General features: G+C 31.1%; 8 protein-coding genes across 10 annotated transcripts; 3 read left to right on the top strand and 5 right to left on the bottom strand.

Annotated features, from left to right (window-relative positions):
• Positions 1-5,091: 5,091 nt before the first annotated feature.
• Positions 5,092-16,685, bottom strand: SDG4 (SET domain group 4). Of its 2 annotated transcripts, XM_011019778.1 has the most exons (11): positions 16,149-16,684; positions 14,429-14,575; positions 13,960-14,124; positions 12,496-12,522; positions 11,052-11,169; positions 10,738-10,831; positions 9,750-9,843; positions 9,490-9,568; positions 8,151-8,322; positions 6,249-6,329; positions 5,092-5,611 (listed from the first exon to the last, which is right to left on the bottom strand). In XM_011019778.1, exons 1-11 carry the CDS (start codon positions 16,575-16,577, stop codon positions 5,455-5,457), a joined length of 1,563 nt encoding a protein of 520 aa, XP_011018080.1. In that variant the 5' UTR covers positions 16,578-16,684; the 3' UTR covers positions 5,092-5,454. The 2 variants fall into 2 exon arrangements, with proteins under 2 accessions (XP_011018080.1, XP_011018083.1); XM_011019781.1 differs by lacking the exons at positions 5,092-5,611; positions 6,249-6,329 and adding an exon at positions 6,410-6,431 and having other exon boundaries at positions 16,149-16,685.
• Positions 16,686-21,760: 5,075 nt separating this feature from the next.
• LOC105121328 (AP2-like ethylene-responsive transcription factor At1g16060) lies at positions 21,761-24,079 on the bottom strand. The gene is made up of 7 exons (XM_011019916.1): positions 23,865-24,079; positions 23,652-23,734; positions 23,287-23,375; positions 23,115-23,188; positions 22,951-23,001; positions 22,680-22,756; positions 21,761-22,296 (listed from the first exon to the last, which is right to left on the bottom strand). The coding sequence occupies exons 1-7, from the start codon at positions 24,011-24,013 to the stop codon at positions 21,761-21,763; spliced, it is 1,059 nt and encodes a 352-aa protein (XP_011018218.1). The 5' UTR covers positions 24,014-24,079.
• An 8,984-nt stretch (positions 24,080-33,063) lies between these two features.
• On the top strand, positions 33,064-35,391 carry HHP2 (heptahelical transmembrane protein2). Its single transcript, XM_011019777.1, has 4 exons — positions 33,064-33,443; positions 33,548-33,646; positions 33,741-33,825; positions 34,581-35,391. Exons 1-4 carry the CDS (start codon positions 33,196-33,198, stop codon positions 35,256-35,258), a joined length of 1,110 nt encoding a protein of 369 aa, XP_011018079.1. The 5' UTR covers positions 33,064-33,195; the 3' UTR covers positions 35,259-35,391.
• A 2,257-nt stretch (positions 35,392-37,648) lies between these two features.
• LOC105121216 (clustered mitochondria protein homolog) lies at positions 37,649-54,210 on the bottom strand. The gene is made up of 23 exons (XM_011019773.1): positions 53,575-54,210; positions 52,990-53,051; positions 52,443-52,535; positions 47,803-47,875; positions 47,345-47,665; positions 47,179-47,243; positions 46,956-47,087; positions 46,817-46,858; positions 46,201-46,725; positions 45,958-46,115; positions 45,155-45,677; positions 44,891-44,953; positions 44,703-44,804; positions 44,238-44,558; positions 44,054-44,146; positions 43,878-43,979; positions 43,683-43,787; positions 42,363-42,496; positions 41,553-41,736; positions 40,755-40,886; positions 40,554-40,666; positions 40,334-40,412; positions 37,649-40,232 (listed from the first exon to the last, which is right to left on the bottom strand). The coding sequence occupies exons 1-23, from the start codon at positions 53,642-53,644 to the stop codon at positions 38,097-38,099; spliced, it is 5,628 nt and encodes a 1,875-aa protein (XP_011018075.1). The 5' UTR covers positions 53,645-54,210; the 3' UTR covers positions 37,649-38,096.
• Positions 54,211-54,241: 31 nt separating this feature from the next.
• LOC105121219 (uncharacterized) lies at positions 54,242-79,970 on the top strand. Its single transcript, XM_011019776.1, has 7 exons — positions 54,242-54,254; positions 76,573-76,793; positions 77,020-77,304; positions 77,403-77,576; positions 77,677-77,783; positions 78,172-78,506; positions 79,045-79,970. Exons 2-7 carry the CDS (start codon positions 76,626-76,628, stop codon positions 79,659-79,661), a joined length of 1,686 nt encoding a protein of 561 aa, XP_011018078.1. The 5' UTR covers positions 54,242-54,254; positions 76,573-76,625; the 3' UTR covers positions 79,662-79,970.
• Positions 65,338-70,169, top strand: PRPL35 (Ribosomal protein L35). Of its 2 annotated transcripts, none has more exons than XM_011019775.1 (3): positions 65,338-65,705; positions 65,908-66,024; positions 69,967-70,169. In XM_011019775.1, the coding sequence occupies exons 1-3, from the start codon at positions 65,448-65,450 to the stop codon at positions 70,042-70,044; spliced, it is 453 nt and encodes a 150-aa protein (XP_011018077.1). In that variant the 5' UTR covers positions 65,338-65,447; the 3' UTR covers positions 70,045-70,169. The 2 variants fall into 2 exon arrangements, with proteins under 2 accessions (XP_011018077.1, XP_011018076.1); XM_011019774.1 differs by lacking the exons at positions 65,338-65,705; positions 65,908-66,024 and adding exons at positions 66,802-67,164; positions 67,367-67,483.
• Positions 79,971-82,334: 2,364 nt separating the features above from the next.
• LOC105121326 (uncharacterized) lies at positions 82,335-83,081 on the bottom strand. The gene is made up of 2 exons (XM_011019915.1): positions 83,055-83,081; positions 82,335-82,865 (listed from the first exon to the last, which is right to left on the bottom strand). Exons 1-2 carry the CDS (start codon positions 83,079-83,081, stop codon positions 82,335-82,337), a joined length of 558 nt encoding a protein of 185 aa, XP_011018217.1.
• Positions 83,082-92,972: 9,891 nt separating this feature from the next.
• On the bottom strand, positions 92,973-100,134 carry LOC105121215 (autophagy-like protein). The gene is made up of 5 exons (XM_011019772.1): positions 98,182-100,134; positions 95,371-97,048; positions 94,743-94,966; positions 94,070-94,271; positions 92,973-93,641 (listed from the first exon to the last, which is right to left on the bottom strand). Exons 1-5 carry the CDS (start codon positions 99,123-99,125, stop codon positions 93,225-93,227), a joined length of 3,465 nt encoding a protein of 1,154 aa, XP_011018074.1. The 5' UTR covers positions 99,126-100,134; the 3' UTR covers positions 92,973-93,224.
• Between the last annotated feature and the right edge of the window lie 7,051 nt (positions 100,135-107,185).

The raw sequence follows: 107,185 nt of genomic DNA, 5'->3' as shown, positions 1-107,185 counted from the left end.
AATATTTTTTATTTTTATAAAAATTATTTTTAATATTAACAAATTAAAATATCTGAAAACACTAAAAAAAATATTAAATTAAATTAAAAAAAAATTTGAACAGAAAAATAAATAGAGGCATAAAAATTAAAAAAAAAAAAAGGATTTGACTAGCCTGGATTAGGCTAAGAAGAAATCGCAGACTCGTTAGTTTTATAAATTAGAAAATTAAAAGAAAAAATTACAATTTCAGTTAGTCAAACGATCTGAATTTCTGTCAATATTACCTAAATCTATCGAAAGATTTTGAATAATACTTGGATTATCTATTATCTTAGTTTGGTCAACTAATTAGTTCAAACTCGTGCTTTCAATAGAACTTTATTAATGTCAAGATTGATGCAAATTGCGAAGATAATATACGAACCAGGTTCTCGAGGAACTAAGATGAACAACTTATATTCCAGAGGAACCTTGGAATATTTCGAAAGTAGAATGTATGGTTACTCCTGCTTTTCATATATATATATATATATATATTCTTCTCTCTCAGCTTGCAATGTTAAATGCTTCCCAAGTAGCAATACATTTAAAAATTCTGTTCATTATAATAACAAAAAAGTCATATTGCTCTTTCATCTAAAAATTTTAATTTTAGTATCGAGAGGCTTTGAAGTATTTTTATAGAGCATGTTAGTCGTTATTAAATTAATTAGGGATAAATAAGTGATTTTTATCTTATTTGCACAGTAAAAAAACTCATATAACATTGAAAGGAATAAAAAAAAGACCTTAAATTAGTATCAAGAGGTATTTTTGTACTTACAAAATATTTTTTTTTTCTTATTATAATGTTAGATGCCAAACAATTTGGTATTTGATCAAATATTAAAAATTAAAAAATATAGAAAAGTAATCAAAATATCTTTTTAAAAAATTAAAATTAGAGTCAATTGGCTTTTTTATTTTTTCACAATAGTTTTTTTTATTATTATAGGTCAACTTAGAGGTAAATTTATATTTGATTAAATAAAAAAATAAAAAAAAAGATAAATACACGCATGACACTCCCAGTGCGTGGGAGGCATCTATGCCCTCCGTATGGTACGTGCGAGATGTCTATATCATTTAGATGACACATGTTGCATCTCATGAAGGTTAAAAATATATTCTCACCATGTTATTGGAAACACCAGTACCAAAATGGCTTGGGTTGAATAATATATTAATCCATATTGATTATTTTTTATTAAATAAAAAAATATATGCATGTACAACACTCTTAGGACGTGGAAAGTGTTCATGCTACCTGTATATGATATGTTATTTATGTTATTTAGATAATGCATGTAGTATCTCTCAAAGATTAAAAATACAATCTCGTCATGTTGTTGAAAGCACCACCTAAATAGCATGGATTGAACAAATTAATCTAAGGCTACGATACTTGATAAGACAGAATATGTTTATAAATTTTTCTACAAGGATTTGATCTAAAACTTAAAAAGCTGTCTCTTTCTAATAGGATAGGATTAAATAGTTTTTTATTACATAATTGATCAGTCATGTATTCTCTCTCGATAGCACAAGAGTTCATCCATGGTTGGTGGATGACAATCAACAATTATAAACTAAAAGATTAATGAAAAAAAAAATTATATATAGGATAAGATAAAATAGTCAATAGTTCATGGAACATAACAAATCAAGAAAAAAAACAAATGAGAAGATTTCTTTTCTTTTTCTTCTTCTTCTTTTTAGTAGATTTAGCAACAATTGATTTTTTTTTTTTTTACATACCACTCCCATCTAAAGTGAAGTGATGGCACGTCTAGTAAATCTCATGCCAATTAAAATCATATTATTTAGTACTACCAATAATAATATCTAAGATTAATTAAAAAATAGAAGATTTTTGATATATAATCACATGTATATTATCAGGAGATTTAAGACATGATTTCTCTCCCTTCTTCTTTTCTCCATCATCCACGCTAACCTTAATTAATCGATCGATCAGTATTCACCACCCTAAATAAAGTACAACTGAGCCAATCAAACACCTCTATATAATAACTTTATCCCTTACTCTTCTAGGAAAAAATAACACCATCCCTTCTCATAACCAAACACCTCTATATAATAACTTTATACCTTACTCTTCTAGGAAAAAATAACACCATCCCTTCCCATAACCAGTTGACATGCATATCAACCATCAAAATCTAGATAACATTAGCTGCTGACTTTATCAAACATCTTTAGCCATAATGATAAAAGTTAGACCTTTGTTTTTTATATAACCTGAAGCAATAATCTTATTGAGAGAAAATTGAATAAACATAAAATTTAATTATCAAACAATTCAATATTAAAGAGTGAAAATAAAAATAAAAATTCACTTAACTTGGGTTAACTCATTGACCTCAATATCATGAGCATATGATTGAAATAACCCCGTATAAAGAAAAAAAACATAAAAATTAATTCCAAAAAAATCAATCGTTGAAAGATAAGATGGGGAAAAAAATACTAAATAACCTAAAAAGGATTGAAGTCAACTTGTGTTAATGTTCAAGACCCGTGACCCTAATCATAAGCCCAGGACTAACCCCATGAAACTTACACTCTAAAAAATAACTAATTAAAATTGTCAATCATCAAATAACAAGGGATGACATTGGAAATTTTTTTATTAAAAACAAAACAGGTAGCAATAAAAAAAAAGGAACTGAATTTAACATAAAAAAACAAAATCAAAATTTGAGGAAAGAAATCAAAAACAAAATTCAATTAGAAAAATGATAAAAAAAAATAAATAACAACTAAAATAATTATGATCAAATTTGATATAAAAACTAAATAAATAACAACTAAAATAATAATGATCAAATTTGATATAAAAACTAAATAAAATCAAATGATAAAGGATGAAATTGAAGATGAAAATTAATATACAAAAGATAAAACAAAACAATATAAGTAGCAATCAAAAGAATGAGAACTAAATTGTATAAAAAAATAAACAAAATGTAACTTGTGTAATTTACCAAGGAGACGAGAGAGAGAAAAAACAAGAGAAGAAAACAGTTTATTGAAGCCACACTACTAGTCCATCATCGACATGCGACGCACCTCCAATAAGATCTTAGTGTACCGCTTATAATGTTGTTGTGGAAGGTAGTATTTGACCACTAAAGAAGCCTGCATGAGCCGCCTAAAAGACATCAACTCCTTTTATTCGTTGGCATGTGTGTTGTATGCAAGATTAATTTTTTTCTTTTAAAATATATCTTATATATATTAAAATACTCAAATACTCTTAAGTCTATTTAATAATTACAAAAGATATAATAAAATGATTAAAACACTCTAATCCAAGTTCAAAAAAATAAAATTTCAAGGGTAGCTAAGTAAGTATACTACTTAAAAAAAACAAAAATTATCTTTGCCTTCTAGTTATTTTTTTATTTTAAAGGTTAAAGATATAAAATATAGATTTATTTCCGTTTAATTTGGTAATTTAATTAAATTTCCTGAAAAACTATTTTATTCTAATTTATACATCTTTGAATTGTAGTGTAAAAAATAAAAACATCATTATATTATAATAATTCACAATGAGTGCTGTCATGTAATGTTTTAATAACGTGTGTGTATATATATATATATATTCTAGCCGTTTGTACTCTAATGGTACAAACATTAATATTGAATGATTTCCATCTACTAGGGAGTTGATCAAATGATGATGTTCTTAAGGAAAATACAGTACATGGCAGAAAAGAAAATTGAATTCTGGTCACCTTCATTAAAAAAATAAAAAAAATAATAATAAAATAAAACGTTTGGATTAAATAAGGCCATAAAAGCCTATATAGTGTGATAAGATATGAATTGTATGATTCAAAATCATTTTTATAAAGATACTCCAACATATTTATCACAAACCATGGAAAGATAGCACGACAGTGCAAAGTTACAATTTTGAGTTTTGACAGTACATTTGTCGCTAGTAAAACCCAACTTACGCACGTGTTAGAAACTTGCTATAAAAACTTGCTCTGAAGGAAAATATCATGGAACTTATTCTTTTATTTTCTAGTCTTCTTGTTTTTTTTTTAATATTGCATAAGAACACAATATCAAACTAAATAAGAAATTATTTGGCTCCAAAAACATCATATCAAGTATGATACTCTATAAACATGAATAAAGCAAACTCAATCTTGAATCAAATTGACTGAGTTAAGCACTAGATTATCTTCAAACTAATTGATTCCTTGGATCTTTAAATCTAAGAACGATTTAGGACCATCATTGGGGAAATCGTCTATTTATGACAAATTTAATGTTCGTCGACTCTCACTTTGCTTCCAACACCAAGTTTTGTTACATTCAATGCTAGCTCCTTGTCCTTCGAAATCAAATCTCTACCTTATCTAAAACTAGATGTCCCTTGCTAGCTCACTTTCCTTCTTTCTCTGTATCTCTGATTTCTCTTTCTTAGTATCCTCATGGTGTATCTCCTTGTCCTTCGAAATCAAATCTGGGTTCTTCTCTTTAGTTTTAGAAAGCAAGGGACATCTAGTTTTGGAAAGAAGGGAAAATAGAGAGGGGAAAAAAGTGAAGCAAGAACAAAACGATGGACGGGGAGAGCAGAGGATATTCAAGGATGTCATCGATCAAGTTTGTTGGTTGATGATGGGCATAAAGAAGGGCATTGGGAACGTTGATTTTAAACACAACTCAATATAATTTTATTTTGTTTCTTTGGATCTTTTGCAATTGAGGGTTTCTTTTTTAAAACTAAAAATAATGGGCAGTCATTAGTTATAGAATAAAGAAGCTTTGAAAAAGAAAGGGAAAGGGAGAAATGAAATTTAATAGCAGGGGAAACAGATATGAGAAAATAAATAGGATAATGATAAAAGAGTGGTCATTAACAATGGAGTCGATTTGCATTTGATATTTAAACACTTCCGAATGCTCCAATGGCATGTAATTTTACAGGATGAATCAACGAGGGATTGCAGCTACAAGCAGGCTGTGGAACGATCTTTAAGATCTATGGACTTGCATTGCTTGAAATACCATATAAATGAAAAGCTGTGAAGTTAGAAGGATTAAGAAGCAAGAAGAAAATATTGTGAGCAGAAACCTGGATGAGCATCAGCATCTCAGATGAATCTGTTTATCCTCCAAATCGTATATTTGTGGTTAAAAGTTGAAATCTTTCTAGAATTACAACACGTAATCCCAATAGGGGAAATAAATTTACAAGCTTTCTTGCAGTCCTGCAGGGTGTGTCGAAAGGGGATGCTCCGAAAAAGTTGAAGAGGAAAAAATCATGCCAAAGATTGAATGGTACAGCAGCAAGGATAAAGAGAGTAGTTTTACTTTAAGTTTCCATTCATCGAGGAGAAATGTATAAGAATCCTCCAGCTGGAATGGGATGCTGGTGTAAGAAGTGAATCACATGGTTATAATGGCTACACACGCAGTTGATGTTCTCTTTCGTTTTGCACCCCACCCAATGTTCAACTTAGCTATCTTTCTTTTGGTTCCAAGATATCCCTGACAATTTGGAGCCCCACAATAGCACTTCACCTCAGGTCCAAATCGAACAAACCTGCAAAGGTCAAAATATAATTTCAATTCACATGCTACTCTTGCTCCCAATGGGAGGCATTAATGCTACAGGTGGCAGGAAATGAGAATAAAATGTAGAAACAGGCCATGTGAATGTCTGAGACATTTCAGCCACTTTAAGTTATAGTTAAACATTTTAACATTACATTTTTCATCAACTTAAGTAGTCCAGTAAGCCGTCCGCTAATTGCACCTGCATGCTATAAGGCTACCAATCTAGATAGTAACAAAGTGAACCTTGATTTCACTAGATTGCTCCCATGTAAAAGATGACTCGCTATAAGTTGATTACAAATGTTGAATTATTGTTTTTGTGACAGGCAAACAGCAGCTAATGAGGCGAAAAGTAAAAGGACAGATACCAAGTTTGTTATTATACTAGAGTTTCACAACAGATAAGATAATTATCACAAGAAACCTAGCACCTTTAAAATGCCAGGCAAGATTAGCTTAAATTAATTTAAGAATGACAGTTTAAACCACCAGAACAAAAAAGAAAAATTATCATTTATAAAATAAATCTTATAACATCACAGGTTCAACACTGACTATTGCAAAAAGTTCTTTAGTTAATAAAACTAGGAAGGCAAGAATGAAAATGCAATTTCGATATGTACCTGTAGTCATATGTTAATGGTTCTCCAACTCTTATTGAACCGGCAGCAAACACTCCCACCCGAGTCTCCCCCTCGACATCCCTGAATAAACCCATATACAAAGGTTAAAATTTAAGACCATGTCCCAACTGAAAAATCCCCACCTTCTTCAACAGAAACACGTTCAAATTTATTGTTCAATAACTGCATTAGATAGAGCTATTATTAATAAATAGTAACAAATCAATGCCTTCAAAAACTCTTTCCTAGAAAACACCAGTGAATTATAACATTTGCATCTCAAGTCATATTTACCACATGTACCATAGTTTAGACAGACCATCACTGACGGGCATTCCTTTATTAAACTAGCAATTGCAAGAAATGTTTTCTTCCAACCATAATACAGAATAGAAAATACACATCCAAGATTGGAACTGACTTCAACTAAAAAGAAAATAAGGATAGCTGAAGCCAGCAGCCAGTAGGCCATCCTTGTTAAGGTTTCAAAGCAACCTGCAATTTTTTGGAGAATGCTATTTAATTCATATTAGTTGAAATAACAGTTACATTTCCCAAACTTCATTGAGACAGAAAAAACGAGATATAGAGCAAGTATTGCACATGTGTCAAGCATATATATATAAGAGAGAGAAGTTGCCAGGATCATAACAGAAAAGCAGCATATCAATAGTACTAACCACTTTTCTAGGATACAGTTGGGTTTGCAACTATGATTTAAAAAACGAGATGAATTTCCCTTAAAAGTTGCATCAATTGTGAAGTCCTTTCGAATTTCGCACATGTAGAAGTTCTGCACACCTTTGTATTTCATGTCCCAGAGCCTTTGTTCACATAATTTATCGTCAATGACTGAAACAGAAGGATTAATAATTTAGCTCATTCTATTTCTTGTTAAATACATGCACACAACTTAATACAATATAGACTGAGGAAAGGGGAAATAATTAAACCAAAACACAATCTTTAACGAGGCACAATACACTGCAGTTTTAAAAAGGTAAACTATTAAGTTTTGAAAATGAATTACATGCTTCAATGAATGGTAAAGATACCATATTTGCAGTTTGCATCATAGAATGGTAAAGAGACTCGTTCTCAGATTCAGAATACCATGACTTTATGACCATAATTTAGACAAGTACAAGGCAAAATATTGATCACCAGTGATGGCATTTTGTGACAGCAAAACAGGACGAAGAAAAATACTTAGCATGGAAGAGCTTTTATTTCTTTCCGTTTGTCTTCTTATTTTTTCTATGTTTTGTTTTCAGTAGAAACCTGGGCCAAAGGCCCAGCAAACAGCCAAAAACTAAGCTACACAACTGTGCGGCAGATTGCCAGTAACTGGATCAAAAAATACAAAAGCATCCACTTAGCAATACTGCAATGCAGAGCTCTCAAGACTGCAACTAGTTTTTAAAACCTTTAAGATAGCAATTTGCACACAGAAGAGACTGTACTATTTGACATTAATCAAACTTTGCATGCAGAAATAATTTTTAAACTATAACTACTATGTAATTACACAAGCAATCCTCAAGTTTCATAAATTGAAACTAGTTGTGATACATTTAATCTTTAAATGTTCTCAAAACCTACACCAAAATGTCAAGAAAACAAAGAAAATGATACTGTATTTCAAAATGTATTTATTTCAATTCAAGACCTGCTGCCCGCAGCCAGTAGGCCATCCTTGTTAAGGTTTCAAAGCAACCTGCAATTTTTTGGAGAATGCTATTTAATTCATATTAGTTGAAATAACAGTTACATTTCCCAAACTTCATTGAGACAGAAAAAACGAGATATAGAGCAAGTATTGCACATGTGTCAAGCATATATATATAAGAGAGAGAAGTTGCCAGGATCATAACAGAAAAGCAGCATATCAATAGTACTAACCACTTTTCTAGGATACAGTTGGGTTTGCAACTATGATTTAAAAAACGAGATGAATTTCCCTTAAAAGTTGCATCAATTGTGAAGTCCTTTCGAATTTCGCACATGTAGAAGTTCTGCACACCTTTGTATTTCATGTCCCAGAGCCTTTGTTCACATAATTTATCGTCAATGACTGAAACAGAAGGATTAATAATTTAGCTCATTCTATTTCTTGTTAAATACATGCACACAACTTAATACAATATAGACTGAGGAAAGGGGAAATAATTAAACCAAAACACAATCTTTAACGAGGCACAATACACTGCAGTTTTAAAAAGGTAAACTATTAAGTTTTGAAAATGAATTACATGCTTCAATGAATGGTGAAGATACCATATTTGCAGTTTGCATCATAGAATGGTAAAGAGACTCGTTCTCAGATTCAGAATACCATGACTTTATGACCATAATTTAGACAAGTACAAGGCAAAATATTGATCACCAGTGATGGCATTTTGTGACAGCAAAACAGGACGAAGAAAAATACTTAGCATGGAAGAGCTTTTATTTCTTTCCGTTTGTCTTCTTATTTTTTCTATGTTTTGTTTTCAGTAGAAACCTGGGCCAAAGGCCCAGCAAACAGCCAAAAACTAAGCTACACAACTGTGCGGCAGATTGCCAGTAACTGGATCAAAAAATACAAAAGCATCCACTTAGCAATACTGCAATGCAGAGCTCTCAAGACTGCAACTAGTTTTTAAAACCTTTAAGATAGCAATTTGCACACAGAAGAGACTGTACTATTTGACATTAATCAAACTTTGCATGCAGAAATAATTTTTAAACTATAACTACTATGTAATTACACAAGCAATCCTCAAGTTTCATAAATTGAAACTAGTTGTGATACATTTAATCTTTAAATGTTCTCAAAACCTACACCAAAATGTCAAGAAAACAAAGAAAATGATACTGTATTTCAAAATGTATTTATTTCAATTCAAGACCTGCTGCCCTAACCATCATGCCTCATAACACCAGGGAAAGGAATACAACTACAGCACAGCAGCAAGCGGTTAGGAATACAACTACAGCACAGCAGCAAGCTGCAATCCTGTTCGTTTGCAGGTGTCCTAAATATAAGTAGGCAATAAACAAATTGCAGACTAACCAACTAATCATAGATAACGCAGAAAGTCAAAAGCACAGTGGTTCAAATGTCAAAACAGCAAAAGGACCAGGGCTTAAGAATGTGAGCCATATGATAACAGCCAACTTGAAAATAAAAAGAAAAGTAAGAATTAATGTATGCTTGAATATATTTGTATATAAAAAAGGTGCAGATATTAAAAACTACCTTCTCCAATATACTCAATTATAAAATCGCCTTTATTTAGTGGTTCAGCTGCCTCCACTCCCCAACCACAAAATTCAGTCTAAGAAGAAAAATTAACCACAAAAACCACGTGAATAATTATGAAAATCAAGATCCCTCTATTAATTTTCATGGAACTACATTAAACTAATAAATGTAACAAAGCAAAACCGAGTAATTTCTATACAGAATAATAAAATCAGGTGAAAGTATTCAATGGCTCCATGAGTTAAAGTTCACACCTTGACAATTTTTATCTTTTTCTCCTTGCGAAATGGCCTATTGGTGCAAGTTTCAGGGCAGCGGCATGCCTTGGAGCAGCTTATACATTGAACCCTAGTAGACAATACATTCAGGTTATGATCCAACTACATATATGTTTAAACATGATATAAAATCAACAAAAGTTTGGGCAGTAAGCCAACCTTCAAGCTATGAATAAAAGAAATCAATATTGAGATAATAAAGTGCAACTCGTTTAAAATCAGCAAAGAAACTTCTTTATATGTTAAAGAAACACCTTTAAAAGCACCTGAAGTGACACACACTATTACATGCCACAACAATCCTAATATATAAACAACCAAAGCTGCAAAGTTGAAATAATCAAACTCAGTAATGTATGGTATAGTCAGCTGATACAAAATATGTTTCAACCGTATAATGCAGATAAAATATGAAGTTCTGTTTATTGGACAATTTTGCAAAGAAGCTGTACGAACATGACAAATTCAAAAAAGAGAGAGAAATTCGTCATAGAGGATATGGTATAAAAACATTATTCAAAGAATGCTATACATGATGCTAAGAAGACAATAAATAAACAGCAGAACCTGCAACTTTAATTTAGAGTGCCACAAGCAACCAGAGCTGGATTTATTTACAGGAAGCTCGATGATATATGAAGAGAAGCATCTTTATTACAGAAAAACGAATCACTACATGTTTATTGTTGAAATACAAATTCTGTTTCTATAGCTTGCGTTTACAAATAAAAATAGAGCCAAAAGTTCAACAAAATATCTTTTAACAGATTTTCATACCAGAAGAAAAAATCGTTTTAAGAACACCAGTGCATGGGCTTTATCAATATGACTTGTATATGCATCCATTTCTTGACCCAATTAGCACTCATGGAAGAAAATGAGAATAAGATCTGATACGTATAGATGATCAAAGAACTGATTATTGTTTGTACACAGAAGAAAAAATGGAATAATAAAAGCATACCTGCACACACAATTCTCACAGCATGTAGAGCTGCAATTTGTGCATCCAACATCACCATCAGAATCATCACGCTTCTTCTTGACCAGGTAAACATCTAATGTCAATTAAGGTCATTCCCATGCTAAATCAAATACACAACTATAATGACCAACCGCACCTGTGTGTGCGTGTGCCTGAGTACATACAAAATGGAAAAAGATCATTGATTTTATAGCACATACTGGCATTGTCAACATATCCATAAGCATGTGATTTGATTACTAAATTACTCAAAATATGATATTAGTCTAATGTAACTGTATAATATAGGATACTGCGCCTGATGTGCACATATGGAGGTGGTTCTAGTTTATTCTCTGTCAGGTCTTTCCACGTCAGATCAATCTTGAACTCCTCATCAATGTAAGGTAGAGGCAAACGACAAAATATTTCCTAAAATACAAAATGGAACAAAATTAGTGAACTTACAAAAAAAATCCATATGATAAACCCACACGTGAATTCTTGGTAGTTTAATTCAAGAAATTGAATTGATGCTTTTGGGGTTAACTAAAAAATACCCCTTTCCCATAAGATTGCTATCAATATTGCCCTTCACCAATCGCTTCCATCAATCTCATCCTTACCGTTACCAAAGGTTTTCAGTGCTACCCTTTCAATTCTGTTCCATAAACATATATCCTTAAAATCCATGTGAGAACTCCAGAATTTAAAGATTAATCAACTTTAATGTTATAAATAATAAAAAAATTGATGATGAAAAAGAAGAGTTCAATTTTAAAAATTTTGAAAAAATTGGATTTCATGTAGACTCAGAATTACAAAAAATAAAGCAATTTAAAGTTAAAAGTTAATAAAATTTGAATCCCATTTAAAATAAAAAATAAGAAAGAAAAATACAATTATTCAGGTTTCAATTCATTGTATTCCAATTTTTTACTATCAATTTTGTTTGTTTCATTCTAAATTTAACAAGTCTTTAAATTCTGGAGTTGCTCCATGGATATTTACAAGAATGTGTCACCAGATTTGGATGGAATAGGTAGGGGTACAATTGAGAACATTTAGTAGCATTAAGGGTGAAATTGAGGGAACTAATTGGTGAAGGGAAATATTGATAATGATCCTACAGGTGAAGGGTATTTTTGTAGTTAACCCTACTCTTTTTTGCATGTGCTAACTTTCTCATTCAATCTTGTATAGCTTCACATCCAACTCTATGCTGATCTCGGATTATTAAGAAAAGAAAAAAAACACTGCAAGTACAAACACTAATGAAATAAGAACCTAGTGACTGCCTCTCCATTTCAGATGCCAGGGTGAAAAGAAAAGGTATTCATTACTTGTGATTACACTAAATAACTTGATGTAGACTATACGACTGACTTGGCCTTGCATATTTGGACAAGTTCAATTAAGCTGCCCATGGATCAAGCTAAAAGTCAGTTTCAGTTATGTCTAAATACTGGTCCTTTGAGTCTCAGTTATGTCTAAATACTTGTCCTTTGTGTCTTTGACCTAACATTGAAATGAAGGGCGTATTTTGTGAACTGCAGGATGTATCCGTAAGGGAAAGAAATTAGTAGTTGTAGGTTATCCTGGTATGAGCAATATTGACTGTTTCTTTCATCAGGGTCAATGCTAAACAAGCTGGGCATGCTTATCCCTACAACGCCTCTTCTCATTGTCTTTACTGTTTTTTTTTCCCTGTTGAGACATGTCGACTATCAAGGTAAAATATACTGCAAAAAATCTGACCTCGATATCAGTTGCAGGAACCACATGCTGCTCATTCAACAAATATCAGACCTGTCAGCCAGCCTAATCAATAAAAAAAGGAATGAAGAAATAAAATCTCAACAAAAGAAAAGTGTTCAATAAGATGAAAGTAACTGGTTATGTTATTCTCAAGTCATTTTGTTCTAACTGCCAGACCACAAAAGTAATCAGTTTATCACAGGGGTTACCATCGATCAGTGTTGCATTATTACCATTTCAAGTTAAACGAGTGTTTTGCAGATCAAAAAAAGGACTGCTGACAGTAAAACAAAATGACTATAGTACTGTGTGCCATCACATATTGGATAAGAACTCAAAATGAATGAATTTACCAAACAAGCAACATAGCTGAATTACAGAGATTCACAAGCTCAATTTTTTGTGGAAAACACTATATGTAATGTCATAATTGATCATGACAAGGACCTGAAGATTGTAAAATGGAGGAAAGTGAATGTATTTGCATCAAAATAGCATAAATCTGACAAAAATACAAATTGCATCCAAATGAATATAGGGGAGGATGCAGGTTTAGGTAGTAATTAATGCTCATTGGACAAATCAGCATCAAGCTGAACCATTACAAAAGTGTTGAAAAAAATAATCAGCATATTGCCTGTAGTTAGCAATTACCACTTCCCATTTTAACAAGTCAAAGTCAAGAAATTAGATAAAAAGTTAGCCACGGAAATATGAGCATGAAATTGCTGGAAAAGTGATGCCAAGAACAGCCAGGTTCAGAACTTCAACAAGGAGAGAGAATCACTTAAACCAAATTGATTTGTAAAAGGTTTTTGGGATGGGAATCCGACATTCCTTTACAAAACAAACTTTGGGATCCTCAAAATCTCATTAGACAAACCCAAGGTATTTTGCAGTCTCATAAACCAAATGCTAGAAATATGAGTGGAATTAACATGTTCAAGCAACTTAAATGAAATATAAACGAACTATCTACATGGCTGGAATAATTCCTGGTCCTATTATCATGAAGTTCTTCAAATCTTTAAACTACTTAACTTTAGCCACTTCTTGCTAGAATTGGACTCCAGAACTCCATATTTTACATTTTATAGCTGGGTTTAAAATCTTGAGTCAAACAACAAACATCATGGAGCATGATAAAGAATAACATATTTTTGAATTGCCAACCCAGTAGAAAGATCCTAAGCAAAAGTTGCACATCACATATAGTCAATTACCAAAAATTTTGTTTGATCTGTAGAATTTGGCAGTGGAACCATATGATATCCCACAATACTGATTAGACATGTGAGACAATAAACACAGTTGCATTAAGCTATCATACTGAGAATACATTATAACTTTGTCAACCCTTTCACTAATTTTTTGACAAAGCAATAACTGTATTAGAAAACTTTATGCACCAAAATTCCAAAAAGGATAATAATGAGCTGCTAGTGAAGGAAAGAAGAGATTGACCTTCTTATCTAGCCGCCAATTAGTTGGATGCCGCCAACAAACTGCTCGTCCTGGTTGGTTTTCCAGATAAACTACTTCATCAGACCATGGTGCACACTGATTATGTGATGCTACTGTGCATCGAACACACCGCCAATGAAATTTCCCTTTGCAAGTGAAACATTCCTGTTTGTAGTGACATGTCACATATGTGCAAGAGAACCACGAATGCTTACTGCTAATAGTCAGCAATATTTGTGACAAGAATCATGATATATATATATATATAAACAATTGTAGAGCACAGCTGACAGGACATCAGTCACGATTGACCTTTCATCCTGGGAACTCCTATTCATCTATTTCACCTTGTTTTCCTCCTTTTAGTAAAAAAGGTACAACATTGTTACATGGACAGAAAATAGCATAGAATATAAATGTGAAAAATATTATGTATCAAAGAATGATATCATGATTAACTAGATCTTACATGCTGAGGGCACTTGAATTTTCTCAGATTTGAGACTCCAAGCCCTTCCACAACACATGTCAGGTGATAAACTCCCTGACAGTTACGAACAGAGCATTGCATTCCCTCCCCGGGGTAGATAGATCTACAGCAAAAGAGACATTCCACCTGGAATGGGTACAAGAAGGCTTTGATGTCAGTTGCAGGAAACCATAATTGCACACAATGTGCTTCACAATTACAAATCTGCAAAAAAGGGGTGGAACAAGCATGCTCTAATTTCTCAATTCAAAAACTGGAACCCATATTCATAGTACAATCAGTATAGTATTTCAAATTTCAAACTTTTTTGCATGACCAATGTTTACACTCCATTCCTTGGTAATAAGCAAAATCTGAAAATCTTCAAAGTCAGCCATGAATCAAACAAGAAACTGTTAGCTCCACACATGCATACACTGATTTCTAAATTCAAAAACTGGAATGCTTATGCATGCCACATTCCCTATAATATTCAAAATTTCAAATTCTTTGCATGGATAACTTTTACACTCTATTCCTAGGTAAAAAGGTAAGCGAAATCTGGAAATCTTCAGTCAGTCATGCATCAAACAAGAAACTGTACTGGACATGAACTTCTTCCGTAGGCTTCCGAGTTCTGGTTCTTATTGAGTATATGAAAAGAATAAAAATTTCTACTGCCAAAGCTCTACATAGATGCCCACAAACCTCAACAATTAGTAAAAGGAAATATATAGCTTTAAAGAGAAAATGCACCAAGCTCCCTCACATCCCTATTGACCTTATTTCCATCCTTCATACCAAAACCAAAAACACAATACGCAGACTTGGCACTACAGAAATCATTTCGTACAAGGAAAACACAGGAGTTGAAAGTCTATGACCTGCTAAAAGATGGAGCTCAAGATGATTGAACAACCCAGAATACATTTAGCATTTAATAAATTGATTAGCCGTTATCCACTTAGTATTTATCCATAATGTGCTTTGAATTATATAATCTCTACAACTGTCCCCTGGAATGAAAGCAAGCTATAATTCGCCCAACAAGCACCAGACAATGTTCGCCATAAGGACCCATTCCAGAACTTTAACCAAGATTCCATCTATAATCAATTCATAATTTTCTTTCTTGCAATTTAAATTAAAAACCTTTAATTCTGTCGATCTCCTAATAGATCAGTTTGTAAATCCTATCTTTAGAAGCAATTAAAAGGGGGGAAATCATCAGATCCTACACAAATAGCTTTCCAAAGATCACCCAAAATTTATACTAGAGCCAACATATAAATAATATCACAACACTTACATCCCAAATCATTGAGTGGCACAGATATACAAGAAATCACAATCTCCCTCGGCAAACTTATTAACTAACACAAAAGCAGAATACAGTCCAATAAGATTCTAAAAAGTAAGTAAGAAAGGCAGCAAATTCTGTCTTGATATTACCATAAAAAAGGAAGATAAAATTGAAACACTAGAGCAGCCTCCAATATTCACGCAAACCATCGATTTACTACCCCAAGTAACCAAAACTGAAAATCCTAGCACCAAAGTTTTGCTTTTAAGAAGCCCAAAAAAAAAATTAGAAGCTAAGAAGCAGAAATTTCATATTAAAAAAAATTGCCTCAATTAATTACACCATTTAACCAAAAATTCAAAATTTCCACCCCAAATTCTAACTTCAAAGAAAAAAAAAAGTTTCAAAAAAATCTACCATTTTCTTTGCACCAACAAGAAAAGGAAGAAGGCAGCGAGACTGTGAGACACCCGCATCCATCTTCTTCTGAACCCAAACCCTAACGTAATCATCCAAGCATTTACCATTATTACTACTAATATTATTATTAAACCCCTTCTTGAAACCCAATCGGCCACCACTGGTCCGCTTCAAAGCCCTAATTGAACTCCCATTGCACAAATCTGCCGCTCCTTCTGGAACACTTTGGTTCCATTTAACTAGGGTTTTGACTGAAACAGATGTTATTGTCGCTGTCGTTGAGGTAATTGAATCTGACTGATCAATGGCGTCAGGAGGAGGAGGAGGAGGAGGAGGGAGAGGAGAGTTGGGTTTGAGAGCAGGGCAGCGCGTGAGTGTAAGAGAAGAGGAGAGAGAGAGGTTACCTCCTAGTCCTAGATCTGGCATTTTAATTCTCTCTCTAGCAACTCCACTGTCGGAGAGAATTTTTTTGTATAAATCCTTCCTAGCAGTAACTTGAGTTTTTTTTTTCGTTTTTGATATGAGTATTTTGGGCGGGAAAAGGTGACGCTTGTAGTTTTGAGGTTGTGGCGCTGGGAGCTGTGAAATGGCTCTACGGTGGTTGATGTTGTCGGGATTTTACGGGATTGCCCAAGTGAAATGACAGTGTGCATTCGTGCTCATGTGCCCCGTGACTGAGGGGGTCAATTTCGGTAAGTGCGTGTTTTTTATTCCGTGATTTTTAAAAGTACATTTTATTTAAAATATTAAAATACTTTTTAAAAAATATTTTATTTTAATAGATTAAATTACAAAAAAATTAAAATAATTTTAATTTTACTTTTTTTTTCAAGTTGAATATAATTTTAAAACACACATAAACATTTAAAATGTTTAAAATTTTAATAAATAATACTTTTAAAAATATTTTTCATTTTAAAATATTTTAAAATAATATTTTTTATATTTAAAATTAATATATTAAAACAAATATTTTTAAATAAACAACTTGTTGGACTGCCGAACTCCCGTGGAACACAAGAACAAGCAGCAAAGGTGGAGGAGCGTGTCTGTGAGAATATTAAAAACTACGGTGACTTGTCTTCCTTATTAGTTACTGTGGCATTTGACGTTGTTGAATTTTGCCATTCGGATTTCCAATTGGTTAAAAAATTAACTTCCGGCCAACTATAAACTAGTCCTTGATCTATTTTTACTCTGATTCGAGTCCTTAACTCTTTTTTTTTTTTTAATAATATCCTCTTTTCATCTACATTTTCATTTATGAGGTAAGTTTGACCGTTTCTAAAGTCACGTGAGCTAGAAGAGATACTTAAGCACGTGAGTTTTTAGGGGGGGAGAGAGAGAGAGAGTTATATGATTATGTCACCAAATAATTTGAGCTTATTATGAAAATATAATGGTTATGTCACCACGAGAGAGAAGCAATGTAGTAGACTCGTAGTGGTGTTCGATCTAGGAGGTGTTTGCTTTTTTTATTTCTTTTTTTTTAAATTTTTTTTTATGTTATATAATTCTCTATGATAAAAAATATTAGAGCAGAAATAATATATTTTTATTTTTATTTTTATTGTTGTGTTTATTGCTTTTAACCATGATTCTCACCATTAAAAACAAACACAGCAGCAAAAATAAATATACACCTCCCTCGTGATGGTTTAATAATAATTAAGATTGTTTTCTTTTAATTAGTTTTATGATAAATAAATTTGTGGGGAGGGTATATAGACATCGAGGTTAATTTTGATGGCGGTGGCATTAATTTGATCATGTGATGGAAGAAGATTCTTTTTATTTTTTCCCTAGAGGAAGATGATTTTCCTTTTCGAGGCTAATTAGAGTTTTTTTAAAATCAATTTAATTTATAAAAGAACTTAATTATCAAGCTATTTTAGGTTATAGTAAAGACCTCATCTCTTGATAGGCCATGTAATCACATATGCCGTCGAAGTGGACAAAAACCTTAAGAGAATAATAACATTACTAACCAAAAAACATGCTAATTAATGGTCCAAACTATAACACAAATAGTTTAGGGACTAATTATTTACTGACTCGAAGTTCAGAATAGGCTTTTTAAACCAATCACAACTATTATTTTTATTTTTCTGTCATAAACCTTGTTTTTATTTCTATCTTTTCCATGATATGTTACAATTTTGGTACCAAAATAATGGTTCGGACTAATATGAAAAGTGGTGAAAAATAATCAAATGTTAGTCATTGAGAAACAATTGAAATACATAAGGTTAGAGTTTCGAGAAATTGATGAGTAAATAAAGCTTCTCAAGCAGAATTTAGATAAATAATTTCTAAATTAAATCTAATTGCGAAATTTATTAAAATTAGATCATGATGGTCTTGCAACCTTCGAGTCACGAGAATTGAAGAGTAAAGTAGGTGAGCACTTACAATTTAATACTATCTTTCAAATTGCATGGCATGAACTTAATTGTCCTTCTTTGAAGAAAAAAGATGAGGGGTTGGATAGGATCATATTTCAAGATGGTCATATAACTTGAACATGTTACTGTGTCTTCTGAATGGTAAGGTGAGGGTGTGATTCTAGGATTTGTTGGCTTACCGGGATGATCTAACTCGGGATAGGTTTGTTAAGGCTTTGTGTTCACGAATTGGGAATAGAAAACTCATTGATGCAATGAAAGAATTTGAGAAGTTGCATGAGAGGACAATGTGGAGGAGTGTTATTAGTAGTTTGAATGAGGGATTGATAGCTGTGGTATTAGAATATATTTGTTTTTGTGCCATGAAAGAATGTTTAAGTTGTGCAAGTGACGCTGGTGTTAAATTAGATTGAATCAAATAAGTTAGTTTTTATTTTAATTTGATAATAAAAAAATAAACAATTACAACAAATAGATTAAATTTAAAAACAACAAAAGTGATACCAATAAACTAAGTAAAAATATTTTTGTAAAATGAGACAAATAATATAACTTAATTTTAAACTTATTAAACACAAAATGATGAAAATTGAGAGTTAGAATGACAAATTTGTAACTCAGGAAGCAAAAAACAAGTCAACTCAAGTTATCTCGCTAAACCCACAATCCATGTCATAAGATGGGGATAGCCTAGTAAAAAAGAAAACATAAAGAACCACAGAGCCAAAAAAAATTAAGTAAAATATATAATGTCAACATGTGTTAATTTTTCAAATTCGTGACCTTAGATATTGGATTGAAAGTACTATGAAAAAATCATAAATCTCAATTCTCAACTAATTAAATATTAAAAAATTAATTTGAAAAAATAATACTAATTATATAAAAAAATCTAAAAAATTAAAATTAAAATAATGAAGATCAAAATTAAAATAAAAAATAAGTTTTATTTTTTATTAAAGGGTACTAAAATGAAAAAGAAAAAATAATTGTACAAAAAAAACAAAAAAAATAAAAATTGAAATAAAAAATTAAAACAATTTTTTTACTAAAAGATAAAATTGAAAAACTAATCAATTTAACAAAAGGCCCAAAAAAATAATCAAAATAATAAGGATTAAATTAAAAATAATAATATTTAGTAAATAAAGATTGAAATATAAAATTGAAAACAAATATAAACTTAAAAAAAAAAAAATACAAGTTAAAATATCAACAACAACGAGTTACCTCTCTAAACCCACAATCCATGTCATCAGATGGGGGTAGCCTAGCAAAAAAGAAAACATAAAGAACCACAAAGCCGAAAAAAATTAAGTAAAATATACAATGTCAACACGTGTTAATTTTTCAAATTCATGACCTTAGATATTGGATTGAAAGTACTATGAAAAAATCATAAATCTCAATTCTCAACTAATTAAATATTAAAAAATTAATTTGAAAAAATAATACTAATTATATAAAAAAATCTAAAAAATTAAAATTAAAATAATGAAGATCAAAATTAAAATAAAAAATAAGTTTTATTTTTTATTAAAGGGTACTAAAATGAAAAGGAAAAAATAATTGTACAAAAAAAACAAAAAAAATAAAAATTGAAATAAAAAATTAAAACAATTTTTTTACTAAAAGATAAAATTGAAAAACTAATCAATTTAACAAAAGGCCCAAAAAAATAATCAAAATAATAAGGATTAAATTAAAAATAATAATATTTAGTAAATAAAGATTGAAATATAAAATTAAAAACAAATATAAAGTTAAAAAAAAAACAAATAAAAATAAAAAATAAAAATACAAGTTAAAATATCAACAACAAAAAATTATTAAAATATAATCTTCAAAAAACAAGAGAAAAAAAAAAGAAAAATTCACCAATAACAAATCAAATCACTGTCACTTACAAGCACAGCAACTTCAAGAAAAAGACATAAAATGGTGCGCTACACACACTCCTAGTATTTTTTTTTTATATAATTAAAAAAATATCAAACTACATCTAAAATGATTTAATAATAACCAAAGAAACCATTGCAAAAAGGATGAAAATGCCCCAAGACAATAGTTTTATTTTTTAAAGGTATTTTAACCGTTTCATTTTACTTTTTATTTTATATATTTAATTAAATACCTTCCGAGTGAAATTGATAATGATAATAAAAATAATTGTAAAAATACTAAATTTTTTCTTATACATATTTAAATTTTTTTATTTCTAAAAGTAATTTAGTTATTTCATTATCCATTTAAAATAAAAAAGAAAACACCAGAATATATTATGAAAATTCACGGTGATATATTTCTATATTTGAAAATATAAATCTCAACATCCCAAGTTTAGTTGGTCAATACAAAAGGAAACTTTTGTTGTTAACTAGAGAAGAATATTGAAGTGGGTGGTAGCGGCCTGGTGTCCAAAGGTCCAATCTGAGCGCGAAAGAGGTTGCTTGGAAAGTCTCACATCCTTAGAGTCCTTATTTCTTGTTTTCCATTATTGAGCATCCTTGAGGACAAGGATGATTTCAATGAGAGGGATATTTTTGTAGAAATGATAAAAAAAAAAATTATAAAATAACCAGAAATTTACCTAATCACGTAGGAAACCATATTCATTTTTAGAACTTTGGCGTTTTTTTTTTTGCATTTTTTTATTATTTGTTGAAAAAAGGGTAAAAAATTAGAGACGGCAATGTTTATATTCTGTAAAAAAAAAAAATCAAATTAGTAATTTTTTATATGCTTAATTATAACTTTTTTGATGCGTTATTTTTTGAAGAATAATTTGTGCAGATGAAGAGATAATATATCGATTTAGTCCATCTTAGAGAATCTTTCTTTTTATGCACACATGTAGACATTTTATTAATGAAAAATGAAAATTACATCAATTTCATAGACATTTTATTGATAGAAAAAATTATACATCTTATTCGTACAAAATAATGATGATAAAATACCACTGTTTATTTGCCCTTGTCGCTCTACAAACAAATGAACCGAATAATAAATCTCTTCTCCGCCTCGTTTCTCCATTTCTTCTCCAAATAAAGCGCATGCAGCCCTACAGAACTACTTTAACCCTTCACCAATTGATGAGGGAAAGCCATAGACCATATTGCAGGTCTCATATTCACAAAGAACCTTCAAACTAATTTAATTATATAAATTAATGTGTAGTGACAAGATCACCTTAATTAATCTTTATGTCTCGAAATCGCACTGGAACATGGGTGGCACAAACGAGCGGAGGTCGCCAAAAATCATGTCGTCACCTTGATCTCCGTAGTTACGTGAATCGTGACAGTCAAAATATGTCTGTACGTCTTCAAGGAAGCTACATGGTGTCAGGTCTAAGCCCGACGGTGGGGTTGGTGGGCCATCTGTCACTGCTGTCATTTCCATCATCTCCTTGAACTTCGATGATTGAAGTAAGAGCCCTAGGGCAGATGAAGGATTCGTTGCTGGCCGTGGTTGAGTTAATGTAGTTTCACTCGGTTGGTAGGTTTGCTGGTTTTGAAGGAAGGTTGTTCCAAGCTCTTGTTTAGGGTTAGGATGAGTTGAACTATCAGTGCCTAGGATAGGGTTAGGGAGATTTAGATCGTTATTGCTATCACTGTTATTTTGATTGGGTTTTAGCCATTTGATGTAACGGCTAAGATCGAAGTTGGTAACAGCATTCAGGCCACGGTACTCTATAGCCGCCATATCGTAAGCGGTGGCAGCTTCTTCTTGAGTAGCTGCAAAAATCAACGAGACATAATCAGTGCTGGTTTTTCTTCCATTAAATTAAAGATAAACTGAGTGAAGTTAGGATCAATCCGTTTGCGTGCAGAATCGGCAGTTTGAAAACTTTTCTTCGTGCAGACTACTAATATATAAGGGTTACTTAGTGTAAGGCTTTGCAAGAAAAAAATCGGTTGATCAATGTTAGGATTCATTTTGCATGTAAAAGGATGGTGGGAGCTTGAGAATTTCTGTGCATGTGATGTAATGTCATTAAGGAACGCGTGCATTTCTCTGGGATGTGCATAATAGCATTAATTCGAGAGGTATTTGTCCCAAGATCAGAAAGAGAACCCCAAGGTACAGGTCAAAAGTGAAACATCGAGGAGGAATTTACCATATGTCCCGAGATATAGGTATTTGTTGCCAAATACTCTACCAATCCGAGCTTCCCACCTCCCATTGTGATGATGCCTGAACATTAAAATTAATTTCAATAACATTAATTAAAGTCTCAAGTTATGGGATATGTTGAGCGAGATCCTGCTAATTATGAGAATTGGCTGGATTCTTCTTCTTCTTTTTATTGGCTTTTATAATTGAAAATCTTGAGGCTTCAGAATTGTATACACTATCTGTAATTACAGAGCAAGGCTAGCGTAAAGTACCTAGCAACTCCTCGATATTTTGAAACTCCACGAGAAAAGCCACTGCTTTTCCTACAGATTTGAACACAAATAAGAATCATTTTGCTGTATAAATTAGTTCATCAATTTAGCAATTCCGTATGCAAAGATTCATTTCCACAGCCATAGATGCAAGAAGCTTATACCTTCTCAATGATCCGATACACTCTTCTCTTGACTGACCCTCCATTTCTTTCAGTTCATTTTGGTATGTCGACAACTATAACCAATAATACAGCAGATTCCTGCGTTAATCATCTGAATATATCTTAACTTTTTTATTTCTTTTTTTCATATGTATTTTGGACATAAGATTACCGGAAAATTAAGAATTGTCTCAGGACCCCAGTACTTCAGTGCAGCTAAGTCATAAGCATGCGCTGCCGCTTCTTCATCATCATAGGCACCTGAAAAGTAGTCATCACATATGCCATAAGAACTACAGCTCAATCTCAAACTTTATTTTCCAATTTTTTTTCATTGGCTTTACTAAGAAATTAAAAGCATGCAATTAATTATGATACGTACCAAGGTAAACTGCATTATCCAAGTATCGCAGCAAATTAAGAACCATCGGCCATTGCCACAGAAAGAAAAAAAAATGCACATTAATTAATACATTGCTCCATGATAATCTCTACAGCTTAAAAAATATGTTAATGTAGGTGGTGAAAATGAATAACCTTGTCGTCCTTTCTTGCTCTGTGATTCATTCCAGCAATTCTTATCCCACAAATGAGCTTCATATCGGCCGGTCCACCGGTGCCTGAAACAATAATTAATACAATGGTATCATTCTTAGGAAAGGAAAGAGAAAAAAAAATTAAGAATAAAAGTAATAAATTTGATCAAGCAGAAGAACTTATAACAATGAAGCCATGCAAATGATTTATAACCTAGTAACGCCACGATAAATGGAGCTGCGTTGAGGAGGAGAGTCTCTTGGAACACTTCTCCTTGTTCGTTTCACCTTGGTCACGCCATTAGTCGTGTTCTTATTGTTACTTGCTGTGTTTTTTGTGTTCTGCTGTGATAATTTCGCCATGAAAACTTAGCCGCACGCGTCCAGTAGCTAGATTAAAATGGGATAAAATTTGAGAGATATGACTGAGCTCTCCAATGAGGAGGCTTTTAAAGGAATGACAGGGAAGAATAGGGTTAGAAAAGCGTGTGCTGTCAAATAAGAAGAAACGGCCGGCTAGTGAGCGAACTGTTTTGGAGGCCGTCTAACCGGCCCTTGTGGTTTCTTCTCTCTTGTCTTTACCTATATATTTTTATGTGCTGTTTCAATGAAACAGATAATGATATCGAACCTCAGTTAGCTTCACTTTTCGGGAATTGAAAAATAAAAAATAATGATAAATTAAAAAAATTAAATAATTTTAAATAATTTTATGAAAAATAAATAAAAAATTACAAAACTCAATCTCTAATTAAATAAATAATGAGTAATAAAACTAAAAAATTATAAACTTAAAAAAAAATTACAAATCCCAATCTTGATGAAATAAATAATGAGGAATAAAACTAAAAAATTATAAACTTAAAAAAAAACAAATTTAAATAAATTTCTGATTAAATAATTATAAAATTAATAAATAATTTTATAAAAACAAATAAAAAATTACAAAATTTAATCTTTGATTAAATAAATAATAAGAAATAAAACTAAAAAAATATAAACTTAAAAAAAAAAGTTAAATAAATATTTTAAATTTATAACCCGTAAAATTGGACACAATTAAGAAACTTATTTTATAATTAATTTAATGTGAAAATATAAAATTAAAAGAAAACATCAATATAAAAAAAAATTCATAATGAATAAGATAGCAAATAAAATAAAAAGGATTAAATTTAACGATAAAAATATATATAAAAAATAAAATTATAAAAAAATCATTTTTAAAAATCATTTTAAATAAAATAAATATTAATAAAAAAAAATAGAATTGAATCTCACATGTCAAAAAAATTCCAGATGAAATGAAAAAAAAACTAATTTAATAACTCATTCTAAATAAAATAAATAATAATTAAAAAATAAAATTAAATAAAAAATAAAAATAAATTGAAGTGCTACTTCAAAAACTTCGAATAAAAAACGTGAAAATCAATATAAAAAAAAAGAAAATGAAAGAAAAAATATGTCATCAACATCAAATTAAAGGTTAATTGGTCATGCACGCCGCGTCGTAATAGAAGAACACCACCTTAGAAGCACTATTTAGCTATTAGATATTGACTCACGCACCTCTTGAAAGTAGTGGAGACAACTCACACGGTTGACGCGTGCCAACTAGCTTTCAGTTTTTAATAATAATATATATTTATTAAAATATTATATTACCTCTCAATCACCCAAATTATAATAAATAAATAAAACTATGATAAAAGTACAAAAATGAAAGCCAACTTAATAAATTTTGATTCTAAAGACACTTATGTCATTTTGCTTTGTGAAGAAGGAGAAATGATGAAATAGCCTCCTGAAGCCAATTGAATATTTTTTTGCTTTCCTTGATAATTAAATCTATGAAAAATATAGAAAAATCGTATAAAAACTATTCACAATCCAGGGTTTAAATACCAAGCAGTTTTAGCTTTTTGTTAATTAATATTTATTTTTTTATTAAATTCTTTTAAATGTATCAGATTAACATGGAGGGTGCATTCTAAAATAGATCGAATAGAGGAATTAACCTTAGTTTACTTAGAAGTCATGGTAACCAATCAATTTTTTTATATTAAAAAATGCAACAAATCAATTCCACGCGCGGAGATGTTGACACATATGGACTTATTAGAGTAGCTAGAGTGTTGAAGACGAAAATTTCAATGTACCATCATCCTTCATGCGTGGGAATAATTTGCCAATGCTTTTTATTTATTTGCTTATCGAAAATGGATTACTTTATATAATGCCTGTTTTAAAATATTTTTATGTTAAAATAATATTTTTATTATTATTTAAAATTTATTTTTTGAGATTAATGTATTAAAATAATTTAAAATACAAACAAATTAATCTTTAACAAAAAATAAATTTTTATAAAATATGATTTATACCGTTTTTCTAAGCTATATCTAATCAAAACCACAGTTTTTTTTTATAATTTTTTATAAAATATAATTTGTATCGTTTTTTCAAACTATGTCTAATCAAAACCACTATTCTCTTTCTAATTTTACCTCCTTGTTATAAAAAGACAAAAATATATATTCTTGTTATAGTGTGATAAGAAATTGAAAGTCAATTCAGTATCCGATATGCTTTCTCAGGAAAAAAAATGAAATAAAAACATATTTACATTTTAATTGAAATTAGATATGTTTATGGTAATGCATTATTATATCCAGTAATTAAATACAAATAAAAGTGATTCGTCTCAATTAATGGCGTGTGTATGCATATAGAATCTCCGAAAAGGAACGCTCATCTTCAATGTCGTTGGATGGAATTAAAAGAGACAAACTCCACGTAACTTTCAGAAGGAAATACGGGGCTGTCATAATTCAAGCAGACTTTTTTCCAGCGTATTGAATTGACGTTTACAGTTGGTAAAGCCAGCTCTTCATTCTTTGCTGGACTGCCGCTGGCTGGCTAATAGCGTTTTTGTATTAATCTATTAAAATCATATTTTTATTTTTAAAATTAAATTAATTTAAAAAGACTAAAAATATTAATTTTAAAATAAAAAACTTTAAATTTTTTAAAAACTATTTTTAAAATGCATAAATAAACAGTACCTTACTCTAACTAATCTCACTCTCTCTCACACACATATATATTAGAATAGTAGTTATTTTTTATTTTAAAATTATTAAAATAATATTTTTTATATATTAAAAAATATTTTTGATATTAACACATCAAAATAATATAAAAAAATTAATATTTTTAAAAAACACTTTTTTTTTTAAACATAAAAATATATCTATCTTCATGCACAGCTCTGTGCTGAGAAGCCAAATGAAGCCGAACCAAAACCCAAATCAAGCCAGCCGAGCAACATCTTCTATGATGAGCAAACGAATCCCAAGGATGCAACAGCCGTCGCAGGTGGGCGAAGCCGGAGACACCCTGCGCCGAGAAGCCAGAACGTTTGAGGGACTCTGTTACAATCCACGATCAACAGACATGTTTTTGCTCTCCTTTTAATTTCATTTTAATATTGATTCAATTTAACTTTTTTTTCCAATTTTCATACAATAATATCCATATTGATTCAATTTGTTCACATACAAGAACGAAAGAAAAAATATCACCATCTTCCTTTGAGTTCAAGCCTGACATCATAACATGACAAGCAAAATCACATCCTACTCTCTGAATTTTGAATATGCTTTCCGGCTGCTGTCAAGCCAGACTCTAAAAAACAACTCGCAAATTTGTGCCATTGTAGCAAGTAAAAGTAATAATAAAAATAAAAATTATATTATATTATTTAATAATAATAATAATAATTCATTCAATATTAAATCAATTAAAAAGTGAGTTTTATTTTTTTATTTTTACCTTATTATTGTTTTTTTATTGTTCAATATCGGTTTTTTAAAATAAAAAACAATTATTTAGATTTTTTTAACTTATTAAATAAACCAATTTACATAGAGTTAGCTCTTATATAATTTAACAGATAAAAATCCAAGTTAAGGTACATAAGAATTTATCATTTGTCACGGATTTATAACTATAATTAATGTAAGATTTAACTAAATTGATCCTTAATTAATCCTTGAATATTGTTGAAAACTTTGTATACACAATATAATGCAAAATAAAATAAATGTAAATAAAAAAACAACGCCAATTTAACATGGAAGGATAAGATTGTAAAGATAAAAAGTTTGACGACTGAAATATATTAAGAAACATTGTATTATAAAAAGAGTTAAAATGGAGAGGGTGTAGCTGTAGTGAAATGCCCATCTCTTATTCAAAACTTTTCAACATAAAAAATAGTTTTTAATAATTTTTTCAACAAAAATTAAGATTTAAATTCACGAGCACATTCATGTAATATTATATAGCACACAGAAAAACCTTCACACTGTCCTTTAATCACACGAAAAAAACAAGTGAAAACTGCATAAATAAGAGAGTTGTAAGAACTTACTCATGCGTGGAGCTATGACTTTCAACATCCAAACCACAGGTAGTTAGGGATGCCAGGTTTCAATTAAGGGACAGCGCGTTTGGGCTGCCATCGCATTTCAATTAAGGGAACTGCTGCAGCCCAAACGGACGGCACGCCACACTTTTTCTTCCTTTTCTTTTAACGAGTCTTGGTGTGTTGTTTTCAAGTTAAGTGAAGTTAGAATGAGACGCCACGTGCGTGTGTGCGTGTGTGTGTTCTCCACGAGCCCATCTGCTCTACCAACTGTTCAAAGTATTTGCCCGTAAATATCGGTTATTTGACTTTCTGTTGTAGTGGCTCTGGGATGATCTGGCCCGAGCCTTGAGCATGACACGCTGAAGTTTCGTCTCAAGCTGTGTATATATATATATATATATCCTAGGAAAACTGAAAAAAATTGTTAATACTAATTAAATATTAAAATAAGAAACTAATCTTCATAATAAAAAATAAAAATAGATATATATATATATATATGCAAATATTTTATACTAATTTTCCTTTTATTTTATTTTATACAACAAATCAAACTAATATTTTTGAACTATCATGCAACTGAAACAAATATAAAAAAACCTCCGTTAGGTTAAATAAATTTTTAAAATTTTTTGAATCAAGATTAAAATTAAAAAGAATTAAGAAGACTACTGAATAGAAAATAGAAAGTAAGTGGAACATATAGAAAGTTTTCTAATGAATTTGAGATTCTCCATTAGATTTCTTGTTTTACATTTTAGTCCTTTATTGTTAAATTTATAAATACCTCGAATTGTTTTATAAACGAAACATTTTATATTTTTTTATTACACTCTTATTTTTATATTTTTTATAATATCTTTCATACTTTTACTTATTTATTTTCAAGTATAATCAAAGCCCAAGCATTTGATATATATGTTCTCAACGAGCCCATCTGCCATAGCAAGTGTTCATTTGCCCATAAATAGAAATGTCAGCATTCCTCAGCCGCTCGACCCATACCTTTATGATAAATACGTAAGAATAAATTCCATTCTTCAGCCACTCGACCCATACCTTGATGATAAATACGTAAGAATAAGTTCCACGAATTTCTATTTACGGGCAGATGGGCCCGTTGAGAACATGAGAACACACACACACACACACACACACACACATATATATATATTTGAGGCAAACTTCAAAAAAAAATGTTAATACTAATTAAATATTAAAATAAGAAACTAATTAATATTTATAGTAAAAATTAAAAATAGATGTATATGCGAATATTTTATACTCATTGTCCTTTTATTTTATTTTATACAGCAAATCAAACTAGTATTTTTGAATTATCATGCAAATAAAAAAATGTAAAAAAACCTCCATTAGATTAAATAAATTTTTAAAAAATTTTGAATCAAGATTAAAATTAAAAAAAATTAAGAAGACTACTGAATAGAAAATAGAAAGTAAGTGGAACATATAGAAAGTTTTCTAATGAATTTGAGATTCTCCATTATATTTCTTGTTTTACATTTTAGTCCTCTATTGTTAAATTTTTTGTTTTCTTATTTTTTTTTATTAAATTGGTCATTATTTTGGGAGTAAAAACTACAGTTGAAAAACAAACTAAGATGAAAATTAAAAAAACCTTTGACTATTATGAATTGCTGAGGTGTTTATTTAAACATGTTAGTATGTGTTGAAGTAAATACAAGGTTCATTTTGGCATGGAGTGTCAACTTGGATATATATATATGTTCTCAACGAGCCCATCTGCCATAGCAAGTGTTCAAAGCATTTGCCCATAAATAGAAATGTCAGCATTCCTCAGCCGCTCGACCCATACCTTTATGATAAATACGTAAGAATAAATTCCATTCTTCAGCCACTCGACCCATACCTTGATGATAAATACGTAAGAATAAGTTCCACGAATTTCTATTTACGGGCAGATGGGCCCGTTGAGAACATATATATATTTGAGGCAAACTTCAAAAAAAAATGTTAATACTAATTAAATATTAAAATAAGAAACTAATTAATATTTATAGTAAAAATTAAAAATAGATGTATATGCGAATATTTTATACTCATTGTCCTTTTATTTTATTTTATACAGCAAATCAAACTAGTATTTTTGAATTATCATGCAAATAAAAAAATGTAAAAAAACCTCCATTAGATTAAATAAATTTTTAAAAAATTTTGAATCAAAATTAAAATTAAAAAGACAGCAGAGTAATAAAATAGAAAGTAAGTGGACCATATAGAAAGTTTTCTAGTGAAATTGAGATTCTCCATTAGATTTCTTGTTTTACATTTTAGTCCTTTATTATAAAAAATTTTGTTTTCTTAATTTTTTTATTGAATTGGTCATTGTTTGGGCGTAAAAACTACAGTTGAAAAACAAATTAAGATGAAAATTAAGAAAACCTTTTACTATAATGAATTGCTAAGGTGTTTTATTTAAACATGTTAGTACGTGTTGGAGTAAATATAAGGTTCATTTTGGCATGGAGTGTCAACTTTAGTGCTGTGTGCATAAAATAATAAAAAGAGAAACTTTACCTTTTGCTGTTTAATTAACAAAAATATAAAGGGGAGGGGGTTTTATTGTAATAGATGTAGATACAAATTACTATTATTTATAAAAATACAATGATAATATTATTCTTTAACTATAAAATCTTTGAATTAAGTATTGGGAGCAAAGTGATCTTTATACCATGACATAGTTATTTTTTATAAATTGTATGAGGTTAGATTAGTTATTTTGTTTTTTAACTCAGGAAAATTACTAATTTAGTTCTAAAAAAATAGATTATCTTTCAATCATGAATGTTTTGAACTTTTTTATTTTTTCATAGTAATGTAAATAATTCAGTGCTCTTTAAGACATACAAACTCTCTTGCAAGAGCTTTTTAATCTTTTTACCATTGTTTTTCATAATATCAAGTTAGTGTTAATTAAGGGGTATATTTATATTTTAATTATTAAAAAAACTTGATAGTATATGTGTGGCATATGCCTACAAATAAACGATTTTAATGTCTTTCAAATGATGCGTAGGGAGTTATCATTTTACTGACATGATTAATAATTTACACAAAGGCAAATGTCAAAGCAATTTAGTATATCATTTTAATTTTTAATCTGAACTGAAGGTTGATTAAGACATAGCCAATGACAGAATTGTTTAGGACACTGGATTAAGGAAATCTTAGCAATCACGCTCATCGTAGATTAATAATTTAGTATATCATTTTAATTCTTAATCTCTCATGAAAAAAATGTTTTCATCCGTAACACTTTTTCCATTTTAAGTCTGTTTTACTCACAAAAACTAGATTTCAGCCATGCACAATGAAGCTGTCAAAGCAAAACTTGCCTATACACACATTTATGCAACTGAAAAGGGGGAAAATATAATTTATTTATTCATAATTCCATTTAAAAACAAGTTTATTCAAATTAACAATGAATTAAATCCATGTTATTATTGGGTTAACTTAAATTAATCAAAACAATATTATTTTATTTTTTATATAAAATATTAAAGCAATATATCATTTAAAAAAACTGAATTATAATATTGACCGCGTATATTAATTTATTTAGGTCAACTTCCACTAAATATTTTTTTAAAAACCCAGCTCAGAATAGACAGAGCAGCTAGTAATTCATTCTTCGATTCCCGTATAAATCAAGTTGGCTGCCTAAAGCAGACATAGAAGCTAGCCCTCCCTTGGAGCTTTCTCAAAGCTTGATTGAGTGAAATACACACAGACATTATGATAAAATAATCTTTTGTGCTATGCTATAAATCAATCAAGTTTTTATTGGACATAAAAAATAAAATATTTATATGTTATTAACATGCATATAAAAATTAATCTGACATGATTTAATTGATTATATATGTATATGTATATATTCTTAAAAATACATACTTTACTGGAATACCAAACACGTCATTACACATCACAAATATAAAGCACCAAAGATTGAGAGCATAGAAAGCCTAATTCCAACCTAACTTAGGGAGGCGCCACAGCAAATTGATGAATTCCTGGTTCAGCTCACCTAAATTACGTTTCTCACCTTCCTCCCATTTGATTTTTCACACACTTCAAACGTTAAGCAAGAGATAACAACATTTTACCCTCGCACGTGGCAGTGTACCGTAAAAGCAACAATCCCCCGCACTCAACTCCATTCTTATGTCATGCACTTGTTTGTGTCCATGATTTCCTGGCAAGGAAAATAATTTATGTTGTGCACTTGTTTGTGTTCGGATATATATACTTTGCAAACTTTTTATTTTTTAAAAACAAGGAACTTCCATATGAGCACCTGCATAATTGTTAGCAAGTTAATTTAGAGGCTATTTAAAATGGTGTTTGGGTGTGTTTATCGTGAAAATACATTATATATATTTTTTAATGTTTTTTAATAATTTTACTATATTGATCTTAAAATAAAAAAATTAATATTTTTATATATTTTCAAGTAAAAAATACTATTAAAAAACATAATATAGTAAATTTTTAGTTAAAATAAACAAGAAATTAACCTAATAAAATCTAATTAACTCGATCAAATGTTAAATAATATAATTAATTTTATCAATACAATTTTAATACTAAACAATTAAAATATTATAATTTTAATAAAATAAAAGTACTCACTATTAATCTAACAACCCAATAATCCAATCATTTTTTGAACAGGTACCGGATGAAGTATCATAGATATACTTTTAGATTAGTTCACTAAAGTTTATACTATGATATCTTAAATTTCAAGATTCAAAAGATAAGATGTCAATCAGAATGCGAAAACAGAAAATCCAACCAATAACATAGCGAAACGTGTAAAACCTAAGCTAAGATCATTACAGCTAATTATTTCCTTTCCAGAACAGCTCACGCGCTTCTAATCAGTACAGCTAATTAGTCATGTCTATAAATATGACACCATCAAAGCGTGGTGAATTCTAACTCCCGAGAGAGCTGTCCTGTCATAAAATTATCGCCGCCTGAAACGAACCCAAAATATATCCGGGAGTCCCTCGCCGGAGAAGGTATTTTCCGGCGAGATTTCGTGGTTTGAGATAGAATGAGGAAAAACGCGAAGAAGGTGAACCAGCAAGTGAAGATGGATCACTCAATGGATGAGAAAACAGAGAAAGTGAAAAATTCAAAGCAGAGAATGAAGAAGAGGTCGAGATTATTGACATACAAAGAGTTGCCAGATTATTTGCAAGATAATGAGTATATATTGGATTACTATCGATGTGAATGGCCTTTAAAAGATGCATTTTTTAGCGTATTTTCTTGGCACAACGAAACTCTCAATGTCTGGACGTAAGTATTTAATTATTAATTTACAGATCAAATAACATGAATACTTGCGTTTTTTTACATAAATTACTGTGAAATGAAACTTGAAAATTTACTTGTGCCTGCAGCCATTTAGGGGGTTTCTTAATATTTCTGGGATTGCTGGTTTTGAGTTTCATGGAGGAGAGCACGGAGAATATTGAAGGTTTAATCACCAGTTTCTCCAGGTTTCTTCTACTTTGGAATTTTTTTTTTTCAATTTTGGTTCGATGGGGGATGCTTTTTTGAGTTGATTGTTTTGCTTTGGTGCGGGACTCACAGAGCAAAAGTTTCTGGACCTCTGATGACACTGATGATGATGAAGAAGAATCAAGACTTGAACGTCTCTGATAATCATATGTTTCCTGTAAGTTTTTTATTTTCTCTTAGGGTCTTTTGAGCTCTCTAGTGTTCTTGAAGATGATGATTATAAGGAATGGCTGTGATAGGTAGGGACAGCATCTTGTGATTTTTTTTTATTCGATTAACAACTCTTGGCCACACCATGTGATGCACTGATGGGGTAATTTAAATTTCTCTCCTTTTCTTTTTAAGAAAAAGAAACCCTTTTGGATTGTTATCCTCTTTGAACTGTTCTAAAATATATGGAATCGAAGCCTAATTTTTCTTTTTTTAGTACAACTACCTTTTTGAATTGTTCTGAAAGGTGAGTAACTGAAGATTTCAATCTTCATAGTAAATGGTTTATGGCAATTTTTTTAGTTTTAAATTATTTTTTTATGATTTATTTATATTAAAAATCAAAATTTAAAAATAAAAAAATATTATTTTTTTTTATATTAAAAATCAAATTTAAAAAATAAAAAAATGTCTTAGAGAGGGATTGCTTTGTTTTATGTTATTACACTGATCAAGAATAATCAACGAAAACTGACAAAAATCTCAATCCCACGTCTTGAGTTGTTCTAAAGTTCAGATGATATATTTGTTAAGTTGGTGAAGCACATCGAAATTTTTATCTGTAAAAATTATGAAGGATATGGATTATAGATGCAAGGGGGATGAAAAATCTTTGCACTAGTAACATAAATCTTGTGTAGGTATACATTATCAGGAGATTTTATACTTGAAAATAAAATAAAATCATTTGCTTCTGCGCAGGATTCGGTCTTAATGAGGCACATTTCACAGCAATCAGTCGTCAATAAGCAGGATGGTTCTGATAAGGTTATTCCTAGATGGCCATGGTTTGTTTTCCTATCTGGGGCGATGATGTGCTTGGTCTGCAGCTCCCTCTCCCACCTCCTTGCTTGCCATTCCAAACGCTTCAATTTGTTCTTCTGGCGCCTAGATTATGCTGGCATCTCCCTTATGATAGTTTGTTCATTCTTTGCTCCCATCTATTATGCCTTCTATTGCAATCCCTATCCACGGTTCTTTTATCTAACCTCCATAACTGTGCTTGGTGTACTTGCAATCATCACCCTCCTTGCGCCTGTTTTTTCCACTCCTCATTTCAGACCTTTCAGGGCCACCCTCTTCCTCATCATGGGTTTTTCAGGGGTGATTCCTGCAGCTCACGCAGTTGTCCTCCACTGGGGGCATCCACATATATTTGTATCCCTCGGATATGAGCTTGTTATGGCAATTTTCTACACTGCAGGAGTTGGTTTTTATATCACTAGAATACCAGAACGTTTGAAGCCTGGTGCATTTGACATTGCTGGGCACAGCCACCAGATTTTTCACGTGTTTGTTGTTCTAGCAGCACTTTCTCACTGTGCTGCCACACTAGTTATGATGGATTTTCGCCGGAGATCTCCAGCGTGTGCGTGTTAATTAGGCATTTTGCACTTAGCTCACTACTTATTGACAGCGGTGAAAGCATGTTTTCATGAATTCTCTCTCGTGCTGTAAGACGGACGTTCAATGTATAATTATTATGAAGAAGTCTCTCTACTTCTACTCAAAATAGAGAATAGCATATTCTTCGCAACATGATGGATTTTAGCACGTAAATAGCTACGTGGCTTGTGCTTCGCAGCTGCAGATTTTTCTTTCATTGAAAAAAAAAAAAGAGAAAAAATATGCAATTATTTACAACATAATTTTTTGGAATCTAAAAAAAAATTATAATCATAAACCAAAAACTTTATATATGTATTTAATTATATAAATCAAGAATTATATATGATAATAAATAAAAAAAAAATCATTGACAATAATTAAAAATTAAGTTGAAATATTAAGAGATAAATATGTTTTAAGATATATGATCTTGTATTATGAATAATACATAAATTCAACTATGTTAAATAATTTTATTTATTGAAATTATTTTTTTTAGTTGAATGATAATAAAAAAAAAATATACAAACAAAGTGGGTGAGATTAATTTTTATTTTGAACACAAAAAAATGGGTGAGAGTAATTTTTATTTTGAACACAAAAAAATCCATGCTATGACGTTTTGTAATAGAAAATAATAATAATAATAATAATGAATTCAATATCTCACGGTATAGTATCACATTCTTTTTCTAATAAAAAATCTCACGTGTATAGTATCACATTCTTTTTCTAATAAATATATAAAAATAATAATATATTATATCGATTTAAGTAAACCTGGATTATGAAACCGTAATAACTTTATAAAAAATGAATTAAAATAAATTATAATGTCTAATTTCTAATTAACTCAATGTTAAATAATAAAAATGGATTGAAATAAATTACAATGTCTAATTTCTAATTAACTTAATGTTAAATAATAAAAATAAAATAAAAATATTTAATTCAAAAAATAAAAAAAAAATCAAGTTAACTAGGATTAACTTGTCAAATCTAGAATTCATGTTAAACCTAATTTTATTAAAGTTTGATAGCAAGAAGAGTTTTTTTTAAGTCAAGTGAAAAAACCTTTAAAAAACAAACAAATGGTATTTTTTATATTAATTTTAAAAGGTTAAAAATATAATAAATTAAAAAAAAAAAACAAATCAACCACTTAGGCCTGCCCACATGTTTGGCCTATAAAAAGCCTAGTTCTAGCCCATGAAAAAGGTTTGGCCTTCAAGTCAAGTCTTTTTTCTGAGAATTCATTTTTCTTTTATAAAATAAATTTTAAAGGGTGAATGATCCTTTAATTTTTTTATATAAAATAATATCGATGATGCATTGTCAAAAAATTATATTTTATGTTTTTTTGTTAAAATTTTCAATTTTAAATCTATTTTTGATCTAAAATACCTAAAAACTCATATGGAACATATTGAAAAACTCATATATAATATAAACTTTAAACATATTGAAAAACTCATATATAATATAAAAAATCTAAAAATCCATTGAAAAACTCAAATTAACCAAGACCTAAAAAACTTCTCTAGTTTAGATTTACTATCTCAAGTAAGAGGAAGGAAAAAATAACACTTAAAATATTTTTTTTTATCGAATAAAACTATTTGATATTAAAATTAATTTTTTTCATGGCTCAAATCAATATCAACTAAAAGTTTCTGTTTCTGCCACTAAAATCCAATCATTCCCTCTTATTTCTCAAACCAAGAACTGAAAATAAATAAAAATGGTCTTAAATCAAAATTTAAAATTTACGATATTGGGGAACCAAAAGTTTATAATTTGTGAACTAAGGGACCAAATTGAAAATTTTGATCCAATTTTGAAACATCTCTCTCTCTCTCTACTTTCCATTGTTTCCTCTTTCTTTCCATCTTGCACTTCATCAAAAATTAATTGGCCTTTTTTCAGGCTCAAAAATATAAAATTGTCTAAAAAATTTGATGATAAAAAAAAAAATATTCTCACAATGAGTACACATGGAATTGTTTCTTGATCCACTGTTGAAAAATCTACAGTGTTATGACATACATTTTAGAGTTTTTTATAATTATAGTAATTATAAGGGGACTGTTTCTTTAGGTTTAATCTGCCCTGTTCACTTACCAATGATGGTGATTCCATGCAACTTCGTGAATACGTAACTACACTTTTAAGCTTCACATGTTTGGCAAATGATTCAGTATCTTATTCATAAACTAACTTGGTGTTTATGTTGCCTAGATTTGCAAGATTGCAGGCATCCATCGCATTATATAAGAATAATTCATAACCAGGCAGGGTAGGAACATTACACAGTACAAATGCAAGGTAACAATTACATTTGATTCAAGTTGTAGCCATAACAAACCGTAAGATCAATCATAAGATAGTGTAATGCATGCAAGTTACTTTTGACTTTAGTTCTGCCTACCTATGATAGTGTATCATCCCTAAGATACAACTTGGAAAGTATCAATCCTCCAAGGTTGGTGTTTGAATTTCACAACAACAAAAAGTTATAACGGGGAAATTAGCCAAAAAAATAAAATAAATGACACGTGCTCGCCTCTAAATAACTGGGTTCCTTCAATGATCATCGATCGCATGTCTTTTGCGTGCTGGTTCACCGATTCTCCTCCATCGTTGCAATAAAACCAAACGGTATCAGAAAATATACACATTCCCGAGATAGATGACTATGTCAGACTCAGCAACAATGCTCTTTCCCACTCAATACAGGGGCATTCAGTTGTTGCTTCTCTTCTCTCTTTCATTGGTACAGCCTCTTCGCAAGCAGATCACTTTCCAACTCTGAAAAGTTCACAACTTTTTTCAACTTGCAACCTCAACGATCTCGGCTTCGTTGTCGCTGTAATCTGCCCAACACTTGCTTGGTTTCTCCTCAGTTGGCAAGCTATCACAAGTTTCTTTTGCTACAACAGTATCACTAGTCACCGCGACCTCTGCAGGCTTCTCTCCTATTTCAGGATTTACGTTTTCTTCTTGATCTTTTTGATGTTCATAATCACTTGAATGGTTTTCAACTCCTACTTCAATCTCAGAATTTTCAGTACCATTTTCTGCTGCAGCCTCAATCTTGTTTTCACCACCAACATCAACAGAAACTGACGTGGGTGTTTCTTCTGAACCGACTAGAGAGGCTGGAAACCCATTTTGAGTCGCTTCAATACCATTCAACGATGCTGGATATCCATTTGGTGACACCGGAATGCTGGTTGGGGAAATGGGATAGCCATTTGGAGATACTGGCATACCATTTGTGGAAGCCATATAGCCATTGTGTTGCAATGGATAGCCATTGGGAACCCAAGGTTGGCAAGGCACAAATTCAGCTGCATGTGGGTTCATGATTCTAGGAGGGCTGAAATGATTCCCATCCCCTGTATGCTCACCGTTGTGGAAGCTCGGCTTGTTACGTGGAACCCGATTTCCAGATTTGTTATAGCCACCAGACAACCTTGGACCATATGGAACCCGAGCTGTAGCTGACTGATGAGGTGATCTACGAACAGGATTGACAGTAAGCATTGGAGGAATATTCACAGGTGGAGGAAGAAGTCCTCCGTGATCTTTGAATCCTGGGACAGTAACTGAGCTGAAAACTGGAATTGTGGATGGATTAAATGGTGGTGCAGCTGCAGAAAGTTTCTTGGTCGCCTCCTTACCAGTTTCCGCATCATCTTGCTTTCCTCCTCCAGTTGACAATAGCTTAGCATTTGTATTGTCATTAGAAAGATCTGGAGTATTCTCATCCCCTACATTTTCATTTGTGCTGGAAGCATCCTTTTCCAACAAACCAGCCTTTTCAATTGAAGTAGATTGAGGTTTCAGATCAGGGCAAGCTGCAGGGAAACCATCTGATGCTCTTGTATCAGGCACTTCAGTTGGGGAAGACATGGTATTTGAATCCTTGGAAGTATCCAAATTCTCATGACCCAAGTCTGAAATATTTTCAGCTTCAGAGGTAGTATCTTTAACAGCAACTGCTTTAATTTCAGCACCTCCATCTTCTGTATCTATCCTATCCTCATCAGCAGAATTTATTTCTTCAAGTTGCTCTGTCGCCGCCAAAACCCCTCCTCTTCCTCTCTCTTGATCGACAGGACTTTTCATTCCCTCTGAAGCTGGAAGCTGTCGCTCTCCTTCAGGTTTCTGAAGTTTTCCTACCTCTACAGCTTTTAATGTTGTCACCCCTTCTGATTTGACATCAGTTGCAGCTGTCTCATGGCTTCCCTGAGGACTTGGTTCCTTTGTAGGATTTCCTTTTGGCAACTGTTCTGCTACTGCCTTCACAATTGTCCCAGGAGGAGCCAAAGCAACTTCTTTATAGGAAAACATTTTTCCAGCTGCCTGAACACTGATTGGACCTGCCATTGGAGCTGCTTTGGCAGCTTGCTCAGTTGATGCAGGGGTAGCTGGGGCTGATTTAGCATTACTTGATTTCTCTGCTCCGCCAGTTGAGGCGCCCGAGTTATTTACTTTTGGACCGAAGCTGGCACTCTTAACAAACGTTTTAGGAACTGGAACTGTCATTGCAGTGGAAGCAGCAGGATCATTTGGCGATGTTTTAGGGGATGTAAAATTGCTAGATTTTCCTCGGAATCTTGATGACTGAGGTGCATTCATAAAGCTAGTATTTAATTTTGCAAGGCTTGGCCTCCTTGAACTAGAAGATTTGCGACTTGTAGGTGAACGGCCTTTAGGAACAGCTTCTTGCCATCCCTCATCTGAGGTGTCCTCTAGTGTCATATCATCACTCCTCTTCAATAATGATTCATCTGGAAGACCTAAATCAGATTTATCATTCCTAGGCTCTACGAATTGTGTTTCAGATTTGTGTTCTTTATCACTTGAGTTCTCTGCAACAGGATAAATGGGTGACAAAATTTCATCCCTTTGGTATTCATCTGAGACTGTATCCTCAGCCTGGCCCGGTTTGCCTTTAGCCTGCGTGATGAAAAGAAAAATTTAGCCATTATTTCAACAAAGAGAAAAAAAATTAATACCAGAAGCATAAGTGAAAACGTTCAAGCACAAGAGTTTATGACCTTTGCACGAGCTTTCTTTTGAGCTTCTCTTGCTTTCATATCTGCATCCGGTGTTATATAATCCAAAAGGTCTGATACGCTGATCCAATAGAAGAAAATATTTCATTTAGTTGTTGTTAACTCATGATATCAATGAATTCAAGGTACAAAGTCAAGGTAAAGAAAAACTTGCTAACATGGATCAATGTAAACCACATAATGCCTGCCTGCTGAATGTTACCTTAAATGACCTTTACTGGAAATTGAGGCATCTGGCTTTGGAGAACCGTTGCGTGCAGCTTCTTGCTGTTCCAGAGCCTTTGACTCAAAATATTCAAGCCACGCAGCTGCATCCTGTAAAAGCCAAAGTTTACAGATCTAAGGAACAAAAATCACTGGAATATATGAGATTTCACTGTTGAAATATTAAACTTCATGGTACCTGTGTCCGTAGATCCTCAGATCCAAGTTTGGCCTGCAGTATTTGCAGTGTGGTCTGCTCATGCTGAACACTTAAGGAGTAAGCTTCCATCAATGATAGAGCAATTGCTATGGCATGGTAGCTGGCAGCAGTCTGAAGAAGCCAGAAATGTGTTAGGACATGACGATAAAAGCTATTGCCTTCAATAAAAAGTGCGCATGTGCATACATGCAGACACACATAGGTCGAGTGGTTAGCTTCAAGAAGCAGGATTTCTGTATTATCTTAATTTGTACATTCAATGCCTAAATTAATCCAACCTATTGAAATTTATTGGTTTTTCAAACAAGTACACCAGTTATGGTCATAGATCCACTACTGCCTCTCCAATACTCAGCTCTTCGTAGTCCCACCTTATCATTTTTTATTGTTTAGTTTGGTTGCTTCTAAAGCTATATCTAAATCAACCAAGAAGATCAAAGCTGAGAGAATAATGAATTCAATTATGGTAATAACTTTTATTGGAATTGTTAACTCTAATAAGGCCTTAAAACATTTTTAGCACAACTACCGAATCACTTTAACATTGTCCCATTCTCTAGCTTTTAATTATTTCAAATTGCGAAGGCTGTCTCTGAATCTGCGAAGAAAGAGCAAAGTAACTTGTGCATCTACGGATGTATAAAGAAAACATATATTTTCTTGACCAAACCATGAAATTCAGATTCAGCCAAATATTAGGAAGTAACTAATATAAACACTAGCTGACTTGCCTGTGAAAGTTATTTTATAGAGAGAAGAGGGAAGGAAATAACTTACCTGTATATGATCCGCTCCAAGGAGTCTCTGGTTACACTTGAGAGCCTCATGAAGATATCTAAGAGCAACATGCACGTTCCCTAATCCTTCTTCCATCATTGCAACATTGATATATGTGGCAGCAGTATTTGGATGAGATGGCCCGCATGTTAGATGCAAAAGATACAGCGCACGATTGACATACCTAGAACAGTAAAATGGAGGTCCATTAGGGCATTTCCCATGACGCTGGTTATGACTCCTGAAAGAATGAGCTGTATTTGATTCTTATAGACTAACTGCCTGCCCCACTCCAGCACCGTAATTTTCTTATCATAAGGGTGGCTTCAGATTCTTTGTTTTCCACATCAGTTTGTGAAAATTTCCTAAAATTCCCTTCTAAGACGCCCTTTGGGACAGGAGAATCTAAGCTTCTTGTCTCAACTCTCAATGTTGGTGTTTTAGTTTTTCATGAGAGCATTTCAGAAACCTCCAATCAGAAGGTTAATTTCAACTAGTCTGGAACTATGGAAGCGCCAAATAACAAAATCGAGGAATTGACGAAAATTATTTCATTCCATGATTTAAATAGATAAAAGTTTCTCTTGCCTTTTAAATTGTATTTTATCTATTGCCCTCTAAGCGAATAAAGTGAGAAACACCTGAATTAGTCAAGCTAAAAACCTCATTAAAAGTTCATACTCATCGCATAACACTATCTAGTTAGTAGCCCATAGCACCATATAAAGCTATGAAAAGACTAGAGGAAGCCACTGTGGGGTCGGAATGATGTAGAAAAATCATTTTAGTTATGAAAATATGAAAACGTACTTCAAGGCTAATTCTGTATGTTGAAGACGGTAGTAAAAGACAGCTAGATCCCCATAACTTTTCATTGTATCAGGATGATCAAGTCCGAGCTCCCTCTCATTAATATCCAACGCTTTTTGTTGATAAATGGTTGCCTAAATAAAGTAGAGGAGGTCAGTACTGAAAATCACAATAGAAATTAGATCAAGCGGAAACACATGAATACATATATAACGGTAAGTCTCAAAGTTGAAGGTAAGCCTTCAAAATAAGTAGAGCATGCTATATTTGGTATGGAACTACTCCCTTTACAACTTTTACCTCACATGTGAAACTGCTGATCTGATTCAGATTGCACTTAAGATACAAAAAAATTTCGAACAAGAATTGTTTTCTCCTTTTGGATATTATTCAGGTGAGGCAAATTGTCTGCTTTATTTATATTACTGTTTCGAAATTCACCCCACAGAAGCTGGGATCAATGCAAAGAGGAAAGGGAATAAAATCTTCCTTAATCTAATTGCGATTCTCACAGAAAACACATAATACCTGATAAAAAACATGGCAAACCACACCAGTATATAACTATAGATAGAAAATTACAAACCAAAAGAGAGAGAGACAAAACTCAGAGGTTCTTGGTTTTTGGTAATTGCACAATGAAATAAACCAACCTCATGATAACAAAAAGGAAACTCATCAACCCCAAAAAAGCATAAATTATTCTAACAAATCTTCAGGAATGGAACGGTAGTCTAGTTCTTTTACGTACTTTAAACACTCCAAACTGTTTTATATCTAATCTCGTTAGGACTCAGCAACTCTCAGATCATTTTCTTAATCTGAACTCAGAATACTGTGTCAAGATAGGCATCACGAAGTGACACATCTATGATAACTAAACATGTATTTAGTTTCTTGACAAACTTAACTGTCAACAAATTCTTCTTTTTCAGAGTTCATTGGTATCCTCCTATTATTATAATTAATATTATTTTTATCATCTTAATCCATTTGTTTATGAAAATAAAATAAAATATCCTTGCTACCTGTAGGAAAGCTGACTGACAAGATAATCATCTTCAACATAGAACAAATTTGAGCAAAATAGTGCTCATTCTTAAACATGCAATATCAACGACAACAAACAAGGAACACAAACAGATTCAGAAAGGAGAAAATTGCTGTTCGAATCATTTCAAAATAGACACAAAAACGAAATTAAATATAAATTCCACTAGCTTGAGTTTCTCCGAAGTCCAGACAACTAGATACATGCTATACTTATTGCACTACATTCAGCAGATGTATAGAAATGCTAGATCATATTAAACCACATACCTGATTAAAATCCCCAGTATGGTAGAGCACTACAGCCAAAAGACTATATGCTCCTGCAGTCATTCGATGGTAAGGACCACAGACTGACACAAGTTTTGACAGCGCCTTCAAAATTCAATATGACATGTGTTAACATTACTGGTTTTATAAATTGACAAGTAAGAAGTCATCTCTGCAAGAAAAGTAAAATTTTACCTTAGTTCCATAGTTAACAGCATCCTCCAATTTACCTTTATCTAAGGAAGTTTTGGATGATTCTAGCAGGGTACGTCCATCCGCAGATGAACATGCAACATGCTGTAGGAGAAGTATATGGTCAGCTACCACAAAAAAAATTGGGAATTTCTAAACTGAATAACTAGTATCTTTACCTTGTATACAGGGACCATGCTTATAATATCAGACTTCTTGAAAGGAGATGCATTGTCCATATCATAGTCCCTAGGAAGAAGCTCAAGGCCAACCTGACAAAAGATGACTTGACTTGTAAACTTAGATGGATTATACACATGGTGACGCTTCGCAAGCAGTAGCAGAAGGGTCAGATTTGCAGACCTTGTGGGACAGCCCACGAAGAATGGCAAACTTTCTTAGATCCTGGCAGTTCTCATGCTTCCACCACCACCCAAACCTCTTCGCAAGGAAGGTTTCCACCCACTTCCACTTTAGTTTCTCATCATTTATAATATCCGAGTCTTCATTTTCAGTTGAAGGCGTTCCTAACAATATATTTAAACATGATGCAATGCAAGCAGCCAAGTCAGTAACATTGTTAACTGATGCAACAACAGCTTGTAATATGTGTTTGAAGGCTCGGACAATCATTTCATGTATACAGAGTGATTGGACATGAGGAAGCTTGTCTGCAAGTTCAACCTACAATGATAGAAGGAAAGGAAAAATAAATAAATCTTCCAAATCCAGCTATATATCCAAGTTAACTCTGATAGCATTAACAAAACATTTTCTTTTTTGATTGGAAAATAACAAGAAAGACAACTTTCACAGCAGAGAAATTACCACACGCCCCAAAGAGCACATCTGCAAACCCCGAGTATGCATAAAATCTGTCAATGTTCTTCCATCAACTGGTGAAAGTTCTAGGGAGCCAAAATCTGCCACCTAAAGAATTGAAGTCACAAACCATATGTATTAACACCAAAACGTCTTAGGGTTAAAAAACAAATGTCGATTATCAAAAAACTAACCAGTTTTGGAAGAGCAATGTCAGCATAGTATTTATGTGCCATTTCAATCAACTCATCAGGTGTCTGCAAAATAACATAACCACAGCAAATATGAATCTGAAGATGACAGATAATAAATTCAGAATACTGGGGTTCCTTCTCTACAATATAGAATAAACAATTATCACCGGAATTAATTATAGATAATGAATGTGAAATCTTTAGCATCAAGTATGAGCAAGAAAATGTGGAGAGGTGAAGACTCTTTGAAAGTAACAAACAAACCTTCAGATGAAGACCGGTTTCTGATTCTTTAAGTCGCAGATATGCTGCTTCGGGAAGCAGCTTTTTCCACATGACTTCCATTTTCTCATCCATTTTCTCCGATTCTTTCTGACTAGTGCTATCAGATTTCTTGCTCGTGTCAAGGTTGGTACCAGAAGAAACATCTTTTCCCTCTTCAGTTTTGCTGGTTCTGACATCTGTTTTCTTCTTTATCTCCCGTAGTAATGCACCTTGCTTTCCAAGCCCCTTGACAGCAGGATCAGGCTTAGTTTCTTCAGTTTTCTTAGCCTCAGCTTTCCCTGAAGCCTGATTTTGCAAGTGTTGCATCCAACATGCTCCTAGCTCCCATCTGATAGACTTCGTGCATTTACTGGATTCTTCCTGCAGCTTCAACAAACTATCCTCTAGTATTTTCCGCACCAAAGACCTGGCAGTGCGTAAACTTTCATGATCTCCACCCTGTAGTCGTTGGGGGGTACTAGATGATTGAGGCGTAGATGAATTATGCAATAGCATTCTCAAGCTGCAAAGTAATTTAAAGAAAATGACAATCAACATCTGAGGATGTCCATATGAAGCAACGTATTACATTATAAGCCACCAATGCGATAATTTCTCTAAATAGTGTGTCTGTTTGAGCATATTGCATGCTGAAATGCGAGTGTTATTAAGAACCGGAGAATAGTTAAGAGAATATGTGATCTGATATAAGAGGATTTCAACAAATAAGCAGTTCACTAGTGCTATTTCATGGATAACTACATATTCACTCATAAGCTAAAAAGCATTTAAAATGAACTTACCTATTAACATTTAAAGCATTGGCGCCTCCTTCAGGCTGATCCTCTATGCAAATGTCCTGGGGAATACGATTCCCCTCCCAGTTCACATCAGAAGAAACTTTAACAACAGCTGTGAAGCCACAATGTTGAACAACCACAACACCTAAAGTGGGAGTATCCTACAAGATCAAAAGTCCACTTCAGCAACTCACACACCTGCTTCAATCAAATATTATGAGCAAATGCAGAAATTAGTTCACTCACATGAACAGTTGCACTTTCATCGGCAGTTATGCCCTTAAGTAAATTTCTCTGAGCAAGCTCTTCCTGTGACACTCCAAGAACCAGACACCCATCATTTTTACAATCCAACTTGGTGCTAGCATCAGACGCATCTCTCATAACGATAATAATTAAATCTCCAACTCTTTCCTCGTGCAAAACCGACTTCCCAAGATCACTTAAAAAGCAATGATTACTTTCAACTATATGCTTGATTGCTGCAACAGCTTTGAAAACAGAAATGTCGACAAATAAACTATGAAGTAGAAAGGCTTTCCTGTCTCGGATTTGCCTCTCTTCTGATGTTTTACAAGGCATTGCTGCCAGAATCGCAAACTGCTTCGCCCATGGCCTGTAATCATGTTTCCCATCTCTTCCTTGTCCTCCTCCATTACCTCCCCAATTCTCATCCTCCACAGGAAGTGGTGGAAAACCAAACGGATTATCAGCAACAACCGGTGGAACAACCCACGTGTTCGCTCGAAATCCATAAGGAAGATTTCCAAACTGAAAGAGTAACGAACACAAAATATACAATTAACAATCAAGCTACTCTTGTAGACTAATAGCCAAGGGCTAGAGAGAAGCTACGGCTTACTTTATTATGCTCAGTGAAAGCTTTCATAAGAGCTTTGTATGCCTACAACAAAAAATTATAGCTTTACAAACATCACTAGAGACTGACTTTTATAGTTAAAAAAAAAAACCCGACATGTCAATTTAGATTCAAAACTTACAGCATCAAAAACTCTGCTAATCTGCTGCAACAAACTACCCAAAGAGTGGCAAAGAAGAAGGCGCTTTCCAGCTGGATAAAACCCTTTTCGCGAAGCCACAATTGTCATTGGCTTCCCACTGCAAACCCTAACCTGCAATTTTTCCAATTCCAAATATATTCCTCGATTAAGAAACCAAAACCACTAAAAATAAAATTATTCATGAAAAAAAAAAAACTCTCACGTCTATCTGGAAGTAGTCCTCTTCCGTTTTATCTTCAACGAAAGACCGATTTGATCTCCTGATATCTGAAAGCAAACAGTTTTTTTTTAAAATGATATTAAAAACTCGGAATTTTTCAGAATAATTATAGTTAGTTATTTTGATTATAATGAAAATGAAAGCTGACATTGAACCGGCGGCGTGAGGTGCGAGAAAGAAAAGAAGTCATAAAACTGGCCAAGCCGCGGTGGCGGACACATGGAAACCGCCGCATCGGCTTTCTCCATCGCCTCCGTACAATCATCATTCCCGCTCTTGATCACGCTTTTCTTGTTATCTCCTCTTGTCTCGGTCGAAGAGGTCTCTTTTGAACCGGACTCCTTTGAATTTCCGATTCGACCCGCTGGTTTGGTTGGAGAAGTGGAGGAGGCCCCAAATGAGGTGGTGCAGGCGACGATGTCGAGGAGACGGCGAATGTGAGCTATGGATAGATCTTCTGTGTAGTCCTCTGCAACAGAAATTTGAATTCTCGTTAAGCAAAACAAAATAACAAATTGGGGGGTTTTTGGGTAGAGATTCTCTGTTGGTGGTGTATAGTGAGATAGAGTGAATGCTGAATTTCTGACCGTTAATTTGAGGGTTTACCTTCGATAATGGTGAGGTGGCAGGGTTTGAGAGAGATGATGTCCACCGAATCTTTGAGTCTGGGTCCGCGTACCTGCGAGCAGGAGTCGATAAGTTTACGAAAACTGCTGTTGGCACTCCAATTATTTCTTATGACACTATTATCTACTGTTTCGAAAAGTGGCAGTAGTATTTTATAACTGATCGAAAGATAAATGCTATCGCTGCATGTAGGTGATGAACCTCATGAAGGCTGAAGCTAATACATGAAAAGTGTCTTTGCTATTTAGGTAAAGAATTTTTTATATGAAAATATATGAAAATAATTATTTGTTATATTTTTAGTATTAATACATTAAAATTATTAAAAAATTATTTAGGTAAAGAATTTTTTATATGAAAATATATGAAAATAATTATTTTTTATATTTTTAATATTAATATATTAAAATTATTAAAAAAATATTTATTTGACATTTATTTTAAAGAGAAAAACACTTTTAAAAATTATCTTAAAAAAAAAAAGCAATTTCATTATCTAACACATAATAGAATTTATAACAGGTTGAATGAAAAATGTTTTCTAGTTTTAGAAACTAGATAAAGCCTTGCGCTATGCTAGCAGTCCAAACTAATTTTATTTTAAAATGTTTAAACACTGCAAGTGTGTTATAATTTTTTTTTAATAACTCGAGTTATAGTCTTAACAAACTAATTAGCTATGAGAAAATCTAGCCAAAAGTAGTAGATTTTTTTTTCCATTTTTTATTAAAAAAATGTTATTATTAAATTTTATAAAATTAAAAAAAAAATTGATCTAGGTTAATCCAAATCAACCAACCTAACTTGTGACCTAGGACTTGCTATGAATTAATCCTTGGGTTTAGCTTGAAAAGTTTCTGATAGATTACTTTTAAGACTCATGATCTGATTCATTACAATAGAAGTATCATACATGATAAAACAAAAAAGTTTATTTTTCAATAAATCAAATATTAAATAATAAAATTGAAAAAAATCAATAACATGAAAGTTTTTTAAAAAACAATTAAAAATATGAGAATGAAAATGAAAATAAAACTAAATAAATTAAAGGTTGGAAACAATTCTTTAATAGGAGGGTAACTTGAAAATAAAAAAGAATAAAAAATAAAAAAATAAAAATAATAAGCGCCAAACTATAGCTTTGAACGAGTTAAATAAATTGGTTTTATTTGAATGAGTGATAAAAAATTGACAATGATGGTAAATGAGTTTTTTATATAAAAAATAACAAGAATAATCTCAAAAAAAAATCTTCAAAAAACATGTAATTGAATAAAAAAGATAAAAAAAACCTGACTCGAGCAATCTTGAAACTGCATGATAAGTATGTAAGTTAGGTAATAAGAGATGAGCAAACTGAAGTTAACTTTTAAAACTTTTGGTCTTGGTAATGAGATTGAAATAACCTAATAAATGACCTATTTAAAACCCAACTTGACTCAACTCAACAATTTGACCTATAATTAAAGTGATTCGAGGCCTAAACCAGGCTAGTTTCAACAAAATAAAGGAGGATGGACTTGGTCTAATCTAGCTAAAAAATAGGACCGACTTGCAACCTAATTAGCTTTGAATAAACCTATTAAATTTTTTTTGATATTTTTTTTAAATGATGTCATTTTTATATGCTTATAAGAAAGGGTTAACCTGAGTCAAATAACCTGACATGGATCAACTCACTTAACATATGACATGTATTTTGCTCTAGAATGACCCTTTAGGTGAGTTTGAAAGCTATGCTATAGATAACTTTAAAATTCATGACACAAGTTATTATACTAAAAAAATTACACATCAAAAAATTGAGATATCATACCCTTATCAAATTAAATGTCAAATAATAAAATTAGAAGAAAAAACTAATTAAATAAAAGGATTTAAAATAAAATATAGCAGTTAAAACAAAAAAAGTAAGAATAAAAAATAAATTAAATTAGAAGTTATAAAAAATTCCTTGATCAAAGGGTTAAATTAAAAATTAAAAAATTTAACAATTTTATTAAATAAAAAAATATTTCAAGAGGAAAAAAAAATTACCACCTGCATCTAAGATTCACCATAAAATCTATTTGAAAAGCTGAAGTACCCTTTGGTCACTTGTTCATCTCTCCTTTTCCTTGAGTGGAATTATTTTTTATTGTACAAAGAAAAAAAATATAAAAATATCTTTAGCCAACCATTTTATTTTAAAAAAATTAAAGATAATCAAGTAATTTAACTGTTTAAAAATTATAAAGAATAAATAAATACCTCTATTAAATTATCAAATGATCAATAAACTATATCAAAATATCCTTAAATAAAAATAAAAGCTAGTGATTTTTTTGATGAAATGTAAAAGTATAATTTAACTGCAGTAGTAAATAAAAAAACATGTGTATGGCTATGATGAATTTACTTTTCATTTTAGTTATTTTTTTATATGTAGGTGGTTGTACTTGAATATATATTAAGTTAAAGTAATGACTTAGAATATTTAGGAATGTTTCCTTTAAATACCTCGTTAATACTTATGACGTGAACATTTAACAGATTTAATTATAAATTAATTAATTGAATATGTACGTACAAATAATTTTTTTTAAAATTAATTATGTATAAATTTGATCATTAATCATAATCGATCATATAACCATTGGATTAGAATTGACCATAATAAGTAGAAGCTATCTGAATTTTATTTTTTTTCCTCGTTAGAATTTTCTGGTTAAATTATAAAATTTTAATTTTTTCAGGAATCAAATTTTTTCTGTTTAGATTTTTTCTATTTAAATTTGTTGATTAGAAAGAGTTAGTTTAAGTTTTTATATAATTATTATTTTATGAGTAGAAAGATTAAGAACAATAATATTAATTGGTTTCACAAGTTTTTTTCAGGAATAAGAACTCAGATTTTTTTCGTAGTTTCAGACTGTAATTTAAACTTCAAAATCATATATTTTTCTTTTAATTTAAAGATGTAAAATTTTTAAAATATAAGAATTCTACCATTGTACGTTGTGTCAACTTATTTAGTTACTAGTTAGTAAAAGGAAGTCTAGATCAGTGTGCATCGAGCTAGCAGCCTATATATATATATGCGGGGGTGCAGCCTTCGTTGTGAAGGCGTGCATGAGAAAAATAAAGCACTAGTGAGTAGTGACCATATATTTAGAAATAACTAAGATTTAGTTGTCATGCAACTGTTCTAATTAACTATATCGTTTATCTCTAAAACAATATATAATTCTAATTCTAAGTATAGATGAGTGAATTTGTGGTGGTGTGATATTAATAGAAACAACAACAATTAATTAATTGTATAATTCATAAGCAAAACAAAAGGCTAATTATGACTTTCCCATTCTTTCTCACGGAAAGTATCCTCGCAAAATTCATAAAGAAAGAAATGAATGATACCCTATCAAAAACAAAAAACAAAAAGGAAAGGAAGAGTTGCCATCCTATCAGATTGAGAAAGGAAAAATGGGACAGTTCGAAGTACTTTGTTCATTGTTCTTTGCCCTCTTTGTTTCTAACTATGATAAGCTGCAAGTTGGCTGGGCGTTAAGTTAAACAGTTCAGGTAGGCAGTGGCTATACCAATCTGGTGATATCTTATGATGAAACTAGCACACTGTATAAATGATGACTGAAGTTCTTATGTGGCTGCTTATCCTCAAATATTCGGCCGTTTGAGTTAAGTTCGTATGGGGTTAAAATATTTTTTATTTAAAAATATTTATTTGAAATATTTTTAAAATATAAAAACAAATGAATTTGATGGCAAGGTCATTTGTGTTCTTGGCAAAGCAACAGAGAAGACGATAAGTGATTTTTTCTTGTCCAGAAAATGCACAATAAAATTGGATTCACGAAACGAAACTATTTCTAAATGAATGCAAACGTTAAATTTTGAATATGTAATTAAATAGCAATTACATGACCACCTCACTCAAAAATACCAAGGTGGGGGCTTTAATTTCTTTTACATTTTCTTCTCTTTTTCTGTGTTTTTCTCAAGATTTTTTTTTTCAAAACTATAAAAACAAAGCCAGTAAAATGTTATAAAGTCACGCTAACCCCGATATTCAAGCTTACTAATAGTGTATGTTTTTATTTTGTGTTTAAAAAATAATTTTTATTTTTTTATTTTTATATTAATAAGTTTTTAATATTTTCAAATTATTTTGATGTATAAGTTTTAAATATTTTCAAATTATTTTGATGTGATAATTTTAAAATTAATTATTAAAAAATAAAAAATCATTAATATATTTTTTTAAATAAAAATTATTACTAATTATTAAAAAATAAAAATTATTAATATATTTTTAAAAATAAAAATTATTTAAAAAAAAACTATAACTACATTCCCAAAAAACACCTGTCTCCTACTTTGAAAGTGATTTCTTAAAGGAAAAACGATTATTGTTTTTGTAATTCCGAAAATAAAAAATCAAACCGGTCCCATACCCCCAAGCTATCAACCCCACCTCCCATGCGTTAGGCTCTTGAATGAACTGGAAACCGAGTACAATGGACCACGCCCAGAACACACACCGTGTTGCTCCCAGTGCGGAAAAGAGACCCATTGATAGTTCCTAAAACTAGTTCAAAAAGGACCAGTTAAGTTACCTCGTGAGATAATGAGAAATTGGTCAAATGGCACGTCTCGACATGCACCCCCAGAAGCTTTCTTACATCTAAGATCCTGTCCGTAGAGATGCCCTACAAATACATGCAACAAAAAAAAAAAAAATTCAAGCACACCACACATAAGCCATTAAAAATGCAGCTCATATCTGACAGTAGAGTTTCCTTGCCCGAAGAAAAAACTAAAAGAGAACATAATGCAGGAGTAAAGGTTAAAAATTGATTTTTAAAAAATAAAAAAAATTATTAACATATAATTTAACATTAAAAATTAACTCCAACCACATTATTAAACAAACTTTTAATTTATATCTATGTTAATAATGATTAATGACACGGAAGGACTACTAATACTATTTAGAAAAATTAGATTCTGTTTGTCTCCGTGATTATATTAAAAAAAAAATAATTTTTTTTTTGTTTGAAATACAATAATATAAAAAAAAAATTTAAAATATTATTTTTATAAATTTTCAAATACAAACAACATATATTACCACAAATGTTAAACACTAACTTATTACATTACCTTGAGAGTCACTTGAGAGTCGTCTGGCGTTTCAACGGTGGCTTCAATGACTGTAGGCAAAACTATACATTTCATACAAAATCAACAAGACCCATATTCAGCATTCTTGCAAAACTTTTTAAAAAAATTACACCAATTCACTACTTGCTTTCATATATATCATATGAACACACACACGCACAGAGGCCCTTATTATATCTGTATGTATAGTTTTTTCCCCCAGAAAACACACACACACAGAGGCCCTTATTATAGCTGTATGTATAGTTTTTTCCCCCAGAAAAGTATGTGTACGTACTTTTTATCTAAACAAACTGAAGGGTCCAATTGGGTGCAGGGATGGTGAGAAAATTAATGGAAGAGAAAATTTTTGAACCGTACATTTCGATCTTCTGTATGGTCTAATAATGCAATGAATAAACTCAATCAGATAAAGACAACCAAACAATAGTTGTGTTTTAACTTTTAAGAATAAAAACAACAAGAATATGTAATATTATATATATATAAAGGAAACTATAGAAAAGGAGAAGAAATTAAATAATATAATGATGGATGCAATGAATATGAGAGAAATTAAATGACCTTTTTCTTCCTTCTTCTTCTTCTCTCCTTTAGCTTTATGTGGCTTGGCCTTTCCAGTTCTGGGAGCCATTGTTGTGAGTAGATAAAAGATAAGAACTCTGTTGCGAATATTGGTTTACAAGAACTAGTCCTTCAATTGACGATAAAAACTATATCCCAAATTGAATTTATCGACTAATTTTCTCTGCATGTAGAATAAGCTAACAGAATCTTTCGTGGGATTGCTATAAACAAAACCAAGCAAGAAACAAATATGTATATGCGGAACAAAGACACAGGAAGCACCAAGAAAACAAAATAATAATGCAACAGTGCAAGAATCTTTGATATCAAAATGAAAATATTTTTAGGTCATTTGAAGTGTTTTTTTTTTTTTCGAATTAATTAATAGAGGGATAAAGAGAGAAAAGACTCGTATAACGAGTAGTATGCGTAACCAATTAACTGTACAAGGAAGAAACAGCCTTTACATGGCGAGGAAAAGGGCGAGGACAGAGTGGATAAAAGGGAGGGAGTTCGTGAATTGAAGTTTGTGTAGTGATATTGTTGTTGAGCATAATAATATATAGTGGTAAGTGAAAGAAAACTTGGAGACAAGAGTTAAGGAGAATATGAGGGAAAGAGAGAAAGAGAGAGAGACTGCTTTTGGAAGAGGATATTGAAAGAGAGAGAGAGAGAGAGAGAGACGGCGAAGTGTGTTTGAGAGGCGGATAGGATAAGGTAAGCCAAGCTCTTTCTTGTACACAAGCACATAAGAACACAAGGCAAATAATTTGAGGCCTCTCATTTTTCTCTTTCCCTGTTACTCCCCTCATCGCTTCCCTTTCCCTCTATCCCTTACTCCCTGTCATCACTGCCCTTCTTACATCTTTCTAGATGTGCATGTTTGTCACTGTAAAGTTTGAAACAAAATACCAATTTGTAGGGTTATCGTCATATTCTAAGCACTAGATTTCACATGCTGGCACGATGGTTTGCATTTCATATGTATAAGAACCATTTGTATGCTACATGTTGAAGCTATCTACGACCAAGCAGGAGATAAGGTGAAAAGGGACGTATCTATTCTAGCTAGTGAAAGGCATTAGATGTTTTAACATGTTTTTTTTTTTTTTTTTTTTGCGTTGCGTTGGTCATATGACTGTATTGTCACATACAGCTGGAAATGATAAGTCATAGTTATTTGTATAAGATGTTAAAACAGAAAAAAAAAAATTATTTATGATGACAGATCTCTAATTTAGTAACTAAATGGGTTTCTTGGGTTTGAATTAATATCAATTAATACGTTTATAAATCCTTACATGGAGAAACTTAACAAGACTTTCCAGTGTAAATCTCACTAATAAGTTGGTGGTTCTTTTATATATATATATAAAAAATTATGGTCATTTCGGTTTTTGAACGAACGATAACACAGCTTTTGCTTTGTTGTTGTATGGGTCATGGTACAAACAACAACATTCTTACCATTGTAGTGGGCTATCGAACTCATACAGGTCACACCTAGTTATGTTTTTGAGTTCTAAGAAGTTGATGTGCACCGCCCTTACTCAAAAAAATTTAAATGTTTTATTGACAGATTCTCAGCAATCACATACTTACATACAGGGTTGGCACCCATTCATAGCCAATAATTGCAGAGCATAGAGTTCTATTCAAATCAAGAGTCTCCTTTCTCTACTATTAATTATTTTTAATTAATATTTTATTAATATTCACCAACCATTTCATTAATAATAATATTAAACACTACAATAAATGGGAGACACCAACCATTTTTACCAATCAATTTTCATACAACTTTATAAGATAAATTGATATAAACAAAGTCTATAAATACTTAGAGTTATTAAATAAATGAAAGGTTTATAAGTTTTTAGATCCAAAATTTATTCTTATATTTTTCTTATTTTCTCTTATATATTTATTGATTTAAGTATCAAAAAATTCCTCATTCTACGAAAGATTTATTTTTCAGGAATAATCAAGCTCAAAAATAAAAGTTCAATTCAAGCCTACACATCCTGGTCCATGATCACAACCTTTGAAAAATTTAATTTTTATATGAAATTTGTTCATGACATCATCATAAATGATGGCCAAATTTAGTGGTTTGGTTGATTTTCTATGTTATAATCTTGTAACTAATCTATTAATTACACATGATATGGACTTTATTTATGTAAATATATTTAATTTTAATAAAGACTTCATTTATCTTATTATCTTTAATATTCATTAAATATTTGATTAGTGAATCTAGAGTAAATATAAAGTCCTTAAGATAAAAATATTTTGTAAGAGAAATTATAAAATTATTATAATTATGAGATTTCTATTGCATCAAAATATTATTTCTAAATATTCCTAGTCAATACTCTATTAAGATTGATTATTAATGAAAGTTGTTGAGATTACATTATGAAAAAAAAAAAGCAATTGTTCTTTTCTTTTTTGATTGTCACTGTATGTTCTTGTAAATCGATCACTTTTATAGAAAGAATAGAAATGATTTCTTTATAGGTAGAGTTAAAAAAAAAACGTTGCATCGTTAGTGTGTTGGGTGAAGACTTGTATGGTGTGGTCTCACAATATGAGGGCATTTTGTTTGGTTTTTATTCCAATAAAAAAAAGTCCTTTGGTTTTAGTGTGATTCAAAATTGGGTAAAACAAAGTATTTTTTTAAGAGATTCTTTATTAAAAGACTAATTTTCTCCACTATAATCTAAATTTTATGCACATTAAAAAAAAATGTTTGAAATTTTTTTTTAGAAACATGAAGGGGAAGACAAATGATAATATAAAAGCTAGAATGGATGTACCTTTGTTTTATCATAGTAAGAATATAAAGTTGATTTATGATGGGATATGGGTCACAAAGCCCAAAATCAACTTTGTCTTATACAAGAATGCACAATTACTAGTATACAAATGATTTAAAAATTTATATTTTCCTGATGGATATGCTTTAAACATATCTAGAATGATGAATTTAAAGGATGACAGGTTGTCTGAAATGAAGAGTCATGACTACCACATGTTTATGAAAATACTCATTCCATTTGCTTACTAGGATTTATTATCAAAAAGGATATGAGATGCACTCACGGAGATCAATCACTTTTTTAGATATATATGCTATAACAAGTTACATACTTAACATATAGAGAAGCTTAGAATGAATATCATACATACAATCTGCAAACTTAAGATGATATTCTCTCTATTCTTCTTCAACTCAATAAAGTATCTATCCATATATTTATCGTTTAAGGAAACTTTTGGAGGCCTTATCCAATATAGATAGATGTATCCATCTGAGAGGTTAGGGATTACACATGCATCCTAATTAATTTTTTGTTTTTTTATTTAATTTAAAATATTTATTTAATTCCAGACAAATACTTGTTTAACCTTAAGAAAAAATTTAAAAACTAGGTACATTTTGAGACTTTGATATGCGAGGCTTATATTGTTGAAGAAATCTTAATATTTATCTAATAGCATTTTAGGCCTCATTTGAGAACAAGAATCAACTATGTTTCAAGATATAATAATGTTAGAAAAGTGTCTATGAGTGAGAATTTGTCAATATTTTTCCATCCTGGATGACCTATATCAAAAATTGCAATAATAAGAAGACACTCGACAAAAATCAAATTCAGACATGCTTATAATTATATGTTATTTAACTGCGATGAATTGAGACTTTTTATTTAATTAGTACAATATTAACATGTTGTTATTTTTAAATAACTTCTCTTAAATGTTGATAAACTAATAGATTGAATAATTCATCGAGGCAATATTGTTAATTTTTACTTTCTCAAAGTTCATATTTGACTGAATCTCAAATTTTTCAATTACAAGATGAATAATTTACCATGTGGTTCAAAACACATGTAGACAGTATTTAATAATTCTTAACTCTTATAATACTTAATTTTATTACACATTTCTCTTTAACTGTTAATAGTTGTAATCTTGTAACAAGTTTATTAAATAGAAAGGAATGTCAGTGATAGTTTGAATTTACCATTTTTGGGTCTGCTATAACATGTATTTCATTAATGAATATGTCTTTTATACTAAAGAGTGTGATTAGGGTAAAAAAACCTATAATAATAAATTTCATGTTAAAAGATCAATTTTTATTGAGTTTGAAGTTGTTTATTATGAAAAGTTAGAAGAGATGATTGAATCACAATATCATAGTAAGCATAATAAAGTCTTTTTATTCAAATGATATTGATATGATACCATTAATAGAAGAATTAGAGTAAATCTCCATCATAGTTTGGTAGAAATTAATACAAAGGTTAGACTTCTTAATGCAATGATGTCTTTATTTTAATCAAGCAATGCCAAAAAATTTATTACATATACACTCCTTCCTTTTGAAAGGATTGTTCTAAGGTTGATTGGTTATTCGTTGCGAAAAACGAACTTAAAGTTGTATACAAGTTGTTCGAGATGGTAACGATAAAGTAACCGTGAGAGATTATGTCTTTCAACTTGATGAGTTAGTTGATCCATATTAAATTGTTTTGTCTACCGATTTAGAAGAAAATCTAATTTTCATGTAGCTGATGATATTTCTATTAATGTTGATGCTAAGGAGTTAAATGATATATTAAGAACCAATGGAATATAAAAGTCAATGAAGATGATAAGATCAACGAGCTTTAATTCATTGAAGAAGATTATGATAGACATGATGAAGATGATGAAATTAAAAAAAAAGAAGATAATTTGGGTTAAAAGTATTTCAAACTAATTTTATTTGTAAAATATTAATGTGTAATGAAATTAACTTTAGTGTAATTTTTACATATGTTGTTGCTTTACAATAAACTATTATTAACACATTTGGAATGTTTATTGTTGTGATTTTCTTATTATGTTATTGAACATAATTGGTTTTACCGTGTTGTGATTTTATTGTATTCACAAGTTTTATAGATATGGAATACAAAAACATTAAGAAAAAAGTTATTGTTTTATACTAATGAAAATACATATAGAATATAAAATACCTACAGAATTACCAATAGTTTAAGTCCCTAAATTTTTTTTAAAGAGTTGAAAAAGAATTATAGGACTTTTCCATTGAAAATTAAAAATAGGATTATTGACAAACTAAATCCCTTAAAAAGTTGAAAAAATATTATAAGACTTTGCTAAGAATTACAAATTAAATTATTGATAAGCTAAGTCCCTTAAAGTATTCTAGAGAATTGGAAAAAAGTTATAACTACTTGCCACTGATAATTACAAATAGAATTACTAACAAAATGAAATTTTGTTAGAAAGATTTAGTGGAGTTCTAGAAAATTTTAGGGGTTCTAAAAAAATTTCAGTTTTAATTATTGATAAAATTACAAACAGTCTTTAAAAACTAATAAATATTTACCTATACATTGGTAATTTTATTGGTAAAAAACACATTAATAGAATAACAAAATCCCTAATTCCTAAAAGTTTCTTGTCTTCCTCTTTTCCACCTCCTAATCCATCATCCTCTTTCCTTATCTTCAGACTAATCTCCTCATTTTCTTGTCTCCCTCTCTTCACTTTTTTTTTTCCAGTGTCTTCACTCTTTCTCTTTCCTTTTCCATCCAAAATTGTAATTTTTTTTTCCAAGCATGTATATTGTTTCATTCTATTAGTTTTTCCTTGAGATTGGGTATGATATGAATTATATTAAGGTATTTAAGTAATTAAGAGATGATTGATCACTTTAAGTGAATTAGAAAAAATACTCTATATATTTTTAAATAATTTTGATTATAAATCCTTATGTACGATGGAATGAAATTTGAAAAGAGTTTGAAATCTTATTCAAAGAATTAATGACTATGGTGTTAAAATAAACATGATTTGGCATAGCAGATGCATTTCATGGTATAATATCTAAATCAAAACATTGTTGATGAAAAGATAATAATTACAATGAGAAATTAATCACTGAAAAGTTAAGTCCAACCATTTTTGAGTTACTGAATATTTAAGGGATCGTGACAGGTTGCTAGACATTATACTTGATCTTTAAATATAAATCAATCAGTTGTTAAATTAATAATAAATTAATTTTTAAAATTTTTTAATTATATTTTATTTAGAATTATGATTTATATTTGAACCATCTTAATGGGTTACACATTAATTTTTTAAAACTTAATGGGTTACACATATAAGAACCGTTTGTTAGAAATTAAAATGAGATAACTAATCAAGTGTGACTTGATTGTAAAGAAGTTTTAAAAATTAAAAAAAATAATATAACTTATACAGAGAATTACAATTTTATATATATAAAAGAAATCAAGTAGAGACTTGATCGAATAAATTTTTAAAATTATCTTGAAATAATATATATAATATTATTTATGGAGCAAAGTAATATTTTATTATTTATTGGGTTTTCAAGTTTACCTAAATGAAATGTTATACCTTTTATTTTTGGTTTAGTATGTAGGATATTGCAGAAGACTTAGAAACACAAAAAAAAAGAGCTAACACTTAAAACATAATAACATATATTTCCTTAAAGTGTTATAAAATTTTTTATTTGTGGTTTATATGGATTAATGTTAAAAAGCTACACTTAAACAACTTGTAATTTATAATAATCTAATTTTAAAATAATTATTCAAAACCAAAATAAATATAATTTTTAGATAATTTTTATATAAACTTTAAATAATTTTATATCAGATTTTAAAATTCTAAAAAAAATAATTTATTATTTTCATAACTCATATAAAGTTATTATCATTAGGTTGAATTTTTCAGTTCTAGTCAGGACCCACCTTTGAAATAAAAAGAAAATAAAATCTATTTAGTGGTTGCAACTCAATAAGCGACGTCACCAGCACTGCTAGTATTCCTGGTTGTGGTCAGCTCAGCTTTGGCAAGCAGTAACAACTTAACATGGCCGCGACAACAGCCATGGCGCTATGGGTAGTGTTATGCAGCGGCTGCCTCGTACTGCAGATGCATCAGCGTTGTAAGTGGTGTAGCGACAACATTGGTGTTGCAGTTGAAGGCTGCCATTGGCGTGGGAAGCCCATGCCGGCAATAATAGTAACAATTGCTAGCCCACTGCTGGCAGCATGGAGAAGAAAGAAGAGGAGAGGCAGAATTACGATTATGTCCCTAATCTAATTTTTGGGTTTCTGGGGTTTAAATTACAAATTTACCTAGTAATTTATACCTTATTACAATAGGTATTTTAGGCATAATTACAATTTTATCCCTAGACATATAAAATATTGATTTTATATTAAAATTGAAATCTTAAATTAAATTAAATTAATTATAGAATTGGTTTTTCTAATAGGATTAGGATTTAAATAAAATTTTTAATTAAATCTTTTTGAGTTTTGGTCCTAATAGGACTAGGATTTAACTAAAATGTTTAATTAAATAATATTTTTAAAATATTTTTTTTCTAAAATAAAAGGAGTTTTTATACTGAAATTTTTTATGCAATTGATCATAAAATAGTTGAGGATGTTATCAAGAATTTTAATTAATGATTTTCTTATTAAATCATTGAAAATTATTTTAAACAAATTATATTAAATAAAATTTATTATGTATGGAAAATTATCAAATTAGATTTTATTTAATATTTATAAGTGTTATAAATATTATTTTAAAATTAAACATAAAGTCAATAATTAGAATTGAAGCATGCAATATATTTATTTATGCATATGAATATGTTATTATGCATGATTAATGGTTATAGACATTTAAAAATCAATATGATTATGTTTTTAATGGTTGAATGATTGTAATATTAAATAAAGTTTGTATGTCCTACTTTATTTCTATTTTTTTAGGTTGCAATTTTTGTTTCATATCTAATTCCTCTTAAATGTAACTAAATATTTTCTTATATAATTATATAAATATTATGTAATTTAAAAATATAAAGATTTAGATAAAAAAAAATCTATTTTGTAATCCAAAACAAATAATCAATGATGAAAAAAGATTACAACCATGGTATTTGCAAAGAACTAATTAGTGTATATGTGTTCATAATCATCCAATTAAAATTTACATGTTAAGAGTATATGTTTATATATAATTATTATGTATGATATATTACTAATGTTATGAAATAAAATTTAATTAAAATAATAAATTTTTCATTAATATATTAAATATATGTTGAGAAAATAATTGGTTAATATTCAATTTATATATATAAAACTAAAGTTTTATGTATAAATAAATTGTTGAGTTACTTAAAGTTATTATTAATTAAAATATATTTAATATTATGTTATAGAAATTTAATTTTCTAAATATTTAAAAAAAATATAAAAAGTTGAAAAAAATGCAAAAGTGATTTTTGTCGATTTCCAGTTATTTCATAATTTTTAACTTTTTTTCCCTTCTGTTTTTGTACTTACAAAGTTTCCTAAAAAGTAAATAAAAAATCCAAAAAAAAAAAAAAAAGGAATTGAAAGTGAGCTTACCATGCCGAAGACACCCTACCACTTAGATTTTTGAGTGCTGTGCTTGGCTAAAGACAAAAAGAAAAGGTATAGGGGGCAGGCGGAGGATTATGAAGGAACGGACAAATTGATGCTAAAAAGGCAGAAGAAAGATCAAGAGTCCAAGCCAAATGAGGACGAAGGAAACAAATAAAAAAGGAGAGCACTAAAGAGAAGACGAAAAACAATGGTGGGGAACTTGCGCCATAACTGTGGAGGAAATTGACCAGCCATCGGATCCATTCAATTTTGAAAGGAAGGAAAGCACGAGAGAAGAGGGGCAATAGAATATGTTTCTGACTAACCCTGGGAAAAGAGGAAAGAAGGGGGCTGCTCCTCTCAGCTCCCTCAGGCAGGGCCTTCCCATTTTTTTCAACACTTCAACTCCTTTTCTTCCTCTCGGCAACTCCTTGATCCTCCACCATTTTCAGCAGCTCCATCTTCCACCCGTGACAGCCACCACACGACAGACCTGTAACAATCCCGAAATCAGCACTGAAACAGCCCACAAAACCACCTCCAAACAACCATGAAAACTCCAACCACAACACCTAAAACAGCCCCCCCAGACAAGAAAAGCTTCGGCTACTAAAACACCATCTAAACAACCACTTTCCATACCAGAAAAATCCAGTGCCAAGTCACCACAATACAGCCCTTAAATCATAACAAAATAGCCCCTATAAGCAGTGGCGGTAGCAACCAGCTATCAAGAAAAAAAATAAATGCAAACATCAAACTTCAATGTAGCAGAACTCCCTCTATATGAGTCTGTTTACTGCTCTACCAGTGGAGAATCAAAGAGGGAATGTAATAGTTTCAGACCTAGTAGGAGGTTTACCCCATCACCACCGGCAATAACACCCAGCAGTGAAAGAAAGAGAAGACTTGAATTGAAAAACAGTAAAAAGATTAAAACTTTAACAAAGCAAAGCTTCCTTTACAGGTGTCCGTTTACTGCACCATCAATGGAGAATCGAAAAGGAGACATAAAAGTTTCAAATCTACCAGATTCCAACCTTCAAAAGCAGCAGCTACTGTTCCCTCACATCCAACGTATTCCAGCAGTTTCCCTTACCATCCAAATCTTGTCCAACCTCTTTTGAAAGGCCTCCTACAAATCTTGGATGACTTAATGTGTTATGATTACATGTGACAATGTGATTGTAGAGTTTGTGAGTAATTCGTGGAAGGTAATGTGCATGAGAGTTGGAATTTAGCATGTGTTAGAACAAATAACAAATAAAAAGTACCATAAAAAGTTGTTTTCTTATAAAATTTGCATCATGAGCAAGCTTTTCTTGAAAAAATATCATAAAAAATATATGTTTTGAATAATTTAATTTTTTGTTAAATACTATGTTTAGTAAAAAAAAGAAGATATCATTTGTGTTTTTGGCATTTCCATAAAAAATATGTATTTTCATTGCATATATTTTTGTGCTAAATAACAATTTTATTAGATCTTTAAAAACTTAACCCAAACAAAATGATCTTTGGAGCTACATATTAAAAAATAAAAAATCATTTCTTTTAAATAAATAATGTTAAAAATAACAAGAGTTTTGAATAAAATGGTAGAAATTCATTTTTGACATTCACATGGATCCAAAATTTATTTTTATCATTTATGTTAAGTCAAAGCTAATTTTCATCATTCATAAGGTTTTTATCATTCATAAGGGTCTAATGCTTGTCTTCCCAAAGCTAATTTTCATCATTCATAAGGGTCTAATGCTTGTCTTGAATAGTTAAGAAAACATGCTTTTATTTTTATTTTTAATTTTTAATAAACTCATTATAAATATGATGGTTCAACTCATTAACATGATTTAATGGATAATAAGCCATAAGTAATAAACAAGAGTGATCAAATTGTTCAATTTACTAATATGAATTGATTAATAAAAAGGCTCAAGTTATGGTTAGGAGTGACTTTGGTCATTTACTGGCATATCTTAATCAATAAATAATCATATGTTATGATCAAGAGTGATCAAGGAATTGTCTATTCTTTAATATTATTCAAAGATGATAACTAAAAATAATAAAAATATTAAATTATAAAATTACTAGGTTCAACTTTCAACATAGAGTTTAACCTGTTAGAGTTAACTCGTTGTTACCTAGTAAATAGACAATAGGTATAACAAACTTTTTGTAATAAAAAACAATAACTAATAATGCAATTTATCTTAAATAGAATACTTTAGAGTAATAATATATTCTTTTTTAGCCTAACTATGGATGATGTTGCTTCTAATTAAAAATAATCACAAAAAAATAATCAAGTCTAAATCGATATAATCAAAAGCATATAAAGATATTTGTCTTCCATTAATGTCGCTGAATACAAAGAACTTTATAGTCTTTTTTTTCTCTAAAAACAACAAGGTTTAGAGGATATAAATACATCTTAAACTATTTAGGTAAAAAGTTAGAACTTTTCATCTCTTAATATAAATATATATAAATTTTAGAATGTTAACCAACTTAAAATTCAAGAACAAATATTTTTATTTCTTGAATTTAAGACTCTTTTAGATTATTTATTATTATAAATCATTCAATATCTTTCCTGAAAATATACTAATTTTATCATTGAAGAGTTTTTATGTTCCCCAACTATGACTGTTTTTGTAAGTATTCAAACTTATATCATAAGTCTAAAGCTCCTTAGATTAAGAAGAACAAAATCTAATCACTTAAATATATTGATTAACCATTATTTTAAATATTAAATAATTTTTTATTTATATATTTTAGATTTTGGAACATCATCAACAAGAATAATAATTAAAAAAATAATAAATATAAAGTCCTTACAACAAAAAAAAAAGGTTTTTTGTAACAATAAAAAATGATTTAAGGGTGAAATGGTCAATATTTTTAATCCAATTAATTTTCATATTAATTTTAAATAGTATAATTAAACTCAATTATTTTATTTCAAACATAAAAATTATAATATGTTAATGATTTTGATTATTTATTTTATTTATTGTTATATTTATGTGCTCTCACCATTTTGAATAGTATTTTCCAATCAAATACAAAATTTACCTTTTAATTTATTAAAATAAATTCCCCTCTAAGTAACTCATAATCACCATCAATCCTTCTATATTATTTCTGCCCTTTTTAATGAAAATAAAAATAAAAATCGTGAAGAAAAATGGGTATGCAAATGCAAGTCTATCAAAGTCCATGTTGAGGCACTGTCCTCAGCAGTAAATAGAACAAAAGATTGAGGACTCCGATTCAGTCCTTCTGTTATCCACACAATATCACGTCACCCTTTCCTCCTTATTCTTCCTCCAAAACGTTAGCAGAAACAAAGAAACAACCACAACAACAATGGCTTCTTTAACGGTGCTGTCTTTCAATTTGAAGTCATGCCCTTTACACCCTTTCCCAACCCGTGTCTCTTATGGGTCCGCTCCACTCGCTCCCCTCAACAAGGTTAACAGCTCGTTGAGACTCAGTTCGTGTCGTCAAATTTCTGGGTCTCGCTCACTTTCTCCTCTAAAGCCATGTTCTATCACCTCACTCACTCAAAGGTTCCAGTCTCTCACCGTTTTCGCTGCTAAAGGCTATAAAATGAAAACCCACAAGGTCAGTCGCGCCTCATCTGTCTGTGGATTGGAATTGTTGTTTTAATTCTTTGTTGTTCAAAGTCTGTTGCTTTTTAAGTCAAATTTTCGAACTTTGTGGCCCAAAAGAAAAGAATTGGAATGCTTCAAGTCTAGCAATGATTAATTAAATTGATTTTCTTATTTGAAAGTCTTGAACTTTGTGTGGTTTTTGTTGTTCATAGGCATCGGCAAAGAGATTCAGAGTGACTGGTAAAGGGAAAATAGTAAGGAGGAGAGCTGGGAAGCAGCATTTACTAGCAAAGAAGAATACTAAGAGGAAATTAAGACTCTCCAAAATGGTTTGTCTCTTTCAACATTCTATTTCATGCTTTACCTCGCTAGCTAGTGTAAATAGATAAAGTACAATTAATCTAGTTCAATTTAGCTTTCGTTCTTGCAATGCATTATTGTTTATTTTTTTCTTTTTCTTTTTTGTGTGTGCGCGCGCGTGACAGAGATAATTCATGTTTTCTTTCTTATTGAAGAGATTTTATGTTCTCCAACTATGACGAAAAAAATCTAGGCACTTAAATATATTGATTAACTATTATTTTAAATATTAAATAATCTTTTATTTATATATTTTATATTTTGGAACATCATCAACAAGAATAATAATTAAAAAAATAATAAATATAAAGTCCTTACAACAAAAAAAAAGAGGTTTTTTTGTAATAATAAAAAATGATTTAAGGGTGAAATAGTCAATATTTTTAATCCAATTAATTTTCACATTAATTTTAAATAGTATAATTAAACTCAATTATTTTATTTCAAACATAAAAATTATAATATGTTAATGATTTTGATTATTTATTTTATTTATTGTTATATTTGTGTGCTCTCACCATTTTGAATAGTATTTGCAAATCAAATACAAAATTTACCTTTTAATTTATTAAAATAAATTCCCCTCTAAGTAACTCATAATCACCATCAATCCTTCTATATTATTTCTGCCCTTTTTAATGAAAATAAAAATAAAAATCGTGAAGAAAAATGGGTATGCAAATGCAAGTCTATCAAAGTCCATGTTGAGGCACTGTCCTCGGCAGTAAATAGAACAAAAGATTGAGGACTCCGATTCAGTCCTTCTGTTATCCACACAATATCACGTCACCCTTTCCTCCTTATTCTTCCTCCAAAACGTTAGCAGAAACAAAGAAACAACCACAACAACAATGGCTTCTTTAACGGTGCTGTCTTTCAATTTGAAGTCATGCCCTTTACACCCTTTCCCAACCCGTGTCTCTTATGGGTCCGCTCCACTCGCTCCCCTCAACAAGGTTAACAGCTCGTTGAGACTCAGTTCGTGTCGTAACATTTCTGGGTCTCGCTCACTTTCTCCTCTAAAGCCATGTTCTATCACCTCACTCACTCAAAGGTTCCAGTCTCTCACCGTTTTCGCTGCTAAAGGCTATAAAATGAAAACCCACAAGGTCAGTCGCGCCTCATCTGTCTGTGGATTGGAATTGTTGTTTTAATTCTTTGTTGTTCAAAGTCTGTTGCTTTTTAAGTCAAATTTTCGAACTTTGTGGCCCAAAAGAAAAGAATTGGAATGCTTCAAGTCTAGCAATGATTAATTAAATTGATTTTCTTATTTGAAAGTCTTGAACTTTGTGTGGTTTTTGTTGTTCATAGGCATCGGCAAAGAGATTCAGAGTGACTGGTAAAGGGAAAATAGTAAGGAGGAGAGCTGGGAAGCAGCATTTACTAGCAAAGAAGAATACTAAGAGGAAATTAAGACTCTCCAAAATGGTTTGTCTCTTTCAACATTCTATTTCATGCTTTACCTCGCTAGCTAGTGTAAATAGATAAAGTATAATTAATCTAGTTCAATTTAGCTTTCGTTCTTGCAATGCATTATTGTTTATTTTTTTCTTTTTCTTTTTTGTGTGTGCGCGCGCGTGACAGAGATAATTCATGTTTTCTTTCTCTTTCTTTCAAATTGTTTTAGCCTATAGGTTTTTGTCATTGGCTTCGTATAGGATCGTGTTCCACCTGCAATTAGTTTTCTTTCTAAATGTCCATTTGGGTTTTTTATTACTGTGTTTACATTTTATCCATAATTTTCTTGTTTTAGTTAAGTGATGGGAATTATGGACATGCTGCTCAATTTTATGTTAGAAAGTCATTCAGCTATCAAAAATGACTTATTGTTACAAAATACAGTTAAATGAGAGAGTTTTGACTGGTTATCTGGATACATTAATAAAAAAAACGGTCTTTCATGTCAAAGTCATCATTATGAAGATGAAGATTAAATGCATATATTTATATCAGAAGTTGGTATGGTGTCAAATTTGTTATAACATTGGATCACTTGTGTGTCAAGAAGGAAACTTGTAGGGAAGGCAGGGGGCTTGTAAGAAGAAAGAACAAGCTTTCAAAAAAACTTTGAATTATCTCATTTCAGAATGCTATCAGGGATTCTTCTTTCCAAAAAATTTTGGAGAGTAAACTACTGCAGGTTTTTTTGTTAACTTAAACATGATTGGTGGGAGACTGAAAATGTGAGCTAAAGGCTCATTACATAGACAAAACAAATCTGGAGAAAATGAATATGGATTTATTAAGTTCTTTAGGTTACAGAAGTGTACTGGGGAAGAAACCATGATTTAGAATGCTACATCTGAAGGTATCTTGAGGACGTCCTTCGTTCTTTATTTGCATGTTGTTAGATAATAAGTTTTGGTGTCTTATTATGTACCTTAGGACTAGGCTCTTCTTTCCTGAAAGTCCAGGTCTTAAAGAAATTGGAGAAATATATTATCCTGATTCTTTTGATGTTCTGAATCTACTCTCCCTTAGCCCCTTTCAAGTTCTTATGAGGGTATAAAGCTTATGACAAGATGGTGGTTTTAGAAGGCATTATTTGTGGCCCAGCTTGAAGGTTTGAGTTTCAAGTAAGGAGGATTCAGGCTCCACATAGAAATTGCCATCTTGGTCTAGCTGCCAGATAGGGTATTGTGAAGAATAGTGTAACTATTTAACCATAATCTAGTTTTCACTTCCAGTCTCTTGTTACCTCCAGCGTGGAATTTCATTGGTGTTCCCCACCTTTTCTTTTTGCACAGAAAGCATCAATAACTTCAGTGAATGATAGATGGGTGACCACTTTGAGAGTTGGTATATCTTAAGTATTTGGTCTTGAAGATATTCTCCTTATGTATCTGGTTTTTACAAGAGATGAATTTTTATGGTTTTTAAAGGAGTTCCATGTAGTTAGATTCTAGAGAATTGAAATGGGTAGTGAGTTAAAAAGGATCAGTCAAGGAGGCTATGTGAGAATGGAGAGCAGATATAAAAGGGGTTTCGCTGAGCTGCATGCCAATTCTCTATGGTTTTTAGCTGTCCTTCTGTGGGATTCAGGAAGTTCATTCCTTGTTAACATTCTTCTTTGCATGCTCCTGGAAATTAGAGAGCAAGGTCCTATATTTAGGCATTAATTCAATCAAAGGGCATATAAATCCTAATTTGCAGCTTAATACTCCTGAGTGACCCATTTATGCCTTCCCTCTAGTGTTGTAGCATTTCCCTTACTAATGCTATTTTTACTAAATATGTTTACAATAGATTACCTAAGACATAGTGTAGCATTTCCCTTACTAATGCTATTTTATTACTGTTGAATCATGTGGTTTCTACTCTTCTAATTCTCTTAAAAAGAAACCTTCAAAATAGTATTTGAGGAGCTGGGGCATTATACTTACCATCAAGGGAGAACTTTCATACTTGGATTCTTAATTTGTCAAGACTCAAAAAGCCATGACCCTTTTGCTTTCCTTCTTTTTCTAAAGCTTTTCAACAATAATAGTATAGTACTGCTAGCAATAAGTGAGGGATTTGTGTGTTTCTGAGTGCGGGCATGTCTGCTTTATGTGTAATTGCTTACTGCAGTTCTTGAATGTGTGAGTTGGTTTTTCATGGAGACATCATTATATTTACTAAAACAGTTAAATAAAATGCCTAAAATATAGCCATTATCAGAATTTTACAGTAAGCTTACCTAAGACATGCCAGGATTTTAGTCAGCTGGGTGTTTCTAGGAAACAGAAAGGACTTACTTTTAGTTGCTAGCATGAACATTGATTAAATTTCAGAGAGTCTATGATGCTTTGGCATATATAACATATTATCATAGTTCAAAGAGTCGAGGTTTATTTATGTAGTTGTTTCTGGATTGCTGTTTGGGCTTCAATATAAAATCCTTTAACTCACATTGGTGTATTTATGTGCAGCACCCTGTTAGTAGGAGTGACTATGACAATGTGATTGGCGCCTTGCCGTATCTTAAAGTAAATAGAAAGGCAACATAAGTGATGATCTCCATGTTCTATGGGAAATGCCCCAGCGGTTTGGTTTTGGTTTCCTTCTTACATTTATGCAGCAGACAACTACTCTTGATTCCCATGTTCACCCAACCCAGTTAATTCAGTCAAGGGTAGTAGATTTTTCCCTACCTTGAAATTTCTATATTAGAGACCAAGCAAAGTCTATTACTCGCAAGCCATTGTAATTGAAACTAGGTTTACATGCCTATCTCTTTGAACATAATTCTGTATCAATGCAGAAGATTACACTGTTCTTGCTTAGGATAAAGTGGCTCCAGACATTGGAGCGGTTCACAGGTGCAGCATGAGGATCTTGAGCTTTTTGCCAGGTAGATTGATCGTCAATAGAAGTATAGAACCATGGGAGCCAACGTTTGGGCTTCATTTTTCTCGCCATGCATTGGTGGCCTGATCCCTGGCTATGAGCCTATGACACCAACAAAAATGTCAACAGAGAAGTTGAATGCACGCATCTAATTAGCCTTGAAATCACGGAAATGACACACCTAAATGAAATGATCTAATCTCCAGCCTTGAAACTTAAAAGTGATCGTGTTTATATAAAATGCAAAGGAAAAAAAATGATAATTAATATAAATTTATAATATTTTGGATTGAAACATTGCTTTGACTTCTCTATCTTTCTTAATTAAATTCACAAGGGTTGTTTTCAGGGTTTTTTTTTTTAAATCTTTTTTAGAGTTTACCAAGCATTGCTGAATTAATCAGTGCCTAAATCAGCAAATAAATAAATGCATGTAATGGAAACAAACTAATAAAATTAATAGGGTTTTTATTCTTAGTAGTGTTTAAGAATACAGTTAAAATCGTGTTTTTTAAGAAAATAAAAAATTTTATATTTTTATATTGTTTTAACATATTAATATTAAAAATAATTTTTTATTTATTTTTAAATAAAAAATTTTAATTATAATTATTTTCTCACTTTCAAATACAATAAAAAAATAAAAAGACTCCCTTTCTTATATGAGGGTGGAGGATTCGATGCTCGAACTTTTACTTTTCTAGGCCTCGATCTCAATCAAAAACCATCAATTATGACTTGATCAATTGAATTGCAGCTGCATCGTGGGCTGCCTGATTCAGCCTTTTATTATTGTGGATGGAATTTTCGTACAAAGCATCAAGTTGTTGATTTTTTTATTTTTATTTTTTAGAAAAACTAGCTGTTGAATTCTTCTCGGCCACTTATATTGCAACACCAAATTCATCTCCTGGGAAAAAGGTTGTGACCGATGAAGCTTGTTCTACTGTAAAGATATTATAGGACAAATGGCATTTTTGGTCCCCTTGCTTTCACTTCATTCTCAATTCTGTCCCCGAGAAAAAAAATCCAATTGGATTCCCAATTTCCCACCTATCTCGCACTATCCAGAATAGCCCTTGTCGTTCGAATAATGGCTTTAACCGCATCTCTTCAATGCAACACAAGTCCACATCTTCTATGATTTCAATGAAAAAAACTGTAAGGTGAGGAATAATTGCGTAATGTTCAATAGATAAGGGACCCGATTGAAAAACATTTCTTTTAGGGACCCAAATAGTTTCGCGACAAATGTATCCTTTCACATAAAATTTGATGCGGTAAGACTTTTGTTAATCTATTTTTTTTGGCTATAGACTTTTTTAATCATGATCAGTGATAACAGCCAAACTATTATTCTCTTCTCAAGAATCACTACTTGTTGAGTCGTTTTTTGCTGCGGGTAAATTATTTTTTAAAATTATAAATAAAATATTAAGTTTGGGAGAGCGTTTTTATATAGTGTTATTGAACCTAACAAATTAGAAAACCAATAATAATATGGTTTGGATTTAAAGGAATAAAAAAAATTATATAAAAAATAAATCAAAACCAAATAATTCAATAAAAATCAAAACAAAATATATAAAGACCAATTCAAAATAAATTAAATGCTTAAAAAATATTTCAATATCACATTTTTTTATAAAATAATTAAGATAATAAAATAATATATTTTATCAACTCAAGTTTCATAGTCTAATTTGTTGAGTCTACCATTTACGTTGTGGAATCCAATAAGTTTATATTTTTTACCTTTTTAATTTATATTTTTAACAATTATAGGAAAAACAATTCGGATTATAAAATCATGATTACTTTTTTAAAAATTAAATTTGGACAAATTAATCTAATAAAAATAAATAAAAATTCATCGTGAATTAAGCAATTCTTGGCCAATTATATATGAATGGAAAAAATTAAGCAAAAAGAACAAGCTCAAGTCAAACCGAATTAGCATAATAAACCAATAACTTGGGTAATAAAGGGCGAGTCAATCTGAGTTAACGCACCAAACTCACGGTCCAAGTGATAAGATTGAGATAATTCAAAAAATAAATAAATTACAAAACCTCTTTTTTTAAGGGAAAAACAAACAATATTAATGATAAAATCACTAAAAAAAAGCTCTGTTTTTTTTTTTAAAAAAAGATGTCATCTCATGACAACTTTTCACACCTATAATCTAGATTATTAGATCGGAAGTACCATATCTAGACAAAACCATAAAATCCAATCCCTAACCAATTAAATATTGAAGGATAAAATAAAAAAAAATTATACAAAATAATCTAAAATAAAAAATAATAATTAAAAGATTGAAGATCAAAATTAAAATAAAAAATAATTTGGAGGACATTTATAATTTTTTTATTAGAAGGTGAAATTGAGAAGAAAAATCAATTTAATAAAAGGATAAAAACCCGATTGAAAAACATTTCTTTTAGGGACCCAAATAGTTTCGCGACAAATGTATCCTTTCACATAAAATTTGATGCGGTAAGACTTTTGTTAATCTATTTTTTTTGGCTATAGACTTTTTTAATCATGATCAGTGATAACAGCCAAACTATTATTCTCTTCTCAAGAATCACTACTTGTTGAGTCGTTTTTTGCTGCGGGTAAATTATTTTTTAAAATTATAAATAAAATATTAAGTTTGGGAGAGCGTTTTTATATAGTGTTATTGAACCTAACAAATTAGAAAACCAATAATAATATGGTTTGGATTTAAAAAAATTATATAAAAAATAAATTAAAACCAAATAATTCAATAAAAATCAAAACAAAATATATAAAGACCAATTCAAAATAAATTAAATGCTTAAAAAATATTTCAATATCACATTTTTTTATAAAATAATTAAGATAATAAAATAATATATTTTATCAACTCAAGTTTCATAGTCTAATTTGTTGAGTCTACCATTTACGTTGTGGAATCCAATAAGTTTATATTTTTTACCTTTTTAATTTATATTTTTAACAATTATAGGAAAAACAATTCGGATTATAAAATCATGATTACTTTTTTAAAAATTAAATTTGGACAAATTAATCTAATAAAAATAAATAAAAATTCATCGTGAATTAAACAATTCTTGGCCAATTATATATGAATGGAAAAAATTAAGCAAAAAGAACAAGCTCAAGTCAAACCGAATTAGCACAATAAACCAATAACTTGGGTAATAAAGGGCGAGTCAATCTGAGTTAACGCACCAAACTCACGGTCCAAGTGATAAGATTGAGATAATTCAAAAAATAAATAAATTACAAAACCTCTTTTTTTAAGGGAAAAACAAACAATATTAATGATAAAATCACTAAAAAAAAGCTCTGTTTTTTTTTTTAAAAAAAGATGTCATCTCATGACAACTTTTCACACCTATAATCTAGATTATTAGATCGGAAGTACCATATCTAGACAAAACCATAAAATCCAATCCCTAACCAATTAAATATTGAAGGATAAAATAAAAAAAAATTATACAAAATAATCTAAAATAAAAAATAATAATTAAAAGATTGAAGATCAAAATTAAAATAAAAAATAATTTGGAGGACATTTATAATTTTTTTATTAGAAGGTGAAATTGAGAAGAAAAATCAATTTAATAAAAGGATAAAAAATAAAAAGAATAAGGATCAAATTAAAAAAATAACATATTATAAATTGAGATTGAAAGATGAAATAGAAAATAAATAATTTTTTTTATAAAAAGACAAAAAAATAAAAAGAATAAGAATAAGAACTAAATTGAAAAAAAAATATATTATAAATTTAGATAAAAAATAAAATAAAACTGAAGACATAAAATTTACATAAAAGGTAAAAAAAAAATATTATAAATTTAGATAAAAAAAAATAGAACTGAAGACATAAAATTTACATAAAAGGATCAAGAAAAAAAATCAAAAATAAAAAAAATAAGGACAAAATTGAAAACAACAATATATAGCAAATTAGAACTGAATGATAAAATTGAAAAAAATAAAAAAATTAAGAATAAAAATTAAAATTTCAAAAAAATAAAGATTAAAATTGAAATACTAAGAATTTAAAAATTTAAATGATAACTTTAAAAATTTAAATGGACAATGCTATTTTCAATTAAAAAAAAAATATCTTCATAACAAGCCGTGTCACCTTTATTGTTATGGAAGGAGGGTGCTGCCAAGATTTTAATGACATAATAGAAAGGAGTTTTTGTTTGATGGGAGGCGCTGCATATATCAACAACTTCTTTTATTAAAATATTAATTTATATTTATTAAAAGACTAAATTTCCTATAATAAACTTCACAAATAAATAAAAACAACAATAAAAAGATTAAAAAGCCCTTGTATGCAAGGTTTAATTTTTATTATTTTAAGATTAATAAAGTGAAAAAAACAACAAAAAAAAACATCTTGATGTTAATTCCAAAAATTTTACTTTTAATGATAAATAAGTAATTCATGCTTGAAAAAAATATGATGAATAGTAATTCGAGTTTACATGTACACTAATTTTCCCCTTCCCTTTAGATTATTATTTTTTTTTTTATATATATATATGTATATGTATGTATGTATGTATATTGAGAAAGAAAAATCGAAATTGGACATTTCAACACCTCAAAAACCCATAGAGTTGTGGTGGAGCCCAGGCAAGGAAGAGAGATATGATTGAATCTTACAAATGGCAGAACAAATGAGAGAGAGAGAGAGAGAGAGAGAGAGTACTTTATAGGCAACTGAGGAGGTTTGGATTCCGTTTCATGACCTTTTAAGTCGTTTTCGGCAGGCAAATGACTTGGTGATGCTCGCTCGCTCGCTCGCTCGCATGCTCGCACGCACTTGTGTTCACGGATGGACACGACCATCCCATTTCCATTCCCATGCATGCACGCGATTATCAGTCACTTGCCTGTTGTTCTCCACTTTTTCCGTTCTCCAGACAGAACACCTGGACCTTATCCACTTACAGAATTAAGGAAAAATAAATTCTCCATGGGTATCAGAAAAGCGTCTCCAACTAGCCCTCCTGCTGCTTTCTGTGTTCTAGGGATCTTGACTTGAGATTATTGCATTATTTTAAACATATAATTGTTGTGCCGCACTACAAATTAAATATCATTAGTTTTGCGAACCTAATCGCCCTCAATCATCATAATTTCCACTAGTTTATACATCAATCAAGATTTATTTGCTTTTTCTAAGTTTAATATGTTAAAAAGAATTAATAAATTTTTTCAAAACATATAAGCCCTTGTAAAATTTTTTAATCACCAATTTTTGAGACTCGAAGTTGTCTACAAAATCATGATCACCCCTAAACTTTATTTTATTTTTTTAAAATCTTGATATTCATTAAAAGACTAAGCTTTTCTAGTAATAAATAAGCATCGTTTTTTTTTAAATCTTGATATTCATTAAAAGATTAAGCTTTTCTAGTAATAAATAAGCATCGAACTATTTAAACTAACTATAAGAAGTAATTTTATTTTTATACGTGATGTAGGTTAAATTTTAGGTGAACAAATAAAGAAGATTCTTTGCAAACATACTAAATACATATATATTTATATTATTACTAAAATTATAGCATTGAAACTCAGTCTTTGCTGTCAAACTCTTCCTATAGATTCCGACACTTAATCCCATTATCCAGGGGTTACTAATTTTGACACTCCAAGCCTTAATCAACTAATTTAAACACTCTTAACAATAATTAGAAAGAGCAGATGTAGCTAGCTACCTTGCACAGCCTTCCATACCCTAACTTCTCCCCTGTCATCATCACACCAGTCTACGTGTAAACTCCAGGAACACATTCTTCACAAGCAACCTCCAGATCAATTGACACGTTTCCGACCAAACCAACAACCGCCGTCATTTTAAGGAATCACCAGGCCCCACAATTTATCCGTTTACTCATACGTGTCGGCTGTAACGCTCATATTAAATCCACGTTAAAATCCCAAACCACCCTCCACTTTCAAACTCCTCTCGCACTCCTAACCCAAGCCTACTCCCGTAATTTCACTAGACAAGCAGCTGACACACGGCTTCTCACATGTGCTAGCCGTAAAAAAAGCACCGTTAAAAGTCTCTCTCTAGGCCTAGGGTTTTCACTTATAAATCATCTCTTCGATATTTCCTGCGTGTGATCTTCAACAAAAAAAAAAAAAAAAAACCGAGAAGAAAATAAATCATTTTTTTCTCTTTGAAATCTCCAGGGAAGATTTGTGGTTGATGAATTCAGGGGACTTGAAGGGACAACGTGAAACGACGTCGAGTTCTTCGTCGTCGTCGTCGCGGGGCAAAAGAGCAGCAGTGAAGCTAGAGATCGTAGAGGATCCATTAGAGGAAAACTATGGAACTCTTCACAAGCGATCCAAAGCTTCACAAACCATTCAGCAGGTAATTTTTATATTTTTTTTGAACGTTTTTTTTTTCGTTTTTGATTTCTGAGAAAATCAAGAAAACAAGGGGAAATGGAATTTTATTTAATTTTTGGGGTCAACTTATAAAGACTTCAGGAAATTATAGGGTTTTTTGTTGTTTGGGTTTTAATTCGGGTTAATTTTGCATGGTTATAGAGATTGTATTGCTATTAATTGCGTTTAGTTGCTAATTTGATGATCAGTGGGGTGCGGGTGCTAATGCAGTACCGGTTTCTGCTGCGGAATATAATCCGTTAGACGAGCCTAGTCCGCTTGGATTGCAGTTGAGGAAGAGCCCATCATTGTTGGATTTGATTCAAATGAGGCTTACTCAAGGGAATAATGCTTCCGCGCTTGGAACTCAAGAGGCGGAGAAGCAGAATCTAGGTGTTAAGAAGGAGAGTAAGAGCGCACCTGCTTCTGGTTCCATGGACAAGCTTAAGGCTTCAAATTTCCCTGCCTCCATTTTGAGGATTGGGAGTTGGGAGGTAATGAATGGTTTTCTGTTGTTGGTATGTGTTGTTGTTTTGGTGGTGAATTAATTGTATAGAGATTGCTGAGGATTTTTGTTATTTGAATTTGGCAGTATAAATCGAGATATGAAGGTGATTTGGTGGCCAAGTGTTACTTTGCCAAGCATAAGCTGGTTTGGGAAGTTCTTGAAGGTGGTCTTAAGAGTAAGATTGAAATCCAGTGGTCTGATATTATGGCTCTCAAGGCAAACTGTCCTGATAATGAACCTGCGACATTGAACGTTGTGGTAATGTATTGACTTTTTTGTTTGTTTTTTTAACGATGGGTGTTTTTATGGCCAGGGCTATACTAATCTGGATTTATTTTTATTTTTTTGTATGATGCAGCTTGCCAGACAGCCCCTCTTCTTCAGGGAAACTAATCCACAGCCCCGAAAACATACCTTGTGGCAGGCAACGGCAGATTTTACTGACGGACAGGCTAGCATACACAAGTAAGATAGTTGCACCATATTACTCTGTTTTTCACTCTGACTGGTAGGTGTGTCCTGCATGTGATGGATTTTCTTTGTTCCATTTTTATCCCGTTTTTGTTTTAGGTATTTTGAAAATGCCCAATCTTCTGCATTGCACATTTAGAAAGTCAAACTGTGTAAATTCATGTGGAAGAAAATAATGTTTCTAATCTATTCTCTTTCTTCACCTCATATTTCATTTTTGTAGTTATTCAAACAGAAAACTGAGGCTAACATTCATGCATTAAGCACAAATCTTCTGAATACATCACTCTTAAATAATATAATTATGGAGGGTGCACTTATTTTGAGATTTTCTTAGCCTCGAGGCATTGATACTCAAATTTTTGTTGATGTGGTTTTGTAGGCAACATTTTCTGCAATGTCCAGAAGGGCTGTTAAATAAACATTTTGAAAAGTTGATCCAGTGTGACATGCGTTTGAACTTCTTAAGTCGACAGCCAGAGATAATTTTGGATTCACCATATTTTGAACAGAGACCATCTGTTTTTGAGGATCTGGATGATTCAAAAAATCAAGATTTTAATCAAGTGGAGTCGGCTAAGGTATCTGTTGTTTCTGGCTTCCAGGATCTAGCATCACCATCTGCAGCTCAATCATCTTCCTTAGAGATTGAGAAGGGGGATACCACTGCTTCCACATCAGATCCTATGTCCCGGGAAGCTCCTTCTCCCAGCTCAGGTATGATGAAGTCTTGACTTCGCTTTCAATATGTTTTAAGAAAGATGTCATTTATGGTAGTTTTTTAAACGTAGTGCTTTTAAAAATTCTGTCCAAATCCAAGTGCTAGAGTTGCAAAAGTGCATTCTGCAATGACCTTCACATAAGATTCAGAGGCCTGGAACTTTTTCCATAATCTCTTCTTGCTTGATGTCTTGTAGTTCATATGTTTGGGGTTTTTCTTAAGAGTCAAAAACCTTGGTGCACGATGTTTTGTCTCCTGTCACATCACGTACTATCTCCACTTATGAGTAAAAAACCTTGGTGCATGATGTTTTGTCTGCGGTCACGTCACCACCGATCCCTATGTGTATTGTTGTTTCTATCAATTTTTGTTTTTTTCTGTAGCAGCTAGGATCCTAGCATTATTCTTTTTCCTATAAAATGATGTTCAAAACCTTGTGAATGTTTTCGGATCTGTTTCCAAAGCTTACGAGTATTACGGGTTCATATCTATCTCCTAATCTAAACTATCACTGATTGGTCATCTTTGTACCAGTGATGGACAGTCGTGCAATTGAAGGGAGGGGGATTTGTGAAGCTGTTGATTCTAAAGCAACAAGGAACTGGGATCAGATTAAAGTTCCAGGGTTGACCCCATCTATGTCGATGACTGATCTTATGAACCACATTGGGAACTGTATTTCAGAACAGATGACCTCTGGAAATCAACCCTTTTCTGCTGATGGGTCAGAATGCCAAGACATACTAGAGGACATCGCACAGTACCTTCTTAGCGACACCCAACAAACAACATCCTCTGATGAGAAAGGGATCATGGCAAGGGTCAACTCTCTCTGTTGCCTTCTGCAGAAGGACCCTGCTTCAACCCAGAACTTGCAGGGTAACGGGGAAAGTTTCTTTGAAGAGTCTAAAAATGGGAAGGGTGTTCTGCTAAACCACACCAATGAATCATTTCATGAGAATAAAGTTAGAGGTGATATCATAGGCTCTGAAGGTAGCAGTAGCAAGGATATTTCTGGCAGCAAGCCGGCACCAGGAATGTCAAGGAAAGACTCGTTCGGGGACCTGCTACTTCATCTCCCTCGAATAGCATCTCTTCCAAAGTTCTTATTCAATATTTCTGAAGAAGATGGTTACAGTCAAGATAGATAGTGAAATGTGTTGTTTAATAATCAGAAGATGGTAAAAATCAAGCAAGATAGTTGATCTGTCTCAACTTGTGAATGGAGATTTGTTGTGTTGTTTAATATTAATCTAATGCGTCCAAGCAGATGTTACCATTAGTTTGAACCTCGGGAAAGCACTGAGGTTCCAGAACCTGGTTTGATGAAGAATCATGATAAAAAGCCCATGTACAAATCTTTCGTAGTTGTAGCTGTATTGATCGCCATTCATTTCCCATGAATTACATAATAATCGTTATCTGTAACCATTCATTTCCCTTGAATCACATTATTATAACGTTGATCGTCTCCCCTATTTTTCATCCCCCCTAACTGCAAGAGCTGTTAGCCCTTATATCTGGTAAATTTATTTCGAGCGCAGCAATCTTGCTGATTTTCATGCTATTGCGTTTGCGACTAGAGCTTCGACACCCATGTATTCTTTGTTGCATGTGCTGGTGGGTTCGGTAAAATAAAGTGCTAGTTGTCTAATCCCTGTGTGTTGAGCCATGTTCAAAAAATAAAAAATGGCCTGTGGCTGAACACTGTAGCCTAGAGAAATGTAAATGCTTGGCTTGACCATGGAGCGATCTTTTCTCAAGAGTTCTCCATACAAATACCACACCAAATCACTGCTATGCACACCTCTAAGGAATCTTGCCTGTGTATAAGGAACCCATTATTATACGCTTAATTCTATTTGGAGAATTGTCTGCATTAAAGGCTAAAAGAATAATCTGCGAGGTCACAAGCGTGGAACTGGAAATAACTGATGTTTTCAGCATGGTACATTTCCAAACAACAAGTGAAAAAAATCAAAAGAAATCCTTCGGACAGACCATTCCCTCTTGATATGATGTTCCACAGAGAAACTTCTTCGGCGATGGCGCCGCCGTTTGGCACGAGATGAACTTGTTCTTGAAGACAACGAGGATGTCCTTTTCTTCACCTGATTATTAATACATTTAGATACTTCAAATATATATTAATTATTTTATTTTTTATTAATTAATAAATAACAATATAACCCAACAAATAATTTATGAATATCTAAATATTTTACAAAATCAACCCACAAGTAACTATTATTATCCCTAGCGTGGACAACTCTTCTTAAATTAGATATACCTGTGATTGAATTACAAAATAATTCACTTTTCATCAGAAATTACTTTTCAAAATAAAATTACTTAGCAAAACTACTTCCCAATCAAACAATCACAATTGCATGTTCCACACTCACATAATTAGTATTTATCCAAATTCCTAGGAATACACAGCCCGTGTTAATTAGTGGAAACATACAGGTATTTTCGGAATGTTTTTTAAAATTTTATTTTTTTATTTAAAATACATTGTTTTTATATTTATAAATTATTTTAATATATTAATATTAAAAATAATTTTTAAAAAATAAAAAATTATTTTAATACATTTCTAAATCTTAATTTTGGTAAAGAGCAGTGCCATTACATCGTTCGCACAATCTCTGTTGGAAAGAGAGACTGCTAAGATTATTCCAGCAGCACGGTCAATGAAGAAGACAAATGGCTGCAACCATGAGGGAAACAATGCTGAGAGGACTTATTATTGTGGTTGCCTGGACGCAGAACATGCTGTCTGATTAAGAATATTATTTTAAAATTATTATTTTTATATTGTTGTTGAAAATATTTTTTTTAAAAAATATTTTACTATATATTTTTTTAAAAAATTATTTAAAAAAAAAACAACTAGAAAAACCTCACATCAAAGTTTATAAGATATTTATATTTATAAGAAACCAAACCATTCCGACAGCTACCAAAGCACAATTTAAAAGAGAAGGCATTCATAATATATTAACATGTTTTTTAAAAAGAGATGATGAATATTTCCTTTTGTCCATTACCAGTTATTTTTTACGCCCTTTTATTTTTTATTTTCTCCAGACACACGATCACTTCCCCACGAAAATCATAATACCTCAATTATTTTATTTATGAACTTCTATATTCTTCTATTACTTAAGAATTTAAGAATTGATTGAGGAAGTATGCTCCTTTATCAAGGGTTTTTTTATTTTTATTTTTTTGTAATTTGACAAAGGATACCAGGGACATCTTGATTTGAATGCCGTCTTTTTTTTTTTTTGCTTTGACTCTAGTTTTTTTTTTTTTGATTTTTTCTTTTAAATTGTAAACCATGATTGAACCTATAATGGAGACATTAATTATATATTCCTCTTAATTAGTACCAACTCTATGGAGGCATTATATATTTTTGAGAAGAACTACAACTAAAAAGGTGAATTCATTATCTTAATTGAAATAGCGATTCTCCTAAGATTAAGGGGCTCGTTACTTCAATTAGTTTCCATGTTCTTCAAATGGATATCTTAGTTATTAAGAGGGTTGACAAAAAAAAATAGTTTGATTACTATAAAATCTTTCATCTTAAACATAAATATTTGTCTTTGATTAGACAACAGAAAAAAAATAAATCCATGCATTAAGTCACGATAAATAAATTAACAAATACCATGCTGCAAAACTATATATAATTCTATATTAGAAATTAGATCTAAAATTGATTGAACTCATCAAATTTAGTCTTGTAATAATGAAAAAGATCCTTGAAAAGAAATTCATCACAGAAACCTCTATTACGTAATTTTCCCTAGCTAACTTTGATCTATCTTGATCAGTTTCATTGACAAAGTAATGTGTCCTTCAGCTTTATACCCGTCCTCTTCAAGCCTCACAAGTCCATAGCGGCCTTCTGTTTTACCTGAAAAATCTGGTAGAGGTATCTTAGCCCTACCCACCAATCTCATGCCATTAGAGGTTCCTGGGTTGCTCTCGGACGAGGATCCACACCTAAGCACCTCAACATACAAAAACCTGCAATCCCTGGAATCGTCTAATTCGATACAATACTTCCGGTTCCATGCAAGATCTGGTGATCCTGAGACGAATTCTGTTGCAAGTTGATCATCAGGGTGAACCCAAAACAACACACAGTAATTCCTGTTGAATACTGAAGGATAGTTGCTAGGGTTGTCTATGCCCTCTGCATGGTGGATGCTTAAGACCAAACCAATTCTATTGTCTCTCTCGTTGGCTATTCTCTTATTATTTGTAAGCTTTCTTCTGTTCATAATTGTATTCGTCAGATCTTTGTTTGAACGGCCTCTTTTCCTATACAAACTAGCCTGCGCACAACATTAAAAGGAAGAAAAAGAATCAAATTAACTTCAAGCAGTACAAATGATAGCAAGATTATAGGTTAATTAAGAAGCACTTGAAGGAACATGAGATGTTATAGTAGTTTGCCCTAAATTTTCATGCACTACCCTAAATTTTCATGCACTACTACTACATGAAAATCCAAAGAAACTTACCCTTTGTTTCTTCTGCACCTCAGTCATATCAGTATTCATGATCAAGAAAAACTGTGTTGATGGAGAAGAAGAGAACAACTAAATTTAAAGAGAGAAACTCTAGCTAGTTAACAACCGACATAAGATTTCTGTTGTCCTTCGAAGTTTAAAAACGTAGACTTGGTTAACTTACAAGGCTTATCTTAATATATTCGGAGTCGGAGTGGTCACCACTAGAAATTAGGGTTTCTCTAGAGATAGAGTTAGAGATTAACTAAAAAATTATAATAATTACTTAATACGTCAACCCAATTGATGTGCGGATTTATTAATTAATAGTACCAGATATACCGTTTACTGAAGAAAGAAATGAAAAAAAATAATCTACATTATTCCATTTGTTTTTCTAATTAATAATATATTTCAGCCAATCCTGAATAACGAAGGAAAATATTTTCCTTAATTAATACTACCAAACTTATAACTTTTGATATTTATTGCCACCACACCATAACTACACATCCATTAATACTAAAGGATGGAAATGGGTATATGCCAACCAGGTTTTTGCTATGTTTATATTATATGATGGAAATGGGTATATCCACTAAATTTATTATAGGATAAATAACATATATAATTTATATTTATTATTTATCCTATAATAAATTTAGATATTTATATTTTATTTATTGAGTTTTGAGCATCTATTCAGATATTCACTATTTTACTATTATTTATTATTTGATATAAAATAAAAAATTTACATATATGTGTGTTATATTAATATTAGGTTGTGCATATATTATATTGGATTCAAAAAATATAAATGTAATACAAATGTTATATATATTGGGTGGGTTAAGATGTGATTTCATGCAGATTTAATAATATCCGTACCTTATCAAATATTAATCAAGTAAAGTATCTATATATATATATATATAACTCAGTCATTTAATTCAGATCGAATTGGATCGAGCTTAATTAAATTATCATCCCTCTATCTCGTCACTGTCACCCACTATCATCGATCATTACCACACCACAATCACTATCATATTTTTGTTGACCTATTATCACCTTAACATAACCTCTAATACCATCATTATTACAACTACCTCATCATCATTATCATTCCACTATCGGTGCTCAACACCATCGACCATCACCACAATTATCAGCTTATTGTTAATATAACGTTCATTTATCATCATTTTATCATAACTATGTTGGGCATATATGTAGCAGAAATTGTAAATTTAATATTTTTCAGGAGTCCTAAGGATCCCGTTAGAAAGACCTAGGGTTATTTAGGGTTTATACAAAGATTACCTGAAAATCAAATGTTCTTTTCGGCTTTAAATAATTGCTTCAAAGTTGGATTGTCGCAAACCACAAGTTTTTCAAATTTTTAATCTCTAACGATAATCCACACAAACTACTAATGAGAAATTTCTAAAATCATTTTAGAAGAGATGGATTTCTATACCTTAGAGTGCTAACTCTTCACTTTTGTATTTTATGTGTTTACGTACTATATTTTACTCACCCTTAGAAAATAAGAGATATAACTTTCTATTTATAGAAAACTCTAAAAATTATTTAAATGAAAAAACATCAAATTTCCCCTTAAATTATATCACATATATTATTTTAGGCTAATTTAAAATAATATATGTGATATAATTTAAGGGAAAAATTACATTATAGTTTAGAATTGCAATCCCCTATTTTTATTATATTATAGTACTCAATTTATAAAATTATTTACAATTAAATCATACTTGATTAATCATCACATTTTAATTTTTAATCAATGGTTCTTATATTTGTGACGTATTAGGTTCCCTAATAAGTTGGTCCAAATATAAATCATAATCATAAATAAAATATAATTAAATTAATTAATTTATTATCAATTTAATAATTGATTAACTTAAGATTAAGTATAATGTTTAGCAACCTGTCATGATCCCTCAAATATTAGAAAAGTCATAGGTGGTTTGACTTATCCTTTTAATGACTAATTTTTTAGTATAATTATTATTATTTCATTAATAATATTTCAATTTAGATATATATAATATGGAGGGTGTCTACTATGTCAAATTATGTTTGTTCTCAGCACTATAGTCATTAATTTTTGGAATAAGATTTGAAACTCTTTCAAATCTCATTCCACATTATGCAATAATTTACAATCAATACTATTGAAGAATATATGAAATATTTTTTTTAATTCATCTAGGGTGATAAATCTTCTCTTAATAACTTAAATATATTTATATAGTTCATGTTATACCCAATATTTATCCATGTGTTACCCTTAATTAAGACAACGTGTAGCAACATCAAAACACAACACTTTTTATATAAGATAACTCAGTGATTTTAAGTTTAAAAATCACTTACACAACTATCATGTGAGTCTTTCTATAAACACAATGATCTCTCTATATGGAATTCTCATGTGAGCTAGTTCAGTGTACATGTCATCCGACAAGCACCTACATATTAATTCTAGGTATTTCTCATACCTTAACTTATGAGAACAACTACTTTCTTTCATACAGAAAAAAGCCAATTCAGTGTACATGTCATCCAACAAGCACCTACATATTAATTCTAGGTATTTCTCATACCTTAACTTATGAGAACAACTACTTTCTTTAATATAGAAAAGAGCATAATATGTCTCGCTCTTAATAGCTCTAATTAATATTTAGTCTTAATCGAGCATTGACTAGGAGCATTTAGGAACAATGTTTTGATGCAATAAGAATCACATAATTATAAAAACTTAATAATTTTCTTTATAAAATATTTTTATCTCGAGGAATTTATCTTTACTTTAAATTTATTAATCAAATATGATATTTATTAATAAAGTATCTGATGAATATTAAAAATAAATAAGTTTTTATTAATAAATTAAATATATTTACATGAATAAAGTCATCCATATATAACCAATTGATTGGTTATAGAACATATACACTAACAAACCCTCCAATACCACAATCACTATCATCACAACAACTATTGTTTCATCACTATCACTATCACCATCATACCTCGCTACCATTACAACTATCATCCTTTGACTACTATCACTACAATCAATATCTAAAATATTATCAATAAAATTATTATTATTTTCATAACTCGATTTTTACCCTTTTTTATAAAAAACAACAAAAATTCCAAAAAAATAGCAAAAAAACAACAAAAAATATATTTTTGATGTATTTGTGTTTTCTTGTGTATTTTTAGTGTCTTTTCAAATTAAAGAATTCAAAATTCAAAAATTTACTTCGACGTGTTCAGTTTTTAACGTGCTCATTTAAAAATCATTGATTTATTTTTCTCATCGAGTCAATGTTGATTTTGTATTTTTTTTTTTTAAATATTACTTTTGTATTTTTCTCATTGAGACCAAAAGTGGAAAACAAAAAAAAAATGAGGGACCAAAGTGATTTTGAACTACTTGGTTAACAAGTTTGCTTCAGGACCAAGAAATTAGGAGGAAAAAGATAATTTTTTTTCTATAAGTAATAAGGGAATCTCACACATAAAAGGAGGAGAGAGTTAGAGCATAAAAAAATAACACAAAAATACTTAAAACCTATTTTTATTCATAACCGTCAGCCATATATACAAAGTAAACAAAACAAATCCCACTGGGTCTATCAATTTGCATCTCTTCCTACCATTGCCTTCATTCCTAAAATAAGTATCATTTCTCTTAAAAAATTCAAGCTTCATCTTTAACCTCTCTACCACAATCAATAGTCCATCCCCTTTTCTCTTATTTTCACGTGGACAATCCTTCTCATCTTTTACCATTTTATTTTTCTCTATTATCACCCATTGACTTACCAGTAGCTTCTTCTCCCTATTGTGACAGCCACCACTGGAACCAACCACTATGAGCAACACCTATTTTCTACTAATAGATACAACAAAAACATCCATAATGTATAGCAACCAGTGACCTTTTTATCTTTAAGAAAACCAGCCATGAATGGTTGTGGCAATATCACAACCCCATTGCCACCATGAACTCATGTTATCCCACAAGATAATGCTAACAACCATACTTAAAACCAGCAGTAACAATGAAAGAAGATGTTGAGAACTAGTAAAGAGAGAGAGCTAAAAGAGAGAAGAAAAAAAAAGAAGAGGATCGAACCTTTAACCAAGTATATCTCATTCCTCATATGTCTGTTTGTCTCACCATCGATGTAGGAGCAAGGAAAACATAGAAAAGCTTCAGATCCTATAGCTCACGCTCCTTCAGTAGTGGTTGTGGTGTGTGGATTCACATGCCACCATTGTTCCACCGTTGTTCCACAATCATTTGGCTTAATTATAGTAGTTTTTAGACACACTAAAACACCTTAAAAGGTCAATTCATAATCTTAAATTATTTATTGGATAAGTTGTTAAAATATTTTGAAATTTAGAACAAAATGCTCATTGTTGTGTATAATTTTGAACTTATTTGGACACTACTTATTTGGTTTGATGTATATTGGGATTTGAGATGATTTTATAATTAATTTGTGTTGGATTGTTAATTTATTTTTCTTAGGTTGTGATTGCTATTTGGGCATTAAATGTTTTTGCATAAATTATGTTTAGAATTGTGTTGATTTGCTTGAATTAGCTTGCGATTTGAATATAATTAGTGAAACTAATAAGATTTGATCTTTGATTGTTGCTTTGTTGGATTATTAAATTGGTGAGTAATTTGCATGGAGTTGATACCTTGATTAAAATAGTTTTATTAAAACATGTTGTTATGTTTTGCCAAACATGACCTTAGTTTAGTTTTCACACATTTTCAAATTTTTAGAAGATCATTTTGTAATTAATTTTGAGTTCCCCATATTTTTTATCCTCTCGTATTTAATTTTGAATTGTGAACTCCATGTAAGGTACTTTTTTGGTATTAAATAAATTAGTTTTCCTTCACAAAAATTAAAAAAAAATTCTTTAAAAAATATAACTTTATTTCAATTTGCATATGGATAAGTCTCTCATAAAGTTTTTTAAAAAATGATATTTCAATAAATTAAAAAAAATACATGGCATGATTTAGCATGTTTTAAATACCAAAAGAATCAAGAAAATTAGTTTTGTGTATATATTTGCATGTATTTTTTGATTTAATAACCAATATATAAAATTTATAAGAACTTGACGTACATTTCAAAAATTCTAAAAATATTTTTTTTTATATTAATATCATGGATTATGAACTTACATGTAAGACATATTTTAGATATTATTGTTATCCATTTTTTAAACCATAAAAAATCAAGAAAAGAAAAAACATACAAAATACAAAAGGATATACATGAAGAAAGCTTAGAGCTTTGCCTAATTTGTCGGTGAAATACTAACATATATAAGATTGACAAAATTGGCAACCCAATTCTAATTGAAAAATGGCTAGTTTAGTGAAAATATTTTTATTTGAGGTAAAGAAATATAAATTTAGATAGGTAAGGACTTAATGAGAATTTTGGAAGGCTTAATGAATTTTATTGATGATTAATTGCAAGAAAAATTGATATTTAAAGTCAATTTAGGCTTTAATTAAAGTTTAAAGGTCAATTTGGTCAAATGAAAAGCTTAATTCCACCATTTAACTAAGAAACATCCCCTTTACAAATATCAGCTACTCCCATCAAATATTTACATCTCATTTTCTTAAACAAACTAAACAATATCTTATTCTCAATTAACCACTACTGTATTTTTAGATTATAGATTAATCAAGTTGACACTTTTAAATAAATGAATGTGGAGCTACAGACCTCTAAATTTAGTAAAGTTGGATCTAATTAAAAAATATGCACCCTCAACTAAGATCAGGTGGTCTTTAATGATGATGACATCAAACTTGCTCCAATAAAGTCTTGAAAGTGGTCAACTCAATTATCAATAGTTATGATACCCATTTCACACTTCAAGCTTTATTAGTAGGTTTTTATCAAAGGCTGACCACGTTTCTCTCAAGATCAAAATGCCAGAAAAAAACTCGTTGGTTTCCATATTTGGAAAACTACCAAAACCTCAAAAAATTAAGTTTGTTACAAAACCACTATTGAAAAACCAACATAGGTATTAGGCTCATAGCTGTAAAATGTGCTCCAGAACCCTCTCATTTTGATCAGAGAGCTAAGCTTTGATTAATTTACGTTTGAACACATCAAAAACCTAGCAAAACCCTATAAAATATCTTTTGAAAAATAAAACAAAATAATGAGAAACTAAAAGAAAAACATGAAGAAACACACTATACAAGGACCCTAGTGTGAAGGTTCAAGAGCCTAATATAGAGGGTCTAAAAAGGTTTGGAAGGAAAACATAGTAAAAGGGAAAGAAGGGAAAAAAATAGAGAAGAAAAACAACAATCCATATCCAACAAGTTTTGAGAAGGTATAACCATGTAAAAGATCAAGAGTAAAGTCCATGTGGCCTATATGTTCATGTTTTCTTAATGTTTAAACCTATGATGTTGTTTGAGCTCATCTTATATTTTTTTGATTAATTTTGATGCTAGAATAATCTAATGTTTTTCAATAGAGTTTGTTTTGTTCTTTTTCTTATTTTAAGCATTTTTAATTTTGCTAAATTTTTCTTTATGATAGTTTATTCTAATTTTGGTTAATAATGTACTAGTAAGGCTTGCACTAAAAGCATGATTCTTGGTTTTGATGCTTATTTTATTCTATGTTTTTAGCCCAATAGCATGTTAAAAATGTATTTGAGATTTGTTGATTGGTGTTTGAATTTATTTTGTAATAAAATGGTAAGTTGCTTTCGTTTATAGGTTAAAGATTTTGAAAGCATGTTGATCAATTTGATTTTTTTAACGCAAGTTCATGATTCATACAAGTATTTTTTGACATTTAAATGTTAAAAAATATCAAGTTTTGAATTCAAATAGCATGAATATGTTTGTTGTTTAACTTTTATAGTTTTGAGCTTTGAAACTCCGTGCATGTTATATTTGTTATTTCTATAAATTTAATTAAGCTTAATGTGCTTTTTGAGAACTAATAGCAATGTGGTTTTGGCATTAGTCTTTTAATTTCTAAAAATTTTTCAAATTCAGGTTTCATGTTCTTTGCATAAACTTTATCTTAAGCCTCTTATTTTTTAGTTGTTTTTAGGTTAATTGTTGACACATACATATTAGCTTGTTACCTTTAGCAAATAATCTAGAGTTAAAATGTAGCAATAACACATAATCATGCGTTTAAATTCTAGGGTTCTTTCAACTTTCCAAACACATTTTTATCAAATATTTGCTTTTGAGTGTTAATTGAAGAAGATGAATGCTTGATTTTTGATTTATGCATGATTACAAACAAAACATTGTGTTTGATTACATGAAAACTTGTTTGGTTTGCGATTTGTGTTTTTTGAGTTTTGGTTTAAATGTTCATCGTGTTCTGGTGTTTAATATGTTTATTTTTTAGAAAATTTTATGTTTTGTGTTTTTTAAGTTTTGATCTATTTTTGGTTTAAGTGTTTGTTTTCTTTTGACTCTGGTCAAACCATGATTTTTTGTTTGGTTCAAGGTTGAACAAATATTTTCAAGTCAACCTAATTGGTTTTGTTTTGGGTCAAGTACTATGACTTTGTTTGGTTAGTTACTTTTTATGTTAAGGAATTTTTAGCCTAAGGGATTGTTTGACAAATACACCCTTAGACCTATTTTGATAATGTTGCTTTGAATAAAAATAGTTTTTTTGCCAAACATGCCCCAAATAAATTCAAAAAAAAAATTCAAGAACCAATTTACAATTATTTTTGGGTCTTTCACAAGTGTTTTCAGTAATTTTGCTTAATATTAAGGTTATAGACTTATAATGTAAGATGTTAGTCTGGTCTGAAAATTTCCACTTTTCATCGAAATCTCAAAAATTTCTAAAAATTTTGTCATTTTAAAAAATAAAAAAAATATATGTTTTATTTTGTGTGCATACGATCAAGTCTCTCAAAAAATAAAAATCATATTTTGGTTTAAAAAATATAAAAAATACATGGTATGATTTAGCATTATATATATATTCAAAAAATATACTTACATGCATTTATTAGAATTAATAACCAGTTTATTGAATTCATGAGAACTTAGTCAATATTTCAAAAATCCTAGAAAATAATTTCTGAGAATTAATGATCAGCATTCTTATATAAATATTGGACCTAAAAGTAGGCTAGTATTTAAATACCAAGAGTTGATTAGAAAATTCTCATAATTTTTTTGGATATTCACCAATTTTAATTGGGAATTTTTCATCATGATATACGGGTTATGGAGAACTTTTTTGCCTTCCAGGATAGTTGAACTCTGTTAGGCATCTTCATAGATTTTTTTCTATAAGAATTTAATTCGGTATACAAGCCCATAATAAGTTTAAAATAATATATTTATTCATGAGTGTAAATATTTGTTTTAAACCATAAACGGACAATTGGTTAAGAACCCATCAATACTTTGAAGTCACATATAAATCATACAACCTCAATTAAGGTATGCTAGGAGTGCTAATACTTTTCCTAACCACAACTAATTTCTTACCCTAGAATTTCATATAAGATCAATCCACTTGGATTTTCTAATGACCCTAAACCAAATAATTAGATAATGACTCCTCGACCTCGACATTCAGTCATGCTATGTACACTGACAGATATTAAGATAAATTGCTTTTGCTTGTCTTTGACATAGCTATGATTTACCTATAAAGCTATGAATCACTCTACTGAGGTGGATCAATGTCAACTTTAACCATTAGATAGATCAACACTTAGAAAACACAACACTATCTTAAATTATATCAAACAAATAAACAATACAATTTATCTTAGGTAGAATGTATTAAAAGTTATATGTTTTTTCTTTACACAATCAGTCTTTTTATTTAGACTTTGAGACTACTTAGGGTTTTTAGTGACTAATATACTAGGTAACGACTCTAATCCCTTTTTATTAAAAAAAAATCAAGAATTCTTCTTCTTTTTTTCCACTCATCACCCACAAAGATCCTAGTCTAAAAAAATATTGTCGTGACGTCACATGCATGCGACAAATATCATAATTACCATAACTACTATCACTGTTTTAATCATAAATATTACAACTTTTCTCATTTTATTACCACCAAATCATTTATTTTATATTAAAATATTTTTCTTAGCACATTCAAATAATGAATAAATAACTTTTCATGAAATAAACATATCCTAGATAAAAATTGAAATTTCTTTATGAGATTTCTAAATTCTGAAACAAAGGAGTGGACGCTATGCAATTCATCCGAGCCTTTGTATATATTTTCAATTAGGTGGGTCTGTAAACAATCATCAATGACAGAATCTGGGGTTTCGCACATCTCTGTCAAATTACTAGCTCCTTGGATTTGGAAATCTGGTTTACAAGCAGTAATTAGGTTTGGTTTGGCGAAACAATTGACCCGGCAAGCCCATATTGAAACTTTATTTGAGTCAGGCTCTAATTTAATCTAGTTTTGATATTAACGTGATGGGTTAAAGGGTTAACCTGGTTGAGTTAATATCAGATAATTTTAAAGAAAAAAAATAATATTATTTTAAGAAAAAAATAAACCAAAGTTGACAATTTCTCCAACACCCATTTAGAGGTAGTTTTCAGCCAAGGATATCTTAAAACCGAGGCTAAATCCACTTCTTCAATTCCGTCTTGGGTAGGCATCCATGCTGCAGCCTTACCTGGGCCGAAACCGAGAAAGCTAAATGAGAAGCATGCTAACTTGATCAAGTGAAACCACTTGATCTAAATGATACCCCTCGGTTTAAATGATTGGTCCTCGATCCTAAAAACACACCAAAACCATATTTTGGAAGAAACTACAAAATATAAAAAGGCACATATTTTGGAAGAAGAATAAATGGGGGCTTTAAATTAAAGTTCGAGAGATGGATGAATATTCACAGTTTTTGTACATGCTTAAAAACAGAAGATTTATGTACAGAGGGGAAATCAACTTAATTTGGATAATCAGCTGTACAGAAAGATACAAAGTTGTTCAATTCCCAGATGAAGGCTCATCTTTTATATATATATATTATTATATATGTACACTTAGTTTCTTCCATCACGTCTTGTCTGCCTGAAGCAGGGGATCAGGAAGGAGGCGCTGAATGAATGCTTGTATCAGGTAACATGGCTACTGTCACTACAAAGTATTCACACCCCATAGGAAGATTGTATGGGTTGGAAGTCGATCCCAAATTGAAGTTCAACAGGTCAGTCCCTGGGTCAGTGGTCAGAAGATCCAGTTGATCTGCCCTACCATGCTCAGGCCTAGTTGAGGCAGGATGCAATGGCTTGACAGCTTGGCGTTCAATATGCACAATCTGCCCAACAATGTAGCTGGGTCGGCTTGGGAGATGGTCTGTGAACAGGGCCACAGATTCAGCAGACAGGTAGTAGTTAGAGGAGTTCCGGTTGATAGCCTCATAATGTCCGGCTGAGTTGAGAACAAATGCAGCGATCTCATGAACTTCCAACCGGCTAAAAGATATCCTTTCTTTGTTTGCCTGCAGAAAAACATCAACAAAGATATCAAACTTTTACAGTTAGAAGACAAGCACAGAGCACCATGTAAAAGGGATCCCTGCACGTCAAGAGGCAGAACTTAAAATCTGGCAGGGCCAGAAACAGTCGAAGTTTATTACGCCAAAAAAAGCACCAAAAAAAGCACCAGATAACCAACCACTGCTTGAAGGCTCCACTGGAAACAAAGGCCAGTTACCAAGTCAAGAACTGATTAGAGTTGAGTTTAAAACCAATGATCACAAGCAATTGATGAGAAAAAAAAGATCACGTATAGTAATTAGAAGGAAAGCATGGATCAGTGGCTTGCAAACAGTAAATCAGAGAGATTGAACATCCATGGCAACGAAGAGTACAGATTAAATGTTGCTCTATAGATAAAGCTAGAACACCATTAGCAAGTTCAGACTACCTGCTTCTCAAGTTGATGCTTTTTATACAAAGTTGCAACCAGCTCCTTCTTCGTTTCCAATTCTTTTCCAAGTTGTTCATTTGCAGCTTCAAGCTTGGTGTACTTATCAAGGTGTGTGGACAAGAAACCAACTTTATCAGCAAGAACGCGAACGCATTTCTGGAACTCAGCAGCACCCTCATCCTCACTGTCATTGCTGGAACTGAAAATGATCAGATTAAAAAATTAAACCATGGCCATTGTCATTTTCAAAGCTTAAAACTGAAGTTTTACAGAAAAAAGATAGCAATTCGTTCCATCAGCAATCACCATAAGAAATTTGAATGCCACTGATAAACTCTAAAAGAAATTATGAAAGAAGCCCCTAAAAATTCCTGCAACCCTTAAATTTAAGATTCCTCGTAATGACAAACAATATTTGAGTGTAGAAAAATGAATGGTTAAAATAGTGTAGGATAAGCTATTAGACAAAAATTGTGATGTCAGGGCCTCAAGCTGACATTTCTAGACATTGACAGACAATAAATTACAAACGACATGATGAAAAAGTTCCATTGATAATTTGATATGAACAAATTTCAAAACAAGCAAGGGACTAAGACAGAGCTGAGCCTTGCAACTGAGTTAAAGTTTGTATGGAGAAAAAAAAGTAGAGAGGATTCTGGAAAATTACTTGGCCAAAGATTGAGCTAAAGCACGCAAAGAATCAGCAAAACCAGCAACTCCACCTGGAGCATATACACAGCACCTACTAAGCCTTTCAAAAAGGCCATGGAGTTTCACAGCAGATGCACGTAGTTTATTGTATTCCAAAGCCCTTCGATCAGCTGCGCAAAGATGAGTTTGAGCTTCCTCTCTTGCTTCATGCAAGCAATTCTCCAAGTGAGCACAATTCATCTTTTGCACAGCAAGAAGTTGAAATTGTCAGTATATGTTGAGAACAGTTAATAAATGCATTTTGAACATTGTTATGCATGGAAAAAAACATTGAAGCCAGGCGTAATTTAGTAACAGAAGGAAGCTGCTTATTTGGGAAAATTATTAGTTCATAGGAATTCTAGGAACTTGTTGTCCACTAATAACCAATACACCTTGTCCATCACGGGATCTACCAAAAAACAAATCGTATACAAAAATGATTATCTAAGCATTTCAATAATGTTGAGCAATATGGTACAAATACTAAATATGGATAAATGGGATCACCACCCAGAACAACTCTACAATGTAATTGAGTGAATAAGAGCAACATAAACACCAAGAAAACCACAGAGGACAAAAGGCAGTTCATGTGCCAGTACCTGAGATTCGTCAAGGAGCTTCCGACTCATTTCTAACTCCCTTGTGAGCACAGCAACCTCCTCCACAGCAGCTTTGAGCTTGGCATCAGTTTCACTCAACTGGTTTGAATTTTCTGCAAGTGCAGTTTGAAGGTCTAACACAATGTCATGGTCACTACTGACTTTAGGCTCAGCGTCTGCATCAGATGGTGCAACATTGAGAGGCTCAGGCATGCTCTCAGCTGTGGAACTGTTAGTCAGTGACATGCCCAGTTGTCCCACCATCTTGTCCTTCCCATCTTTATCACAAACTTGCAGCTCTTCATGATGAGGCTCCGCCATTGATGAATCCAACTGAGTATTCAACATCCCAGAGGAGTCCATCATATTTTCATCAAAGCCTTCTCTACCTTTGCTTGTTTGCCTGGTGAAAAGCCCCAGTTTCGCATTCAAACTAGAAATGCAAGAAACCTCATCCATGGGCTCTGAGGTCAATGCATAAGGCATGTGTGCTTCACCACCGCTGGAAATTTCTGGTTTACAGTCTTCAGTCTTTGCAGCTAAAAGAGAAAAGTCTGATGCATCTTTACTATTTGAAAGTTTCTGCCCCTGTAAATACTGCTCAGACAATCTCTGCTCTAGTTCTTGAATGCGCTTCTCATATGACATGCATTGCACATGCTTTGCCTTAAGCAAAGATTGAAGATGCTTTCCATACTCATCTTTCAGCCGCAAGGCTTCATTTGTCTTATCTGCATTCTTCAATAGACTATCCACTGTGCTATCATCCATTGACTCGTATTCAATTTCTGGGCAAAGGGAACATATCAGGGCTATTGCAGAAGCTAGTTCAGCTTTCAGTTTTGCATTCTCAACTTCCATCTTGCTAGTTCCAGCAATCTCTAACAACTCACAGCCCTCGAGGGGCTCCTCAGAGCAATCTTTCTCAAGTGCTTCCTCACCAATTTCTTCCATCTCAGCTGAGTGATAGCAGTCATTAGATGTAGAAAATGAACCTTTCAAGATTGCAGTCTTATCACCTTTTGAAGGAAGTCCAGCCAAATAATCAGGAGCATAACGGTCCAGGTCTGAAATGTCAATATCAAGCAAATTAGTGTCAAATGGAGCTATATTGACATCACACTGGTTAGGAGTATCATATAGCCCCATTGACGTTAATATATCTCTTGGTATATATAAATTGTTTGTCTTCAGAAACTCCTCCCGTCTCCTAACCTCAACCTCCCTCCTTGTAGCAAGCCGCTCAGCCAGTTGTCCAGCCATACCCATGTAAAGTTTCATGGAAGCCTTTCTTCTCACAACTTCAGCAAGGCAGGCTCTATATGCAGGACCGATCCCACGAAATAGCTTTAAGCCCCTAAAAATATTATCCTGACACAACATTGCCTCTCTAAAAGCAGGAAACTGTAACTTCACATCTTTCATGAGGTAAGTAACATAGGCGATATTTTGTAGGTAATCATGCACAAAGACATTCATCTCATTCTTCTTATCATTGCAAAAATCAAGCAGTTTGGAAATTGAATGTTCACAAGCCAGCATCCTGGGCAAATGATTCTTGTCATGGACATCATACATAGGGCCCAGGGCTGAAACTGCATCATGAGGTCGAATTGAGGAAGACAATTGGCATGACAGACAATCATCCACAAGGTTCTTTACCGTGCTTACGTCTTTGCTGCATGAATAAAAGCTCACATCCATTAATCAGTGGAATGTAGATTATCCTCCTACAGCCTAACTACTAGAGTTTTTAATATGAGACAAGAAAATAGAAAATATAGATTTTACTTGTAAATAGTTATCGAATATAGTTGTATAGTTTGAGAACTTAAATATTAATATCATTTGGTATTTTACTTTAGTAGGAAGTTTGCTTCTATACATGTCTCAGGGATCTTAAGGGTTCATACATTAAATGGCTGCTTCACGAATACAAATTGAATTCAGAATTTTGTTTTAGTGGATTTCAGGAACCTAGATTCTCATGGATTCATGAAACACATCTTTTGGATTTTCAGGGGTTAGCTTAGTGAGTTATAGGTTTTGTATATTTTCCTAATTCCCAATGTTGTAGGGGAAAAAAAAAAAAAAAACAGGGTATTAATCAAGTTATTGCACACATTTGAATGTTTTAAAATATACAAACCACACACACCAAGCTGAAGCTGAAATCTAGAAGTGAATGGGGACCAGGAATTCTCATTCATTCAGGTCCAACTCCTACTTCCAACGAAAATTGTCAGACCAGTGGCATTGAGCCAAAGCATAATTTTGTACTTCTACTCTCAAGGTCCCTTAAGATAATAACAATATTGTCATAGGTCGTCTTTAACAAAATATTCAACAGCACATGCATCAAATGGAAAAACAAATAAATTCCCTGGATGCTGTAGAGGGACTACGAGAGATGAGTCTGATGATCTAAATGACAGCCTACATAAGAAAAGGGTGGGGGGTGTGACAGGTAATATTATCTATAAAAAAGACAGACTAGTGAGTCATATCAAATGCAACCACCACTGAGCAGCCATTACACCATTCGTTCCTCTACGCTTACCAAATGAAAAAAAAAACCCTCAGAGCAACAATTATATAAGTTTGGCATAACAATGACCCAGCTGTATTATAAAAATTATAGGAAAAGCTATAAGCTCAATACTTGAAAGTGATAAGATGTATTATCACAGCAATGCTTTATAAGAATCAACATACTAAATCAATCAAGAAAAATCTAACAAGCTCAAAAATCATACAGAATAACTGTAAATAGGAAGGCAGTTCAAATGATTGAAAACGAAATCAACAAACCTCAAAGACTGCATTATGCTCTTCTGTTCATTGATGAATCGCTGATGCTCCTTGATGGTAAGATCTAGATTCCTAATAGAAGATGCTGCTCCGCAAGAAAATAGTTCTTCCACTTTGCGCTTTGCATCACTAAATTTTTGCTTGAACTCCAATACCTTCTTCTCAAACTGCCTATGTGAATTGCTACAATTCTCCACGGCCTTCCTCAAGTTATCTTCCTTCACAAAATCCACTAAGCATTTGCGTGAATCAGACTGCAAAGATGGATGAAGCTCGGTCGACCTCAGTTTCTCTAAATCTCTCTCAAAATTCGTTAAAAGATCTAAATGTATCCTGTGTTGTTGTGCATAACGCTTCATGAACTCTGAGTAATTCTGAAGAATTGCTCTATAGAACTGTTGCACATTAATCCTAGCAACCTCCATTGCCCTCTCCTGAACCTTATGCTCGCTCAATAACCTCTGGCAATGCTCATGCTTTACTTGGGTTCTCCTATACATTGCTTGACCTCTACGGTAATGGTACCTAAACTGTCTTTCATAAGATGGCAAAGCTTTCAGAGCTGGGTCTGAAGCATCATCTAAAGGATGGGGGTTATGTGAAGAAGCTGGCGGTGGAGGATCTGCAATTTCAAGGACATCAATTTGTTCGAGTGCAGGGGGGAGGGGATTGGTTTGCATCCTTGCTCTGTTGTATACAAACACTTCTCCATCACTAGATGGAAGCTTATAAGCAGAAAGCGACCGCTGAGGTTCAAGTTTCTTCTCCAAACACAGAACAAGCTGGTCGTTGAAGTTAATCCCAGAAACTGATTGAATACGCCGCATAACAGCTTCCACAGGCGTTGTTTCATCGCAATCAAGTAGAAATGAATGACCATTTTCTGCTAGATGAACTACAAGCTTGGCCTGATTTACCACACCTTCTGTGATGCTTGAACTCATCTTATCTTTAAAGCAGAATTATCAGCCTTGAAAATAAAATCCAACAAGAAACACCAACACTGAGAGATAATTTAAATAAAAAAATCCCCAAAACCAGTCCGATTGCGCAGAAACGATTCAATTCAATCCCTTGGAACCAAATGGGAAATTAACAGTTTTTAGAGCTTTAGCCCTTCCTTATCACCAAGTCCACCACTGAAATCTGCAAGACCCGCAAACATACCGTAAAAACCAAAGATTGAATCAACAAAGCACCAATTTTTATCAACCGACCATGAACCCACACGCACCAGAGACTTTATCCAAAACAACCAAAAAAAAAAAAGCTCCAACCTTTACGCTCAAATCCACCACAAAAACCCAAATCAGCAACAGCCCACCTCAAAATCCCTCTAAACAAACAAAATCACAACAGACCAACCAATGATTACTCCAACAGAACCCTAAATCATCAGCGACCCATCATCAAAATCTCCCAAATTAGCCCAAATCCAAATAAATCCAAATAAACCCAAAGAAAAAACCAGAATCCTGCTCTCACAATACCAAAAAAACACAAGAAATGACAGCAAAATAACAGAGAAAATCAAATGACACTTTCTTGGTTAACGTAGACTGAAGAGAGAAGTTTGAAGTAGAGGATTAAAGGCAGCAGAAAGTGATTACGTGAGGAGATTAAAGAGGAATTTCAGACTCTCTCTCTCTCTCTACAAACACAACGGTTCTCTCCACGAAACCTCTTAGATTTTAGTAATATTTGTTTTTAATTTTTCTCTCTCTACGAATGTTTTGGTATTTTTTTTTTCTTTTATATATATTATATAGTAGCGAGAGAAGCTTGTGATGAGGATAATAAAAATATCGAAGAGAACCTTCTGCAAGAAGCAAACCAAGAGGGTAGCAGGAGAGCTATGCTCTCTCTCTATCTCTCTGTCCTTGTCTCTCTCTGCAATAAGTCGGGGGAGAAGAGAAAAGCAAGCAGCTTTATATCACTAGGTATTGCAGATTAGAGCATTAGTAGGAGTATTATTTACATTTATATATTGATTAGTTAATTAATTGTGATTATTTTTATAGGGTTATTAATTAATTAATTTTTTGTGTGTTGTTTCAGTAATTAATGAGTTGTGATTGGACAGTTTTTTATATAATGATTAACTTGGCCCCGAGTTGTTTATCAAATTGCATTGATGTCCTCTTTAAGCTATCTAAAAACTGCCTTTGCCTTTCTTTTTCTTCTCCTTCTTCTTTTTTTTTTTTTTAATTAAAAAAAATAAACCTAAAAGACATTAGCAAACACTATGGGGCTAATTCATTCTGGGGTAGTTTCATCTTGACTATTTTATCCTTCTTGATAAAATAAAATAACAATTAGGAATAATAAAATCTTTTCTATAAGATCCATTTATTATTATTTATAAATATCTTGATTGTTTTACATTTTAGTGGCATAGCTAAAATAACTTGGTATAAGAGATAATAAAATCTTTTTTATAAGATTTTTTTGTTATTATCATATTGTTTAGAAAAAGTATCATGTTTTTATATTTTAATTGCATAAAAAATAACTAAATTACTTATAAAATCAAATATTTTAAAATTGATGTTCGAAACTTTTTTTGTATTTCTTTTCTTTTTAAAACACACATAAATAACTTTAATATCCTTAAAATTAAAGTTTCCTTCACTTGTATTTGCTCAGGTTTTTTTTCTTTTCATTATAGTTTTTTTTTTTATTATTATCAAATTTACTTCAAATAGTTAGTAACTCAGTAAATATAAATACTATTAAAAATAAAAGTGGCTTACATGTGCGTTGCTAGTGTAAGCACACCGAATAATGCATGCAACATCACTCAAAAGTTAAATGCAGGATTCTAGGGCAACATTAGAATTATTTTGGTGTCCTCTCAATGACCGGGTAGCATGTGTGGTCAATAATTTTTTAATTTTTTAGTTTAGTGTTAATAAACTTTTTTTTTTTTTTCCCTTTCTCTCCTCCTCATTTTTAATGCCCAGCCATTCAAATTTTCAAAACAACACTCTCATTTAGCTTTAAGATGATATTTTTATTTATTTATTTATTAATATTAAAATATTTAAAAATTAAAATTCTTAATTGAACCGGAGAATAGGATTTAACAGTTTGCAAGATTGAAATATTATCTCTAGTTTAGAACATTCAACTAGATTTGCTTGTTTATTTTGTTTTTAAAATTTATATTTTTTTAATTTTATTATTTAACATTTATTTAATTGTATATTGAACTTCATTAGCTTATTTTTGTTTCACGTAGGATTTTTTATTTATTTTGAAAAAAATCCAAATTATATAAGATCTTTTTATTCTTTATTCTTTATTAAATTTAATTTTTTTTAAAAAAATAAAAGAAATGGGTGCATCACACCAACTTCAATGTAAAAACAGTCAAGCTGGTGCTTTCTTTATTTATTTATTTTCTCAATTTCTTCGTCATTTTTTATTTTTATTTTTAAAGATCACCGAAGTTGTCATCGAATCAACTAAATTGATTGTCACACTGGGTCTCCTCTGAAGCAACCAATGAAGAGACCTTAGGAAACTGCATGGTAAAACACTGGGAGAGAATTAATGCAGACTGCAGAGCAGGCAAAATGGAATCCGCCTTGGCGAGCATGCAACAACCAGGTTTGAAGTCCAATTTGGAGGCTAAGATTAAGACATGATCTTGTTCATATTCATGTTTCCTTGCCAGCAAGAACATGACTAGCCAGGGCGAACATGGCTATTTCCTGGCAATTTCTCTGTGGAAAGTTTGCAGTGTGCTTTCATGTGAAATAAATGTCGACTTGTGCAAAAATTGTCGTCTGTTCTTTCGGGATTGCCTAAGAGAAAATCTTCTTGTTTTTATTATAGCATCCATCAATTCTACCCTTACATTATTTGAGGTTTTCAATTCTACCCTTATGTCGTCTCTCCATCTAAATGCATTAACAAATTCCATTAAATACTCACATGAAACTATAGAATTTAAAAGATTAATCAAATTCATCATTTAAAAATAAAAAGGAATCAGTGATGTTGAATTAAACTAAAAATCTTGGGAGTGGAGAAATAATAGAAAAGGTGTGTGTGTATATATATATTTGTTTTTCAAAGCGAGAAAAGAAAAGGTGAGTGTATATATATATATATTTGTTTTTCAAAGCGAGATCGAAAGAGAAATAATAATATTTGTTGAAATTAATTACATGTTGAAGAGTATTAAATGAGTAATTAACGTTAGAACTAAAGATTGGAGCATTTACAGACGGCACCATCCAATCCCAGCTCAAAATTTCACATCACTTTCAAGATGACGAGGACAGGGCTGCCAAATCCTTTCTGTTCAATAATATTCCTTGTGGAAATGAAAAGCTACAAACGTGACGAGCTGATTATTATTGAGTCATTGACTAGACTAGGTGCTTGGTTTTGGTAAAAAAAAAACCATGTGAAGATCAAGTAATTAATTATATTATATGGTTGAGGATGATTATTAACATTGAGGGCTGTACCTCGATATTTCAGAGGGTTTCAAATAGTTTCCACTACACAAGGGCTATCATGTTGTTTGTTTTTAAAGAAAAAGAGGAAAGGTTTCACCATCTTATGCTGAATTATGAATAATTTTCTAGAGATTTGGTTTTAATTTATAATTCTAAATAAAATACTAATAATTTAAGTTTTTATTATTATTAATATAGGTATTTAGACTAACTTACGTATATCTTAATTAATTTTATTAATTCAAAAATTAATAATTATATAAATTTTTAATGATTTTAAAATTTATAGGATTTAAATTGATATTTTTAAAAAAGTAAATATAAAACTTGAATAATTAAATTACATTCACTCCTCGTAATTATAATTTAAGTTTTATATTTACTAGACTAGGTGCTTGGTTTTGGTAAAAAAAACCATGTGAAGATTAAGTAATTAATTATATTATATGGTTGAAGATGATTATTAGCATTGAGGGACATTAAGGGCTGTACCTCGATATTTCAGAGGGTTTCAAATGGTTTAGACTCGATAAGGGCTATCATGCTGTTTGTTTGTTTGTTTTTTTAAGGAAAATAGGAAAGGTTTCACCATCTTATGCTGGATTATGAATAATTTCCTAGAGATTTGGCTTTAATTCCTAATTCTTAATAAAATACAAGTAATTTAAGTTTTTTAATTATTAATATAAATATTTAAACCAGTTTATATATATTTTAATTAATTTTATAAATTTTAAAATTAATAATTATACAATTTTTAATAACTTTAAAATTTAATTATTTAAATTACATCCCTTCCCTCGTAGTTGTAATTTAAATTTTATATTAACTAGACTAGGTGCTTGGTTCGGTAAAAAAACATGTGAAGATTAAGTAATTATATTATATGGTTGAAGATAATTATTAACATTGAGAGCCGGACTTTGATGTCTTGTAGGGTTTCACTAGCTTCACTAGGGTTATCATGTTGTCTTTTTTTAATTAAAAAAAAAAAGAGGAAAAGTTTCACCGTCTTATGCTGAAAAAGGTCTGTGAAAGTGATTTATCACATGAGTAATTTGAGGTTATAAAACTGGACAAGTGTTCGAGAAATGGAGGGTACGAATTGCAACACGCTCCGCCCATGGGGCCCTCATTCTATTAATTAACATCAACATGACGGTGCATCAAGTGTACTCTGCACGGAGTTAGGACAAATTCGGTGTTAGGGGCTAAGTAACTTTATTTAGATTAATTTAATTTTTTTATTTTATAAAATAACAATATCATTTTAGAAAAAAACACTTGTCAGATTGTGACTGGGTTTTTTATGCTAAATGGGTTGTGAATCAACCCGAAATTTCAAAGGGTATGCTAAATGGGTTGTGATGCTAGAAGGTGTTTGATATTATGTTTGAAAAGTATTTTTGAAAAAATTTAAAAATTTTTATTTTTTATTTTGAATTAATATGTTTTTAATATTTTCAAATCATTTTAATATGCTAATTTTAAAAATAATTTTTAAAAAATAAAAAAATATTAATGGCAATAGATTAAGTAATTTTTTTTTTTAACTTAGGCTTATTACCTAACCTATACTCCAAATCATGCAAATCACAAATCAATATATCAAATCAAGTTAGTTATCAGAATCACGAATCGGTATGTGAGATCGGTCGGTGAGGTTTCAAGGAAGTGATATGAGGCCTGTGCTGAGCTGAGCTGAGCTGAGCTGAGCTGAGCTGTTTCCCTTGAGAAAGGAGAAGAAATGATTGGATATTGGACACCGAATTGGGCTGCCACTTATTATTTTATACGCTGCAAGAAATCGTCCACAAAGGGTAAATCACCGTTTCCTGGATCCACTGGAATGTTTATAAAATGTATTTTTTCAAAGTATTATTTTAAATCTATTAAAATAATATTTTATATTTTGAAGAATTTATTTTTGATATTAATATATCAAAACAATTTTAAAATATCAAAAAATATTAATTTAAAATTAAAATAAAATTTAAAAACACAATAGAACTGCAATAAAAGATAAATAACTTATACTGACTTGCCCCCTCAATTGACTAATTAATTCTGTGCAGCTTACTTCTACTTCTTCTTCTTCTTTTTTTTGGTCAACTTTAATATATTTGTTGGAGGGTCTCAATTGAGTTTCCTTAATTAATAGCTTGTTTGGCGTATTTAATTATGTAAAATTATTTTGAATTTTGAATTTTGAATTTTGAATCCTTATTTCATACTTATTTTTCTTGGATTGAATCCCGTATCTTACACGATATAATTATGCTAGCACACACGAGCATAATTTTATTGGTTGTAAATTGACTCTTGCAGGAGCTAAGTAAGCTCGTTGTTAGTCCATGCTATCAAATTCCATGATCATGTATTAAAAACACCATAGGATAAACAGTAAAAAATTATATAAATTTTTTTCCAGCCCTTCTCTTAATAATATTTATATTTTTAATCTAAATAATAAAACAACTAACATCTTAACCCTTTTTAATTTTATTTTCTGGTTCCGCCTCTACTTCCAAGCATATTTTTCATATAAATACATAAATATTATTCTAATAAATTTCCAAACTAAAATCAATTAAAAAACAACCTTCAAACTAACAATATTTCCCCGTTACGTAGAAGTGACACTTGTTTGCTAGTCATGTCTAACAATTCCCACGTAAGTTAAGATATTTTCTAAGGTTTTTGTCGGAGCAGCTGAATTTTGATATTTTTGGCACGTTAGTTTTTGTCGTGATACTAAAAAAGGTCAAGTATTTTCTAAAATTGATCAACTAAGTTCCACTTCAAGAATCTCGAGGAACTTCTCTCGTTATGATCTTGTTTTTATGTCATCCAATTCAAATTGTTGATTGTTTTGTGAGCCTAATCTTTTGGTGATGCTGCTTTGCCTAAGCTAATCAAGGTGTTGTTAGCCCAAATCATCATCATTAAGGTGCTGTTAGCCCTAATCATCATCATTTGATACATCTGTTACTCGTTCTTGTAGTGCAACGAAATTCCAGGATGGATTTATATAAAAAAATCAAAATAAAATTGACTTTATTGCCGTTGTGGACTTGCAAATTGTCGTCGCGTTAGCAAGAGGTGGCCACGTGCATGGTTGATCTTTAGCTCATAAGCTTTTTGTTCTAAATATCTTTTAGCAGTTTGTACGTATGTTCCTCGCGGACGGTGAGCGGCGCATTTTTCTCCGAGCAAATTAAATAATCCTTTTAAATTCAATAATAATTAATTAGTTCCTTATATTTTTAAATCTACCTGTACTTTGATTCTTTTCACCAACTTCATGTATTTTCCCAAATTTTTATATATGTTTTTTTAAGAGATAGAACAAAGAAGATATATAACACGGAAATAATGATGGCAAAAAGAACATCTTCTTGAAAAAAACATTAAATTAAACATGATCAATGCTAGTTAAGTAAATAATTAATTATTTTAATTTTAAAAATAAAATTTAAATGATTATGTTTTAGATTTGCTCTTGAAATTTATTAATTTAAATTTTACAAATCTTAGAATTATTGAAAATTTATTTAATCGTTAATTTTAGAGTTTATAAAATTAATAGAAATATACGCAAGCAAACTAATTCAATATCTATATTAATTAAAAAAAATAATTAATTATTTTTAAAATTAGAGGGACTACTTAATTTATCTTGCAAAATACTAAAGGGACTAATTGTTTTATTATTTGCTATTACGTCCAAAATCCCCTCTAGTCTTTGAACAATTTGTTTCATTAATCTCGTTTTTAACGTGGAGGCAAGAAATTCTGAAGAAGTATGGCGTCATAGAGTGAAATCCTCTCATTTTTCTCAAGGTTCGATGGATTTGTGTGTTAAAACCTCTCTTTCGTTTTGACCTTGAAGATTTTCGTCGCTCAAAGTAGATTTTCCATACGCAAGTTGTCCTTAAGTTCATCTTCAATTCTGCACTTGCACAATCTGAACAAATATAACTCCATTAACTAATTTTCTTAATTTTCCGTCTTTGTTGTTTTTCTTAGCATAAATGAATGAGCCCGTTTATTATTATAATAATAATTGTTTTTTAAAATTCTCCATTTGTACAGTTTCAAACAATTTTTCAAACAAAGATAACTCCATCCTGTTTATTATTATAATAAAGATTGTTTTTTAAATATTATTGATTTAAAACTATACTAAAATAATATTTTTTATTTTTTAAAATTTATTTTTGATATTTAAACATTGAAGCAATCTAAATACAAAAAAAATAAAAAAATTAAAGGATTTACTTTGAAGTTCCTCCTGTGCTACCCTTATTGGAGGAGAGGGATTTCCTGCAAAATTTCATTGAAGATAATGATATAATCTTGGTGGCTGATGTCCTAGTGACTAGGATATCATAGAAAAGCTCTTGGATCTCCCTTTAGATTCCGATCAACTATTTGATCGAATCTTTGCTCGTCATCTTGGTTTTACTGGGTAACTTCTTCTTCATATGAAGAATTGAATGCCGAAGTTAGTATTATTATAGAGAAAGAGT

This window comes from Populus euphratica, unplaced genomic scaffold (assembly GCF_000495115.2).
Source record: "Populus euphratica unplaced genomic scaffold, PopEup_1.0 scaffold31.1, whole genome shotgun sequence".
NCBI lineage: Eukaryota > Viridiplantae > Streptophyta > Magnoliopsida > Malpighiales > Salicaceae > Populus > Populus euphratica.
Note: the sequence above shows the minus strand (reverse complement) of the source record. Positions and strands in the feature narration are given on the sequence as shown.

What these genes read in the sequence shown, in the direction of transcription:
- LOC105121215 (XM_011019772.1), bottom strand. Translation starts at nt 99,125, where the DNA reads ATGAGTTCAAGCATCACAGAAGGTGTGGTAAATCAGGCCAAGCTTGTA. An exon ending in AGCATAATGCAGTCTTTGAG is followed by an intron (nt 97,049 to 98,181) that starts GTTTGTTGATTT and finishes TTATTCATGCAG; the next exon opens with CAAAGACGTAAGCACGGTAA. An exon ending in AGCTCCTTGACGAATCTCAG is followed by an intron (nt 94,967 to 95,370) that starts GTACTGGCACAT and finishes GCTGTGCAAAAG; the next exon opens with ATGAATTGTGCTCACTTGGA.
- LOC105121328 (XM_011019916.1), bottom strand. Translation starts at nt 24,013, where the DNA reads ATGGCGAAATTATCACAGCAGAACACAAAAAACACAGCAAGTAACAAT. An exon ending in ATTTATCGTGGCGTTACTAG is followed by an intron (nt 23,735 to 23,864) that starts GTTATAAATCAT and finishes TTATTGTTTCAG; the next exon opens with GCACCGGTGGACCGGCCGAT. An exon ending in AAATATCGAGGAGTTGCTAG is followed by an intron (nt 22,757 to 22,950) that starts GTACTTTACGCT and finishes TTTAATGTTCAG; the next exon opens with GCATCATCACAATGGGAGGT.
- HHP2 (XM_011019777.1), top strand. Translation starts at nt 33,196, where the DNA reads ATGAGGAAAAACGCGAAGAAGGTGAACCAGCAAGTGAAGATGGATCAC. An exon ending in GAAACTCTCAATGTCTGGAC is followed by an intron (nt 33,444 to 33,547) that starts GTAAGTATTTAA and finishes TTGTGCCTGCAG; the next exon opens with CCATTTAGGGGGTTTCTTAA. An exon ending in TTAATCACCAGTTTCTCCAG is followed by an intron (nt 33,647 to 33,740) that starts GTTTCTTCTACT and finishes CGGGACTCACAG; the next exon opens with AGCAAAAGTTTCTGGACCTC.
- PRPL35 (XM_011019775.1), top strand. Translation starts at nt 65,448, where the DNA reads ATGGCTTCTTTAACGGTGCTGTCTTTCAATTTGAAGTCATGCCCTTTA. An exon ending in ATAAAATGAAAACCCACAAG is followed by an intron (nt 65,706 to 65,907) that starts GTCAGTCGCGCC and finishes TGTTGTTCATAG; the next exon opens with GCATCGGCAAAGAGATTCAG. An exon ending in AATTAAGACTCTCCAAAATG is followed by an intron (nt 66,025 to 69,966) that starts GTTTGTCTCTTT and finishes ATTTATGTGCAG; the next exon opens with CACCCTGTTAGTAGGAGTGA.
- LOC105121216 (XM_011019773.1), bottom strand. Translation starts at nt 53,644, where the DNA reads ATGGCTCCCAGAACTGGAAAGGCCAAGCCACATAAAGCTAAAGGAGAG. An exon ending in TGTGCTCTTTGGGGCGTGTG is followed by an intron (nt 44,559 to 44,702) that starts GTAATTTCTCTG and finishes CTATCATTGTAG; the next exon opens with GTTGAACTTGCAGACAAGCT. An exon ending in ATACTGGGGATTTTAATCAG is followed by an intron (nt 42,497 to 43,682) that starts GTATGTGGTTTA and finishes TACTTTATTTAG; the next exon opens with GCAACCATTTATCAACAAAA.
- LOC105121326 (XM_011019915.1), bottom strand. Translation starts at nt 83,081, where the DNA reads ATGACTGAGGTGCAGAAGAAACAAAGG. An exon ending in AGGTGCAGAAGAAACAAAGG is followed by an intron (nt 82,866 to 83,054) that starts GTAAGTTTCTTT and finishes TGTTGTGCGCAG; the next exon opens with GCTAGTTTGTATAGGAAAAG.
- LOC105121219 (XM_011019776.1), top strand. Translation starts at nt 76,626, where the DNA reads ATGAATTCAGGGGACTTGAAGGGACAACGTGAAACGACGTCGAGTTCT. An exon ending in CTTCACAAACCATTCAGCAG is followed by an intron (nt 76,794 to 77,019) that starts GTAATTTTTATA and finishes TTTGATGATCAG; the next exon opens with TGGGGTGCGGGTGCTAATGC. An exon ending in TGAGGATTGGGAGTTGGGAG is followed by an intron (nt 77,305 to 77,402) that starts GTAATGAATGGT and finishes TGAATTTGGCAG; the next exon opens with TATAAATCGAGATATGAAGG.
- SDG4 (XM_011019778.1), bottom strand. Translation starts at nt 16,577, where the DNA reads ATGCCAGATCTAGGACTAGGAGGTAACCTCTCTCTCTCCTCTTCTCTT. An exon ending in ATATGTGCACATCAGGCGCA is followed by an intron (nt 10,832 to 11,051) that starts GTATCCTATATT and finishes AATTGACATTAG; the next exon opens with ATGTTTACCTGGTCAAGAAG. An exon ending in CCATTAACATATGACTACAG is followed by an intron (nt 5,612 to 6,248) that starts GTACATATCGAA and finishes TGACCTTTGCAG; the next exon opens with GTTTGTTCGATTTGGACCTG.